This window comes from Tiliqua scincoides, chromosome 1, assembly GCF_035046505.1.
Source record: "Tiliqua scincoides isolate rTilSci1 chromosome 1, rTilSci1.hap2, whole genome shotgun sequence".
In the NCBI taxonomy this organism is placed as follows: Eukaryota; Metazoa; Chordata; class Lepidosauria; order Squamata; family Scincidae; genus Tiliqua; species Tiliqua scincoides.
In genome coordinates this window covers 132,747,924-132,892,102 of record NC_089821.1, presented here as the reverse complement: position 1 = coordinate 132,892,102, position 144,179 = coordinate 132,747,924, and the positions used below count along the sequence as shown (strand labels likewise).

The 144,179-nt window shown below is 43.7% G+C and overlaps 2 protein-coding genes across 2 annotated transcripts; one reads left to right on the top strand and one right to left on the bottom strand.

Moving 5' to 3' along the window:
- The first annotated feature begins 35,135 nt into the window (after positions 1-35,135).
- RAB17 (RAB17, member RAS oncogene family) lies at positions 35,136-53,123 on the top strand. Its single transcript, XM_066610140.1, has 5 exons — positions 35,136-35,310; positions 44,038-44,189; positions 47,715-47,840; positions 49,299-49,392; positions 53,002-53,123. The coding sequence occupies exons 1-5, from the start codon at positions 35,136-35,138 to the stop codon at positions 53,121-53,123; spliced, it is 669 nt and encodes a 222-aa protein (XP_066466237.1).
- A 15,481-nt stretch (positions 53,124-68,604) lies between these two features.
- MLPH (melanophilin) lies at positions 68,605-143,767 on the bottom strand. The gene is made up of 16 exons (XM_066637313.1): positions 143,658-143,767; positions 131,071-131,292; positions 129,032-129,168; positions 126,143-126,181; positions 124,609-124,700; positions 122,874-122,999; positions 119,966-120,167; positions 115,416-115,579; positions 97,188-97,271; positions 91,232-91,423; positions 75,285-75,440; positions 74,215-74,307; positions 73,257-73,340; positions 71,884-71,941; positions 69,806-69,903; positions 68,605-68,631 (listed from the first exon to the last, which is right to left on the bottom strand). Exons 1-16 carry the CDS (start codon positions 143,765-143,767, stop codon positions 68,605-68,607), a joined length of 1,884 nt encoding a protein of 627 aa, XP_066493410.1.
- Positions 143,768-144,179: the final 412 nt, after the last annotated feature.

Here is a 144,179-nt window from a genome sequence, read left to right as displayed (position 1 = left end):
CCCCACCCTCTTAATTTCCCTAGATGCCAACTCCCATAAAATGTCCAAAATGTCCCCTCTCCTCTCCTCTCCCCCCCTTCCTCCATTTTTGCATGCTTATACATTCCTCCTTCTTAGGATCTCCTCTTTCTCTTAGTCTGCCTAGTAACAACTACCATTCACGATTTAACTGTGCACATGCATTCTTGTGTGTGTGTACTGCACTGCGCATTTTCCTATTCCATCTTTCTCTTATATAGTTATCCCCTTAATAAACCATCATGTTGCACATATAACTTTGTTTCTCTCATTCTTATTCAATGCCAGTCCATTGAGGTATATCATGAGCCATTGCACCAAGGTGCATTCAGTTCCCCTATGTGCATGTTACACGTGTTTCAGAGCATGCCTGGTTTATTATTAATTGTGCACATACACAATTTGTCCTGTACTAATATCCCAATCATTTTCAGATATAGAAATGAAAATAATCACAATAAATAATTCAAACTGCTTTTTTGCAACTTAATTTTATATGTATCCAAGAATAAGCCTATATATATTTCTGAATTTTACCTCCTTTCTCGGAAATTTTTCCCACTCCACCACCCTGAAATCACACATCTGTTTCCCAGATTCTTAGTGGTGATAAATTATCTAAATATAAAGCCACTAATGTTACAGTATTGTCTGTTTGGGAGTTCTTGTGTGCACATTCATATACATGTGTATATTGTACGTGTTATATTATTTCTTTCTTTTCGGCATTGTGTTTATCTCTGCCCACAATAAATATTAGATTTTTTTTAAGCATTACCAGTAAAAGTGTTTGCAACAGATTGATAGCTAAATTTGTGTTCTGACATTGATGACTTTGATTTTTCTAAATAATGACCCCAAATCTCATCAACTTAATCATATGCTGTAATGAGTCAGAAGTTAGAGATTTCTATTTTCCAATAACATTTATAATGTGAATTTAGTCCATAGGTGATCTCTGACAGAGCTACCACTAAGAAATACATCACTCATGAAGTCATAAATATATAGACCATACAATGAAAATAGAAAAAGAAAATAAAACTATAAGTAGAGGTACACTTACAAAGAAGCATACCTTCCATTCTTTCAAGCAACATACATTTCAAATTTGATACTATGCAATTTACATGACATGCAGATCAATCCTATGCATGTTTAAACAGACATAAACCTTATTTCATTCAAAGGGGCTTATTCCTAGGTACGTGTGTATAAGATTACAGCCTTTGTCCCAGATGTGTACACAGGATTGCAGCCCAGTTCTCACATTCTGAGTTACATGAATCAAAGAAATAATCTAAAAAGCCATTTTTTAATCTTGTTATTCAGAAAAACCTGTCATTGAATCTCTGTCTATGCACTTCTGAACCATCAAAAACAACAGGGTTTTCTAATTAAGATGGCAACATTGCATCCAAATATTCATTTAATTCTACTGGGAACAAAACTTCAGCCTTATTTAACCATCTTTAGCCACAAAGAGAGTACTTCGGTCGTTAGAGCATCTTGCACTTAACTTGGAATAAAGTTTTGACTGTTTGTGCTTGGGAAGATGCTATGTCTTCATTTTCTTGTACTGTAATACCATCTGCTAAAAAATGTGGGGGCCAGAACAAAAATTGTGACAGTGTTAAGTCCACTCTTTGATTTGAAAGAAGCTATAATACAGCAAATAGCACAATATTACTAAGAATTTATTGAGGTAAAAGCAATTAGAATGCTCCATTGATGAAATTGGAACTATATTTCACCCACTAAAATATTAGTTTAGAAATTAGAAGAGCAATTCAAAAATGCTGCTTTTTCTGTTTTACTCTTTATGAAAATGCAGACCAATATTAATCATTGTTTAATACTCCTGATAGCATAATTAATGCATACTGAAATGTTATAATATGGGGTGTTTCATTTATTTTAGGGTAACTAGTATACAATAAGAAACATATTGTCAGTAAAAATGAAATAACCTTTAAGATAGATTTTGGAATGAAAAGTTTCCTGAAAATAGGTTTGTGAAATCTGATATAATTTATCTACATTTATTTAATAGTGATATCAGAATTTCACATGTCACATTTGCGCCTTCTTTAATATATTAGATATATTATCTTTAATATATTAGAACATGCCCCAGAAATCAAATCACTATCAGCACCCAATTTTTAAAATACTATTTGATTTTATGTTGGGCAACTTTTACAGACGAAATTGAAATAAACCACCACCTCTCCCCTACACTCCGTTGTCACTCGCCCCCATCTTATTTATTTAGTCTGTACAAAGCAGAAAATTGAGATATAAAATGGTATGCTATTGAAAGTTATATGGGGTTCCACAATGATAATATATAGGTTTTATTTGTCACATCTTTTACCATATTATGAATATTCTATATCTGACACTATTATCTCTTCAGTTGCATATCCAGCTTCATTACATAGTCATTAGTATACAAAAATATACATACAATAAGAAAACATGTTTAAGTTTAATAATATACTATGTTTATATCACTATGAGGTCATGGTATTGGATGCAGCAGTATATGTTTTGCACTGGATAAGCAAACTTAACAATAATGAAATCTATTCACACGCAAGGTACCCAAATTAAATGGTTTTGTTAATGTTCTGTCAAACAAACAAAAAATAAACTTGTTATGCCTTGTTTTAGATTTCTTGTCAAGACAATTTTTTGAGAAGATGACATCTCTTAAAAGACTTTAGGGCTCTTTTACCTCACATGCTATATAATATAATCATACTTCATGCTTCCCAGTAAGAGACAGTGGGGTAAGAGACTTTAAACAGTTGTGCTCCACCAAAACAGTATTTTAAATCTTCTTACCTCCAAAAAAGCAGCTTTGGAAATGATTTAGTTTGATGTGGGGTTCAAACAGATGGTCACTCTTTCTACGTTGAGAAAAGATGAAAAATACAAATGGATAAAATTACAGTGATATCTTGTTCAAATGCATCAAGGTCTAAAACCTCATTGGCCTTTGGATGAAAATCATGTGACAAGGGATGGAGTGCATGTGACCTATTTTCTCCCAAATCCTTTGGTTTCCTTGAAATGGGATGCAACCAACAGTGATGTTTTTGTAATTTTGATGACATTTTTTTAAAAGCCACTGAGCACATCAGTTGCCTTCAGGCCATGAGGCTTCAGCAGACCGGACATTCCCCATGACTGGGGCGATGCATCTAGCAATTAACCAGATATTATTTCTTCACAGTTTGGAATTATTTTTTTCTTTCTGATTTAGGTGACAGATGGAGTACAAGCATTTTGAATGTATGGTCTTGCATATACCTCTGCCTGCCCATTGCAGCATCCATGCAATTTTGGCTAAAGCACATTTCTAGTGTTGCATTATTATGCACTGGTCTTGGTGCAAATATCTTGCTAATAGGAGAATGATATCAGGTGATTGCAATACAGCTTGTTAATCCAAGCTATTGCCTAAAATACCTTTATTGTCTAAAATACCTTTCTGGAAGTATTGGGGTTAGGGGAGAGTACCTATCAAAGAGATATCACAGCAAGTGGTTTGAACATTTAATTTTCTATTTTTATCATGCTTTAGGCAAGGCAGCTAAAGAAACCTCCTCCTCCTCCTCTGCTTTTGGGGGCTGGTTGCCAAGCTATAGGCAATGATTGTTTTGTTGCAGCAACTGCTATTACACAATAGGCATCAAGGAATACACTCTCTGAATTAATCTGAAAGGTTTTGTTTAAGAGAAAATCCATTGTTCCCATAATATTATATCTAGTGCACATTTCTTTGCTGAACATAGTCCTTGCTGATAATGAGCTAAATAGGATATGAACTGAGAAAACCACTCCTAGTATGAAAAGAGAGGCATGAAGGAAAATGCAGAGTATCTTACACAGTAAGATTAAAAATTATAGGTTGAAAGGTCAAATGTTAGAAGGGGTGCTTTAGAAGTGTCAAGAAATCCCCATGGGCATTCATTTTACCATAGGTGACAATTATGTGCCATAAGTGCCATGGATAGCAAGAGTCTATAGCACTTGCTTGAACAATGTAAAGTGGAAACTCACTAAATTTCTGTGAACAAGGAGCATGATGGCACCTCCCTAGCCATGAAAGTTGTTGATGTGGTGTTTCACGTGTTCCTGAAGAAGGCAATGAGAAACCAACAATCCACTCAGTTTTTTCACAAAAATGGAATCTACAGGTCTATTCTACTTGTAGTGTCACAAGGGTCTGGGAAATATTTCTTTTTCTCGGTACTGTCCATATGATTCTCGTTCCTACATATTGAGACCAAAGGTTAAACCAGCAAATGACAGACTCCTTGGCTGGAAGTTGAACTATAGAGAATGAATAGTATTCAATGTGCCACTCCAGAATTTCAGAATGAAATATGAATTACTTTCCTTTCCAAAACTTTTGTGTTAAATCTCTGAACAGGTTTACTGTAAAATAAACTCATTTTAAAATTTACCTATGCACATATCTATCTGCCTACTGAGGATTTCACTTCATGCATTTGATGGAAAACACCATGGTCCATAACAGCCTACACAGGAATGAATTTGTTTTATTTTTGTTGCCACAGACTGACACAGCTACCCTTTGGGGAAGTACAATATATTGTTGCATACATGGTAAGCCACTGCCAATACTAGTGGGAGTACATGTGCTGTTAAAAACAACCACTATACAATCAATAAAGTTTTTCCATTACAATCCTTTGCTTGGGCACAATGCAGCATTATCAACAGAACATGAAAGGATGAACTAACAGCACTTTCCAATTTAGAATCTGTGTCGTCCTTCACTGAAAGGCATTTGACTAAATCTAGCTCCAAATATCCAAATAATTATATAAGATGACAAAATCATTTCTGTGTCCTTCCCCAATAGAAAGCCAGTGGATTAAAGGATCAAAACAAGCACTCTTTAGATTAAAACCACTGTAATGTTCAAGAAGCTGCTGCTTTTCAGATAAGACAAGGGCGGAGACTTGTCATCCCATTTCCCTTAGTATATAGTCTGTCTGCTTCCAGATTTGCCTCCACTGTTTTGGGGACTCACATCATCCTATCACAATTCTGGCACGGGAACAGCGACCAGCACCATGCTGCCAAAGCACAGGTGCACGTCTGGTTCTTCCACCGTCCCCCAAACTGCCAGGACATTAGTTTGGCTGCTCCTTGCAAGATTAAGGGCTCAGGTGTGATGCTGGCTCTTTAACCACAGGACTCAGGTAAAGCCAGAGATGGGGGAGAAAGCGTTCAGGAAGGGGAGGACTCAGGGCTGATGATGAGGTAGTCTCGGGACACGCTACCACACAGCAGCTCAGTAGCTGCTTACCTATGGCTGAGGTTGAGCCAAGCCCAGGGAGGGAACCAGGTGGAGAAGGAAGGAGGGTGAAGCAATCCCTCCCCACCACTGAACTTTGAGACCTGATTGGGGTCCTGGTTGCTTGGCCAATAATGCCCTTTTCTTCCACTTTTTACCCAGGGCCCAAGGAGGATCCAGCCACCAGTGGGGTCATCCCTCTTACAGTAACCTCACCTGGGGCAGAAGAATGAGTGGAAAGTACTTCATGCTATCAGCATTCACAGACAACTATTTTTCTGGAGTTAGAGAAACTCTAGCCATGTTAGAGTGTGAACAATTGGTATGCAATTTGGTATGCAATTAGTCAAACAATTTGACTAACAAGGTAAGTAGTGCATCACATTCAGTCAGTGGCAACACACTTGCCTTTTAGAACATGCATCCAAAAATTAACACGTCAAGTTTGTCACAACTTGCAGTTGCTAAGCTGGCCAGGGCAGGAGACTTCACCAGTAGTACAGCTTGCCACATAACGTATCAGGCATGTTCTCTTTGTCCCACGCTGAAATGCCTCTTTGCCCTTAGCAAGGTTGAGCATGTTCCACATGGGGGAGGGGGGTAGGCGTTTGACTAATTATTTCAGAAAGGCGTGAAGAGAAAGCAGGAAACAATGGGGAGAATGGAACAAATGTCCAGGATCTCCCTTTTCCCGTTGGGCATGATACACAGAAACAAATCTACTTCCTAAATCAATACAATTAGCTATTGGCTCACCTTCAAGTTTATATTAAGCAGAAGGGTCAAATTAAGACATGATCTGGTGCCAACAGACCAATTCCTCTCCCCTCCACTCTGGACATTTATAGGATTGAACAGGGTTGAAAGCACTCAACTGCTCCATTACCAGCATGCATGGTTATTATTCAGGTTGCAACAAAACTAACTTCTGTTCATCATTTGTGCCCACCAAATGGTGTGTGGTGGCAAACTTAGTCAGATCCTGTTCGTGTTGAGTCAGAACTAGGTCCCAGGAAGTGTTGTAGCAAGCATTGCCCCTGTTAATTGGGCAGAGAGGCTATTCTCATGTTTACTCACGCAGACATGTCACCTCAGCATCACATCTTTTTCAGTGGCTGTCAGAGTCTCTTTTGCATCTCCATTAGATCGTGACTGATTTTTTTTTAAACTGAACAGCAGTATATAAATATTTCTAACAGTATAACAGTACTCACTACCACGGGACCTGCATCTGTGTGAGTACACAGAGTTGTAGCTGTGGTCTATGCCACTGTATTCTAATGGACGCTGAGATCAAGTTCTCATTGCACTTTTGCAGAGTGCTCATTGCAACTGAGAGAACTAAATGTGAAATGGAGTTGGTTTTTTAAAAAACTTTAAATCACTGGGGTTTCTGAATTTGATATTGAACAATAGCAAAGTATTTATTTTTTCTCATTACCTTTAAAAAAAAAATCAATATTCTCTCCCCCAGCCTGTTTTCCTACTTCTGAGAAAGATACTGGCTCCACTATCTTACCCGAATGGTGCGAATGGTTACAGACAAATGGGCCACAAGAAAAGGGTCAGTCCTCCCTACCATTGCTTTGGTCAGATGTGGAGCCCCCAGCATTAAGTTTTCAAAAACATCAGTAGACACTTCATGTGTCTTCTGCATCCTGTCTACCTTGGCTTTGAGCAACTGGGGAGCATCATAAACTTTAGCCCTGTTGTCACTTTTTCGTCTGCAAACTGAGTGAACATATGGATAGATGGCTTCTGATATCTGTACATTGGGCCAAAGGCATGTTGGGTTTTGCACACGTAGGATTGGGTGCAATCCTAACCCCTTATGTCAGTGCTTCCAGCACTGGCATAGCAGTACCAAGGGGACATGTGCTGTATCCTGCAGTTGGGTGTCACTCACGGAGGCCTCCTCAAAGTAAGGGGATGTTTGTTCCCTTACCTCAGTGCTTCATTGCCCTTACGTCAGTGCTGGAAAGCACTGACATAAGGGGTTAGGATTGCGCCCTAACTGTATGAATGCAAAGCCTACTCATGCTATTAGAAATCTGCACTATCAAATAAGGACCCTACATAATTGTCCACTGAAAAAGTTTCATACCCCACCTTAAGGCTTTAAAGATCAAAACCAGTCCTGTGAATTGAGCCCCAAGGCCAACAAATCACCTGGGCAGATTGACCAATACTGGGGCAATATGCTCCAGGTGACTATTTCCAGTCAACAACCTAGGTAGCTGTATTTCCTCCAGCTAAAATTTCTGAACGTGTTTCAAAGGCAGCCTGACAAAGAACAGCACAAACGGTGACTGAAACATGGACAACAACAGAAGGCCCAATGGTGAAAGGACTGATATGTCATATTTATAGTTATCATCAAAAGCAAACCATTCTGGGTCTGCTGGGTAAAACAAAAACACAATGAATGAATTTATGATCCAACACAAGTATCTTATCCTTATCTTCAAAGCTCTCTCCCTACCTCACAGCACTGCTATAGTCTGACCCATGACTTTTACTCTTCAAGCTCCATCACCCTCTCCTAACTGAAGGTCACCTGTTTTATCCTTGCTTGCTACCCCTTACACTTGGACAGCCTCATGGAATACCCAAGGGATGCTTCCTTAAAACCCATTAAGTCTTGACTCCTCACCTAGGTCCTTCCTACTGCAACTAACAGCACAATCCTAAGCTTGCGCTGAGCTGGCGCAGGCCTCACTGTGCCAACCCTGAGTGCAGCAAACTGCACCTACTCAGAAGCTGGCAGCACTGGTACAAAGATGTGTGCCAGACTGCTGGCACCAGATCCGTTCCCCATGCTGGCCAGCACAGGTCACAGTAAAGTGCCATGGATGACAGCATGCACACACACACTCATTCTTTTTGGCACATATGCTATTAGATTGTTTCTACACTAGCTGTTGAACACTACACTGTTGTTCTTACCCATTTATCAATGACCTACACTTGAGAATAACTGAACAGAAACTTGATACCAAAACCAGCAATGTTCAGAAGGCCAATGGATGAATGTTTCAGTCTGTCAACAGATTTGTTGCTGGCTTTAACCAATTTTTGTTGTACACTTTTGGTCCCTGTTGCATATATACAACGTTGGGCAGAAATTAAAGTTATCATAATTCAGCAAAAAGACTTTAAAACAAAAAAGAAAGCTTCAGCATGAAATTGTTGAACTAAAATATATCAGCAAAATAACAGATTTGAATTAACTGGTAATTGAATTTTTTATTCCTTTTGGGATAAATAGAGAGCATGGCTTTTTTCCACAATGGGTTATTAAATTATAGCACTGCCAAAAAGACATTATCAGTTACTACTACATATTACCACTGCTACTGCAAATGGATCACTGTTCTCATCTTGTAAAAATCTGGGTTTACTTATCACATGAGACTTATCACTTCATGATGTTCTCATGATTCCTGACACGGGACCCCAAGACACCAAACTCTGTGGTCGTTCTTTTACTGCCGCCAGTCCCTGGCTTACCAGCCTTCCGCAAGGCCTTGAGGGAGTAGGCACACTCTCCTTGCAGGTTCTCAACCCCTGAATCTGGCTGGCCCTCCGGTAACCTGGCACTCCACCAGAGCTTACAGCAGGAATGCAAGCAGAATCAAGACAGCTCTTCAACACAGATAGGGCTTATTTGCAAGGACAACTTTGTGGTGATATTCCTCTCAATTAATTCAATAAAACAACCCAGCTGCATACAGTTCTTCTCTTCCAGCCACCTTCCCACACAGAATGGGGCTAGGAGCTGCTCTTATGTACCTTTTAGGGCTGCTTAATTCCTCCCTCTTTCAAGTTAGCCCTGGGCTTCTCAAGCTAGGGCATTGCAACACCCCAACCTGAGGGCCCTGGCCTCTGCCTCCTTAAGGTGTGACGCAGGGCCTGGCATGTACTGACCAGCAGCAGCCTCCTGGGGGTGTGGGAAGCCGTGTGCGACTGTCTGCAGGACTCCCCAAAGCTTATAAAGTGAAAGTAGAGCAATCATGCTCCACTTCTGGTTTTGCAGAGGTGAAGCACAATAGCCCCACTTTCACTTTTTAAGCTTCAGGGAGCCCTGCAGATGGTTGCACAGGGCTCTCCCCACCCCCAGGAGGCTGCTGCAGGGACTGGTAAGTTCAGCCAAGCCCCTGCGCCCCTTCACAGGTGATCACGTTGCTGCTGCTGTGATCACGTTACTGTGGAGCTCAAACTCCCTTAGAATTTAAGAACTGCCGAGTTAGCCCTTTGGGAAGAAATTCAAATCCAAACTGCTCTTCCTGCCTTTTTTTCAGCTTTTTGGAAGGTCATTCATAGTTTGATTTCTTATCAGGGCCAGCCCAAGACTTCCTGTTGCAGCATGCCAAATGCCCCCCATCTTACCTGAGGATGTGGCTGCACTTCTCACTCTCCATGTTCTAACTTAGCACATTTCCTTTTCCTCTCTGTCTCCTCTTCCTTTTCCAATCCATGGAATGAAGGAGAAAAAGGGCAGTGGAGGCAACTAGGTGGTCAGAGATGAGTACCCCCCCCCATCTGCTGCCTTAGACAACCACTTCAGTTGGCCTCATGGGTAGACTGGCCCTGTTTCTGACCATTCTTCAACCTTACCCATCACACATTGTCTCTTACATTCCATGGACTTGGGCCCTGCTGTTCTCTATTTTTCCTTTCTACTGGTCTTTCTAGCTACCTCTCAACACTTGGTGCATATGTTTTCCGTGCCCATTTCCTCTTTGATCCCATGAAAAACTTCATGAACATCCTTTCATTTGCTATTGGTAAGCTCTTTTAATTGGGGGGGGGGGATCCTAAATGCATGCTCAGTTCTCTTTATTGATTGTGCAAAATCAAATCTTGCAAGAACCCTAGTCAGATTTGTTTCTAAACCAAGTAAAATGTGAGTGCATAGTAATTTTGGCAGTATTCTTTTCATCCTGTTCTCCTTCCCCCCAAGAGAGTATTCTGATTATTACAGTGGTACATATGTGCCTCATTTTCTTGCCACTCCTAGAATAGTGTGCTTAGTTTGATTTTGCTCCTGGCTTGTATGAATTTTTGAATAATATTCTAAGAGTTTATGTATAGAAGAACCAACTTTGGGGCAAGGACTGAATGGCCTCCAGCCACCTGATTCTACAAAAGAAGATGGATAGGTTGAAGTTATTGGTATTTCACTGCATGGAAATCTCATTTTTAAAAGAAAATTAAATAGGTCAGGGATATGATTTCCTTGAAGCTAATGGAACATTGTAGCTTTCAATCTGCAGTTGTCAGTTTTTCGGATAATAGGGTTGCCTGGGGCCAAGAAAGATTTTTCCCCTCTGCTGAGAAAATCTCAAAATGCACATATTCTATTCTCTTCCAGATGGATTATTCTTTCACAATGAAGATACAAGACAAACAGGAAACACAGCAAGGGATCAAGGCTATGGCTATAAACTGGAAAATTAAAAGCCCACTCCTATGGGCCCTTTACAACACCAGGACAAGCATTCCACTTGCATAAAAGGCCCAGCAATGGGGCACACATCACACTATTGCCAGGTCAGTCACAGCCACTTCCTCAAAGCAGTGGCAGTTTCAACCCCCTCCATCACCACCATGGAAGGGACTGCACTGACTCCACTAAGTTAGTAGAAGGGGGGGGAAGGATCCCAAAAGCACCAGGACCCCACCCCTTATCTCTCCTCAGAAGTGTACCAGCACAGGCCCAAGCAGACCCATAGATCACATGGAGGCCTGTGCATAGGGTTACCATACCTTCCAGTTTGACCAGGATTGTGTCGTTTTAGCAGTGTTGTCCCAGCATCCCGCTTGGTTTGGAATTCTGTTCCAATTTGCCCTGGGTGCCATTTAAGCCATTTCTGCCCAATGTTGCATATACTCAACAGGGACCAAATGTCCCTGTCACCTGTTGGCTGGGCAAAAATGGGTTTAAAGAGGGGCGTCAAACAGAAGGTGCCAAATGGAGGGAACAATGACATTATTAGGTGAGTGTGAGTGCCAGGGAGATGAAGAGGAAGAAGCCGCAGGGGACAGCTGGAGTGCAGATGCATTCAAAGGCATTTGTGTTCAGCATGGCCTGCCAGGGGGCCAAGGCACTGCAGCCTCCTGGCACCACACTATGCACTCTTACTCACGAGCAATCTCATTCAGCCCCATCAGGAGCCCTCCTTGGTAAGTGCACACAGGACTGGTGCTCCCACCTTATAAAGAAGTTTGCTTTGCACACACCCCTGCATTCCCTCCAGCTGTCTCTCCTTCCTGGAAGTCATCTGTTCTCTCTCTCTCTCTGTTCAGGTTTCTTTTAGACTCTCCCCAGTCTCTCTCTCCCCCCCCCCAGCAGCCCTGAGGGGGTGCAGGGAAGCATCACAGTTTGGACCTTGGCATTGCCTGGGGCAAGCCAGCTCTCATTTGGCACAGAAACCAAACGCCTCCCTCTTGAGTGGCAAGAGGCAAGGTAGGTGCCTGGTTCTGGGGAAACCTCCAGTAATTTCCACCCATGTAACACAGCCACCATCTGCCCACACCCTGCTTGCTGCCTGCTGACACTCCAGGCCTGGCACCCTCTTTACACCTGACAACAGGCAGGGGGGTGGGGAGAGACAGCTGTAAGAAACTCCCAACAATTGCCACACCTGGTGATATCCAATTGGTCCTGGTTTCAACTCTAAAAATCATGGTAAGTCTACCTATGCAGAGGGAAGTACAAAATATTTTACGTAGCCCTGGGAGGCCTTCTGATCACTCCCCCACCATTGGATACGGCACACACCCCATCAACATGGCTGCAGCAGGGGCATCCACCTAGAACAAACTAGATTCTCACTGAGTTCTGTGGAATAAACAGACTGTACTATGGGATGTAGGTGTAGGCAGAAAGAAGCAAATATGGTTGCCAGGGTCTGGGACAGTAGACAAGTGGCCTCCCACCTCAATTATGTCCCCTGTGGAAGCTGCCTTAATTTCTCATATAAATATCAATTGTCCCTACTGACCTTTAGGGTACCAAGATGGGGAGGCTCTTTGGCTTCTACCTTGGTCTCCAACCACTTGGGGTCAGCAGCCTATACAGGGCTCCTGGTTCAAGCCCAGCTGGTTGATCTCTGTGGGACTGTCTTCCTGTTCTTCCCATTGGCCTCAGAGAAAAGGCAGGGAGGGGGTTTACAGCACCCTACTCTACCTACAGCCCTTCTTCAGCTTCACAAGGTTCTGAAGGCTCCTTCCCAACTAGCATCCAGCCCTCAGTCTGCCCTTTCTCATTCCTGGCGCTTGTATTCCTCTGGCCGTGGCTGGTCCCTCCCCCTTTCTGGTTCCACACACCCTTCTGGTTGCCTTCTGGGTCCTAAGCCTCCACTCCTGGAAAACGGGAAAGCTCCTGCAGGCACTTGCCATGCCTTGCTGCTCCTCAGCTGCTCTGCCATGCACTCACCAGGCCGATGGCCCACACCCTGCTCTGCTAATGCCCTTCTTGCCTCTCCTGCCCTGCACTCAACTCCCAGGCAGGCCATTATCTGGGTTGGGTAAGTCCAGCCCCAGGCACAGAGTAAATTAACTCAAGTCAGCAAGATTATTTGAAGGTAAAAATGTTTGACCTTTGTTCCAAACATCAAGTGTGTTTGGTTCCAAGGCAGTGAACATGTTTCACGCGCCCCCTCCCCCCCTGGTGTCCCCCTTTACGGTTTTTCTCTACAAGTATGACAATGGTTGTCATAGACTCTTATGGAAAAGGCACAACAATTGGGCAGGGCAATTGGCCTAAGGGCAACGTGACCTATGTCGTGACATTGGGCCCTGCTCTCTGGAGGGGGGCCACACTGGGGTGGTGGGCAGATATCTCACTGCTGAAGCCAGCATCTGGCAGCTTGGGAGGGCAAGTGGAGTGTGGGCCAGGACAGTTTGACCTGAAATGGGTCTCCAGAAGTAGCTGGCGATGACATTATGCTACCACCAACTATTTCCAAGTGCCTTGCTTTTCATGCAGCACCACAAGCATTTGGCTCGCACCACAGCAGCCTGGTGAGTGGGGGGTCCCTTGCAAGTGGGCCTTGAGCCTCGCCAGTCCTGATTCCCTGCAACTGGGAATACATTTGTTTGGGGAAAAACCTGTCCCTCCCTCATAATACTGGTGGTCTTTCTCCCACCCTAACTGCCAGGTCCTATGATAAGGTATGATGTAACACTACTTAGAATTTAGGAAACATTACTATTTGACTTTTTGCATTCACAGTGTGGGTTTTTAATTCAAAGTTTGTCATACATATTGAAAATGTGAGTACTATAAACTGCAGTCCTATACATACTTTCATGGGAGCAAGCCTTGTTGAACAGAATGGGGCTAACTTTGGAATAGAAATGCATGGGGTTGAACAGCAAGACTTGTAATTAATCTTTACATTGTTATCTGTTAGTCAGGGGCTATGTAGATACATTGCCAACTATCAAATGCTGTCAGATGTCCAGCAATATTTCTGTGAAATACTAAGCAGTGTTGCATTGCATATCAGCCATCAAATAAATTTAAATAACTTTTGCTTATCACTTATGTATTTAACAAACAAGAATAAAAAAGAGAACCAAAGAGGCCTCCTTTCCTCATGTATTTGAAAAATCATTGTGATGACAGTGATCCATTAGCAGTGATGCAGGATCAGTTCAAGGTTGTACTTAACAGTCTTTCACTCCATTTGTAAATTGAAGCCTGCAGTGCCATCAACAAATCAATACAGTTGCCCGATAGAGTACAAGGGAGGGTTTCTTACACTTTATCTACTCTAGTCTGCAAGCGCTTACAGCAGGGGTGCTCACACTTTTTTGGCTCGAAAGCTACTTTGAAACCCAACAAGACCCGGAGATCTACCAGAGTTTTTTTACAATGTTCGCGCCATCATAACATATAACATTTATGTGTACAATGTATGTTGGTGTACCTTGCATAACCGCATGAGCCAATATTGCACAACACAACATAATTAACTATAAACATTTTTTGTAATTACTTGAGTTTACTTTGATGACTTGCACTGAAGTGAATCAGCCAAGGATGCATAGGCATTGAATATTGCTATGTATCAAACATCCAAAAAATAAGGATTTGAAAATTAACAACTACCATGAGCTTTGGTATCATGTAGTTCACTTCTTGGTAAAAGCAAAGTCAAGGGATAGGGCCTGCCATTTCACATGCTGTCATGGCTCATTTTGAACTGCGGCTAATAACAGATTGTAAGACCAAAATCCTATCCTTTCCCTGCCCTGCCGATGTAGCCATGAATGCTGCATCCTGTGGGGAGGGGGGGAAGTTCTGGACATCTCCTCCAGGTAAGGAAACATAAGCCTCTGGTCCCAGAACAAGTAGACCTGGGAAATTGGATTGAGGCCTAGAAGGCAGTACCATTGCCACTGATACCACTCCCTTCCAGCACTCTTTCTGCTCTGTCTCCTCCCCTCCTTGTTTTGCCCCTTCCGACCTCCCTTCTGTCTCCAGTGCAGACTTATCAGCACCTGGGTGGATATATGTGTCTGACAGATAAGCCACTGCCATCACTTGCTGCAAGGTGGTGGTCCAGCTGCTCTAAACACTATGTTGCACTTTGTGATAGCCATCAAGGACCTTCCACTGCCAGAACACTAATTTCAGCTGTGTAAGGCCTTTATAGGACTGAGCTGTAGGATAATTACATTTTTCTAGAGCATATCCTTCATTTAAAGCACAAAGCCCTCCTTGGCTTTTGAAAAAAGTGCAGGATGAGCAGGAAGGGTCAATGAACAGATTGCACCGAAGAAGCAGTCAAATCTTCAGCAAGCAGTAATCTTTGTGATGAGGGGAGTGGGGAGGTTGCAATGTTTTAAAACATTGTGGAGATGGAAGGCCCATTTAGCACAGGTGACTGTATTTTCTCTTTCCCAGATTTTATGTATGGTGCAGTTCAGCTCTTTCTGCTCCATGGAAGCTCAAGCAGAGATATTTATTCTCACAGGAATGATTTGCAGAGTACAAAACAGCATGAAAGACCACACGAGCCTCTACTTTTATACTAGAGATAAAATTTAAAAGAGGTAATAGCTTTCATTGGGAATGACTTACTTTTGAGTAAGCGTGCATAGGATTGCAGTGTAAGTTCCACTGTGTTTAATGGGGCTTACTCCCAGGTAAGTGTACCTAGGATTTCAGCCTTGTTGAAAGATTGTAGAAGCCTTTGAATTACACAGGACTAGGTCAAAATAAAAGGTGCTCAATTTGGACCTGTATTGACAATGACATGGGCATTTATTCCCACAAGGGTTTCAAATATTTCAGGTCTGAAAGAACTTAGTAACTGCCTCAGTTTTATGGAGAATTCCACACATGCAAGTTTCAATGAACTTTGTAACCGATTTAACATGCAAATGCTGATTGAGAAACAGATTTCTTTTAAAGGACTCTGCCTCAGCTGTGGTATCAGCAATGTTTCTGTTCCAGTACCACCTCCACAGCCACTCACCAACCTGTCTCCAGTCTCCAAATTTACTCTTTCAAATAATTTTGAATCATCCTATTTATCCCATTGGCTCTCTTTGCATCATTTGCTACAGTTGATCAGAAAGTGTAGGACTATCTTCAAGATGTTGTACTTCAACCCTGGAACCAGCAGGAAGTCTATAGACCCACTCTATGCTTTCATGTGATTGGGGTACAGGATGCATGTTGGCACTGGACCTGGCCAGGCAGATCTGAAGACTTGTCCTGAGTTTAAAAGGACTCCTCCTGCCTTATTTCTTTGAGCTCCTCTTCCCTGGCCCTCATCTAAAGAGTGACTGTAACTTTTAGCCCTATCTAGATCCTGAAAAATAATAGCGGAAGCATTTGTCCTCTGCACATTTTAATCCAGTAAGCAATGGTCCTGGCTGCTAAATGTCCCCACCCACCTTAGATGGTGCCAGAAGTTAATGACAAATCTGACAAGTTTCATCAGAAATTAATCCTGTTAAAAGAGACAAGCACCTTTAATTTCCCTGTTCCTTTGGAAACTGATAAAGGGATAACTGGCTTAAGATTCCTATGTAAAGGATAATACTTGAAGTTAGGAGTTAATTCTTACTTACTAAAACAATGGTTCTCAAACTTTTAGCACCACAACCCACTTTTTAGAATGAGAATCTGTCAGGACCCACTGGAAGTGATGTCATGACTGGAAGTGACATCATCAAGCACAAAGTTTTTTAACTATCTTACCCACACTTACCCAGGAGTAAGTCCCATTTACTATCATTCTAGTAGCCTGTTAAAAGTACAGATCTGTAACATTTCCCCAAATGCAGTCACTTCCCATGGGAGCATCAAGGCTGATATGTTTAAAAATAAAATATTGAATGGGGACCAACCTGAAATTAGCTTGCGACCCAACAAGTGGGTCCTGACCCATAGTTTGACAAACACTGGACTAAAGAAACTCCCATGTGGTACTATAAATGATAGGCTATAACTATTTTGGAAAATACCTAAAATGGTCTTTTATTCTATCTTTGGCATGTAAATGAGGGTCTCATTTGTGATAACATTAAGGCACTCCCTTTGTGTCCATTCTTGTCACCAATGAATCATTGAGCCAACCAGCAGGATCTACTTGCATCCTTAGATTTTATTTTATCCCAGTATCAGTGTTTTTTCTTAATTTAAGTTTGCATCTATCTATTGTATTTCCCAAGAAGTTAGTCATAGACTGGATGCTCCCTGCCCTTCTGACTTTGATTGCAAGTAGAGGCTTTCCTAAGAAATCCCAAACCACTCTCTTTCTCGCTTTTCTCAACAGAATATCATAACAGATCCTTTCCTTTCTGCCGCACAGGTTGTTCTTTCACAGGCTCACCCAGGGATTTGTATTAGCATCAATCCTATTGCCTCTCATTAGTATTCCCCTCCTCTGTTGTAATAAAATTCCTCACTAAACCTTTTTTTCTCTATATATACTTATCTTTTATGCAATATTATCATGCCAGTCACTTTCAATGCCTGACAGGTAGATAAAGCCATGTATGTATGTATAAATAAATATTAATAGGTGCATCATGGCCAAGAGCAGGGCTTTTCAAAGTGGGGCGTCACCACTCCCCAGCCTGAAGGCCCTGGCCTCTGCCCCCTTAAGGGGTGGGGGCAGCAAGAAGGCAGGGAGGAGGCAGCAATGCGATCCCCAGGATCACATCACTAAGGGGGCTGCAGGGGCTTGGCTTACCAGAGCCTCCTGCAGCCTCCCGGGGATGCGGGGAGCCCTGCACAAGCATCTGCAGGGCTCCCCATGTCTTCAAAAGTGAAAGCGGAGTGATCACACTTCACTTCCGGTTTTCCCAAGCCCCTGCAGCCCTCTTAGCAATCCTAGGGATTTTGTCACTGCCTCCCCCACCCTGCCCCCGCAAGTTACTGCAAAACTCGAACTCCCTTGGCGTTTGAAAACCGCTGGCCAACAGTAACAGGAACCTGAATACATATGTTTGGGAGCACATGTAATGGCAGCACACGTGTTCTAGAGCAGGGGTGTCCAAACTTTTTGGCAGGAGGGCCACACTGTGTCGGGGGCCAGGAAAAAAATTATTTACATTTCAAATTTGAATAAATTTACTTATGTAAATTTGTATTGGCAACCTTCAGTCTCGAAAGACTATGGTATCGCGCTCTGAAAGGTGGTTCTGGCACAGCGTCTAGTGTGGCTGAAAAGGCCAATCCGGGAGTGACAATCCCTTCCACACCGGGAGCAAGTGCAGTCTGTCCCTGGTCTGTCTCCCTGGCTATGGACCTTCCTTCTTTGCCTCTTTGCCTCAAACTGCTGGCAAAGTGTCTCTTCAAACTGGGAAAGGCCATGCTGCACAGCCTGCCTCCAAGCGGGCCGCTCAGAGGCCAGGGTTTCCCACTTGTTGAGGTTCATCCCTAAGGCCTTCAGATCCCTCTTGCAGATGTCCTTGTATCGCAGCTGTGGTCTACCTGTAGGGCGCTTTCCTTGCACGAGTTTTCTATAGAGGAGATCCTTTGGGATCCGGCCATCATCCATTCTCACGACATGACCAAGCCAACGCAGGCGTCTCTGTTTCAGCAGTGAATACATGCTAGGGATTCCAACACGTTCCAGGACTGTGTTGTTTGGAACTTTGTCCTGCCAGGTGATGCCGAGGATGCGTCGGAGGCAGCGCATGTGGAAAGCGCTCAGTTTCCTCTCCTGTTGTGAGCGAAGAGTCCATGACTCGCTGCAGTACAGAAGTGTACTCAGGACGCAAGCTCTGTAGACCTGGATCTTGGTATGTTCCGTCAGCTTCTTGTTGGACCAGACTCTCTTTGTGAGTCTGGAAAACGTGGTAGCTGCTTTACCGATGCGCTTGTTTAGCTCGGTATCGAGAGAATGAGTGTCGGAGATCGTTGAGCCAAGGTACACAAAGTCATGGACAACCTCCAGTTCATGCTCAGAGATTGTAATGCAGGGAGGTGAGTCCACGTCCTGAACCATGACCTGTGTTTTCTTCAGGCTGATTGTCAGCCCAAAATCTTGGCAGGCCTTGCTAAAACGATCCATGAGCTGCTGGAGATCTTTGGCAGAGTGGGTAGTGACAGCTGCATCGTCGGCAAAGAGGAAGTCACGCAGACATTTCAGCTGGACTTTGGATTTTGCTCTCAGTCTGGAGAGGTTGAAGAGCTTTCCGTCTGATCTGGTCCGGAGATAGATGCCTTCTGTTGCAGTTCCAAAGGCCTGCTTCAGCAGGACAGCAAAGAAAATCCCAAACAAGGTTGGTGCAAGAACACAGCCCGCTTCACTCCGCTTCGGATGTCAAAAGGGTCTGATGTGGAGCCATCAAAGACAACAGTGCCCTTCATGTCCTTGTGGAAAGATCTGATGATGCTGAGGAGCCTGGGTGGACATCCGATCTTGGGGAGAATCTTGAAGAGGCCGTCTCTGCTGACCAGGTCGAAAGCCTTTGTGAGATCTATGAAGGCTATAAAGAGTGGCTGTCGTTCCCTGCATTTCTCCTGCAGTTGTCTAAGGGAGAATACCATATCAGTGGTGGACCTGTTGGCTCGGAATCCACACTGCGATTCTGGATAGACACTCTCTGCAAGTACCTGGAGCCTCTTTAGTGCAACTCGGGCAAACAGCTTTCCTACTACGCTAAGGAGAGAGATGCCGCGGTAGTTGTTGCAGTCACCCCTGTCACCTTTGTTCTTGTACAGCGTGATGATGTTTGCATCCCTCATGTCTTGAGGTACTCCACCTTCTCTCCAGCAGAGACTGAGGATTTCATGCAGCTCAGTGACGATGATCTCTTTGCAGCATTTTAGGACTTCAGCAGGGATGCTGTCTTTTCCAGGTGCCTTGCCAAAGGCAAGGGAGTCCAGGGCCACGTGAAGTTCTTCTAGGGTTGGTTCACTGTCAAGCTCTTCCAGCACAGGCAGGCACTCAATGTTGTTCAGTGCTTCTTCGGTGACTACATTTTCTCTGGAATATAGCTCAGAGTAGTGCTGCACCCAGCGTTCCATCTGCTGCGCCCGATCCTGGATGACCTCGCCTGTGGCAGACTTCAGAGGGGCAATTTTCCTCTGTGTTGGACCTAGGGCCTGCTTGATACCATCATACATCCCCTTGATGTTGCCCGTGTCAGCTGCTATCTGTATCTCGGAACAGAGCTGGAGCCAGTAGTCGTTAGCACATCTCCTGGCAGTCTGTTGGACTTTGCTGCGAGCAGTTCGGAGGACCTGCAGGTTGTGCTCACTGGGACAGGCCTTGTATGCTGCTTGAGCTCTCCTCTTTTCTTCAATGACTGGTGTCAACTCCTCAGAGTGGGCTTCAAACCAGTCTGCCGCCTTGTTGGTCTTCTTGCCGAATATGGACAAGGCGGTGTTGTAAATGGTATTCTTGAAATGTTCCCATCTGTTGGATGCGTTTGCGTCGGTCGGGCCTGGAAGAGATTCCTCAAGCGCTTGTGCAAATTCCTCCACTTTTCTCTGATCCCGGGTCTTGCTGGTATCAATGCGAGGTCTTCCTTCCTTTTTCGTGTGATACAGTCGCTTTGTTTGCAGTTTCACTCTGCTGCACACCAGGGAGTGGTCAGTGTCGCAGGCAGCACCATGATAACTGCGTGTGATCTTGATGCTGGGAAGGCTGGAGTGTCTGGTGAGGATCAGGTCGAGCTGGTGCCAGTGCTTTGATCTTGGATGTCTCCAAGAGACTCTATGTTGGGGCTTTGTGTTGAAGAAAAATTATTTACATTTCAAATTTGAATAAATTTACTTATGTAAATATATATATGTAAATATGTATATATTTACATATATATGTAAATATGTAAATATGTATATATTAGAGATGGAACATATGAATGAATGAAGGTCTTGCAATAGCTCAAGGCCTATAAAAGACCTTGCACAAAGCAAGGCCGGCCTTTCCTTCACTGCCACTGCTGCATCACAGATGTGAAGTAGCACGCAGTGGAGGAAGCCCTCATCCCACAGCTCACACGAGAGGTTGAACAGTTGCCCTCATGCTGAGAGCAGTTGCTTCCGGCCAGCATGGGCTCCAGCAACTCTCCAGAAGGCCAGAGGCTCATTGGAGACTGGGGGCTCCCTGAGGGCCGAATTAGGGGTTCTTGGAGTTCTCCAAGTGGCCTCTGGGCTGGGGTTTGGACACCTGTTCTAGAGAAATGTGTGATAACACACTCTCTGGTAATAGTGGTCTTAGGGCCCAATCCTATCCAATTTTCCAGCACCAGTGTAGCTGCAATGCAGCCGCAAGGTGAGTAAACAAATGTTCCCATACCTTACGGAGGCCTCTATGACTGCTGCTGCACCACAAGATGCAGGGCATGTTTCATTGGCACAGCTGCACCGGTACTGGAAAATTGGATAGGATTGGGCCCTCACTTTCCAAAAGGTTACTTTTATCCATCATAGAAGTAAACCACACATGCAGAAATTGTTGTGGTAATGGCCACTTTCCAAGGAATAAGTGTATGTTAGGATGCACGTGTTAGGGTTTCCTTATCCTGTGAGTTTTGTGCCATGGAATATGCAAGTAACTTTTTTGTTGCCCTCCTAATCTGTGAATCCAGATTCTTCCATGCTAGTTTTTGAACATGTGTTGTAAATTCCACATGGATCTTGGCACAGATCCATAAGTGTGGTAAGTGAGACAGCATCCTAGACTGGCTGCCAGCAGAACCCTTCTTTACCACAGATCTTCCTCTCTGATTTTGGCTCTGAGGCATCCATTTCCTCCCCTTCACTTGTGGCGAGAAGGAGATAATGGTAAAAAAGTGGAACTACAGCAGTTTGAAATTTGGATCTGAGAATCTTTAGATTGCATTGGCTCATGCTGAAGAGGAGCAATATTTCTGAGGCTGAAGCTACTGAAACTACTCCTCTCAGCACTAGGGCACATCCTCATTGTCCAAGTGAGCCCTTTGTTGACTGAGGAGGAGCTCAGAGCCTTCACTTATAGTTCACAGAAAGTTCCAGGCAGCTCTCCCCAAAAGTTAGTGGAATGTGGAGTTGTTCCACTACATTTCAGAGAAGCTGAAGTACATGGGCTACCACAAGTACCTGTAAGCATGCAGGAGCAAAGCCAAGGGACTTTAGAGGAAGTATAAGTTGGTCAAGGAGAGCCATTGTTGTTCAGGGTGCTCCAGGATAACCATCCCTTTCTTTGACATCCTGGACTAGTTCCTCTGGGTGAACTGTGGGGTGGTTGTTTCTGGCCTCAGTAGCTTAGAAGTGGTGCACCAGAGAAGCTGCACCACTGCTACAAGGGATATGGGGAGAGGGAGACAGACAGTGAGGAAGAAGTAGTCCTCAACCTGCTGCCTGTTGACCCTGAGAAGTCTGCTACTCCACCTCCAGGACTGTCAGCATCAGATGAGTCATCCACTGCCCTGGGTGTTGCATCCAGCCTGCAGCTATTCAACAAGCCTTCCCAACAGGAGTTGGAGGATACAGGCAAATACTCTGTATCCCATGCAGAGGACGATTTCAAGGGGAGGGGATGGATACTATGGAAGAATGGGGAGAGTTTTAGGGTATGGGTTAGGAGCAGGAAGAGTGAATGGGGAGACCTGTGTTTCCCACCCTTGGCTGACACTGGGCATTGTCATTGGTCACAGCAAAGATCTGGCAAGGAGTGTGCAATAAGCTAGTCAAAACTATTCTCTCCTTTGCTCTCTCTCCCTCTGTGTGTGTATGTGTATGTGTGCACGCGCGTGCACGTGTGGTGGATCTCTGCTCAGACTCCCAAGTTCTTAATTCTCAACTTGGCTGTGGCTATTACACACTAGTGATGATACTGGCCACAAACTCCAAAGCCATACAATAAGTTCCAAGTGGAACAAGGCTTTGAACTTGTTTCTTGAAGGATAGCTGCCCCCGCCTCCGCCCCCCACCCCCACCCCTCCACTCATAGACCTTGTGGCAAACAAAGCAAGGAGCTTGGTGTTGAAATAAAAAGACTCTAAAGCCCCACTGGGTTCACAAAAGCCTTTGGGCGTGCTTCAAGGAGTACTTTGAATCCTGGTCACTGAATCTCCCTTACAAATGTGCACACAAGTCTAATTTTACCCCAGCGTATTAGCTCAGTTGAAGGGGTGACATTGGAGGAGGCTGCATGCTGAGATCTTTCTGTGACATCTACATCACAAAGGAGGATGGACAATCCTTTCCTGACCTGTGTTCCCCTCCCTCTGCTTGCTGTGTATTTTACACAGACAGAGGCAATGATTTTAACGTCCCAGTGATCAAGCCATCAGAACAGATCAGGCTCAAAAGGCAGACTTCAATAATGTCACATCCCCTCCTAGGCACAGGCAAGGCTAGAAAACCCAATTCAGCTACTGTGTGCACACATCATGGTTCACATTGTTGTTTTTTCCCCCTTTTTTAAAAGCGTTTTTGGAGACTTACTAAGTAAATCTCTCTGTGTAGCAAGCAATTAAAACACACACACACACACACACACACACACACACACACACACACACACACACACACAAACCAAAACCTTTTTCATATACACATTCCTATAGAAAGGCACAAAAAAAGGGTGCTCTCATACTGAAAAGCAAATAGGACATAATAGGAAATGAGAGGGTTGAAGCCATCACAGATTCTGCAGAGATGAGCTGAGAAAAGCTCTGTGCCTACTTGAGCAAAGATGACATCTCCCCCTGGCTGGAAACCTAACAAAAGGAGACATTGTCCATTTGACAAGATGAGCTTAGAATAAAAGATTTCTAAGCAGGAGCTTTTAGGGTCTGCTAGTATTCCTGTAAAACAAACATATGATTCTATTAAAAAACATTAAATACAATTACTTTATTATTTATTGTTTTTATTTTAACAAAGGTGGCCAATGTATCTCACAACATTAAAAACATTAAAAACAGTAATAAAAATATAATAAAAATTGGTAACATAACAGTAGCTGAACACAGAAACTCAAAGGACCACAGGGAAAAGGTAGAATGACATAAAACCCCACTGGACACTGACAGGAAAGGGACAGTTCTCAATTAAGAATTGGAGGGGGGAAACCCCTAGTTGAGGCACTATTGTAGAAAAGGGTCTCCTCCTTATTTTGGCCCATCAAGCCTCAGCCAATGCTGGCACTTGCAGAAGGGCACCCCCCCCCATGATATCAAGGGACAGGTGTTAGAGCACATTACCTGAATCCAGTTCAGATGTGTAGACTACTTCAGATGCGTAGACACCAGTGCGTAGACTACTGTGGGCAGGTCTGACTTACTCAAATATGGATGCATTTGGTGCACCAGTCTAAGCTGGGCTAAGAGTTCTCCCCCATTATCTCTGCCACCTGACAATCCAGGCATGGTGCATAATCAAGATCAAAATATTACAATTTCTCAGGCCAGGTTATCTTGAGGATCATCTGCTCCAAATCTTGAATTTGCCTGTTCCCTTACTCTGAGAAGACCTCCAGCTGCCTCCCTGGCCCATGGGGCACAGTGGCTATTTCGGTGCCACTGTGCTGTGGGATAGCAGCCTGGACAGGATTGGGTTGTAAATGGTTTTATTGCTCTTCTAAAGTTTAAGAGGTGCCTTAATAAATCCATAACTGAAAAGCAGGATACAGGTGATGCAAATAAATAATAGTAATGATTATTATTAATATCCTAGCCACCTCTCCCATGAAAATTAAGGAGGTATTATCTATAGGATTCATGGCCTTCCCTGCCAGCATAACTGGCATAACACCCTTTCCTGCCAGCATAACTAGCACTGTACCAGCAAAGGCTGCTTTATGGCTGTTGACCATGGGGAGGTACAGTGGAAGAAGGTTCCTCTCACCCACACAGCCCTTTTGTTTTGGGTTATGGATTTAGATTCAACCAAAATCAAGTTCATTTAGTCCATTTTTCAATCATTAATAAATAAATTCCATTTGGTTTCCATTCGTTTTTGTTGCAAAGGAGAGGAGATCTACCGTAATGGAAGAGAGTGGTGGGCTTTTTCTTCCTTAAAAAAAAACACCCGTTTTTAATGTTTAAAGAGAGCATCAGAACCCTTCTCAGCAGCTGCCTCCAAAGGTATTTTTTCCCCTCACTATTCCCCAAAGGATGCATCCAGCTGGGGCATGGTGAGGAAAAAACATGGCAGCTGCCAGCTTCCATGTTGTGATGGTGGCTGAGAGGCACTCTGACACATTTGCACTTTAAAAACAGCTTACAAAATAAAAAAAAGCTCTACCCCACTACAAAACAAGCCCTCCACATGTCCAACATAATACAGATGGATGGGGAATGACAATTGAGGTGGTTGTGAAATGAATGTGAATGTAGCAAATCAATAACAAAACAAGGGAGGTGGTCTTAAACCATGTAGATGAATAGCATAGGACCAAAAAAATTTACGCATTCCAATGGTTGATATAAAAATATCAAGCTTTGGGGAAAACAAGTGTTGTTTCCAGAGATCTTTCCTTGTGACAACGGGACATGGGTAACAGTGGGATAGATGCAAGGTACCATGCATGTCATCAGAGCACATAGCACACCATTTATTTGCCCATGTAAAAGAGAAAAATGCCACTTTTAAGTGATTCTGATTTCTGCTATAACCCCTCTGTTAAGTCTGCAGTTGGCCCCAGAAGAGGACAAAATCTGAATCTCCAAATATAGGTCATTCCTTCAGGGGAGGGGGAGGAATGAGTACAGCTGTGGCATAGCTCAGAAATGCAACTGCAGCTTGGCACAGACATGCCAGGCAACCCCCTAGCACTGCTCAATGTCATTTGTGTGACATCATGGGAATTAGTACTCACTGTAGAGAAAATAAATTAAAATACAAGGCACAGAGTTGATTCCACAGGCAAATCAGCCTTCTCTTTGTGACCCTGTCATGCAGACCCAGGTGAAAACGCATGGTTTCTTATATGTGCATAAATGTGAGGAACAGAAAGAAAACAGAAGATAATTTAGCATAGCAGATGAACACCAGACAGCACACAGACACACAAGACGACAAGCATGCATTCCTTGTCTTTGACCCTCATTTGCTTTTTATGCAAGTTTGTAATTCTGCATCTGCAGCAAAAAAAAAAACAGCTTGGTAGGGGAAAAAAAGCATATTCAGTAGAGAAGGAAAATGTGATTATAAATATGCAAAGTGTGGAGAGGCTGGAGGAGAAAAAAGAACTGGAGGCTTTTCTTTGGAATCCCAAAACAATCTGCCTTTCCCAATTTCACATAATTGGTTGTTCAAATGTGGTTTGTACTGCTGTGTACATGATAATAAGAACTTATATCCTGGACATGACTTCTGGTAACCCACAGTGCATGCTGTTCCTTTGTGTCATATCATCTATATCTGGATCTTATCCATTGAATGTGCTATTTTAAAAGCCCAATTGATTATTCATATGAGTGCTTGAACTTCTGCAAAACAATTATGACAGTAAGCAGCCCAGAGCTGGCATCCCTCATGGTTCTTCAAGCAAGGACAGGCCAAGGTAGAACAAAAGCAGGAGATGATGGACATTATCAAACGTTCTATGAAACTTCCAAAGTCAGCTTTAACACTTTCAGAAGCAACTGGTTGAAGCAGCCTTCAGGAAAAGTTGGCTTGTCTTTGAGAAAGGATGTTGTGAAAGGCCAACAACTTTCTTGGGACATAAACTATTCAGGATTTGAACTCATGACACAATAAATTTGTTGGGGCACAATCCTAACCAGGTCTACACAGAAGTAAGTCCTATTTTGTTCAATGGGGCTTACTCTCAGGAAAGTTTGGTTAGGATTGCAGCCTCAGTCTTCTGAGTGATTATTATTATTATGTAAAGGACAGTGACAAGCACAGGATACAGCATTACCCTGTCCATCCTGAGGCATTAAGTATTGAGGCAGGAACAATGGTCACCTTTGAGAAGATCTGGGGGGGGGGGGGAGCACTATAGCCATGGAATATGAGAAATGCAGTGAGTGCCTGTTTTTCTGAGGAACTCAGTGTATGAACTAAGTACAAAATTTACATATGATAGTCTTGCTGGCTGAACTTAGGTTATCTAACAATACAGCGAGAAAGGAAACTCTCATCTTTGTTCCCACAAAATTGAATGGAGTGAAATTTCTTGGTAAATTGTAGTTCAGCAATTTCTCACTGGAGTTTCTTTTTGTAATTCTTTTGTTGTAAAATGGTGACTTGCATGCCATCCAGAACACACCACACAATTCATTGCCTGTTGCCAAGTCCTATAGACCATCCAATTCATTTTCTGTAGCCAAGTCACATTCATTCCAGCTCTGAAGATGACTTGCTCCTGCAGAATTTACACAAGGCATGTCTAAGATTATAATACCCAAACAAAGAGAGAAAATAGATTAACAAGTGAGTATTCAGAAATTGCTACAGGACAGTCCCAGAAGAGAAGGCAACAGAACTGTACTGGTTGTTACCTGCAGCACATAGCTGAAATGACTCCAAGAGCCATGATGGTGTAAGTCAGGGGTGTCAAACATAAGGCCCAGGGGCCAGTTGCAGCCCGCAGAAGCTTTTTATCTGTCCCTCTGACTCTCAGCTGCTGAGCAGTGCTGAGGTGTTACTGCTGAAAGGGCAGCCCACATGAAAATTGGGCTCTCCCATATCTTGAAATATAAACAAGATTTACGTATTTGCTCTTCTGCCATTTGCAGCTAATGAGTTCCTAAATGAGAAAAAGTGGTCATTTTTGGTTATGAGCTGTTTAATGACATCACTTCCTGCCTAATGACATCACTTTCGGCTCTCAGCAGGCATCATGAATGCTATTTGGCCCTCGGTATGAAATTGACACCCCTGGTGTAAGTGATTCTGGTGTTGGACTTAGACCTGAAAGATCTAGGTTCAAATTCCTGCTCAGCCACAAAACTTTCTAGGTGACCTTGGGGCAGTCACTGTCTCTCAGCCTCACCTACCTCACAGGGTTATTGTAAGGACAAAAGGAGAAGAGAAACCATGTACACCACCCTGAGCTCCTTGGAGGAAGGGTGATATAAAAAATATGAAATAAATAAAAAAATAAAATCCTTAGTGATCTACAACCCATCCTCAACATTGCTCTCTCACAGGTTTTGGGTGGTGCACCTGCCCTCACTTACTGGCACCTCCCCCAACCTGAAAAAGCTACTGATCAACAGCAGACCAAACATCATCTATTGCAGAGGTGGCCAATCTGCAGCCTGAGCCACAGTTTGAGCCACAGGCAGCTCTTTGACATATAATGTGCAATTCTCAGAAATATCTTGGCTGAGCTCTTTTTTTTGCATTATAAATAATATAACAATTATTAAATAAATAAGAAATTATAATTATTTATTATTATTGAAATTATAATTATATAGACCTCTGGGTTAAAATGTAAGTTAATGCTCATGGTGAGGAAATATATTCAAGAATTTAAATGCGTTTTAAATATTGCAGCTTTCAAACATCTCTCTGGTGGCTCTCAAACATCTGAAGTTTATTGTATGTAGCTCTTACGTTAAGCAGGTTTGGCTACCCCTGATCTATTGTTTCAAATCTCTTTAGAGTGGGTTTAACTTAAGGGTACTTATCCTGTTATGCTGACATTGTGGAAGCTACTGTAAGTGAGATAGCCTGGTGCCAATGAGGAGGAGCCCACACTACTGCTTCCTCCACATTGGAGTGGTCAAAATTTCTGGGAGGGCAAATGCTGGCATGAGGAGGAGCACCTGGGTTGTCATGTTCCCCCTTCCCTGGTGATGTTGGAAAAAGGAGTGCCCCCCCCCACAAGCGTAGAAATGACTGTGAGAGAGGTCACCACACATGCTATACAACCAGCATAATTAGCAGTCAATGTTCAGAGCAAGTGGAACTGCTTTCTAAACTGAGGGGGTCTTTCTAAGGGTTGTTTGTGTTTTCCAGGTTAGTACTGAAGCACTTAAGTACTGAAAGCACTTAAACTTAAACAGCTGTGTGGACAAGTCCAGTGCCTCTGTGCCTGTTTTCTGCAGTGACTTGCTTATGGCCACCTGATAAATTCATCGCAGACACATTTACACAATCAGGTCACAAAGGATGGGGGAGAAACAAGCGTCTTCCACTTAAGCCCTGGCCTGTGAAGGAAAGCTGAAGGACTTTTGCCATATCATCACAAGCTAGGAATTGTGCTGGGACTTGTGCAAATTCTGGGGAGGGGTGGTGGAAGGATCCTGTTGCATGCATATTTTGTTAATTGTAGAACTCTCACTGGTGGAAACTCTGATGTGATCCAATTAATCTTCTGAACCAGTGTTACTTGGGAGCAAAACAAAATCAGGAAGTGATTGCATGGAAAGCATACAGTGGGAGAATCATTAGATATATGCAACCCCCAGAAAGGAGTTGCTTTGAGTTTCACTGGAGTGTGCCCTATGAGTGGAGTTTGCCCTATGAGAAACGCCCTTTGCCAATCACAGTTCACTTTGATTACCAGGTTTTATGACTCTGCATTGATGACAGTGCAGTTCTAATTGTGATTGTCCAAGAGGGAAATCTGTGAACCTTAAACTGTGGGTCATCCTGTTGATATAAGAAGCAGAGTCAGTTGGGGGGGGGGGAGTTAGTTTTGTTTATTCTTGTTTCTTTGCTGTGGTAGCTGACACTTCTCTTAGCACCCACTGAATAAGTTGCAACCAACTGCTTCAAAAGAAGAGAAAAGAACAGCAAAGACATTTCAAGAGGTAAGATCCTATTAAGGAGCAGCACTGATATAAGTTAGCAAAATTCTTGCTCGGTGATCCGTTCAAAGAATTGCACTCACTAATATTTAACTTACAAAGCTGTTGCCAGAAACGTTTGACATCTACAAACTAGGTGAGAGTGAGAATGATATTTGGCTTAAGAGAAACCATGTGGGTTAGGGCTCACTCACAGGGAATCTTTTATTGCTTTGAAATGCAGCACACACACAGAAACGTGGCACTCCACAAGGGCTTGTAAACCCATTGGTTTTGTAACAAAAGTTCTTCAAAAAATAGCTGATTTATACACAGTGTTGATACGTGAACTAGGTCCTTGGAGAAAGGGTGGCATAAAAATTTGAAACATAAAAATAAATGTTGTCACAGAGTATTGACACGGAATAGCTACCATAAAGTGGGTAAGAGCTGTTGTAACCTTGGACAGTGTGTACATAACCATAGTCTGATCTCAGAAGCTAAGCAGGATCAGGCCTGGTTAGTACTTGGATGGGAGACCGCCTGGGAATATTGGGTGCTATAGGCTTATACGAGAGTCTTTCGAGACTGAAGGTTGCCAACCATTTTTTTTGAATACTACAGCCAGCAAATGGTGAGCTTCTGGCGCAATCCCAAACACATCTGAAGCAAGGTGGGTGGTGATCCATGATGGGGCCTTCTCTGTGATGGTGCTCTGTCTTCAGAATGGTCTCCCCAGGTAGACTCTGGGTTTTCTGGTACCAGCTCTGTTACCTTTTTGACACAGGTGAAGATATTTTTGTTTGCTCAGGCCTTTTTAGAATGTTTAAAATATCTGCTTTGGCTTTGCATTTCTCTTACTCTGCTTTCATGTTTTTATTGATGCTTGTTTTAACTGGTTTATGAGCTGTTATACACCATGGGAAGCTTATCCTGAAAATTGGCATCAAAATATCATAATAGACAACATTAAGCAAAAAATGGAAAATGAGGTTCACTTTAAGTAAGTGCAAAGCAGGGGCAGCACAGATGTGATGTTGGCTAAACTCCTCACTTCAGGTGGTGGGTGGCAACATGTGGACAGGGGGAGCTCCTGTGGCACTTACCCATCTTCTTGCTGGTGCTCTCCTTGCACTGCACTGGAGTGGGGAGGCACTCCTCAACCTCCATCTCTGCCAGCACCCTTGTGATCTTTTCCAGAGGGCTTTCAGGAGAGTGCTGGGGAAAAGATCCAGTGCTGGAGTTGTCTCCTTTCACCCCCTGCCACTTCTCGCAAGCTGGCTGGGTGAATGATGTGGTGAATGAAGAGATGTTTCTACTCCCAGAATCCTCCCTGCTTGTCACGTTGCAAAGAGTGACAACTGAGGAGGGAGATGACAGAAATGTGTGTGCTGGCAGGGGCAGCAAATCAGTGCTGAAGTGTGTGAGCTGATAGGGAATCAGCATAGGGGATCAGCTGATAGGGATCAGCATCATTTTAGGCAGTGCATCAACTTGTGCTGCCCTGGGTTCAAAGCAATGCACGCTTTGACAAAACATTCTAACTGTATATATAAAATGATGGGGTCTGAATTGGCAGTGACTAAGCTGAAAAGAAATCACCCTGCAGCAATGCCTTACTGCTTTATGAAAATTCAGTTTAAATTCATTAAAATATTCTTTTGAAGCTGTCTTCTTTCCTTTACTATGCTGCAGGTTTTTAAAGGGCAAAAAGCAGCACAAATTTCCTCCTTCTGAGCTGTAAAGTTATTTCCCTGAAGCAAGGCTAGGCCCCTCCTGAAGAGCAGGATTATCATGCCTTTGAAATTAAAAAGAGATTTACAAGAGTTTGTCTGAAAGGCAAAACAGATGACAAGGAAGATCCAAACTAGATTGTTTTTAATTATTTGCATGCAACCTCATTGCGTAGTGTTTCACAATCTTTATCTCATTCTTCTGCACATTAATTTGTCCTGATTATGACTGCATTTTGACCAGTGGCAAGAAGAATGTGTCATCATTGGTACTGTGTCACTTGTGCATGTTGCTTATGCAGCAGATGAGAACAATGTTCAAATGTACGTGTTTGAAATAAAGCATACAGAATATTAATAGAGGGGGTACATGTCAGTCTGCTCCTTTGAATTACTTCTCTGGCATGCCCTGAGTTCTATCACTGGCCTTCTGTAGAGTTCCAGGAAAAGGGTTCCAGGACCCAAGGGGTGGAAACTGGAGAGTTCAGTGTTTCAAAGCCGCAGGCTGCCCTAATGTTATCAAGAGAAATGTGTACATGGTAATGCAATTAGAAACCTACTTTACTGCATATTTTCCAAAAAGTCCATATTTTATTTATTTATCATTACTTTTAGAAATGTATTTCCTGTTTTTCTGGCTACGTTTATGTTTGAAATACAAAGCAGCTTACAGTAAAACTAAAATAAATTTTAGAAATCATAAAAGAAACATAAATGTCAAAATAAAACTCTAAATCAACATAATAAAGCAGCATTTCAAAGAAGAATCAAAAGCAAACTGAAAAAATTATAGCTAATTCATATTAAGCTTTTTAAAAAATGTTTTCATGGGAGTCCAAATAGCTACTTTGTTCTTCCATGTTTTTTGCCCATAAAGTTCTACCCCCTGAATCTACTGAATAATTAGGAAGAGCATTCTTCTCATGACCAGAGGTACTTATGTCTCCAGGTTACTCCACATGTTCTCAGATTAAGTGCTGACACTGAAAACAGATTCCAGATCTCCACCTTTAATTCATTCTTAAATACAGTACATTGATAAAGCTTGTGCATCGAATTTTCCAGCTAATAGTCCTGATAATCAAAAAATAATAACCTGAGAGGTCAAATCCAAGGAATTGAAATTGAAATTTCCAAGAAATATGTGTAATATGTGGGCAGTCAGATGAGGGGAGAATTATTCTCATTACACTTTTGTACTCCATAGAAAAGTCTGAAAATAAGCTGAAAAGAAAAATGTTATTTTTCATGCAATGTGGAGATGAACTAGCCTTTTCCACCCAGAACAGAACACAGTTCTGGGATTGCATGCCTGAGGCAGGACAATGGCCAGGAGACATGAGTCATTTGCTCAGCTGTGACAGAAGGAAGAGTCATTCACATGTAGACCTGGTTATTTTTACTGGGGAAAGTATGGGGTCATGGATCCTGAAATCACATGCTTTGGGAGGAGTTCCTTTGGCATTGTGAAGGGAGAGGAAGAAAGGGGCAGGGGCTTGCCTCTGTAGAAAGCCTTTCCAAGCCTATCTGGTTCTATGAAAAGGATGAGAAGGGAAGAATTGAGAGCTGGAAATTTGGCATGTAGTCAAATGTTGACTTCGATTATACTCCATCCTCATTATATGCAGCTTGATTATCCCTGCATTTGGACTGCTCTGAGATTGCATTGTCCCAGGCAAGCCTATGGTGTTAGTAGGGGGGGGGGGGGCTCCAGCAAAACAGAGTGTCTTCCTGTGAGGATTGCTGTGGAACACTTTGGCTACAATCCTATTGGGGCCTTGCACTACTGGAACTAGTATTCTGGCAGCACTTTGTGGTGGCAGGAAAAATAAGGCTGCCATCAAGTGCTTCTGGGTTGCTGCAGCAAATGAGCTGTGACTCTCCAAGCTGGCCACAGTAGTAGAGACTTGCCATGGGCTAGGGGGAGGACAGGGGACAGGAGGGAGGTCCACAGGTGTGCCTTAGGAGTTTGGGGAGGGTCATTTATTATTATGGCCATTGAGGGATTTGAGCCCCCAACCAGCAGCATGGTGTGCCTTGTCAATTGTCAAAATACTGATGGTGTGCCTTGGCAATTCTAGCACCTTGTCAGTGTGTCATGAGAGGAAAAAGATTGAAAATCACTGCTTATACACTGTCTAACTGTTCTTTTTAATCTGACTGACAGCCCAATCCTGAGCTGCCTAGCACCCAGAGCAGCAGCGGCGCCAAAATGGTGACCACTGCATCCTGAGCGCACCGGGCAGCTGCCACCAGTTCATCAGGGGAAGGCAACATTTCTCGGGGGAAAGGATTGTTGAGCAGAACCCACAATAGGGCTACTCAAGTCTGTGCCAGCTATTTAGGCGGTGCAGAGGCCTCATGTCAGGCCTCCTGGCCTGACATGGGGTTCTGGATCTGGCGGAGCAAGCTTCCCCCACCCTCTCCCCCCGCCCTGCCTTTCCCCTTCCCTGCCCCAGCTCACCTCTCCATCACCCAGAGCTTGTCCCTTACTCCAAGTGGTGTGCAGCGGGCCTCTGACCAGCACTGGCTCAGCATAGAATGGTGCTGAGTGTCACAGGCATGCCTTATGGCACATTTGTGACACTCAGCGCCAGTGGAAGGCACTGAGGATTCAGGATAGGGCCCTCAGCATCATGGCAGATGTATTCTGTACAGCTGGAATGGGGACAGGAATGGCCAATGATGGATCAAAGATGGCTACTAGGCAGCTCAAGAAAGTGAACTGAATAGGGAAGAGCACATCTTCACATAACCACACAGTTCTTCCACCCCTTCTATAGCTATAGCTTCCACCCCTTCTTGAAAAAGCTATTGAAAAAAAAGGCTTTAAAAAAAATGAGAAGATGTTGCAGGGAAGGGGATAACCTTACTGGTGCCTGCCACTTTTTTTAGAGTGAGTGGTTCTTCCTGTGAGATGTTCTAGACTAGAGCACCAAGTTGGGTCAGCCTTTTTAGATCCTGGGAGCAAAAGGAAGAACATAGGACAGCAGGAGGTGGTGATGTGCATACCCCCACAAACAGCTGAAGCAGGAGAAGACCACGCAAGGGGGGAGGGCACTCAGCATGATGCCTGAAGAATGGGATAGAAGGCTTGGCTCAATCCTCACTGTCCAGTCATTTTACTGTTGCTCTCCTGAACTGTGATTAACAGAAGCCATCCCTTCAACAACCTCTCGGAATGCTCTGTACATCAGGCCACTACCAAGTCCAAATTTTTTTCACAGCTGCTTTATGTGGCAATTGCTACATGTAGCATGGCTGCACCAGTTTTTCTTATAACATACAGTGTTTAGGGCTGGAGGAAGTGTCACTACCCTCACATGAATGTGACTCTGAGCACAATCAAAGCTCACTGTTCCGCCATCACCCAGCTGCTCTGCCAGCCAAGGGTGTCATGAACATGTGCCGTAAGGGTGCCATAAAACACGTTCACACCACCCAGAGAGCAAGCAGTGTTGATGGGGAGGCCTACACTGCCCCGTCAACACTACCTCCAGAAATGCAGCCACTGGGTTGGGGTAAGAGATGTGTCAAGTGGCACAGGGGCGGGGGAGTGGCAAGAGGTGGCAAGAGGCTGGTTTGGATGGTTCAGGTGTAGTCCAGGTACAGGGCAAAATCGGCAGAGTTGACCTCCACCATTCACCCGGGCTTGAACCTGCTATTTAGCAGATACAAATAGCCCCATAGGGCAGGCTGGGAAAATATCCACTTTCCCTGAGGTGACCTTCAGCCTTGTGGCCTTGCTGCACCAGTGCAGCTTAGAATTGGGTTGCCCATTTATTAATATTATTATTACCATATTTCTATCCCGCCTTTCTTCCCTAGAAGAGACCCATGATTACATTGCTTGATCTATGTATTTTTGTTTTTTGTTTCAGGCTATGGCCCGGAGAAGAGTGGAGTATAAAGAGTCCAGTGCTCTCCTAGATGTCCACCGCCTCAAAGAGACCTATGTTTTTAAAATAGTTCTTCTGGGGAGCACTTCTGTAGGAAAGTCAAGTTTAGCCTACCGCTATGTAAAAAAAGACTTCCAGGAGTCTCTGCCTACCGTGGGCTGTAAGTGAATGATGAACACTGGGACAGACCCAGAATAGATTGAGGGAACCTTTTCTTTGACATTGATATTTCCTTGGTTGTCAAGGAAATAATCCGATATGGTAAAGAAAGCTAAAAGGGTGAATGGTGTCTTGTGCAAGTCCCCTCTCCAATCTTTCCAGAGAAGTTAGATCCACCTTTAAACTAATTAGCTCCCCAGTTCTCCACCAACCAGTAGTCTCCAGCCATCACAGTTCCAGTAGTCTGCAGTTATCCGTTAGGCAGTCAACCAACTAGCCTGTTAATCAGTCAGCAGGTTCTTTAAAAAGTTCGCCAGTCCATTAATCTGCCAGCAGGTCCGTTAGTCAGCCAGTCAATTCTTCCTCCAAACCTGTCCTCCTCCTGCTACCCACAAACTCTTCCTGCTCCAGGAGCTGTTTATATCCCTGAGGACCTTGTTGCCTCTAGTGGCTGCAGCTGTGCAGGACACGTAAAGCCTAGGCTTTACGTGTTTCCTATGTACCATGTTTCCCCATGTTTCCTAGCACCACAGCAAAGGCCACTGCAGACACTACATTCTATCTCCTCACAATATCTTCCATATTTCACCTGCAAGTGGCTTCCTAGTATAGTGTTTGTATGGGTCTCTGCATTAGGCTGTTTTTCTCTCATGAAAATTCAGGTAGTCCCATCTGTACTCATTTCAGAAAAATTCTGAACCATCCACTCTAACAGTGGAAACACCTAGGATTTTTCTAGGAGTAAACTAATAGTTGCCCTCCTGATACCTAGTTTGACAATACTATACTCAGATATCATATTCAATTAGAACAAATTTATTTACCTATGCATTATATACGGTACAAACCTTATTCATAATTCTGGTCAAATAATATTACTTCCATGCTTCAAATATGACATTACGCTTGTTAATCCAGCAGTGTAATCTTAGATAACAGTATTCAGCAGTATTTGAATCATTACACAACATCCTCATAAATACATTCTGCTAGAAAAATATATCTTGTTTTTCTTTTTCATCCACAATATTTAGAAACGTTTCCCTGTAATTTCTTTTTTGTATTGCAAATGTCATCTGTTTATTTATTTATACATAAAACAAAACAACAAAAAAACCAAAAACTATCAAACATATAAAAATCAATTCCTGTAAACTAAAGCAATAGTAAAGTCGCAAATTCTGATTAATTCTGCGTACTAAAAGTTTACTGAGGGCACAATCCTAATCCCTTGTTTGGCTAACTCAAGTCCCTTGCAACTGTCGAAGAGTGTCACGAAATTGCCGTAAAGCACACCTCCGATGTGGGCCCTGGGAAGAGGTGAGTTCACATTGGCCCAGCTGGTCTGTGAAGCAGTGGAGAGGGCAAGGGAGGAGGCGGGAGGGAGGCATTTCGGGGTGGGGGAAGGGTGGGCATTCCCATGGGTGGTCGGGGAGCAGCAGGTGGGGCCAGGATCTGGCAGTTATGCTGGATCCTAGCCCTGTTCCCAATTGAACCAGAGCAGCAGAGCTGCTTGAATTTGAACCACCTCTTTAGGTGGCGGAGATCAGAGTAGAAGCATTAGGGTTGCTGCAGCTCTCTCCGGGGTAAGGGGAAGAGTTTCCCTTTGCCTTGGGCTGAGCCTCAGATAGCCTCAAACTTGTGCTGAATACATCACAGGCCTGCCTGTTCTAGTACAAGTTAGGATTGCTCTGCCCAAGTCATGTTACTTAAAAACAACATTCATCTTTGAAATATACATTTGTTAATTAATTCCACCCTTTCTGTCAATTTCTTCTTATTCCATTGTTGTATCCCACCCCAGATGTTTCACCTGGCGACTCATATACTTTAACCAACTCCTTTCCATACAAGTTCCAAGTGTACCTCTCCCCTTACCAACTTCTTAACACTGCATTTTTTATTTTCTCTGTATCTTCTGCTCATGCCCACTACCTATTCTTCCCAATCAACCTGTACATGGCTCTGCTAATTGCTCTAATTTTTTAACTCTTCCACACCCCAGTAAGTCACACTACTCTAATTCTGCATGTCTTCTCCTGTTCCTTTATCCAGAAGGTCTAGTCCAACTTGATTCTCCTCCTCTCTTCTCTCAAGCATCCCACTGAAGATCATTTTTTGCTTAATTTCTGTTCCTTGTTCTTCCTCTGTTTCTTGAACTTTCTTCTTCTACTTTTCTTCTGATGATGTTTCTGAGTCTTTTTTTCAACTCAACACCAATGTTTTGAAATTTTTGTAGCATTCCTTCAATTTTTGCTTCTGTCTTTTTCCTCAGTTCTTTCTTTGAACCTCTCTAAAAGCTGAAGGCAAAGCTGTACAGTGAGTGGGGTCTGTAATACTTTTGACCTCATGATCAGTCTTTCATCCTACTGTTTCATTAACTGACTATTGATTCCTGCATTTCTTCTCTTACACCACAGATGTCACTGTCCTTAATAGTCCACTGTTTTCACAATCTGAAAGCACTTTATAGATCATTCTTACAACTTCCCCCCAAAAATCAAGAATGCCATGAATGCCAAACATCAATGACTTGGATGAAGCAATACAAGGGGGCCTTATCAAATTTGCAAATGACACCAAACATAATGGAACAAACATAATGGAAGACAGTACTTCAGGAAGACCTGGACAAAATGGAATAGTGGGCCAAAATAAATAAGATGAAGTTCAACAGGGACAAATGCAAAGTTAGGCAAAAATGACCAAAGACATAAATATAAAATGGGAGATACCTGGCTTGGCAGTGCAATATGTGAGGGGGATCTTGGAGTTGCAGTGGATCACAAGATGAACATGAATTAGCAGTGTGATGCGGCTGCAAAGAAGGCAAATGCAGTTTTAGCTTGCATTAGTAGAACCGTAGCTTCCTCATCACAATAAGTTGTGGTTCCACTTCACTCTGCATTGGTTAGACCTCACCTGGAGTACTGTGTCCAATTCTGGGCAACTCACTTTAAGAAAGATGCAACCAAACTGGAGCGAGATCAGAGTAGAGAGACAAGGATGATCAGAAAGGTGGAGAACAAACCCTATGAAGAAAGGTGGAGAAGAGAATGCTGAGAGGAGATATGGTAGCTCTCTTCAAATACCTGAAGGGCTGTCATATGGAAGAAGGAAATTTGTTCTCAACTGCCTCTGAAAGTAGAAATACAACCAATGGGTACAAACTACAAGTGAAGAGATTCTGATTGGACCTCAGGAAAAAATTCCTGACAGTAACAGCGGTTTGGCAGTGGAACAGATTGCCAAGGGAGGTGGTGGACTCTCCCTCACTGGAGATCTTCAAGCAGAGGTTATACAAGCACCAGCTGGAGATGCTCTAGGAGGATTTCCTGCCTAAGGCAGGGGGTTGAACTAGATGACCTATTAGGCCCCTTCCAACTCTTATGATTCTATGATTCTTTGAAAACTCCTTTCTTATTCCTTTTTCCATTTTTAATAAGTCTTGACTATCAGATTAGGTTCTCACCTCATAAAGATCGTAAATCTTGTCTTCACAGTTTCCCTTAGAAATGCAGAGTAAAGGGGGGGCGGCTTGGTTTTGTTGCCATCTCAAAAATTTGAGCTGATGTATACCCCTTCCTACACTCAAATTGTGTCACATTCCCAACAGCTTCCACCACTAGAAGTTGACACAGGAAGATGTGGAGAATGTGGGTTCTTCCTTGTTCCCTTTTAAATCCAGAGAACATAAATTGTCTTCAGCATAGGCTGCTACCTCAGACCAGCCTGTCAACCAGCCACTCCCTCAACCGGAAGTCATTTCCCTGTAATTTCCTAAAGACACTTCCCTATTCTTTCCAACTACATCATTCTCTTTTCATGTTCCTTCAGAATCATGTGATGGGCAGCCCAATCCTAATGGGGCTGCCCATGCCATGGTACAGCAGCACCAAAACTGCTGCCGCTGCCGCTGTATCCTGCAAGGGCAAGGAGGCAGCCAGAAATCTCCTTGAGGTAAGGGAACATTTTTTTCCCTTACCTTTTGTCAAGCACAAACCTGCCTGACGGGGCTGCTAGAATATGGACCAGCTCAGCTGCTGGCACAAAACCGAGCAGCTCTGCAGAGGGTTAGAGAGAGAGAACCGAGCAGCTTCCAGGGGTTAGGATCTAGCAGAGGTTTCCTTCACCACCCCTGCCCCCCCCCTGAGCCTGGGTCTGATTGCCCTCCTCCCTGCCCTCCCCCACCCAGTTTCACATTCTCCCCACCTTCCCCCTGCCCCCTCCCTGCCCCAGAACGCCTCCCTGCCAGTCTGAGGGAAACTTACTAGTGAAGGGCTGGTAAGGGCTCCTCTGAGTGGAGGCCCAGTGGAGGCCTGGAGTGCCCAGTGCCCACCCGTGCTGGTCTCTGTGTTGGCACCTCCTAGTCACTGCAAAATGTGCCTTACAGCACTTTTGTTATAGCCATCTCCTGGGCAGCGCATGGAGCTCTGAAACTTCTTAATAAAATATAAGAGTTTTCACACCAAAAGAAAGGTGTAATGATCAAGTTCCTAAACTAATAATAGAACATATAAAACATTTTCAATTGGAGAAGTATAGATATGTATGTAGAGGAATATACAGGAATGTACAGGAAAGGTTAATTTTCAAATAGATATTCCATTAAACATAGTCAAAGGGATAATAAAAATATAAATACAATGGAAACTAGATATGGTAAATAAAATACAGAAATGGTCTATGAAATGGTAAAAACTTGAAGAAAACAGTCCATTAATACTTCTTGGACTCATTATGTTCCATTAAAAAAAACTCTTTTAATTGATCTTTGGATTCCATTCATTTAGGTACTTTATCATCATTTTCATAGGATTCTATGGTTAAATTCATCAGTTTGCTTCTGCCTCTGTAGGTGATGCTGTTTTAGGACCCGATCCTGAACATGGCACATCTGTTCAGCGCTGGCACGCAGTATCACAAACGTGCCATAAGGCACACTTGCGACACATACTGCCCAGCCAGCACAGGTGCTGACTTAGTGCCCGCACTGAGCTAGTGGAGGATGGGCGACTGTCACCTGGAGTTCCAGGTGAGCGCTAGGCGGTGGAGGGGTGAGTGGGAGCGTGGAGGGAAGTGTTCTGGGGCAGGGGGAGAGCAGGGAGAAGCAATAGTGGGAAGGGAGCAGGGCAGGAGGGGGCAGAGCTCAGCTCCACTGGATCCAAAGTCCCGTGTCAGACCTCCTGGCCTGACATGGGACTCCCTTACTCTGTACCAGCTAAATAGCTGGTACAGAGTTGAGTAGCCCCATTGCAGGGCTCCCTTCCTTACCTGAAGGAAGGGGATGAGTGTTCCCTTCCCCTGGAGAGCCACCGGCAGCTGCCCAGTGCACTCAGGATGCCACAGCAGCCATTTTGGCACCGCAGCAGCCCTGTGTGCCAGGCAGCTCACAGAGGCTGTTAGTCTCTGGCATTCCTACAAAACGAAATGAAAAGAGGGGAATGGGACTCAAGGATTCTTGTGGTGCTTTTAAAATGTAACAAGTAAGTATGTTTACGGGATAGTTGCAATAAGCTGCCTTCAGGCAATTTACTTTAATCTCTGGAGGAGTTCCCTTCCTGTTTTGCTTTGGATATATGCCCAGAAGACAAATACCAGCCTTATCAAAACTTAGCATAAAACATGCAAGGACTCTGCTTAATCAAACAACCAGGAAATGAACGCATAATTTGTTTCTTCTCATATGGTTCTAATGACTCATTTACTGCCTCAAGGATGTAAATTACTGCAGAGCAATTCTCTTTCCACAGCTATAAGTACAACTATAAAAGGTGAACATCTCAAAATAGACATACCAGGGCAGTGCTCCGGAGCGACCTCTGCCACGTCGCAGACTTGGAGCGGCTCCTTGGTTCACTGAGGAGCTGTGAATAATGAAGCGGCAGGGCAGGCGTCTAGATCGACGGTGGCAGAAAACTTGGGATGAATCCGATCGGACACGGAGTAGAGCTCATTATAGAGCCTATTCCGTGGCAGTGGTAGCAGCAAAGAGATTGTTCTTCTCTGCTACCATTGTGTCTGCTGACAACCGTCCAGCAGAGCTGTTCCGTGTGGTGCGGGGCCTTCTCCATCAGGCCCCTCCAGTAGACCAGGAGGAATACATGGTCAGCCGCTGTGACGTGTTTGCACAACATTTTGCAGATAAAATCGTATTCGTCTCAACTTGGATGCCATATTGACAATGTCTGATGATGTCCCCTTGGCAACTGCTTGTCCAGTGTTGTGGGATTCTTTTCAGCTTGTACAGTCTGAGGATGTGGACAGACTCCTTTGGAGTGTGAGGCCATCTGCCTGCCTGCTTGACCCCTGCCCAGCTTAGCTGATAAGAACTGCCCGGGGTGGACTGGCTGAGTGGACGGGGGGGTGGTCAACTCTTCCTTGATGGAGGGGATGTTGCCATGTGCTTTGAAACAGGCGGTGGTTTGCCCCCTCCTGAAGAAGCCCTCCCTGGATAGACAACTACCAGCCAGTATCCAACATCCCGTTTCTGGGCAAGGTCATTGTGTGTGTGGTGGCGTCCCAACTCCAGAGGGTCTTGGATGAAGCGGATTATCTGGATCCTTTTCAATCTGGTTTCAGGCCGGGCTTTGGGACGGAAACCGCCTTGGTTGTCTTGGTGGATGACCTACGCTGGGGACTGGACAGGGGGAGTGCGTCCCTGTTGGTCCTGCTGGACCTTTCAGCGGCTTTCAATACCATCGACCATGGTATCCGTCTGGGCAGATTGGCTGAGTTGGGAGTTGGAGGCACTGTTTTGCGGTGGTTCTGCTCCTACTTGGAGGATCGGTCCCAGATGGTGGTGCTGGGGGATGCCTGTTCGACACCTTGGCCCTTGAGGTGCGGGGTGTCACAGGGCTCAATTCTGTCCCCCATGCTATTTAACATCTACATGAAACCACTGGGAGAGGTCATCCGGGGGTTTGGAGTGGGGTGCCATCAACATGCTGATGACACCCAGCTCTATCTCTCCTTTCCTCCAGACTCCAGGGTGGCAGTTGAGGGCCTGGAGTGCTGTTTGGAGACAGTGAGGATCTGGATGGGGACTAACAAACTGAAATTAAATCCGGATAAGACAGAGGCTCTCTTGGTTCGGAAATCCTTGATGCAGGTGCTGGACTATTGGCTTGCGCTGAATGGGGTTGCATTCCCCCTGAAGGAGCAGGTCCGCAGCTTGGGGGTCCACCTGGACTCGCAGCTGCTCCTGGATTCCCAGGTGGCGGCTGTAGCTAGGGGGGCCTTCGCTCAACTTCGGCTGGTGCGCCAGCTGCGGCCGTACTTGGATCGTGCAGACCTGGCCACGGTGATCCATGCCTCGGTGACATCAAGGTTAGATTACTGTAACGTGCTCTATGTGGGGCTGCCCTTGAAGACGGTTCAGAAACTGCAACTAGTGCAGAATGCGGCGGCCCGTGTGGTTACTGGAGGTAGGCCGTTCGACTCTGTCAGTCTGCTTCTCCAGCGGCTGCATTGGCTGTCCATTCGTTTCTGGGCCCAATTCAAGGTGCTGGTTTTGACCTTTAAAGCCCTATACTGCTCTGGGTCAGGATACCTTAGAGATCGCCTACTTCTGTACAATCCGGCTTATCCTCTTAGGTCATCAGAGAAGGCCTTTTTGCAAGTGCCGCCGCCTAGGGAGGTACGTGGGGCAAGAAATAGGGCCTTCTCAGTAGTGGCACCAATGCTGTGGAATTCCCTTCCCCTTGACTTAAGAATGGCTCCCTCTCTTGAAAGTTTTCGGCAAGGCCTGAAGACCCTTCTGTTTAAGCCTTCTGAGTTCTCGGCTTTTTAAACATCTTTTTAACATCTTTTAATATTTTTTACAGGCCTGATTCTTTTATGATTTGCTGCTGCTCTTTTTACCTGACTATTTTTTATCTGACTGCTGTTTTTATGATATATGTTAATATGTTTTTTATTTGTTTTAAATTGTGTTTTAAATCTGTTTTAACCTGTTGTAAGCCGCCTTGAGTCCCTTTGGGGAGAAAGGCGGGGTAAAAATAAAGTTTATTATTTATTATTATTATTCCATTAAACATAGTCAAAGGAATAATAAAATTATAAATACAATGGAATTTATGTGTTTATTTTTTTGATCATTGTTGCATTTTTCATACCCTCACAGCCCAATCCTATGGAACATTTATGGCAGTGGTGCCACCTTAATGGGTTCATGGCAGAAGAACGTCTCAGTTTGTAGCCCAGGGTCTCAGTCAGTGTGCTATGCCAGGACATTACACCAACTACAAAATTTAATATTTCCAAAATGAACAAACTTTTTTCCCAGTGTGTTGCAAGACGAAGCAGTGGTTGAATGAAAGCAAACACCTGATTGAAGGCCTGATCCAATGGCCCTCATGCTGGCCAAGGGAGGGAGGTGTTCTAGGGTGGGGGGGCAGGGGAAGGCATGGCAGGGAGAGGCAGCTTGGCAGGAGATGGCGGCAGGTCCTGCCACCATATTCTATCCCCCCTACTGGCCTAGGAGACCTGACATGGGTCTCCTTAAATCTGCGCCCACTCAATAGCGGTAAGGGTGTGTAAACAGGGTAAGGGAGCATAAACCCTTTAGTAGGGTTTACAAGTAACCCTGGTGCTGCTTCCCAGCCCCATGGGATGCCGCAGTAGCCATTTTGGTGCCTCTGCAATCCTGGGTGCTGGGAAGCACAGGATTGGGCTGTTAGTGTCAGTGCGTACTGGATAGAGACATTAATTTCTCTCTTGCTTTTAGGTTCCTTCTTCAGTCAACTTCTAAGGTTAAATCATGCTACAATGAAGCTTGAGATTTGGGATACTGCTGGCCAAGAAAAGTACCATAGTGTCTGCCATCTATATTACAGAAATGCAAATGCTGCCATTCTGGTTTATGATATTACTAAACAGGTGAGACAATGATGCGTTTGAATGGGACTTCTGGTGTATTTTTCAAAAGTGTGGGGAGTTGTGGTTTTATGTTTTTCTTTTAACATGACAAGATATCTACTACATATTTCTAGGCTTTGAAAATTTCCTCAAAGTGGATTGAATGTGTGGCAATGATTTCCTAAACTGGAAGCATGCTGAAGGGATGAGTGACTCGACTCGGAAGACTTGGACTTGAGTCGCCAAACCCACATTTTTGATGACTCTTGCGGACTTGAGTTATGCTTGTTTTGAAACTGGATGTTTCAAGAAACCGGAACGTGGAAGTTTTTCTCAGGAGCAAGTGGAGAAGCCACTCCACTTTGTGTTTCTCTCTGTGTGAAAACTTGCTTACTATTTATGCAGCTTTGGAAGGCCCTGTGGGCAATCTGGAAGCCTCATTCAAACTGGCATGAGCAGGCGGGTAGGCTGCCTCCAGAAGGCAGGGTAGGGGGTGGAGGCGAGGAGAGAGATTTTTGTTTTCAGGGCCCACCCACTGCTTCTGTCCACTTGCTTGCACTGCCCATCCCCTCCCACCTTGTGATCTGGGATACCTTCTCCTCCCTCCATGTAGGTTTGTCAATCTGAATCAGGAGTCGTGAGGTGAATAGGGTTTGGCTGAGGTTTGTCAGAAACCGATCAGATCAGCGCTTTCTGCACTGCTGCTCAAACTGTGAAAATGATTATACTCCCTGCCACAAGGAGTATAATTTAGGAATTGACACAAGGAGGACAACAGAGGGAGGGAAAGAGGACAGAGGCAGGGCCAGCCCATCCATGACACAAACAACCTGGCTTAAGTTGAGGTGTGGGGAGGGAGGGAAACAGCCACTTACTTGTTGTCCCTTTATAAAAGAGAAAATGCAAGACACTATGGGAGTTCCCAGCATGGCTCACACTTCGTGTTTTGTCAAATGACTCTTTTTGGTTTAGTTCTGGTTTTTTTGTGGGGGGGGGGGGAGTGAGTTGCACAATGATGATTGCGGCAGCAGATTAGGGGTGGCATCAGGTGTTGGATTCCATTTATCAGTCCCTAGGTGGAGACAAGCAGGATGCAGGGAAAGCATAGTTGAGACGTTCAGTTTCATTTACATAAGCATAGTCACAGAAGGAAGAGGACTAGAGTGCGGTGCCAAAGGCAACTCAGGGCCCAATCCTATCCAATTTTCCAGTGCCAGTGCTGCTGTGCCTTTGGGGTATGCATTGCTTCCTGTGTTGGGGGTACAGTCACAAAGGCCTCCTTAAGATATGGGAACATTTGTTTCCTTACCCCAGAGTGCATTGCGGTTGCACTGGTGATGGAAAGTTGGATAGGATTGGGCTGTCAGGAACATAAGAACTGCCCCACTGGATCAGGCCATAGGCCTATCTCGTCCAGCTTCCTGTATCTCACAGCGGCCCACCAAATACCCCAGGGAGCACAACAGATAAGAAGGGACTTGCATCCTGGTGCCCTCCCTTGTATTGGCATTCTGACATAGCCCATTTCTAAAATCAGGAGGTTGCACATACACATCATGGCTTGTACCCCGTAATGGATTTTCCCTCCAGAAACTTGTCCCATCCCCTTTTAAAGGCGTCCAGGCCAGACGCCATCACCACATCCTGTGGCAAGGAGTTCCACAGACTGACCACACGCTGAGTAAAGAAATATTTTCTTTTGTCTGTTCTAACTCTCCCAACACTCAATTTTAGTGGATGTCCCCTGGCCCTTGTTTTGTGAGAGTGTAAAGAGCATCTCTCTATCCACTCTGTCCATCCCCTGCATAATTTTGTGTGTCTCAATCATGTCCCCCCTCAGGTGTCTCTTTTCTAGGCTGAAGAGGCCCAAACGCCATAGCCTTTCCTCATAAGGAAAGTGTCCCAGCCCAATAATCATCTTAGTCGCTCTCTTTTGCACCTTTTCCATTTCCACTATGTCTTTTTTGAGATGCGGTGACCAGAACTGGACACAATACTCCAGGTGTAGCCTTACCATCGATTTGTACAATGGCATTATAATATTAGCCTTTTTGTTCTCAATACCTTTTCTAATGATCCCAAGCATAGAATTGGTCTTCTTTACTGCCGCCGCACATTTGAGTCGACACTTTCATCGACCTCTCCACCACCACCCTAAGATCTCTCTCCTGATCTGTCAGACAGCTCAGAACCCATCAGCCTATATGTAAAGTTTTGATTTTTTTTGCCCCCAATGTGCATGATCTTACACTTACTTACATTGAAGTGCATCTGCCATTTTGCTGCCCATTCTACCAGTCTGGAGAGATCCTTCTGGAGCTCCTCACAATCACTTCTGGTCTTCACCACTCGGAAAAGTTTGGTGTCATCTCACTGTTCAACCCTGTCTCCAGGTCATTTATGAAGAGGTTGAAAAGCACCGGTCCCAGGACAGATCCTTGGGGCACACCACTTTTCACCTCTCTCCATTGTGAAAATTGCCCATTGACACCCACTTTCTGTTTCCTGGCCTTCAACCAGTTCTCAATCCATGAGAGGACCTGTCCTCTAATTCCCTGACTGTGAAGTTTTTTTAGTAGCCTTTGGTGAGGGACCATGTCGAAAGTCCAGATATATAATGTCTGTGGGTTCTCCCGCATCCACATGCTTGTTGACCTTTTCAAAGAATTCTGTACGGTTCGTGAGGCAAGACTTACCCTTACAGAAGCCATGCTGATTCTCCCTCAGCAAGGCCTGTTCGTCTATGTGTTTATAACAAAGGGTTTCATAAGGATTTTAAGGTTGTGAATCAAGGAGCATTGCATAGGTGTTCCAGAAGGTAGTTCTAGACATAAGGGGTAGCAGGGTAGGGTCATCTTAGGGAGTTGGAGAACTTCAGCTAGTTGGAAGAGCAAAGGTCATGGAAAGAAATGTAGTGGGGTGTGATGATAGAGGAGTGAGGTCACAAAGGGCTTTGAAGGACAAGGAGCTTGTGCTGGATCTGAGGGCAGGCAGGAAGCCAGTGAAGGGTGTGATGTGATCAGGGTGACGAGGAAGACAAATGATCTTGTGCCTCAAATGATGGAGGTCAGGGGACTCAGATGAACCAATGAAAGACTGGCACAGAGGAGACAGCTGTCATCAAAGTGAGAGATGCCCAGGGAAGAAACTAGAATATTTTGGTCAAAGGGGCAGAAAGAAAGGGCCAAGGTCCTCATTTGCACAGGCGCCGCAGGGGGAGGGCAGGCGGAGAACAAAGGGGGCAAGGTCCACACCGGGGGCAAGGTCCTCATTTGCGCAGGCACCACAGGGGGAAGGCAGGCTTACTTTAAAAGTACGTTTTCCTCCTCTAAAAACTAGGTGCATCTTATGGTCAGAAAAATACGGTAGTTGCAATTTTGCTATTATTTAACTGAATAATTTTTTGCTATTATTTAATTGAAAATAATGTATTCTAAACCCACACAAAATCTCATAGTTTACCCTTCTCATGAAATACTCCTTCAGAACATGATAAATGTGGTTATTGACATATATCAATCATGTACATATATATTGTCTTTTCAGGAAAGTTTGGAGAAAGCCAAAGTGTGGCTGAGTGAACTGGAGAAGGAATTCCTTCCTGGAGAAATAATTATAGTTTTGGTTGGCAATAAACTAGATCTTTCTGCTGCTCGAGAGGTCACATCACAGGTAGTATTCGCAACCAATCCCTGATGTTTTCAAACATGTATGCATGTTGGAAAATAGGGAGGGACTTGGAACCAAACTGGCTTGAAGACCCCTCCTTCTTCCACCTCATTAAAGCCTAAGCTCCAGTAAATGCTGACATCAGTGTCCTGGTGTGTTCAAACCCATCCAAACCCAGAAGCAGTAGTCACAAACTGGGATGCAAAACCCAAAACCTGGTTTTTGAACCATGGTTAAAACTAAGAGTTTGGGTGAGATGTGCAGCTGTGGTTTAAGCACACCATGATTTTGATAGAGGGGGTAACCTGGCAGGACAAAGTTCCAAATAACACAGTCCTGGAACGAGCTGTAATCCCTAGCATGTATGCACTGCTGAAACAGAGACGCCTGCGTTGGCTCGGTCATGTTGTGAGAATGGATGATGGCCGGATCCCAAAGGATGAACTCGTGCAAGGAAAGCGCCCTACAGGTAGACCACAGCTGCGATACAAGGACATCTGCAAGAGGGATCTGAAGGCCTTAGGAGTGAACCTCAACAGGTGGGAAACCCTGGCCTCTGAGCAGCCCGCTTGGAGGCAGGCTGTGCAGCATGGCCTTTCCCAGTTTGAAGAGACACTTGGCCAACAGTCTGAGGCAAAGAGGCAAAGAAGGAAGGCCCATAGCCAGGGAAACAGACCAGGGACAGACTGCACTTGCTCCCAGTGTGGAAGGGATTGTCACTCCCAAATTGGCCTTTTCAGCCACACTAGATGCTGTTCCAGAACCACCTTTCAGAGCGCGATACCATAGTCTTTCGAGTCTGAAGGTTGCCAACTATAAGATTTTGATGATGCATACACTGAGAGATAGGGAGAGGGGCAGGAAAAAGCATGTGGGTTTGGAGAACCTCAAGCCACGCTCACTTTGGTCATCAGAACTGACCCTTGGTATCTCTGTCTCTCTGGGTTTTAGAAGAGGGTCTGCCCCAGCAGCTGTTCACTTTTCTATTCTAAAATTGCTACTGATTGGCTCCAGCAAATCTCATCAAAGCTCTGAATGCACACGGATACAAGGAAACAGTTTGTACAAACTTTCTCAAGATTTATATACATTAGCATCAATTTTTTTTAATGGCAATGGTTTTGCAGCCCTAGGTGGATCATCTTAGACCTCCAGACTCATGTGTCATTTCCCTCTCTTCCAATCCTCACTTTTGGACTATGCACTGATTCTGGGTTTGCTGCCTGCAAAAATGGGGCTGATGCAATTTCTCAAATACATGTCAGTCCACAAGGAGGACCAATAGGATGCATTTGGCTTTATGGACCACAAACCCATTGGCCTGATATATGCTTCTTAATAATCCACATGGTTCTCGTAGCATAACTCCTATTTTGCACAAGGGGGTTATTTCAGGATTATCTAGAATTCAGCATGAGATTGCAGCTCTGAAATTCCTGATTCCATGTGTCTTCTCTCCAGGAGGCCAAGGAATTTGCCACGACAAAAGGTTTATTGTACATGGAAACATCAGCAAAATCTGATCACCAGGTGACAGAACTTTTCACAATGGTTGGTAAGTTTAACTCATTCACACAGTTGACCTAAGCTAAAGAAGATCCATCTGCCTTCTTAAAGTTGTCTGTTGCTGTTTCTGACTGGCTGTCTCATGATCAGACAGCTTTAACTGCTGAAGAAAAAATAGAGAAATGGTAAGATGTATTGTCATTCTAGTGCTAGTCAATACCTAGTCAGTACCTAGCTATTAAGTACCTGAACTGAATAACTGAATGAATAGGTTGATTCATAATCATCAGGCTGTGTTAAAATGCAAACATTTGGGCACATGTATGGCCCAATCCTAAACTGGTGGTGCTCCTCTTCTGCTGGCACTGACTGCCATAAAGCAGTAAAAGGGACTTCAGAGCAGCACAAAAACAGAGGTAAGCTGGCAAGGGAGGCAGGAAGGGGTGGGGAGGGCAGAATGGGGGGGGGTAGATCAGATCCAGGAAGGGTTTGGCAGTGGTTGCTGAATCCTAACCCACTTTCTGGATCTGATTCTGTGGCATGGGTTCATGCAGACCTGAACCAGCTATTTAGCTGGTGCAGGTCCTAGTAGATACCTCCCCCCCACTCACATTACGGAGCCTAACCCTCAGTAGTGGCAGTATGCTGTTTAGTCCAAGGTTTTTGGAGTTGCTGGAGTTGTAGTTTGGCTTCTTTTCCTGTCTTCTTGTTTCTGTCTCTGTAACGACTGCAGTTCTTTCTTAACAAAAGTCAGTTTGGGTTTGACTTTGTGTGGGACTGATTCCTTCAGCTCTGCTAACAATCTGCTATAAGCTCTGCTATAAGAGGAGAGGTGTACCAAGTTTTCCGTACTTGTCCTGATGCAGTTTCACTGACTCTGGCCATGCTATTCTTTAAAAAAACACAAAAGCCAAGAAAGATGCCATGTTATGCATTATGTGCTTTTCTCACAGAACATTAATTGTAAAAACTCCATTTGTAAAAATGGATGTCAGTGACATCCTACCTATGTGAACCGCCTTGGGTCTGTAAGACTCTCACTCACTGTGAGAATCAGTAAGAAAGGCAGTATAGAAATACTTAACAACGATAACAACAATAACAATAATAGATGCCCCCATGGCATCTGTCAGTCTTGGTTTGTGGGATTCTTTTCAGCTTGTGGAACCTGAAGATGTGGATAGGAGCCTTCGGAGTGTGCGGCCGTCCCCCTGCCTGCTGGATCCACACCCAGCATGGCTGATTAGATCTGCCCAGGACGGACTGGCTGAGTGGATAGAAAGGATAGTAAATTCATCTTTGAGGGAGGGAGTGCTTCTTCTGGCCTTAAAGTATACAGTGGTTCGCCCTCTTCTGAAAAAAAAACCCTCTCTGGACCCTTCTGTACTGGATAATTATCAGCCAGTTTCTAACCTCCTATTTCTGGGCAAAGTGATCAAGTAGGTAGTGGCATCTCAACTCCAGAGGGTCCTGGATGAAGTGGATTATCTGGATCCCTTTCAATCTGGCCTCAGGCCGGGCTTTGGGATGGAAATGGTCTTGGTCACCTTGGTGGATGACCTACGCTGAGGGCTGGATGGAGGGAGTGCATCCTTGCTAGCTGTTTCAGACCTCTCAGCAGCTTTTAACACTATCAACCATGGTGTCCTTCTGGGACAGTTGGCCGAGTTGGGGATGGGGGCACTTTTGTAGTGTTTTGTAGTGTTTCCACTCCTCCTTGGCCAACAGATCCCAGATGGTGGTACTGGGGGACTCCTGCTCGACACCCTGGCCATTGAGGTGTGGGGTGCTGCAGAATTCTCTACTGTCCCTCATGTTATTTAATATCTACTTGAAACCCCTGCAAGAGATCTTCCAGGGATTTGGAATTGGGTGCCATCAGTATGCAGATGACACTCAGTTCTATCTCTCCTTTCCACCAGATACCAGGGTGGCTGTCTCTGTCCTGGAGCACTGCCTGAAGGCAGTTAGGATTTGGAGGCGAACAAACTTAAATTAAATCCCAGCAAGACAGAGGTCCACTTGTTTCAGAAATCCACGATGTGGGTGCTGGACTATCCTACTCTACCCTATTCTAAATGGGGTTGCACTAAATAGGGTTGCACCCCCTGAAAGAGCAGATTTGCAACTTGGGGGTTATCCTGGACTCACAGCTGCTCAGGTGTTCGCTGTAGCCAGGAGCGGCTTTGCCCAGCTTCAACTGGTGTGCCAGCTGTGGCCAGACCTGTGTCAGTTGAATCTGACCACAGTGGTCCATACCATGGTGACATCAATATTAGATTATTATAATGTGCTCTTTGTGGGACTGCCCCAGAATATGGTCCGGAAGCTACAGTTAGTACAGAATGTGGTGGCTTGTGTAGTTGCTAGAAATCAGCAGTTTGACTCCCATCACGCTGCCGCTCCAGTGGTTACACTGGCTGTCGGTTCATTTACTGGCCCAATTCAAGGTGCTAGTTTTGATCTTTAAAACCCTAAAGGCTTGGGCCCAGAGTATTTGTGCAGAAGAAGGCGGTCTCTCAATCTGGTCCATTCTCTGAGGTTATCAGAGGGGGCCCTGTTGGTTGTGCCACCACTGAGTGAGGTCAGGGGGATGGCTGCCAGAAACAGGGCCTTCTCAGTGGTGGTGCCTGCATTATGGAATTCAGGAATTCCTGAGTTCAGGACAGCTTTCTCTTTATTAACCTTCTGGTGAGGGCTGAAGACGTTTTTATTTAGGAAGACCTTTGAGGCCCTATAATGGCTACTTTTATGAATTTCTTTAATGTTTTATTGCTGGTTGCTTTGTATTTTATATTGTCTGTTTTTATTGTTTTTATGCTTTTATCTGTTATTATTTTTATATTATGTTTTCCATTGATTGTTAGCCATCTTGGGTGCCCTTGGGGCACCCAACCAAGTTCCCCAACCAATTTCTTCCCACACTCCATCTGTCCCATATATTCTTTCTTTTTATTCTTTTAATTGTTCTTATAGCCACCTTAGCTATCCTTGTGATGAATGGGAAGGCAACAGGGGTGCAGATATTTTAAATACATTCTCTGTCCCTAGTGGAGGCGCCATCATGGTGATCATGTCACTGTTATCCCCCACCTGCCCCTTAAGGGGCAGACTCAGGGCTTCCCAGGCTGGTGGGTTACGACCCATTAGTTTGAGAACCAATGAGTTAATGTGTTGGGCTGAATACTTGCAGAAGATAAAAGAAGCTTCAAGCATGTTCTACAACTGAGCCCTCCCTTTAGACATAATCACACACTAAATGCTGGTAGAGGCCCTTCAATCCTGACTGGCTTCAATACTGGCTCCATCACTCATTTTCTGCCCATTACAGCTGTTTCCTCCTTCTCTGCCTGGAAGGCTAGCACAGCATCTTGCAGTTGGAGGCTTATGCATTCCTCACTGGGAGTCAGAAGTGGAGACAGAGGAAGTAAGAGCAGGAGGAGGAGGCAGCAGTGACAGGTGATGGGACCAGCACTGAGGGGCAGGATTGAAGGGCTTTTTCTGTCCTTCTGCAGCATTCCTTTTGCTGCAGTTTCTGATCATTCAGGTTTTTCAGTGCTCCTAGAGCACAGTTGTGGAAGCTGCTCTGAGTTCTCATCTTATGTCTGTCTTCAGCTGTTAAGAAAGATAAGGGTATTTTTCCCCCTCCCTCCCAAAGCTCAAGAACTGTTAAAGCGAGAGCAACAGAAAGAGAAGTCATTGAAGACAACACCTTGGAAGAATTCGAGTGTTAATCTGCATGAAACACCTTTCCACAAAGTTAAATGCTGCCAGAAGTGAATCCAGGCCAGTTGATGTGTGAGACTCTACGTGTTGCTATGATAATTAAAGCCCTCCTGCTGGAGGATTTGTGTTTCTGTTTCTTTTTAATTGTTTGAGAACATTGAATGTGCAAATAGGAGTCTATTAGCAATCACTTCCAAATCATTTGAAAATGCATTCTGTAATTCCTTATTGTGTGGCATTGGAATGTCATATAAATGATCAAGAGAATGCATTTCTTTTGCTGTTTAAACCACTCTCTAAACTCTTCTTGTTGAAAAAATTGCATATACTGTACTGTAAATATTTTATAATAATCAAAGAGAAGACAAAAAATTCATATTGTGTCATCTTGTGTTTCACCTGAGTTTCCCTGAGTTCCCCGGCTTCCTTCTGTGTTTTTTCTGCCTATTTTCCTATAGGAGCCTTTTAACTCACTAGATAACTTAATTTCAATGCCACCTGTGTGCTAAACAAACATGTACCTAAATGAACAATTTAGGGGAAAACTAAGCATTTCACAGAAAATAGCCCTGTGATTGTTTTTTTTTAAATAGTGGCTGGGGGAACAGAGAAACAAGATGTAACCATTACAGGGGTCCATTTTGTCCCTGTTGCAGGAGACTTTGCCCCTGCTGCAGTTCTAATCCTGATGACATTTCCTCCTCCCCCCATGCTATTTTAATTGGCACAAATGGAATAAATAATATGGAACTGCCTCTGATTGCTATTTAATCCTTCCCCCAATAATCACTGGACCAAGTTGTGCATTCTTTATAATGTGTGGTCTGACCCTTTGAAACAACAGTGCTCGCTTCAGAATTCATTAGGGTTGCACATCAGGGATGTTTCACAATATGGAGGTCACACTTATTCTAGTCTTCAGTATGAACCAACATGCCTATTGAACAGCTATTGATGCAAGTCATGAAGAGTACTGGTGGCTGACATGGGCATTGATTTTCCAACTCCACAATCACTTCTTGAGTTTCTAATAGTATGCCTGCTTCAACAAAAAGTTGTTGATGTCATTAAGTTTTTCAGTGGAGTTGTGGCTTCAATATTGGAGCATCCCATCATTCTGCATGTAATTACAGTTCAGTACCAAGTAAGACAGAAAGCTACTCTTCTCAAAAACTCCAGAATGATGGAGAACGTGGCAAATAGATACACATTTTCAACGGTTAAAATTCCTCTGCAAATGATATACCTGTGACAGGAGAGACATTTCTCCTCATAACGTATGGAAGTAAGATGATGGGAAGTTTAGGTACATAGAGGCATCACCTTTACATGAAGACAATCACTATGCATACAAAGTTTGATTAGCACTTTCACCTAAATGCAAAAAGACAAGATTTATCCAGAGTCTTTCATTAAATCCAGAACTGGAAGAGTACAAATTTGGTGTTTATGCATTAGGTCTGGAAGCTAGAAGAGGATCATCTGCAACCAGTCATAGATGCTGGAAGACAACAGAACACCTCTGCAACTTGTCTGCAAGTCTAGATACAAATGGAACTGCTAAGGTATTAGGGATGGGTTACCCTACTCATGGGTTACTACTCAGTAGTAGTACCCTACTACTCATGAGTGTAGACTAACTGTGTTGGCCATAGTAGTAGTAATTGCCCTCTTATGGGGAATGAACAACCTTGGAACATGTTCTGAAAATTCTGGAAGAACTATTCCAGAACTGGAAGAACTATTCTGGAAGAATTCTGGTTGGCTCTCAGGAATACATGTAATGCCAGTGACCTTGACCAGGATTTTTATCCATTTGTCTTGGTATGGCCAAAAATTTTGTTAATTTCTCTGGACTATGGTGCAAGTGAGCCAAAAACGAATTAAATAGGATAGGGCATACAGGAAGGTAGGAAGAATGCAATTATTACAGTTTTGCTCTATGTTTTTGGTTTTGCCACACAAGAAAAACTGCTGAAAGGTCCAACTTTTTTATTTGGTCTTAAGAGGAATGGAAATAGGAAAGGGTTTTTTTTTCTTCCAATTCTTTTCACAATTGCAAATGATTTGCATCTGCCACAATCATTCATCTTGCATAAATTCACTGTTCTCTTCTACAGGAAAGCAAGCCTGCCGGTGCCCATATCCAGATTTCTGGGTGCTCACTGCAGCCGCTTGTCTCCTGCCAAACCGTCCCACAGGTCGGATCCCTCGTCCTGTGTACCAGGAAGGATCAATATCTGGATCTAGAAGCAAAGTCCAAGAGACAGTGAGAACCCCATGAAGCACCCAGCCAAGCACTTTCATCTGGGAATACCTGCCATGGTACGCTCATGTTCTAAAACACTGATGTGCTCACTTGGGACAGCAATACTAACATCTTGATATTTTTAAGGAAGCGCACACAACATTTTTTTAAAAACTACCCTTGTACTGTTCAGCTGATGGCATCCTTTGTACTGACTAATCACACAGAGCACCAGGTAAACTGATGGCATATTTATGATTATTATTACTACTACTAGCAGTAATAGTTATTATTATTACTACTGCAGTTGTTGTTGTCAGTCAAAGTTGATAGGAAGCACACATTCACATCTGTGACCAGAAGGGGAGAGTGGTAGCTTCTCAAGTGGAGCTTGTCAATGGAACTTACTGTTGGGTACACACATATAAGATTGGGCTGTCAGTCCAGACAAACACTGGTGGAGTAACAGTCACTCATTGGACCTCCAAGTCACATGCCCCCAACTGAGTTGCTGGGGCAGGAGTGTTTTGCTTGTTAAACCTTGTATTGACATGAGGCCATTGTTGGGCAGCTGCTACCCAAAGATTGATTTCTGGGATTTATTAAAGTTTCCATGGATGCTGAAAGGATAACTGGAGGGATGCTCCAGTGTGGAACTCACTGGGTTCCTGTTTTCCCCTTTCCCTTTGTGCTGGACAGCTTAGGATACAGTGGATTTTTGCACCAATGTTGCACCATCATAGCAATGCCACTGTGGCTTCAGATTGCACCATAAGTGGCCAGGAGATCTTCACTGAATGGAGTTTACTTGCAAGAAGGCACTATAATTGAAATTGCTCAATTATAAATTGGCATAATATTGTACAATAAATTGTACAATAAATAAATATTGTAATATTGTACATTTAATTGTGTAAATATTGTAATATTGTACACTTGCAGGCAATTGTGGAAAAGCAATGCCTCAGTAGCTCTAATGGGATTTGGAGCACAATCCAAATGCGCCCTTGGGGCAACACAAGTCCCTTGCACCGGCCCATAAAGCACGTTTGCACCTCCTCGAGAGGAAGCCGGGCTGGAGCTCCGAGAAGCACTGGCCTGCAGAGACTGACATAAGCTTCCACACTGGCTTCCTCTCGGACACTTGCGTCAGCCTGGCTGGGCCAATGCAAGGATGAAAGGTAGATGGGGGGAGGTGGGGAGGAGGCAAGAGGGAGACATTCCTGGGCGGCAGGACTGGGATCTGGCAGTTATGCTGGATCCCAACCCCCATTCCTGGGAAGAACGGAGTGGCTTCAAGCTGCTCCGCTCTCCCCAGACTTGCACCACCTCAAGAGGTGCCACAAGTCCAAGGAGACCCATAGGGGCCAGCAGCCCCTTAGATTATGGGAAATGTTTCCCTTTGCCTCTGGCTGAGCTGCTTATGGCCACTATCCTACGCTGGATAGTGCAAGCCTCCTGGCCTTAGTCTCAATGCGCCCTTAGTCCCAATAGAGTCACCTCAATTTCAATAACTTACTTCTGATTTCCATGGAGCGTTCAAGGACTTGGCCTTCAGTGTCTGGCAGCACCAAGCAGTCCAGCAGCAGATACAAAAGGCAAACAGTGAGCAGTTTCATTCCTTTTGGTGTTCTGCAAAGTTCCCTTGTGCCAGACACCTGGGGAAGTGCAGTAAAGGGAAGGAAGAGAGTGATGTTACCTAACCATCTCATGAAAATTTTTCAGTGAATGAACAAGAACCAAATTCGGCAAAAATCCAAGACATGATGACAATGAATTTGGAGCTGAATTTCAAGAACTAGTTGGTTTCCTGAAAAAAAGACTTTTGGGTACTCAAAATGGAGTTTTGTCATCAAATAATAACCACTGATACACTGTATGCATATGCTCTTTGTATAACCATGTAAGGAAAATGGTTGCAGAGACATTTTTATGCCTTTGTAATTGTATGTGCACAGTGTTGTAGTAATTTCATTGTGATGAACTACACATTGACACATGGGGGCTAAGTGTGTGCTTCTGATCTAGTTGCCAGGACTGCTGAACATAAGCGTGCTGGGAAATTGTGAATAGCTCTGATCAGGACGTACATGGGGGGTCCTGGACTTAATTCTTACCCCTGCTACCCTTCCCTCCCAAACAGCTGGAAGGCACTATTGCTTGAAGGTTAGTTACTGTATGTCTGCAGATGCATTAAAGCAGTGATTTTCAACCTTTTTCATCTCACAACACACTGACAAGGTGCTAAAGTTGTCAAGGCACACCATCGGTTTTTGACAATTGACAAGGCACACCATGCTGCCGGCAGGGGGCTCACATCCCCCAATGGCCCTACTAATAATGACATTCCCCCAAACTCCCATGGTAAACCTGCGGACCATTCGCTGTACACAAAGTGCCATGGCACACTGGTTGAAAATTGGCATGTGTAAGCATTGGAGGTTGCTTACACATTCAGTTTTCATCAACCTTATTTCCAAACCACTTATGTTCTAATGTTCTTTACCACTGTACTTTGTAAACAAGTTTACAACTGAATGTTTGAATTGTTTTCTAATCCTTGGCAGTTTGTTACCTTCATATTATGCAGCCCGTCACTCAACCTTTGCACGTATGTACATAAGTTTTTACAAACTTATCAGGTTCCCACTCCCACTTCCAGCAAAATGACAGGCATGGCTAAACACTCAAAAAAGCCACAATGCCTGTACAGGTCCAGCCTTGTTATATAAGGATTTTTTATACAGGGATTTGACTCAACACGAATGGCCACTGCAAATGAGAAGGAATGTGCTCATGCCTGGAGAAGGGGGAAAGTGCACCCTTTTAAAATGCTTTTCTTACTGTTCTAGCGATTTTTATCTCAACATGATGAGAAGGGCCCTTTCAATTTAAGGAAAACAGTCCTTTTCAATAGTTAGTGAGAGGGCAGCCAGCTGACAATCCATCAATCATTCTCTCTCCAAGCACCCCCTCCCTTCGCCCTGAACAAGTGAAAGAAAGATAATTCTTTCTAAGGGCCTGAAGAGAGACTGATTTGTTGAATTGTCATCTTAATGACTGTATCTTAACATCACAAAGGTCAGCAAGGCTGCTTCTAAATCACCAGAGCAAAGGGACTTTATTTTTTAAATTGATTTGCTGTAGTTCGATTTTTGCCATCCATGTGTGAGTTAGGACTCAACCTGTATTTTGGTATTCAGTACCTAACTGCAAGTATTTAGCCACAAGGTGATCAGGTATTTGGGATTTGTTCATGACTTGCTATCTCTGTTTTCCTTTGTGGCAAATAGGAAGAATATAGGAGTGCATTTGCTTATTCAGGGCCTAGGGCAGCACTCTGCACTCCTATAAAGCAGATGTTTGGCAATGTTTGGCAACGAACTCTGCCAGAGCTGTGAGAATCTCAAAAGTTTCTGCAACAGTGAACCAGTCACACTGCTGCACAGGCAAGCCTCTTTTCCATAGAAACAAAAGTCTGCTAGCCTGGTCAATGGTGTGAGCAGCTACAGTAGAAACCTCAGTAGTGTATGGGGAATCTTTGTAATGGGCACGCACATAGTTTGTAGGATTGTGGCCAGAGTATTCATAGTCAGATTTTGAAAAATGCTGCACACATTTTTGTAGAGAGATCAGCTAATTTCTAATTAGAATGTTGGCCTGTTGTACAAGCTTTAGTTACTAGTGACCACAGTGGAATTCTCAGCCTTAATTCCTTGGGCCCCCAATCTATGATTCATCTACAGAACAAAGCTGCATGAATAGACCTGGCAGCTAAAGTTGGCGCTGTCCACCCTGGCAGTAGAACTGATCAGCCACTGGGGAGGGGGATGAGAAAGGAAAGAATTGCTTGGAAGGTTCAATAACTTGTACTCAGATGTGTGCTGGTTGCAGAAGTGTCATCCAATGCAGCAGCTGTTTCATGCAGGGTCTGGAAAGAAGACTTGGGTATAGAAGCAAGTCTTCTTCTATGTACAAATCACCCATATGCCACAGGGGCCATATTTCACTACTACTTAATGTATTTTGACATGTTCATGTTTGTTGTTGTTTGAACATGAAACATCACTGGAACATTGTGCCTGGAGTCTTTTAGACATCTGAACAAATGTAACTGACCATGCATTTGCTGCAGAGCAGAAAACACATCATTACCTGTCTAATTGTAGGCCAGCATGAGCAAAGCATTTTGGATCAAATGACAGCTTAACCATGGAGTCACTGCCTAGCTGTGGGCAAGTGGCTCTTTTGTAGCTTGTTTCTCATCTGGAAAGCTGGAGTAGCAGTACCTGTTGCAATGGGAAATGTAATTCATGCTGCTATCTTAGGGTGTATTATACACCTACAATGATCAGAGTGACTATTTTCTTATTCGTAACTCTACAAATTCAAAAGTACTGCATACCAGCATCTACTATTTCCCCTGCATCACTAGAAGAAGCATCTGTTTATGGCACAAATGAGGTTTGATCACAGGAAATAAGATTAAGGCACCCGAATACTTAGGTGTAGCAACAGTAAAGCCTTGTCAGTGAAACAATGAAATTACTGCTCACACAGAACACTGCGCGCACACAGTTACGAACACACCAAAAAAGCACACACGTATGCATAAACCTGAGAGTCTGAAAAATGCAAAGAAAAAACGGTTATGGAAATTGATGTTGTCCGAAGCGCTCTGCAAATTATTTGATATGGCAACAGGTGTCATGCATGTCCTGCCTTCCATTTTGCCTTGCTTACTCCCACTTTTTCTGTAACAGGACAATTCTCAGAGATGCACAGAACTGATACACTGAAACGGAAGCAAAATACTTACTTTTTTCCAACAGGAAAACTGGAGAGCAGCACTGCTCTTCTGTTACTTCGGGATTCGGTGCCAGAGGCAGGTCCCTCTTTGCCTTTTTATGCCTTGCCTTTGTCTGCCACTATATAAGGCTGTGACATCAGCATTGGGACAAGCATCTCAGCATAATTTCCCCTCCCATCACTACTTATGCTGATTTGTATCAACTCAAGAAAGTTGAATCTTTTCTTCCTTTAACCCATTTTTTCCTAGCCCACTGGTGTACACATTTGGTCCCTATTCTGTATATGCAGCTTTGGGCAGAAATGGCTTAAATAAAGCAGATCACTTGGAACATCTTTCCTTATTATTTTCAATCTCAATTTCAGCCATTATAAAGGGACATATTACTCTGAGACATTCTGAAATGTACTATTGGTTACTGTATGCTAGTACTGAAATTGCACATGTTCAGGTTTGCTTGTACACTTTTTATAAATGAACTGCCTTCATTTAGTATTGCACCCTCAATGCCTGAACTCTTCTATTTTGTGATCAACTAATTCACATTCTGTCCCTAGAAGAAGTTAGGCAAAAAATTGCATACCTGTGTATGCCTTCTTCTAGCTGCTATTCATTCTCAGAACGTGCAGCTTTTTTGTTCTAATTAAGTTATGTGTCATAGAAGACTGGCAAGCAGATCATACGTGTGTCAAAAGGCACATACATGACTTTGTGGAGAGAGGCAGACTATCAGCTGTGGGACTCTGACCACTGGATTTCTATCAAGACCCCCCCAGTGGTCATCATGAATGAAATCTATTTTTCTGTTTATAAGCTATGCTTCAGATCTCAGCACTTACACCCCACAATATTTTCATAACAATCTATACTATGGGGATGGTCAGAGACTGAAGGGAATCCACAGTTTGGGGAGCTGTCTTTCCTTACTACTCTTTGATCATGTGCATGCATCACAGTACACCAGACATTACTTTCAATGGGAATCTTATGTATGTCTCCAGCATCCATCTCCTCCAAGAGGCCCTGACCTGGCAGATACCCTGTCTGTCTCTGTGGATCATGACCTAAGTTTTTTATTATTATTTCCAATATCACCAAAGAATCCAGTGGTGGAGGGCAGCTGTGATGGAGATGATACTCTGGTATCAGCATTATACTGATGAAACTGTACAAAACCACTGCAGGAACCTGGTGTTGCTTTCATTGTGATTAATGCTTTTTCTTAATTGATGGCATTGTTTTTGCATGATTGAGTTTCATTGGGACAAATCCCCACTGTTTATAATGTGTTTTATGGTTGTGGACTACATTAGGTTTTGTTTGCCAAGGTCTACCACAGTCAACCTTTCATAGTACAGGAGACATAAATACTACAGCTTAAGTTGGATTTCCAGCATTTGTGATGTTTCTATCTCATATTAGCTGCAACATCAACATAATGTTCTCCGCACGGTAATGAAGACTTTTTTTTTAGGACTTCAAACAGAGATGGTTTCCACCATCTCTGTTTGAAGAGAGGCTTTTAGCTAAAAGACTAGTGTGTCATAACTCAGGCAGGTAAACACGTGGATCAACATAAGCATATCAGAATTGACTAAACATGGAATTGCAAAAGACACATTTCTATTCTGTCCAAAAATAGCACCCAATTTTCCAAATCTGGTTTCCAAAGTACTAAGATGCTTTCATACACAACTGCCCAAGGCAACTGGCACTTTGGCTGAACTGGGGTGAAATACATGACTACCCTCAGTATTTGGGGAGGGGGTTGCAGGGCAGAGTAGCCATACCAGAGTCAGAGCAGAGCAATCAATGAACTGTTATGTTCGGACAGCTCAATGTAATGACCCCCCTCTCATGGCATGCATCAAACTATATGGAATGTTGGTGATAATCTGTTAATTGCTTCATGTGAGCATGCACATGAGAACTAGTGTAATGGTGGTGACTAGTGTGCTGCACTTGGGCACTGCAGGTGAAATCCCTGTTCAGCTTTGCAGTTCCTAGACAGTCTTGGGTAAATCACCATCTCAAAATGTATCCTACCTCACAGAGGGGAAAAAAGAAAAAATCCTAAACTTCTAGGAAAAAGGAGAGATTGCAAATATAAGGCATAAAATATGTACTGTATTTATGCTAGCCTTGTGCCAGGGTTGGATTGACTGGGAAGTTCAGTATGTTTCAGCAGAGAAATACAGCCAAGCCAAGCTACTTTTCAAGCAGCAAAGAAATGCAAGGCACAGTTTTTCTGGGTCTGCAGAGGCACTTGCTCTCAGCTCCTAAATTTCTGTACACTTTATTTATCATGGGATTTTCCATGTCTGCCAGCAGTGGCTGATGTGAGGACACAACGTGCTTAGAGCCACATCATCATATACAGAAGTGGCTGTCTCATTCCTTATATTCTGCCATCATCCTCTGCAGTCAAATATACAATGCTGTCTTCTTTTCCATCAGGCCACTGCCCAAGTTCTGTCTTCTCTCAGCGGCAGCAGCAGGGCTCCAGAATCTCTGGCAGAAATCTTTTCTCAGCCTTGTTACTTAAATCCTTTTAACTAGAGATGCCAGGGACTAAATTGGGAGCTTCTGACTGCAAAGCATGCACAACATACTACAGTAGTAGGCAACCTTCAGTCTTGAAAGACTATGGTATCGCGCTCTGAAAGGTGGTTCTGGAACAGCGTCTAGTGTGGCTGAAAAGGCCAATTCGGGAGTGACAGTCCCTTCCACACTGGGAGCAAGTGCAGTCTGTCCCTGGTCTGTCTCCCTGGCTATGGGCCTTCCTTCTTTGCCTCTTTGCCTCAGAGAGAGAGAGAGAGAGAGAGAGAGAGAGAGAGAGAGAGAGAGAGAGAGAGAGAGCGCAGTGTTGAGGCAAACGAGGGATGCAGGGGGGAGGGGAAGAGAGGGGATTGTGGGTACCTGGAAATTGGAGAGAGAGAGAGCAGTGTTGAGACAACATACTACATACACAACGTAACCCTTCAGTTAAGCAACAAAGGAATTGCTCTAGTTCAGTGATTCTCACACATTTAGCACCGGGACCCAGTTTTTAGAATGAGAATCTGTCAGGACCCACCAAAAGTGATGTCATGACTGGAAGTGACATCATTAAGCAGGAAAATTTTTAACAATCCTAGGCTGTAATCCTACCCACACTTACCCAGGAGTAAGTCCCATTTATTGTCATCGTTAAAATATACATAGTACCCATTAAAGGTACAGATTTGCAATAGTTCCCCAAATGTGGTCACACACATCAAGTCTAATGTATTAAAAATAAAACATTGAAATGAATAACCCACCTGAAAACAGCTCGTAACCCACCTAGTGGATCCCAACCCACAGTTTGAGAAACACTGCTCTAGTTGATCAATATAGATAGGAAAAAGAATGTCTTTTCTTTGCCCCACAGCTGTGGTCAATGCTGCTGACAGATTTTGGGGGGGGGGGTCTTGGAACAAAGCCAGGAGGTCCACATGGCACCTCATCTGTCTCCCTGATGGCTATTTGAGCACTACCATTGCAATCAGTACAAAGCATCTCACAGCCCAATCCTGAGCTGCCTGGAGCAGGGGGCTACCGCGGTGCCAAAATGGCTGCCACCACCATTCCAGAACCCCCAGTGGATAAAAAAATCAGTGGATACCAAATCAGTGGAAAAATAGCTTTAAAGACCCGCATCGAGGTTTTTTGCTCCTCTATTGTTGCCCCAGAATGCATTGGTATAGACACTATACTGCATTCAGCTACTAGATGGGGTGAATAACAGAATATAATGGAATGAAATAAATTATTTAACAGCGTGACGGTAGGAAATAGGTGCTTTTTTTTTCCCCTTGTTTCAAGGCATTTAAAGGTGGGCCTCAGTGGTGAGTCAAATCAGTGGAGGTCCCACCTGTATGATTCCATTCCAGGAGATAATGTGCAGTCTTCATTTTATCATACCTCATTATTCTCCCCTGGAATGTCAGATAGACAGAACCATGTCAAAGGTTTATCATGAAAAACAACTTCTCTGTAGAAGGCAGACACATTTTTGGACACAACTCATTAAGCTTTTCTGTTTCAGGATTTCCCTGGTCTCTTTCAACATTACATTTACAATATTCTATTTTGAATTGTTCACTAATTCTAGAAATGCTAGAAATTATCCACCAGTAGACAGATCTGAAAACTTCATCAGGTCTGCACTGAAATTAAGGAACACAAGGTGAAAAGACCTCTTTTGTTCCTTGGGCAGCAAAGGGACAAACCACTGAAGAACAGAAATTATTTTATCTAACTCAGAACAGCTGTGTCTGACAACAAACCTTGCAGTGATCAAAAGCTCACAAAATAGGATGATGAGAGCTCATTTGTGGCCTTGGTTAATTCCTACCAAGTCTTGAACAAGGATGGAAATACAAAGACATGATTTGTTGCATTTGTCATTCATTACCTGAATTCTTCATTGTCCACTTGAGTGTTACAATTGATTCCCATTATTACTGAATGTATTTTTTGAACATGACACATTAGCACTAATAGCCCAGTTCTCTTCCCCACCATTTCAGACTGCACACCACTAATAGAGGGACACCACCAGCCACATGCAGAGCAGCACACTATGGGCAGGCAGAAGATCTGGTGGTCCAAGAGAGGTTTATAAATAACATTTTTACTTACTTCTCCATGGGCTGCCTGGTCTCCAATAGATCTCCTCAGACCTACAACAGCACTTTTTAGCTTATGTGAGTTTAAGGAGAGTCAGCAGACAGGTCTGGACAGGAGGGAACAGGATCTAATTTGAGCAGCTGTTACCAAGATCTTCCCCCTCCTGCCCCCAAATGGCCTCACTCTCTGCCCTGCAGCTCTCCCAATCTGCCCCCACTGCTTACTTACTAGTGAGATGTGGTTCCCACACATGGGAACCAGTGTAACCCACATGTGGCTTCTGGGAATTTGCTTGCCAAGCCAGTAGCCTGGGCCTTATGGTGGAAGATCAAGAGATCGCCAGTGTAAGGCCCCAATAGTACTGGGTCATTAGTCAGACACATGAACACAGCAGTAGAAAATATTGGTGTTCCCAACTCCCATCTTTCTCCAGAAATGAGGAAGGAAAATAGACATCTTGGGAAACATAAATTTTAGGAACATATTGTCAAGGTTTATTGAGTAATTTAAACAACACACAAAATTTGTATGCATAAGAGTAAAAGCCAATAACAGAGATGAGCAAAGGTGAGTATCATATTGTAATTTTGAACAAAATGGTATGTAGCTCTGTGATTCTTCTCTCCCTCCCCACCCCCTATCCTGCTGCCTTAAATCAGACAAATTAGCAACAGGTGGCTTGCGACAGAAGGGGGAGCCTGGGTGGGTAGTAGTTGTTCACCCCTTTCCTTTGGAGTTGTTTGTCTACCCCTCCTAGCTGCTTTTCTCTCAAAGGTTTACCATTAATAAAGGGCCACTTTACCATTAAGCCTGAAGCCACCTGCAGCTGCTTTACCAGATAGAGGAAAACCCTTGCAGAGGGGAAAGAATCAATATGTAGTTATATCCTTAGAGTTTATCCATGAAACAAACAGCCCAATTGTAACTAACTTTCCAGCCATGCCAATGGGGTATGTTCTGCCCATCAGACTGCCTTTGACAGTCACAGAGACCTCCTCAAGGTAAGGGAACAAACATTTCCTGCATCGGTGCTGGAAAGATGGATAGGATTGGACTGTAATTTACATTACTGGAAATGATTAGGGACATTTAATGGCTGATGATGACGTAATGATGATTGCAGAGGCATTGTTTATTTCAGGGTTCTGCAATAGCTGAATGCAGGGTGTTATAATCCAAGGACAGGAAACACAGTTGACAAGTGGTGCTCCCCCCCCCGCCCACTCATGTTCTGACTAGCTCTGTCCCCCAGCTTTCCCCAGAGTTCAGCATTTGTCTGCAGAGAAGGAAGCACTGAATGTGGGAAGAATTTCTTCCAATCATTTAGCACTTCCCCTGGGGGCTGGGGATAAGAATAGGCCCTCAGTTTGGCTGTACTTGTCGTAAGAGGCGACTAAACAGCAACCGGGTAGATGGGACTCGTCAGCCTGGGAAGGCAGCTCATCTGAGAGAAGGAAAACTCTGATCCCAAACCTCCACTGCCTTGTGGCTACATCCAGTTATGGAAAAGGCTTCAGGAGTCAACCTTGAGGCAAAATCCGGAGCCGGAGTCCCTGAGGCAGTTCATGGCTGAACACAGTCACGTTCTGGCAACTCCCGCGACGCCGCTGGAACCAACCGTATTGGCCTCTGGCTTTCCATTGGACCATTTCAGCAACGTGGAGAGGGGGGATTTGCTGCATGGGTAACAGCCTATCCTCCATACCTACTTTACCCAGGCTTCGCGCACTGGAGAGGACACTCTGTTCCAGAACCACCATTCAGAGCGTGACACCATAGTCTTCCGAGACTGAAGGATGCCAACAACATTTAGCACTGAATACAGTTATAGCAGGGGGTGTAGTTAGTCATTGTGTTGTTGTGGGGAGGGGAACCATGTTAGCCAGTGTACTCCCATTGCCCCCACTATGTGTTTCTTGTCTCTGGATTAAAATGCCAGAATAGGACTAATGTCACAGCTGTAATTGGAATCTACGTCTAGCATGGGATGGTTATTGGCAATGATGCAATGGAGGCATCTTAGCTCTAAAGCAGAGAACTTGGTTCAAGGCCCATGGGGAACCAGATATTTTCTATTGCTTGGAAAAATCTTTTCATAAAATAAAACTATAAAAACAAAGAAGTAAATGGAAGGCCAGAGGCCCAGTTCCTAGACCTCATTTGATGTGTTGAAAAATGTGTACATCTGAAACTCCATAGGTCATATTGGGATAAGGACAGATCTATAGTTTGAGCACATCATCTCTCTCCTGGAAACAAACAAATCTCCTGGAATTCACTGAATGAACTTGTTTGTCTTCACCCCTGAACTATTTATTCAGTTCTACTGGATGAAGTGGCTTCTTAGTGTACAGATCACCATTTTGAGCCATATGGTCCACCATAGTTGAAACATTCAAGGAATTCAATAATATCCTCCAGTGATCCATGCTTGGTGCCCAAACCTTCTGAGTTTGAATGTGGGATGTACAGCAGCAAACATTTTTCTGTAAATATCAGTACAGTATAAACTAGTGTAAGTCACATTTAGGACCACAAATCAGTATTCCAAATTTCAGCAAGGGCTGTATACATGTCTTGCTCTGAGGAAAGTTGAGCAGAAGGCATCTCTTGGGGGCATGTCTACACACAAAACAGCCTGTCCTTCCAGACAGGCACCAGAGCACTAATAAAACACATTCCAGGAGAAAGCTGCATTAGTCTGCTGTACCAAAAACAAAGAATATTTGGACATTTTAAAGATTAACTCATCTGTTGTGACATAGGTTTCCATGATCTTAGGGCATAAGGGCATCTTAATGCAAAAATGGGCTCTAGTTCATTTATTCTGCCATAATAAATGTATCAGTTTTCAAGATGCAACAGGAATTATTGCAGTAGTTAGAATGTAAAGATTCAATTAGTGAGGTTACCTAGGATGACTGACACCCCGATCCTGAGCTGCCTGGTGTGCGGGGCTGCAGCAGCACTCAAAATGGCTGCTGCCACATCCAACACACTCCAGGCAGCCACCACCTGCTCCTCAGGTAAAGTGAGTAGCCCCACAATGGGGCTACTCGATTCTATGTCGACCTGAAGGTCAGTGTAGAATGAACACCCTCCGTGTTGGGCGGCCAGCCTGACACAGAGACTCTGGATCTGGTGGAGCAAAGCTGCACCAGTCCCGCTCCCCCTGCCCCAGAAACCTCCTCCCTGCCTCCCCCCATGCCCCCACCTATCTCTCCACTGCTCAGCGGTCCGTGCGACCACTGAGCGGCAGAACTCTGGCGCTCCACCAGCGCCAGCCCAGCACCAGAGCTGAGCCGGCACGCAAAGCTTAGGATTCAGCCCTGATTGTCCCACAGAGGTACCAACAGGAATACAATCCTCACATTCTGTTTTCTAGTTTGCATACTGAGCAGACACTCCTTATGTCCAGCCTCCTGATTATTATAGGAGAGCTTTATCACGGACTGTTAGAGCACTGAAATTTGCAGAGTTACACAGGCCCTCTAGTCTTTCATTGCCCAAATGGCCAGACCACATGCTTATGCTATGTATAAAATGAAATGTTCTTGAGCTGCTGGTCCTACTTAGCAGATGCTGTGGGTTAATCAATTCTGAGAAACAAATTCTATATACTACAGAGGGTTTAGGTACTGTTATAAGGTACTTGGAACCCAAATTCAGGAATGACTCCTGAAGAATTTCTTTCAGAAATAACTTGCTTCTTTGTTTATGATGCAGGCAGACAAAAAGGGAAGTAAGAGAAAAGGAAGGGAGAATGGAGAGAATAAAATCTCGAGCTGAGGCCCACATTCTTGGCAATGGAGACTTCATCATTTTCAAGAGCGATGGGTCATCACAGGCTTCTGTAAAGTATAAAAAAAGGGTGTCAACCCTTTTGGAATCACGAAGTGAAACCACACAAAGTCAGTTTATCTGACAGATTGATTCCATCACATTAGTTCCATTCTTCTCTGACTGCTGAGTCCTTGTCTTGCCTCTACATTTAAAATAAAACAAACCCTGACTGATAATGAAATCTCAGCAGGCCTTAGGAACTGCAAGGTCCAATGCAAAATATTTGGGGGAGGGGCCTACTCACCACGATGAGTGGTGGCAGCCGTGTCACTGCTAGCTACTTCTGGGGAGGAGCAATTTCAAGCCAATCAGACCCAGGGGCAGATGGGAGTGAGGACTGTCCAGCAGCAATGCTCTGCTCTCTGTGCTCTCCTTGCGATGCCTCAGCACGGAAGATTTCATGCCGGAATGAGTGAAGGACCAGCTGCGGGTGCTCCGCTCACCATCCAGTGGGGGCCCCTTCAGGTAGCAGGCCCAATTTGGCCCAACTGGTCAAATTGCCCTAAGGCCAGCCCCAAATGAAAGCAGAATGAGGGCCCAATCCTAACTTTCCAGCACTGATGCAGCTGTGCCAACGGGGCATACACTGCATCCTGCTGTAGTGTGGCAATCATGGAAGCCTCTTCAAGGTAAGGGAACATTTTTTCTCTTTACCTTGGGGCTGCATTGTGGCTGCATCAGTGCTGGAAAGTTGGATAGGATTGGGCCCTGAACAGATACACTCAAAGGTACTTTCATACCAGCCTTTTGTTCCTAGTATTGGCACCAATTGCTCACTTATTTATTGCTGAAAAGTCAGTGTTCCTCCCACATTATTCACATGTTCCTTTCAGTGCAGATACAATCTTTGTACATGGATTGTTGATTTGTTTAAATGAACCCAATCAGTCATTCATACAATAATGTGCACCTGTGTACAAATTTGTGCCTAGGTACTGCTGCTCTGTACCCAGGCACAACAAAACATCTGAACAGCAATATTTATATCCTTCTATCAAAAGATAAAACTACTGTTTCCTTCCTGTGCCTGTTAGCGATTCAAGAGAAATGAATGACACCAACAGTATTTGTATTGTCCTCTTCTGCTCTTGGTGTCCATGGCTAAAGAATTTATACCTGTACTCCCGCCATTTGCCTCAGCCCACATAAAGGGAATGAATGAGCTAGATTATGAACACTTGCCGCAAAGATGTGATCTGCTTTCCTGTTTTTTCCATTTGGGTTTCGCTGTGTCAAAGATCCTCTGTAACTGGTATTCCGAGCAAAGGAGTCCGCATTGTCTTGAAAAATGAGAGACAGACATGATGATATCATAAAATTGCACTGCTTATGCTTAGTTACTCCTGCTCGGAAGTGCTTGTTTAGGAAGAATGGGGTCTCAAGCAAGTTACTTCACAGGAACTTACATTAGGAGTAAGGAGAGAAGCTTTGGTACATAATCCAATCTAGGACATCAATTAACAGCAATCCACTGACTTTAATGGGACTAACTCCCAGGTAAGTGGATTGCAGCCTAAGGGCCTAATCCTGAACTGTGCACACTGATTCACCACCATAAGGCACATTTGTGAGCATTACTGCTGGCCCAACGCTGGAGCTGGCCCAATGCGAGCCCACATTGGAACAGTGCCGAAAGGCTCCATCAGAGCTAGAAGCGGCACGTGCTTCCACCAAAATTGGAGGTGAGCGCCCCTTCTTTAAAGGAGAGAAGAGGGCAGCCATCAGTCGTGGTTGGGAATCGTGCTGACAGTGGCTGCAGAAGCCTCTGTCAGTGCAGTTCCTCACTGGTCTGAGTGTTGTCCTCTTCTTCTCCCCTTTATAGAAAGAGAAGGAGAAGAGGGCAGCTTTCAGATTGGTGCAGAACTGCTCTGAAAGTGACTGTGCTCTCGCAACCACTGTCAGCACAGTTCTAGTGTGCCAAAAATCTAGTGGCGGGGGAGGGGTGAGTTGCGGCACCACATCTCCAGCCTGACACCTGGGGCATTTGCCCCATTGCCCTCCAGTGCCCCATTGCCACTGCCTCAAATATTTTAGTTATTAGCATTTTATATAGCACTTCCAACATTTCAAATTGCTTCATGTACATTAACTTCCTGTAATCTTTACAGTAGCCTTGTAATGTAGGTGGCCATTATAACCTCCAATTGCAGGTGGAGGGCTGAGGCTGAAAGAGAAGGGCTTGCCTAATGTCATCTAGTGTGTTCATCACAGAGGTGAGATTTTTTAACTCAGGTTCTTTAACTCTGTACACTGCATCAGCACTTGATGTTGCCCTGAGCACAATGATTTCAGATACTAGGGAGACAGCCTTATAGATGGTGTGACTTTTTAAACACAGAAATGGCTATTTTCTCAGGAGAAAACATGAAGTAGCACTTACTCATACAAGTTGACAATGGACCTAGCTGGCAATGTTTCAAAATACCCTGACTCAGCAGTCCTTTCTACATCATGCAGTTATTTATATACCAGACCAAAGCACCACTGATTTACTTAATATTCTACAATCTCTTATGACCTGGTGTCAATGACTGGGGATTAAAGGCTCAATCCTATCCCATTTTCCAGTGTGGCTGTGCCAATGCACTGCTTCCTGTGTTGGGGAGGCAGTCACAGAGGCCTCCTCAAGGTATGGGAACATTTGTTCTCTTACTTAGGGCTGCTTGCTTACATACGTCCAGCTGCACCGGAGCTGGAAAATTGGATAGCCCTTAGGGCCCAATCCTAACCAGGTCTACTCAGAAGTAAGTCCTATTTTGTTCAATGGGGCTTACTCTCAAGAAAGTGTGGTTAGGATTACAACCTGAGGACGAAATCCTAACCCCTGATGTTAGTACTTCCCAGCACTGGCATAACAGTGCCAATGGGACATGTGCTGTATCCTGCAGTTGGTTGTCACTCACTGAGGCCTCCTCAAAGTAAGGGAAGGTTTGTTCCCTTACCTCAGAGCTGCATTACTCTTATGTCAGTGCTGGAAAGCACTGACATAAGGGGTTAGGATTGTGCCCTAAATCTACTTATCTCAAAACCCTATATTACAATCAAAGAAAAAGCTGAAACTAGGCCAATGCTCTTTGCAGTTAACATGAACAGATAATTCTTAAGAATAATGAATCAACAAAATTTATATACTGTTTTTCAACAGATGTTATAACTCTTTGTAACTTCCAACCAAACTCCCCTTTTGGTTGTTTCTGATAATGCTGCAAAAACTGCCCAGTGCACTAAGCACAACTGCTAATACAGAAGACAGATCTTACTTGAAATTTCAAGGGAAGAAGTGAATTTTCTCCTCAGCATATGTGGCATGGACATTACCTAAAAGGAGTAACATTTTGTTAAGGTGCGTACAAATCTGCATATAAATCAGAATTTGCTGCCATCATTTGCCCACAGCTCAAGTTCAGTGTCACACTTATTTGACAGAGGGTACTGATCAGCAAATTGAATGCTGATGCAGTAGCCTCTCTTGTCCTTCTCACCATGCTTTCAGGTTTATATTCACTGATATTATGGTATGTAAGTATAAGTCAAGATTTTAGAAATGTTGACTGATCCTTTCCCCCACATCCAGACCATTCACCTCAACTGTTTTTAGCACAGTACTATAGCTAACGGCAAGCACTTTACCGCTTCAATGTAAGAGACGGGAAAGTCCCACCAATACTGTGTGTCAACACAGAAAAGAAAAAAACAAGTCTTGGTTGGAAGAATGCTTTTTTTATTTCTAGGGCACAGTACAACTTATGGACCCCAGATTCACTTTGTTGCTCATCCCTTGTCTTATGTGGGCACACACACACACCCCACGCCTACAGGAGGGTGGAAACTTTTTCCTCTATGCCTAAGAGTGAAAAACCTGTGCTCTGTTATCAATTTATGCAATGAGGCAGACTCAAATTATTCAATTATGTATAGCAGGGCTTTTCAAACTGGGGCATCACAACACCCCAGCCTGAGGGCCCTGGTCTCTTTCCCCTTAAGGGGCAGGGGCAGCCAGGAGGCAGGGAGGAGGCAGGGGAAGGGGGCTCAGGGAGCTGCAGGGACTTGGGTGCACTTACCAGAGCCTCCTGCAGCCTCCCGGGGGTGCGGGGAGCCCTGCGCGAGTGTCTGCAGGGCTCCCTGATGCTTAAGAAATGAAAGTGGAGCGATCACGCCCTGCCTCCACTAAACCGGAAGTAGAGCCCGATTGCTCTACTTGCTCCCTTCCTAGTTTTGATATGCCTCCTCCTGCCCCTGCTGCCTTCCCATTCTGCCTCCTCCCTGCCCCGTTCCACCCTTTCCCACCTCTCTCCCCTATGCTGACTTACTGGTGCTGATGGGTGTTCACTGTCACTGGTGTGTAGAGCTGGCTGCTCACCGTTTGCAGCAGCATCCAGGCTGCACACTCCAGACAGCCAGAAAACTATTATGCCATCAGAATGTTCATTCCGATTGAGTAACAAGCAGTTAGGATTGGGTCATTAGTTCTGGAAAAATTCACTAGTTACTCTTGAGTCATTTGGAATGACCAATATACTTCAATGAAACAACTCTAAAGTAAGTGGTTTGATGTTTCAACTATGAACCTAAAAAGATGCAGCTGTCCAGCCCTATAACTAGCACCTTGGACTCAGTGTGATGATGCACTCACTTTGAAGTCGTCAGGTGATCCTGAGTCTGACCTCTGATCCTCTGGAGAATTGTATGCATTCCCAGGAAGCTGGAGAGTGAAAACCTTGGGGGAACAAGAAATGAAAAATATTACTCCAGTTCATTGCGGTATAAAAGACCCTCAGCCAGATGCTGGCAAATCCACATATCCCAATCATAACTTTTCTGCTGTTTTCAGTCCAACGTCTCAATTGATGTTCCATGCAGTCCAGAAAGGATATTCTTTCTGGTTCTTGCACCTCCGCCTTCTGTTTATTCTGCATCAGTGCCAAATTGGTAGAAAATTTTATTACAAATGGGTATTTGTCAACTAAACTGACAAAGTTCAGGTCTTCATGAAAACTATGGCAGGAGAAAAATGCTCTAAGAGTAGGACACCTTGGCCATTGTACAAAGGCATCCCTCTACTGCAGGAATAATTTGGTATTACTATTTTACCCAAGTGATTTCTACCAATCCTGGAAATACAAGATTCCAGTAACTGTCTTTAGTTACTTTATATTTATTTACTTACTAAATTTTTATATTGCTTTTTGGCCTTGGCATTCAAGAAATTTTACAATTTAAAATACTAACAGCCCAATTCTAACTTGCACTGGAACAGGCAGGTCAGCAGATCTGTGCTGTATCCAGTGCAAGTTTCAGGTAGCCAGAGGCTCAGCCAGGACAAGGGGAAACTCTTCCCCTTACCCTGGGGAGAGCCACTGCAGTCCCAATGGGGCTACTCAGATCTGCACCACCTCAGGGAGTTCCAACCTGTAGGCTGGAATCTGGAAAGCCCTGGCTTAACCTATTGCTACAGGTGAAATTTCATTTATTGCTGCAATACAAGAGATACAAAATGACCTCTTGACCGACATCAAACTACACGATTCTTCTCTTTTGCCTTTATATCAGATCTGGCATGGCTATTCTTTGTAAAATGCAGGTCCACTTACCCGGACGCTTGATTTTTTCTTGGATTTTTCCACTGGTTTAACTGTTAGCCCAGCAGCACTGAGAGCAGCTATTCGGGTTTCTATATCAGACACCTTAAGAGCAAATAGACCCATCATTTCCTGAGAAACTCTTTAATTTGTCATTAACAACATAATTATATGTTCTTAACATAATAGTCTGTACCTGTGAAGCAAATGTTTTATGATTTGTCACTCGTAAATCTTCTAACCAATTAATGGATATACTCCTATTCTCTACTGATTGCCGTACATTGTGTTTTTAACCTGTGTTTTTAACCACCATTGTGTTTTTAACCACCTTGAGCTTCCTTTTCCAGAACTGAAAAAGCAGGTACTAAATCATTAAAATAACCCTTTTTAAAAATATTCATAGTTGCAGAAAAGATTAATAGTCCATGGGAGGGAGCATAAGAAATAAGGGGGAACCTGTCCCGTCCCGTCCCCCGCAGTCACTCAGAGGGATTGCAGATTGCTCAGAGCAGCCCCCCACTCCATTCAAGCCAAAAAAAAAAAAAAAGCAGCCAGCCACTCCAAGCAGCATGCAACTGCCCGGAGAATGCCAGAAGTAATTGTAGTGATGTCATCATGTCACCACAATTCCTGCTAGGTCAGGCGGGGTTGGGGGTACATGGTTAAAGGGATAGCCCTGGGGTAGCCAGGGGTAGCTGGGGTAGCCAGCCAGCCCTGGGGTAACCGAGGACCACCATTGTTTTTTAATATGCAGCTTTAACCTTAGACTCTAACTTCGGAACAGAAAAGAATTCAGGAAATGGGAGGAGGGATCAACCATGGAGAACCCCATGTTGCTCATACTTGTGCTATGAACTTCAAAATTCTGATGGGATAGAAGGGATCATCAAAGATATGCATGGCCCAGTCATGCTTTGTTGTGGGTTTTACTACAATTTCACAATGCTGACATGGTGGTCATATGCTAATAGTGGCAAAACACCATAGGCGGGCACTATATTTTTATTATGAGAAGAAGTTACATTCTGCTTTTGTACTGGAGCCTCCAGAACTCTGCACACTCATCCAGAAAGGATTACCTCACTCTCTGTATGCTGCATTTGAGCTACTGCAGATGCCACTTTGTCTTCTAGTTCAGATAGCTCTGAATCTGTGGTTGCACTGAGCTGGGCGTGGTCGTCCGAGTCTTTCAGCATTTTCTCTAGTCCATGTGCCTTTCCAGTAGGACTGTACACCTGAAACAAATAGGACTAGTCACTGTCTAGTTATTATTACTTAAATTATCTTCTTGTACAAACTTTCATAGGATGGACTTTTCGCTTTTTTTGAAGCTTTATAAACATTTTCTACAGTTGCCATGGAACTTACTTAAGCACTCTCTAGTCCTATGGAGAAAATGCTGTCAGTGCCACACTTCTGTCCTGATGAACTGGCGGTCTCTGAAAGTCCTAGCACTGTTTCTGACTCAAAATGACCACGCTGTTTCCTTGCCTTCCTAGTGTTCTGAAGATAATTAGCAACAAGTGGAAAACTCAAAGGTATCATTTTCCTAAACACATAGTGCCACCAACTCTTTCCAAGAGTTCATTTGGAAAATAATCATCTACAGCCAGAAGTGAAAGTAGAAAAGAGTATTTCTTGCAGTTATTGTAAGCACCAACTCTCACCTTCTAATCAAACAGGTTGCCATCTGTGATCATGCCCATTAAGAAGAACAAATATGGACATGGGAAGCTGCATTGTTCCACGTAGTCCAATAAAATCTGCTTTGACCAATAGTAGCTCTCCAAGGCTTCAGGCAGACAAATGTTCTTTCCTATTGTCCTCTTCAACAGTGTAACTGGATAAGCCAGAGGTTCTCAAAGTGTGGGTGGGGATTCTAAGCAGCTTGGAAGGAGGTCACAAAGCAATGAAGAACTAGGTTCAGTCTCTGAAATCTCCAGATAAAGCTGGGGAAGACCCTTGACTGGAACCCCAGAAAGCCACTGTCAGCAGGTCTAGGCAATACTGGGCTAGAAGAGCCAACTGTTTTACCCCAGGATATTCAATATATGGATTTTGACTAGCTGTAATATGAGGAGTCATGTAAATTTATATATTGGGGGGGAAGGGTGATTATAGTAATATAAAGTTTGAAAAAGCCCGATTAAAGAATTTGAAGTAGGGAATAAATGGGCAGTTTGCACGATCGAAAGAAGTGGGGTCCCTCAAAGATTGAGATCAATGTATTTAACATGTTCATAAATTATTTAGACCTCAGAGTGAATAGCCAAGTTTACAAACCATTAAAGACAGTGAAAGCCAAAAGCTTGTTGGACAATTGCAAATTGTTGGATCTCTCCAACATGGGTAAATGGACAACTGAGGTGCAAATGAGGTTCAGTGTGAATGAGCTCAGTGTGGTACACACTGGGACAACATGCCACAATGCCACACAAATACCAGTGGGGGCTAAATGGGGAGTGACTATGAAGGTAAGAAAACTTGGGGTTGTAATGGGTAGCTTAATGAAAACACAAGCTCAGTATGCAGCAGGTGTGGAAAAAGACATATTCCATCCTAGGAATCAAGGCTGCAATCCTATATAAACTTTTCTGAATAAGCCCCACTGAATACAGTGGGACTTAGGGCACAATCCTAACCAGGTGTACTTCGAAGTAAGTCCTATTTGTTCAATGGGGCTTACTCTCATAAAAGTGTGGTTAGGATTGCAGCCTTACTTCTCAGTAAACCTGCATAGGGTTGTGCTGTAAGAAATGCACTGCAAAGGAACTCCACCAATTTCTTGATATGAATCAATGGTGCAGACACATTAGGAATACAGTGTCTGGCTACCACTATCTCAAAAAGAATTTCAGAAGAGCTGAAAAAAGTGCAACAAAAATGATTAGGGTGTCAGAGCACCTTCTTTGCAAGGAAAGGTTATAGAGTTTGGGGCATCTGAATTTAGAAAAAAACAGGAACAGTGAGAACATGACAGAGACAAAACATAAAATTAAAGTGTGTGTAACACATTGATAAAATGTGTTAAAATAAAATAATAAAATAAAAGGAAGGATACTTCCTTCCTCTCTTCGGGTACTGCAACTTAGGGGTCATCCAATAAAACTGATCAATGGTAGAATCAGTACAGAATTCATTTAAGGTATGCATGGCCACAGGATGCAGTGATGGCCACTGGCTTAGATGGCTCTAAAAGAGGATCAGATACACTCTTGGAGAAGGAGGAGTCTGTCAGTGGCTGCCAGCCAGGCTGGTTGAATTGAACCATGTTCAGAGGGACGACGCAAATGAAGATTAGTTACCACCAGAGGCAAGAGTGGGGAGATTTCATGTCTTGCTTTGGGGCTTTCTGGAGGAATCTGCTTTTTAAGCCATTTCTGCCCAACGTTGCATATATGCAACAGGGATCAAATGTGTACACATGTGAGCTGGGCAGAAATGGGTCAACTTCTCATAGAGGCATCTGATTGGTCTAAGTGGGAAATAGGGTTGTGATCATGGAGGTATCCTCCTCACACCAAAGAGGCAGCTCTACCTCCAAGGGGTTATGGTAGAACATGATTGCAGGCTTGTAGAAAACCAAGTGGGTTGCACTCAAGCAGAAGATGACGATGGGATCCCTAGCACAAGATCCTTACAAATTGATGGGCTGGGGTTACAGATGCCCCTGGCTCTGGAGTGGCCAAAGATACCCTACCCTGACCTCTCTTGAAAGGCTATAGCCAGGAGAAGTGTTCTTCAGAGACTTCCCCTTTCCTGCTACAACTGAGGGGGCGGAGCTAGAACTAGCTTGCCCTGTGAGACTTCCCTTCCAATCTTATACTCCCTGCTTCTTTCCTCTGTACCCACCTGTACTCACCTCCCAGTCCTTGCCTCTTCCTCCTCTCAGCTCTTCTTCTTTGTGTCTTCTCTCTCCTGGCCACCTCTCTGTCTCCTTCTCCACCTGCCCACATTCACTCTCATCTCCTCTCTTGCCTTTCTGCCTGGTGTGCCCTTTACAGGCCGATATCAGCAGCTCATCAGTGACAGGACCAGCAGCTGGTGTCCCACATGCTTCTCCTGCCTCAGCCCTCTCCCTCAGCCAGCTGGCACCCAGCGGTGATGTCACTGCTGAGCATCATGACAACCAGCTTTCAGCTGTGTCTCACTGCTCCCACTCATGGAGCCAGAGCAGAAGCCACAGTTCATGAGGATGCTGGACTAACTAGATGAACCTTTGGTCTAGTCAGCAGGGCTTTCTTGATACGAGTTTGTAGACCCTACTGTTCACCAGTAGAAAACACTGGACTACAGTGATTCTCTATCTTTTTCTGTTTGATGAGTTTTGTGGAAGCGAACTTTTTTCTATGTTCATTTTCATGGTGTCATCCTCATAAGACATTAGCAGCCACCAAACTAGGCACAAATAGGTTTAACCTCAGCATCCTTAGACAACCCTTCAATTCAGCACTCTTCATTTACAGCTGTCCATTTTCACATCTGTGAGCCCAAAGACACCAGGAGCTTGGGCATGGCCTGACTGCAACTCTCTCCCCTTTTTAATTATTCCTTTGAACAATAAGTTTCATTTTAGTATTTCATAGGTTTTGGCCAACTCTTTCCCAATAAGTTCAATAGAGGGTAGAGTCATCATCCCACTGCCTTTATCTTTTCAATGAGTCATGTAGTGCTGTTAATGTGCTATGTGCTGTTAATGGCTCTCAAGCACTTTGGCTGAGATGCCACAAAAAGCATTTGCTAGTGACTGAAGCAAACTCCAGCTACAGCCAGAGAAATAGAGAGAGACAGAGTTATTTTAACCAATGAGCAATGCAGCAGTAATGGAGGGGATGGATGAGAGAATGGCAAAGAGGTAAGGAATAGGGAAGGATATAGATACTTTAATTAGAGGGTTCCCATTGTCTATAGGAGGCTCTCAACCTCCAGAGGAGTATTTGTCAAAGTAGTACTTTGATCTTGGTTGTGTTTCACTGAACACTGATGCAACAAAGAAGCCACCATGAAGTACTTCCCTCAAACAAAGGCTTCTGCATAACCACCAAAAGAACCACTTCATGCTCCAGAGCATTTTCCTGCTACCATGATTGTTTGTGTTCACAGGAAGTACTTTTGCATCAATTTTCTTTGGGCCACAGGAAGTACTTTTCTCCACTGTTCCCATTAGAATAGAAGACATACTCATACAGAGTCAAAGGAAACCAGAGATGCATGGATTAGAGTGGAAAGTAATTGCTTTATCAGGCAGAACCAGGAAAAAATGGTTACAGTACACAGTGGTGTCACTAGGATTCGCGTCACCCGGTGTGAGAGGCCTGCGTGTCACCCCATGCAGTGGGCGGGGCAACACCCTAGATGGTGGGCGTGGTGATGTACCATTGCCCCGCCCTCACTGGTTTTTTGGCAGTACCTTTTGATAGAACACAGATATTTCAATGTGGTTTGTTTCATTGCATTCTGCATGAAATTATGCATTGATTGATATATAACACAATGGTATTATTCCTCCAATTTCTGATTTTAGTGATTTTGAAAACTTGTGGAGTCACACAGACACCCGTGTCAACTTACTAACACCTTATTGCAGCAGTTCTCATACTTTTAGCACTGGGACCCACTTTTTAGAATGACAATCTGTCCAGGATCCATTGGAAGTGATGTCATGGCCAGAAGTGACATCATCAAGCAAATTAAAATAAATAATTATAAATAAGTTAAATTAAAATAAAAGAAATAATTAAATGTTAAATGTTAAATAAGGGGGAGCCAGTCCTGTTCCACCAAGTGAGTTTTCTCTGTACTCTGCCTGCAATAACACCCCCCTAAAAGAATCAGTGAGATCTTCAGCCCTCCCCAGTGCCCAGTTTAAAGTCCTTCTATTTCAAGCACATCAATACAAAGACCCACTTGGCTTTATAAGTCTGAGAGCCCAATCCTATGCCTATCTGCTCTGTCTAAGAGTACCTGTCTAAGTTCCATTAGTCAATGGGGCTTACTCCCAGGAAAGTGGGCATAGGAGTCCAGCCTCAGAGCCCAAGTCTATGCATGTCTACTCAGAAGTAAGTCCCATTAGAGTCAGTTGGGCTTACTCCCAGGAAAGTGTGGGTAGGATTGGGCTTTGAGGGAAACTTTGCAAGTGCAAAATAGAAAACTTTCCCCTTACCAATTCAAGCCTCCTTGTTGGTCCTTTCTAGCGGGGGGGGGGGGGGGAGGTTGCCTTCTGGGGCTTTTGTTGCACTCCAGTTCCATCGGATCAGGACCAGTCTGGTGTACTCACATTCTTTGCCTGGCCTGACCACCAGGCAAGGCATGTCTGCCTACTCGCAAGTAAACGCTACGTGAGGCTGCTTCACTTCCCATAGGGCTCCATACACTCACAGCTGGGGGGGAGGGACCCCCTCCTCAGGTGTTTTTGGGGCTGCATTCATTGGATCAGGACCATTCTGACATTGTTGCAGTCCTCGCAGCCTGCCCTTTCCAACAGATTTAGGCAAGTGCGCCTACTCATGAGTAAACGCAGCCATGTGGTTTCGCTTGCTTTCCTTAGGGCTGAATAGAGACCTCCTTCTCGGGTGTTTTTTGGGGGCTGCATTTACTGGATCGGGATCATTCTGGTGTCCTTGGAGTCCTCTCAGTCAGCCCTTTCCGATGGACTATGGCAAGTGACCTACGCACAAGTAAACGCGTGATACAGCTCACTTTCACTTTCCATAGGGCTCCATGCATTTTTCCTTCCGGTTTTTTGGCCATAACGTTTGAAGGAAAGGAGCTATCTCAACAGGGGTTTTTTGCATTGTGTTCTGCTGGACATTCCGCATCCAACGGTGTATGGCATGACGCGGTAGCTCCTAACCCTGCGATTTTAGCACGTCACCCCCCCAGGGCGCGTCACCCGGTGCAGCCCGCACCCCCTGCACCCCCTAGCGATGCAACTGACAGTACATTATCTAAATTCTTACTTTATAATATGTCGCTACAACAATCAAAAACTGAATTTCTGAATAAAATGGAAATATCGTACTTTATCTGAACAACAATGTAAATATCAGTGACTACACTTAGATTTACAGTTTTAAACCAAGAAATGTGAGCTTTAGATTCCCCCCCCCCCTGCCAAAAAACCAAGTTCAAATTAAGATTATTTGAGAGTTAGCAAATCTGACAAATGAAGAAATATTAAGCAGTGCTGGGTAGAGTGATATGGTGACTTCTGTGGTCTTGAATTCAATTATTTGGTTGATGCAGTTGAAACCATCACTAGCCCCTTGTATCACCATTCTCATGTTGTTGACATACCCAGGCTATCACTACTATGATTGTGCTCTCACCTACCACAGGTAGTCTATTGGGTGGTGGAAGAAACTTGGGGCAACAGGCAGACCTTGGAAATGGGCTACAACAACATGATACTACTTAGCACAGATGACACATGTCCAACTTATCAAATTCCTGCCTCTAAATATTTTACAATTGTTCTTACTGACATATAAGCATCATGAACTATAGTAACTAGTAAGCAATACACAGTCTGCTAATAGTCATTCTTAGGTTTGAATCTGAAACAGTGAGCTCCTTTTCTGTCCAATTCCATCAGCTTGTATTCTGGAGCCAACACCAGCAAGAACACCAGCAAGTAGTGGTATCACCTCCAAATCTGGTGAATTATGGACAGTCTAGTCATTCAGATGTCAGTAGTGGTGGTCCTGGTGCTTTTTGCACCAGAGACTGCCCTCCATCTGCCACCCCCAACCTGGAAGTAAGTGCATGGATGTCATTGCGTCACCGTAATTACCTCTGTGCCACCTCCTCCTTTCCCCCTTTTAAAAAAAGGTGGGAGGAAGGAGGAGGCCTAGGCTCTGATGGAGCCTTTCATGTGGCTTTTAGTGGCACAAAAAGCTCCATTGGAGCTTTTACACACCACTAGAAGGGGCATCTAGGAGGTGAGTGCCACTTCCATCGGCACAAAAAAGCTCCACTGGAATCGGTACTCGTCTCCTCCATAATTGGAAAAGGTGGGCACCATTTCCAGTGGCACGGAAAACATCCAAAGGAGCCTTCACACTGCTAGAGCCAAAGTCTCCATCAGAGTTAGAAGAGGTACCCACCTCCTCCAAAATTGAAGGAGGTGAGCAATGCTTTGGGTCAGCTATCCAGCCATTCTGAGGGCTGCCCTTTTCATCTCCCCTTTAAAGAAAGAGGAGGAGAGAGCAGCCCTCAAATAACTGGTGGGGGGAGCGGATCGCAGCCCTCCCCTCAAGTCTGGTGCCCAGGGCATTTGCCCCTATTACTTTCCCATAGGTATGCCACTGCATATCAGTAGACTCTTGTCAGTAGACATCACAGGGCTTACTGAAATAAAACACAGTCATATACAGGGTGACCCAAAAAAAAACAGAACCCACAAATCTTTGAATAAAACTGTTAATTTTAATTTTTCTTTGGAAAGAACATGACTTTTATGCAAAGTGACCAAGATAACTGAAACTTTGGGGAATAATCGTACACAGATTGAAGTTTGAGTCCAGTAAGTTTCTTGAAATTTACTGGACCTTTGTAGGATTTAATAAAATTTTTATGGGTTCTGGTTTTTTTTGGGTCACCCTGTATTTGTTGTAATATCAACAACAGTAGTATCAACAATATAATGGCATCGTTGATTTTAATGATAAAGTACAGAATTGGAAAATGAGTCTCTAAAGTGTAGCAAGGAATATATACCCTTATTACTTGTCATAACTGCAGTTTTCAGAGTTGAGATAGCAAACCAGTATAGTATAGTAGCATAGTAGTTTTACCCTATACCAGCACAGTAGTTTTATACACTGTATTTCTTCAAAACTACTTCTCCTTATTCATATTTTAAAGAATGATGTTTCTCTTTATAAGCATGCACACTTTTTAATGCATGGGGCCAGTTGGGAGACAAAAATATACTCTGAGCAGGCCCAAGAGGTGATAACCTTACTAGTAAGGGGAAAGATGCCAAAGACTAACAAGGGCTAGCTGCTTAATGTCTTGTATCATACTATGGCTAGTATTGGCATTTGTGTGCCTTTCCAGAGAGCTGTGGACCAGGCTCTTGGAACAACACATCTACTAAACTGCACTGGAAGTGACTTGGACACACATTTGCTACATTTTGAGACATTTGTTTCGAGGACAGGGAATGTGTGTTCAGAGTACTTTGAACACATACCCACTGCAGGTATTTCTGCTAGCATTTCAAGCTCCACGGTGACTCCGGATGATGCTGTTCTTTCTAAGGGTGCAATCCTAACCGGCAGTTATGCTGGTATAGGTGGCCCTGGAGGGTCGCAAACATGCTGTAAAGGCAGTTAGGCAGGAGCTGCGTCAGCGCATTCAGACGCGTCGACACGCAGAAGGAAGCAGAATCCTCTGCTGCGGCTCCCGCACCGCCGCTTTTGTTGGCGCAAGCGCACCGACATAAGCAGCAAAGGTAGGCGTGCAGGTGTGTGGGGAGGGGGCGTTACTGGGTGGGGGGAGGGCAGGCCCAGGGGCAGGTGCACGGGGAGCCGGAGCCGGGGCTGGGACCTGGCAGTTATGCCAGATCCCAACCCCCGTCTCTGGGGCAAGCAGAGGTGGCGCAGAGCCAAGGAGACCCATAGGGGTGTGCAGCCCTTACCCATGGGTAAGGAGAAGCTCTTCCCCTTGCCCATGGCTGAGCCGCGGCTCGCTGCAATCCCGCGATGCAGCGCAAGCCTCCTGGCTTGCCTGCTCCAGCACAGGTTAGGATTGCGCCCTTAGTGAGCGATTTATTTTTAACATCTCTTCATGATATTGTGGATTTGATGAAAGGGATATCAATGTAATGGTTTTGTGAGCATTTTCACATGGCCAGTATCTTCACTGCAAGCTCAAATGTGCAGATGAAGTTTGTTCAAATTCTCCCTCTGCTTGGCCTGTATAGATTCTGAAGGTTCAAGTCCCTATTTTGGTAAGCACTAAATATTTGCACTGAGTTCTGTTACACTGGGCCCATTATTTGCAGATATCTGACTGCAGCACTTTTGCACAGGCGCAGTCCATCCAGTCTGGTGCTTCATGACAGCACTGAGGTGGCTGTTCTAACACCATGTCCATTCCATCTTCCAGGCAAATATCCAGAACAAAACCAGCATATAACTTAGAGCGGTGCTTCCCAAACCCCTACAAGGGAGTTGGAAACACTGTAAGTGTATGTGGAGGAGGAGCTAAGGCAATAATGCAATCCCCAGGATCACGCTGCTGCTGGGTATGGGAGGATTTTTTTTTAAACTCACCATCTTCCAGCACCAGAGGCCCAGGAGTTCCAGGGAGCTCTCTGCAAAGCTCCCCACACCTCCAAACATGTTAAAAAAAATTTAAAAATGGGAACTTCCAGTTTTTGTCACGAAACTGGAAGTAGCTGTTTTTGTCTATTTTTAACATGCTTGGAGGTGCAGGGAGTCCTGCAGACTCTGGTACTGGAGGTTGGTGAGTTAAAAAAAAATCCTCCTATCTCTGGCAGCAGCGCGATCCTGGGGATTGTGTTGCTGCTCCCCCCACCCCTTAAAGGGGCAAGGACAACTGCTTCCCTGGTTGGTGGGTCATGACCCACCAGTTTGGGAATCACTGACTTAGGGCCTTTGTGTATTTATGAATTTGGGCTTCTGGAACACTGTGACCAGGCAGCATATCCAGGGGAGAAAGGGTAGAAATTGATGGAGCTTAAAGAAGGGTAAGAACCAGGAGAAACCAGCAAGAGATTGGCAGAACTTGTTAAGGATGAGATCTAGCAGCGTGGAAAAGCACTGAGAAGTGTAAAGCTAGCTAAGGGAGAAGGACAGCATTAACTCAGAGGAGGAAGTCCAAGCAGGAGATGATCCTTTCCTGAGTAGCAACACAGTTGGCATATATATGAGAGATCGGTGAGTGTGTGGATCTACCCTTATTTCTAAAACCAACCTCACAACTTGGAGGAGAACCTGGAGTCCTGGGGAAAGGGATGTCTGCTTTTTACATATTTTTATTCCTAATCACAAATAAAACTTGGCTCCCAAAATTGCTTCAAGCTGGACACTCAGTCATGAGACTCATGGGACTTTAATGTGGAGCTGGGAAATGGAATTTTTCCCCACAGCCACCCACTCTAAGTCTTCTAGCAGAGTTCAGTGTCTGCATTGCCATAGGGAATAACAATGGCAAATAGAGACCCTGAGGTCAAAGATCATTGACATATAGATGAAAAAGATGAACAACATCCTGTCCACAACTCTGACGTTGATTTATAGTTCCTTAATACAGTGTTTATAAAGAATGGAGCAAGGATAAGTATGGACAACCCTGAAAATCAGTACTTAACTAAATAGTTCCCACTAAAATAACAAGGTGTAGAAAAATATTAAGATGGACATTGGAATAACCTCTAACTGGGTCATTCTGGTTGCCATATATTAGCTGAGGTCTGCTCTAGCTACATTCATTTTTCAGATAATTGAAAAAAGAAAAGAAAAGAAAAATTCCTTGTGACCCATTTTGCTCCACTGTGTATCTATGTGAAATTTCTCCACAAAGTCTGTACATATCATTTTGCAAGGCAGTTAATCATTGGTGATAAATGGTTGCATTGGACATTTTTTTCACAAATGTTTTTATGTATCTTTGTTTTCTAAACTGCTTTGCAGTTATTTCCATTTCATAAATTCAAAACTTCCAGAATGATCTGAAACCCATGTTAAATAACCATGTTGCACATCACATGCATGTTTCAGGATTGTAGTCCAGCCCATTCAGAATAGATTCAGAGGTGAAGTTCATGCAGAAGGCTGAAATGCTGATCCAAATGTTGAGCCCATCTTGTCACTGCAACATGCAGCGCCTCTGCAGAAGATGAACGAGGAAGTATGACAATTGCTATGTCTGAGGAAGTATGACAATTGCAATGTCTGAGTGATGCTCACTGAAATGTAATTCAAGGTAGGAATTAATCAAATTCCATAGCTTCATTTCTTTTCAAGAGGTTCCTGCTATTTTAACATGGCCTTCTGATAGACCCAAAGTGTATGCTACCATTTTGAACGCTAGCTTCTAACAACTTCACAAATGCTGCCCCCTCACGGATGCAGTTAAGATACTGTTGTTGGCATCCTTCGGTCTTGGAAGACTATGGTATGGTGGTTCTGAATGGTGGTTCTGGAACAGAGTGTCCTCTCCAGTGCACGAAGCCTAGGTAAAGTAGATATGGAGGATAGACTGTTTCCCATGCAGCAAATCCCCTCTCTCCACATCGCTGAAATGGTCCAATGGAAAGGCAGAGGTCAATACGGTAGGTCCCAGCGGCGTCGCAGGAGTTGCCAGAACGTGACTGTGTTCACCCATGAACTGCCTCAGGGACTCCGGTTCCGGATTTTGCCTCGAGGTTGACTCCTGAAGCCTTTTCCATAACTGGATGTAGCCACAAGGCAGTGGAGGTTTGGGATCAGAGTTTTCCTTCTCTCAGATGAAGAGAAGGCTAAGAGAAGGCTAAGAGAAGGCATCTGAGGCTTCTCTCAGATGAAGAGAAGGCTTCTCTCAGATGAAAAAAAGGCTTCCCAGGCTAATGAGTCCCACCTACCCGGTGGCTGTTTAGTCGACAAGTACAGCCAAACGGACGGCCTATTCTTATCCCCAGCCCCCAGGGGCTATTGTATTGCTATCTTAGGACAATTGTATTGCTAATTGTATTGACAATTGTTAAGATAATTGTATTCATTATGACATATGTTGACCGCCTTCTTGAATGCAGGAATTCCACGGGGCTAAAAAAATCTGCAAATTGAAATTATGTGTGTGTATGTATGGGGGGAAGTCAGTGGTGTTGTATCTTAGGAACTTTTATGCTGAACTGACACCAAATAGAGTGACTGCTAAATGACAGGATATAGTGAAATAAGCTGGTGAGTTTGGGAATCTAGTTCTGGATCTACTAGGATAAAATTCCAGAGCCTACTTCCAGGCAGAAATAGTTCTGGACTGGAACTGTGGATGATGTATGGGCATTGAAGCATTCTGATGATATGATGCTCTGTTATTCCCAACATTATGGAAGATGTTGTCCCAACTCTCCAGGCCCTGGAGTACAGCAATAATGTCACTATTGCACATCATGTTCTGGGGGCCACTAAACACTGGAGAGGGAATAAGGGGGATATTTCAGATGTTCTCAGTAGTAATTTGAAATTAGTTTAGATGTCCAGTTATTTCTGAATAACTGAATATTTCTGAATAACACAAGCTGGTTTCCCCTCTTTCTCTCTTCTCACCACTTGCTCTTCTGAGGTACCTGCTTTTTCAAAAAATATCTCTCCCCAAGAGGTGGATGATTACTGCAAAATATCTCACAAGAAAAAAAGCCCCTGTCTTTCAGATGAAGATGAAAGTAGCTTTCCACACAGAACCTGGCTCAGGATCAGTTCTTTGACTGGAAAGTTGTGCATTAAGAGATGCGTCATGGTGTTCAATAACAACAATATCATGTGTAAAAATTAACAAAGGAGCTATTAGAAACCCAAAGGGTTACAAACCTCACTGTTTTATGTTAATGGAGCACCTCAAAGGGAAGAGCAGCCCCTCAGAAGCCAGGAAGCAACAGAAAAAGCTTTAATTATAGTCGCATTACTTCCTATCCATCATGTGTTATAGCAAGAAACATATCAGCCAAAGCTATCAATACACATCCATTGACTCTTGGAATCAGGGATGGAAATGCATCATTAAGAGTTGCCTGAAGTTGTTTAGGGCTTTGAACTGTGTATTAGCAAAAGGAGATAATATCTGTTCCACAAAGCATAAGAATGATGATTTTCCTACCAAGTCTAATGGATTTGGCAAGGCTGAAAAAGACTGCCCTGTACCTGTTGGATTGGCCTTCTCCTAAGCTGTGGGCAAGAGTGAAAGTTGAACACATTCAGTTTGGTCCTACATCTGAAAAGACTCACCGCATGATCCAGTGCATATTAATCAGAAATAAGTCTTATTAAGGTCCCTTACACACTAAGGTCCTTCAGCACCTTTGTTTTTCTATACTTGGCTGGAAGTGGAATGAAAACTGCGGTCCTACAAAACACCCAATGTACCACTATATTATCCTGCAATGCCCTCTGCCATGTTTAATGTGCATTCACCTGTCTAGTTCTGTTTAGCAAAGGCCCATTTCAATGTTAAACAAACATTTCCTGTTTGCAGATCCTGCTCATTTTATTGCTTCCTGTTGATCAAGGAAGAGAGATTACTGATAAAGAGCCCCTAATTGTCCCTGTTTTCTGTGCTATTTTGCTAAAAATAAAAGTAAATAAGAACAAAAAGAGCAAATCAGTCATAAAAGCTTCCCCCCCCCCAAGAGAAAAGAAACCGACTAGTGCAGGGGTGCCCAAACCCCAGCCCTGGGACCACTTGTGGCCCTCAAGGCCTCTTAATGCGGCCCTCAGGGAACCCCCAGTCTCCAATGAGCCTCTGGCCCTTCAGAGATTTGTTGGAGCCCACAATGGCCTGACGCAACTGTTCTCAGCGTGAGAGCAACTGTTTGACATCTTGCATGAGCTGTGGGATGAGGGCTCCCTCCACTGCTTGCTGTTTTACATCTGTGATGCAGCAGTGGCAGTGAAGGAAAGGCCAGACTTGCTTTGTACTTTTAGTACAAAGTACAAAGTACAAAGTACTTTTATACAAGTACAAAGTACAAAGTACTTTTATACAAGGCCTTTTATAGGCCTTGATCTATTGCAAGTCCTTCATTCATTCATATAAGTTCATCTTTAATATATTCATTTATTTAAATTTATTCAAATTTTAAATGTAAATTACTTCTTTTTTTCCCCAGCCCCCAACACAGTGTCAGAGAGATGATGTGGCCCTCCTGCCAAAAACTTTGGACACCCCTTGGACTAGTGCAATAAGGCTGCAATCCTAACCACACTTTCTTGAGAGTAAGCCTCATTGAACAAAATAGGACTTACTTCTGAGTAGACCTGGTTAAGATTGTGCCCTAAGAGAGGCTATTCATTACTAATCCCCAAGCTATGATCAACAGGAAGCAGTAAAATGGGCAAAACTATAAACAGGGAACTTTTCATTTTAAGGCATAGAATTCTTTAGTATTCTCAGAGCAGTTTGTCCACATTGGAGGGGTAATTCTACTTTGTTGTTTAAAAAAAAATGCCAGAAATAAGGTCAGAACAAAAACCATGAACACAGAAACTTCAGATTGCAATGATTTCACAACTATATTGTCTGAATTCTTGTAAAAGTGAGTGAACAGAAAGTGGAATTACACTGAAAAGACCTAGTGTGAAAACACCCTGAACTTCATGGTATGTATGCTTACATCCTCACTTATTTTCTTACTATGTGGTGACCTACTTATGGAGAGTTTGGGAACCACGGTTTAGAGCAGCCATTCTTAACAGGAACCATTTGTCTCCCTTGGGAGCCCTGGCACACATGAAGGGGATCACAGACTTGGTGTTAAATAATATATGATTTTATGTCTATCTGTTCACATTGTATCCTTGTTTGACTTGAGAAGAGCTCCTAAAGGGGCCATAACCAAAAAAGGCTGAGGATTGCTGGTTTAGCGAGTTCTCATAAGTTTAGAAAGGATTTAGTAAATGGCTGAAGAGATCTGGTTAACAGACAGCTTAAAGTCATAGTTATTTTCTCTGTATCAAGCCTAGCAGTTTGCTTTGATACATGCTATTAATATCTGTTACATGCTTATATTAATCTCTATTATAATATATAATAATAATTAATAATATATTAAGAACACATTAAAATACCCAATTCTTGTTCCCTTGCTGGATTTATAAAGTATGAAGCAGTTTGTATTTGAGAGACTGCTTTCTTCCATATAATTCGGCCCATCTTCTCCAGTCATCAGAGAGGGCTCTTTTACGGGTGTCACCACCTAAGACGGTGGGTGGGGTAGCGGCATGGACTATGGCCCTTTCCATATTGGTTCCAACTCTATGCAATTCCCTCCCTTTTAGTCTACGAACTGCTCCCTCCTTAGAGGCTTTCCAGTGGGGCTTAAAGACATTTCTTTTAAGTCTCAACTTCTGAGGTTTTGGTTTTTTAATATGCATATTTAAAGTTTTTAGGTATTCATTTTATAGGCTTGTGTTCTTTTTAGTGTTTGCTGGTTCGTTTGCTCTTGGAGTTTTAGGTTATATAACTTTTTAAGGAATTGTTTATTTATATTTCTTATATTGTATTTTATGGTTTTATTGACTTGTAAGCTGCCCTGATTGCCCACTTGGGAGATAAAGTGGGATATAAATTTGTAAATAAATATCTTTAGTTCTGTTAGCTAAGGGTTCGCAACACAGGGTTGGGAGATTCATGATTCTGCTGTTTGTTAAAAGTTTAACAGCAGCAGTGGGGCCCCTTTGGGGCTCAGGTGCTGGCAGGGATGGGCAGGCACCATACCATTTCCATAGCAAAATTCACCTTGGTCCAATATTTGTCCTGCAGTGGCAAACATACAGAGGCTTGCATAGAACATTTATGTTTTGTTTTTTTGTGGCAAATAGCATTGTGGAACAATTTTTAATCAGGAAATCTATGCAGGGAAAAGTTTAAACATCCCACCCCCAGTCTCATGTTCCTAACTGGATTCCCACCTGCTCTATTGTTGTGGCTACTATTACTAGAAATCCAATCATGTATCATATCTTGCTTTATCTCAAGTGTTATTTATTATTCACATAACCATATTATCTACAGATTCACACAACCATATGATCCACATGGAAATGATCATCTTACAGTATCATCACATGCAACCTATCACATGGACAATTTCAGCAGTGATGGGCTTAGCATCACCCGAGAGAGGCATGATTAGGTCACCTGAATCTAACACTACCCAAGTCTCCCATTATGGCAACCAGTTGAGTTGTGCAAGTTAAGCCACGTGGTTTTATTACAAAGCATGTAAGGTCAGGTATTACAGTCAGGAATAGACAGTCTGTTAGAGGGGAAAGAAGGCAGCATGCGAGGAAAAGAGTACCTTTTTAGCATCAGTAGGCAAGTCATCTCTGGATGTGCTCATTTCAGGTTTGAACTCTTCATTCTTCTTTGCCTCTGCTTCGTCTTCAGAAGAAATTGCTTTGTCACTGATGTTACTTGCCAGTTCTTCTAATTTTCTCTTCAATGCCTTCTCTTCTATGCCAGGATCAGTGTGGGGCTCAGGAGCCAAGGGCTAGCAGAAGAAAATAAGCAGTACTCAGTCATCAAATCCTCCTAGTGGCATTCATCCAACTGCCCTGAATTTTTCCAAGAGTGTACTCGCATGTCTCTTAATGCAGGACCAAGTAGCCCTGAGCCTTATTCAGTGCTATGAACTCATGGAGGGCCTAGTCCTAGCACCAATGCAGCCACAGTGCAACCCCAAGATAAGAGAACAAATGTTCCCTTAGATTGGAAGGCCTCTATGACTATTCCCCCATCACAGGATGCAGCATGTTCTCCACTGGCATGACTGCTTCAGCCCTGGAAAGTTGGATAGAAATAGGCCTTTATTTACTTTGGTTCTTACATCTGAATTCAGTGAGAAATATGATGAAATTCAAGTCTAGTTTGTTTCTAGGCCTAATTCAAGGTGCTTATATTTATCTTTAAATCCCTTCATGGTTTGGGTCCAGGTTATCTGAGGGCTGCCTTTTCCCAAACATTCCAGCATGATCTCTAAGGTCATTTGAGGGGCCCTCCCTTCAAGTGCCACCTTTATCCCATGCTAGAATGGTGACGGCACAGGGGTAAGCCTTATCTGTAGTGGGGCCACAACTATGGAATTCCCTGTCTGGGGAACTAAAAACTACTCCCTTCTGAGGGCTCAAAATGTTTCTGTTTAGTCTTGTGTGTGTGTGAGTGTAAGAGAGAGAGAGAGAGAGAGAGAGAGAGAGAGAGAGAGAGAGTGTTGTGGCCTCTGTCTGCCCCCCCCCCCCCGTGCCTCTGTATGCTTTTTGTTTTTATTTAGTGTCCTATCATTATTATATATATTGTGGTGTTTGTGTTTATTTGCTTCTGTTTAAAGTTAACATTGTAAGCTGCTTTGGGCATCTGTTCTAGCAGAGGAAAGGCAGGGTATGAATCTTTTAAATCTTTTAAATAAATAATAAAAGCACTGAATATTGGGGAGCCATTCCAATGAACAAATTGGAAAAAAAAGACAAAAGTGATGCTCTAGTTGGGGCTGGCCCAAGACCTCAGAGTGCTGGAGGCAACATGTCAAATGTGGCACCCCTTACCTAGAGATGCTCCCTCCCTCTACTGGGACTGGGAAGGAAGAAAGGGATGGAGCAGAAGACAACGTGAAAAAGATAAGAGAGTCCACCACTCTCTTCTCCTTCACACTTCCTCTTCTTCTCCTTCCCCATCTTCTTTCTCCTTCATGGATGAGCTGGCCTTGGTCGAGTGATGAATTCATCTTTGAACTGCTTGAAATAATCAGCACCTGTTTAGTTAGGAAAATATGAGTCAGTGGTTTAATTACAGTTTTTGTGCTTGCACTTGGGAACGGCTTTCATGGATTGTAGGTGTATGTTTCATGGGGAGGGAGATACCAACACTAACAAGTAATTGGAACATGTGACCTGCAGGACAACTATAAATACTTCTCAAAGTAAAGACCTTTTGATATGAATTGTGAGTGTATGGCAGGTGGCCTGCAAAGTTTATGGACAGTATGCATTGATTCCATCATACATGCTCCTGCATGGGAGAGAGCTACAACTGATTGTGTATACATGACATGAATTAGACACATATAGCTGATTCGAACATGATGTTATATATATGCATATGTCATTAAAAAATCACTATATTTTGTGTATGATCTATTCCTTTTTCTGTAAGTTTTGCCTGTTCTCTCTGTGTCATTCTGTATTTCTTAATGGAGGGTATTTTAGCCCCCTTGCCTCTGGCTACCAGGGTATTTCAAAGATCCTTTGTTTGCTTCATTTGCATCTCACTTCCTGCTGAAATCTAGGAAGTTAGGTCTGGGTGGCTTTGGGGAGCCACTATATTGGCTCATGTTTCCACCAGTCCCCCTCCCAAGGAGAGAAATCATAAAGCTTAAATAGTAGATGGCATCATTACAGTTGAATGATAAAACTCCTAGGCAGAATGGAAGCCAATGTTTCTTGTTTCAACAGCCTGAGAATGTCACATAAAGGAGAGGCTGCTCACAGAAGTGAGCATAAAGGTGAGCTGTGTAATCAGATAAGGAACAGTTACTAATCAGAATCATTAGCTTTTACGTTGTTTTGGGGTTTGTCTTCTTTTTAGCTGTCTCTTTTTCTCCTTTCCTATAAAGTATATTGAACTTTGCAGGCAGCAGCCCTGGGTTACAACACATACATGAGATTCTTCAGTGCTTCAGCTCCATCTGCTGGTCATTTGCATGATTGCAGCATAAAAACCCCTTTTCCGTCAAATTCAATTCTGCTTACTTTTTTTCTTGTTCATTTGATTTTATGTATCTCCTTTTTCCTTTTTTAAACTTTTAATAAATGTTTTACATTTTCTCTGAATCTGTCTAGTCTCTGGTTCTGAGAAATTCAGTGGATTCTCTCATCTCCTTGCTCTGCAGGCATTACTGTAGAGTGATTTTGATAGGAACCTCCAATTGCAGTCTAGGTCACCTAGGAATGGGGTCTCTAGTTCTTGCTTTGTGTCCTAGTCTAACCCCCTAATTCAGCACAGGCAACTGTTACACCACTCTCTAATAATTGGCCTCTGCTCAAAAACTTCCAACAAGATAGCCCACAACTGCACAAAGTATGCTGTTCCAGTACCAGACAACTCTTATAGTTATGAGATTTTTCCTCATGTCTCGCCTAAACCTACTTCCTTATAGTTCTAGTGTTGTCTTCAAGAGCCACTTCTTCTGATTGACAGCCTTCAGTGTAAAATGGGCTCTCTTCCACTTTCTAATCCACACATGTATCCACATAACATATGAGAGACTCAAAGGTAGTTTTAGTGACCTGCATGAAAATGCTCAAAATTTTCACAGACGTCTTTCACATTTCACTTCCTTTTACCCATCACATGGCTTTGAAAAGTTGCCCATGTGGCATACAAGAGATCAAGTTAACAGAATATGCAATTACAACAGTAAGAATAATATACTAAAAGGGACAAAGCAGCATATAATAATAAAAATATCAGGGCAGTGAAAAAACCCACAAAAGCCCTTGAAGTAAAAGGTCAGTTTCTTTATGCTAGCTGAAATAAATGAGAAGGGCGTTCTATAAGGTGGGCACCCTGACTGAAAAGGCTCTGGCCCATTTACCAGTTGAGCTAATTTCGGACAATATTGACCCTCAAAGCAGGGCCTGCCTGATGGCCTTAGTAGTGAATGGAAAGGTTCATTTCCTGAGATGGGTCCAAATCATTCAGAGCAAGGGTGGAATCATGCATCTGCCTGATGGGGCACTGAGGATCCCACCAGAGGATCAATTTGGCCAGGCTGATCCAAGAACGCTTAAGTAGTGGTAGTAACTGCCTCAATAAGCCATCAAGACTCAGGCAAGGGGTAACATGGGGGGGGGGTTCAGTGCAGGACTTTGCTCAAGTACTCGCAATGATTTACAGCAGTGGTTCTCAAATTTTTAGAGGTCTTAGAGATTGCTGCCTGATTTATAATGCCAAAGGGTGTGACTATAATGGTGATTGGGCAGCAATGCTCCCTCCCCCCAAGTAGCAGCTTGTTTAACCCTTGATGCACATAGCCTAGTCTGCCAGTCAGTTTTGAAAACCCCCAAAAATTGGGTCACAACCCACCAATAGACCCCGAACCCACAGTTTGAGAAACACCAATTTAGTGTTAAATTGTAAAAATAGCACTTTAAATTGACTCAGAAATGAACTAGGAGATAAGGCACTTCTCTTGTACAGATGCTCCCTATGGCTTACTCCTGTAAACAAGCAGGCTGCCACATTCTGAAATAATTGCAGTTTCTGATCAGTCTTTAAAGACAGTCCTAATGCAGAGAGTTTTAGAATAGTCTGCTCTGTAGAATAGTCATCAATGTAGAATAGTCATCAATCAAAGGTGATCCCTTTGCTAGGAATAGATGCAGGAAAAGTTAATGCAAGGCACCCGTGGCCACAAATGCTATCTCGTGCTCCAGGTTCAGGAACACCCAGAAGTGGTGTACCTAATCTTTCCATGAGTGGGCAACCCTGTCTAGAAATGAGACGTCACTAATTGTCAGATCAATTAGAGCATTAACACTTCAGCCTTTTCTAGCTGAAGCTTCTGTTTGTTCTCATCCAGGCCACCACTGATTCCAGACAGTGTTAATCTCTAGTGAGAGTTGCAAACTGGAAAGATGGCTCCAAAAGCCTGGAACCAGTAGTTAAATATCATTTCCCACAGGAATTTCATTTCCATTTACTTCCAAGATTTTATCAATTCATGGAAAATACTGCCATATGACTCACTGTGAAAGACCACATTTTTTATGATAGAGCGAGGGCTTATTCTTATATTTATAATCTGCTAAATGCCAGCTCCCACAAATGCATGATTTATATGGAATCTCTACAGGCAGAGATTTCCTGTCATATGAATACAGTGCTCCTCAGTAGAAACAAATTTATCAAGTCAGTGAGCTTTCCCTTTGTAAGGCAGAAAGAACATTTATTTCCGTGTGGAAACATGATGGAAAGAGCCCCACGTCATCTATCCATTATAGAAAAAAGTTAGTTGAGCATGTAGCTGTCAGGACATTTGTACATGGCTCATTTCATACATCAGCCCTTTAGCAGCACCTCCCAAACTTCTCCCACTGCCCCCAAAGATGCATTTCTACTATAGAGGCTTTCTGGCTAATAATAGGGAGAGATTAACTCTCTGCTTATATGTGTTAAGCAGATGGATCCCCCCTCCCAATGATGTGGAAGTGGCTTCTGCCAGGAACTTTTGGTGGGCTATGTTAACAAATAAAATAGGTCTAAGTGATTATGGGTGAGGAAAAGGGTTATACTTGAGGTATCCTCATTCTAGAGAGATTTCCAGTAGACAAATTGTAGCAGCTGAATCATATTTTCTATCTCTTCTGTAAAACCAACACCACAAAGAATCACATCATCCCTACTTTTCTTTGGCAAAGCAGACAAAATAAAAATGGTAAAACTGAATCCTTAACACTTACATGGCTGTGCAGTTAGAAGTGTCTAGGGCTAGAAAGCAGAACTCTTTTTCAGTATATCCCAAAAATTTTCAATAGCCTGCACTTCCTAAAGCACTGAACTTTCTGGGGCCCCATTATATTGTGGGATTCAATGCCTGAACGCAGAGCCCCATAGGTGCACCAAAGCTTCAAGGGCCTCTTCTCTTCTGCACCCTGCCAAGAATCAATCTCAAGCCATTTTGGAAGTAACTTTGAGTGAACAGTAACTACTGGCTGAAATGGATGACAGAAATGGGGCTAGGGGACACCTATGAGTGGGGATTCCAGTCCCTGCTTTGTGTCCAATGTCCTTGCTTCCATTCTTTTCAATGTCAGACCGGAAATCATGATTCTCATAAGGAGCTATTGATCCACCTTCGATAATAAAAATGTACCTCCCCTTCTTGAAAGCAAACATATGCCAGTCTTTTCTGATGGCCATAATATTGAAGACACTTAGAGGTGTATCTAGCAGGCGCTGAGAAGCAGCCAGGAGTCTCCTCGGGGGAAGGGGACATCCGTCCTCCCCAGGCTTGTTCTGCCCTCCCCCTGTCACCAGAGGCCACACTGCCACCCACCCATTTGTGACTCGTTCTCATTCTGCTGTCACTGGGCCAAGAGAATCTTGCATGGGCCCAGTGCTCCCTACTCACTGCATGTTTACACCACCCAGCACTAGGGTTCAGTGCTGGCACTAGTCCAGTTTAGGATTGGGCCCTTAATCCCTTATGAAGGGAGTGGGATGACAAAACCTGGGGAAAAAATCTCAATTCCTGATTTTACCTCTTCTGAGTGAACCAGGATCTTTTCCTCGAGACGGTTCAGCATGCGCTCGATAGCCAACATACGTTTGTTGAGTTCAAGTATCTAAGAGAGAGGGGAAAAGATAGCACAGAATAGAGCCCACCACCATAGTTTGCCACAGGAGTTATAGAAGAGATACTGAACAGCACCCTCCACCTTTGCCATCACAGCAGGAGAAGTCCCCAACAGATCCCCAGTTCCATTTACTGCAAGAAAAGTGGGAGAACTGCAAACTTTAATCATCCAAAGATTTCATAACATTCTGGAATAACCTGTACATTTGTTTGTTTTGCTTCAATAAAGAACTTAGATTCTTTTGATCTGGCTTTTATACTTGCAGACGGATCACCCTGTAAGCCAATAAATAAAGTAAAAAAAAACTGAGGTACAGTTGGATTTAAACTCCAGTTTATGAAACTCTAATGAAGAGTTTGGGACCTCATATTTATAGGGGAGAGGAGAGGTGGTGACGTAACTACAATGAAAACCAGCTTTTTTTTTTTTTACAGCAGTTTGGAGGTACAGGGAGGCCTACAGGGAGGCCTACAGAGGCCCTTCAGGGAGCCATAGCGACCCCCAGGTAAGTTTGAAAAAACACTTTTCATTCCTGGAAGTGGTATAATCATAGTGATTGCATCGCCACTGTTGCTGTTGCCCCTCCCCATAAGGGACAGAGACAGAGGTTCCCTGGCCGGGGTATCGCAATGCTTCAGTTTGGGAACCTCTGCCCTACAGAGTGCAATACAACTTATTTCAGAATATACACAGACAGGATTGCACTGTTAGTACATTATTTTTTCTACTGCACAAATAAGGAGCATCTCTGAGAAGAGCTGCAGAGATAAAATTAGTTGTTTAAAGTTATTCACATTGTAAATGTGATACTTAATTGACTGATCTCGTGACAGCCAGATTGTTTCCAGAGAAGATTATCAGGTTCTTAACAGGAGAGCTAGAAACTTACTTTCAAAGGAAAAAAAAAAAGTCAGCTCATCATGGGAAATGTGAGTGCATGCCTTCTGTATAGTTCACAGCTATTCTGTTTTACTTCATTGCTGGAAGGTAGCGGTGTGTGTATGTTTTAAATAAAATCACATTATTCCAGAGACAGCGCTCTAAGAGAGGTAATACTAGCAACACTGGAAGACTATACACAAAAGTTTCCCTTGCCATAAAAGGTATATTTTATGCAACATTGTTCTCTCCGGTGTCATCACCAAAGCTATAAACACAGGCTGTACACCCACATTCGAAGATACCGCAACTTGCATTTATATGGACTTTCATACAAAAGGCAGAGTTTAAGGGGAGAATGAGGTGATGGAACAGTCCCAGACTCATTTCGTTACAACTCTCATGGGTAGAAGGTGGACAATAACATTTTTCATTTGTCAAGTAAGTAGGCTGAATGTATAGACAGTTCAAGTTGATCTACCAAAACTTTTCGAAGTGTCAGTTTAACATACAACTTGATTGTACATCTCATTTTTACTGCCTTCTGTGAAGGCAGCTTCCAGTAGAATCCTGTTAACTGTATAAACCTGTCAACCACAAACACACACACAAAAGCATGAATTTGGTTAAAAACATAAGAACAGCCCCACTGGACCAGGCTATAGGCCCATCTAGTCCAGCTTCCTGTATCTCACAGCGGCCCACCAAATGCCCCAGGGAGCACACCAGATAACAAGAGATAATTCTGGTTCCCTCCCTTGCATCTGGCATTCTGACATAGCCCATTTCCAAAATCAGGAGGTTGCACATACACATCATGGCTTGTAACCTGTAATGGATTTTTCCTCCAGAAACTTGTCCAATCCCCTTTTAAAGGCATCCAGGCCACTTTATCCTTTCCATGCATAATTTAGGTTATTTGCTAAGGATGAAAAATGTACTGACAGTAAATTCACACACTCTTTAACTGTATAAATATTAATAACTATATATCTTTCGACAGATTGAATCACTTGGACTTGGTCTGCATGAGCAGCAGAGTGTGGTGGGAAGGAGTTACATAAATTGTTACATAAATTATACATGAGTATAATTTAAAAATTATACTTCTAAGTTGTAGTCTGAAATGGAACAGTCCATTCTAGCACCCAAGGTTTCTATCATCTCAGGGACAAATCCAATCCAACTTTCCACCCCTGGTGTAGCCATGCCAATGGGGTGTGTGCTGCATCCTGTGGTGGGAGGGTAGTTAATGGAGGCCTCCACAAGATAAGGGAACATTTGTTCCCTCACCTAGAGGCTGCATTGCAGCTGCACCTGTGCTGGAAAGTTGGATAGGATTGGGCCCTCATTCCATTACATGTGGTGACTGGACCTCAATCATTCATTGAAGAAGATACTGACTGAACATAGAACCAAAATTGTCAAGATACTGCCCAACAGGTTAGAGCAATTATAAGCAGAGGTTACAAGCTTTGCATATTTGATTTACAAAAATGAGGATGATATGAGAAATAACATTTGCAGAGAAATACAGTAGAAGCAGATAAGTTGTCTTAGGCCAGAATTTCTCAAACTTTTTACCATTGCAACCAACTTGGGGCACAATCCTAACCCACTTTCCAGCACTGACATAAGGGCAATGCAGCTCCAAGGAAAGGGAACAAACATTCCCTTACTTTGAGAAGCCTCCGGAGTGCCACCCAACTTGAGGATGCCACCCCACTGCAGGATGCTGGACGTGCCCCACTGGCATTGCTTTGGGTTGATTTGATTTGGGCCTTAATCGGCTGCAGCTTCTGGGTTGGGCCCCAGAATGCAAGGCCACAAGGCATTCTGGGGTACAACATGGCACAGAATGCCTTGTATCTTCCAGGCAGTGCCGACCCCATGACTCAACAAAAACTGGGTTGCAACCCAGTTTGAGAACTGCTGTCAAGCAGCCTAATCCTGAGCTGCATGGCATGCAGGGCTGCAGCAGTGCCGAAAATGGTTGCTGCTGCATCCAGCGCACCCCAGACAGCCACCACCGCCTCCGCAGATAAGGCGAGTAGCCCCGCAACGGGGCTAATCAATTCTATGTCGATCCAAAGATCGACGTAAAATGAAGAGCCTCCGCGTTAGGCGGGTGCCTCAACACAGAGGCTGATTGTGAGGAGCTCCTGAAGGATCTCTCCAAACTGGCAGAATGGGCAGCAAAATGGCAGATGTGTTTCAATGTAAGTAAGCGTGAAGTCATGCACATTGGGGCAAAAAATCAAAACTTCACCTATAGGCTGAGGGTTCTGAGCTGTCTGTGACCAACCAGGAAAGAGATCTTGGGGTGGTGGTGGACAGCTCGCTGAAAGTGTCAACCCCAATGTGCGGCGGCAGTGAAGAAGGTCAATTCTATGCTTGGGAAAAGCACAGAATTGCTAATTGCTTTTGTTAGAAAAGGCTAACAAAATCATTAGAACAAAACGGCTAATATTATAATACCGTTGTACAAATTGATGGTAAGGCCACACCTGGAGCATTGCGTCCAGTTCTGGTCGCCACAACTCAAAAAGGATATAGTGAAAATGGAAAAGGTGCAAAAGAGAGTGACTAAGATGATTACTGGGCTGGGGCACCTTCCTTATGAGGAAAGGCTACGGCGTTTGGGCCTCTTCGTTCTAGAAAGGAGACGCCTGAGGGGGGACATGATTGAGACATACAAAATTATGCATGGGAAGGATAAAGTGGATAGAGAGATGCTCTTTACACTCTCACATAACACTAGAACACTTTAGACATCCACTAAAATTGAGTGTTGGGAAGGTTAGGACAGACAAAAGAAAATATTTCTTGACTCGGCATGTGGTTGGTCTGTGGAACTCCTTGCCGCAGGATGTGGTGACAGCATCTGGCCTGGATGCCCTTAAAAGGGGATTGGACAAGTTTCTGGAGGAAAAATCCATTACAGGTTACAAGCCATGATGTGTATGTGCAACCTCCTGATTTTAGAAATGGGCTATGTCAGAATGCCAATTTATTTATTTATTTTATTTAATCGATTTATATTCTGCTTTTCTCCCCGAAGGGCACCCAAGTCAGGTTAAATCAGGTTAACAATCAGGTTAAAAATACAAAACAGCAGATAAAGATTAAAAATACAAAAAACAATTAAAACAAGATAAAATACATGGATAAAATACATAGCACACAGTAAAAGACAAATTTATAACAACAGCCCTTATGGTGCTTCGAAGGCTTTCCTGAATAAAAAAGTCTTCAGGCCCTGCCGGAACACTAATAATGAGGAAGCAGCTCTCAATTCTAAGGGGAGGGAATTCCATAGTGTAGGTGCCACCACCAAAAAGGCCCTGTTTCTGGCCGCCATTCCCTTCACCACTCTCAGTGGCGGCACAACCAACAGGGCCCCTTCTGATGACCTTAGAGAACGGACCGGATTATATGGAAGAAGGCGGTCTCTCAAATAAGCTGGTCCCAAGCCGTTTAGGGCTTTAAAGGTCATAACCAGCACCTTGAATTCAGCCTGGAAATGAATGGGCAGCCAGTGCAGCCGCCGGAGTAGCAGCATGAAAGAGTCAAACCGCCGACCCCCAGCAACTAGAGCCGCCGCATTCTGCACTAGCTGTAGCTTCCGGACTGTCTTCAGGGGCAGCCCCACATAGATCGCGTTACAATAATCTAATCTTGATGTCACTATGGCATGGACCACCGTGGCCAGATCTGCCTGAGACAGGTACGGCCGCAGCTGGTGCACCAGCCGAAGCTGGGCAAAGACACCCCTGGCCACAGCTGAAACCTGGACATCCAGGAGGAGCTGCGAGTCCAGGAGAACCCCCAAGCTGCGAACCTGCTCTTTCAGGGGCAGTGCAACCCCATTCAGAGCAGGGCGATAGTCCAGCACCCGCATTGTGGATTTCTGCACCAGGAGGACCTCTGTCTTATCCAGATTTAATCTCAGCTTGTTCGCCCTCATCCAGATCCCAACTGCCTCCAGGCAACACTCCAGGACAGAGAGAGCCATCCTGGAGTCAGGTGGAAAAGAGAGATAGAGCTGAGCCAATGCAAGGGAGGGCACCAGAATGAGGTCTCTTGTTATCTGGTGTGCTCCCTGGGGCATTTGGTGGGCTGCTGTGAGATACAGGAAGCTGGACTAGATGGGCCTATGGCCTGATCCAGTGGGGCTGTTCTTATGTTCTTAGGTGGAGCAAAGCCTCCTCTAACCCTGTTTCCTCCCCCAGCACGCCTCCTCCCTATCCTCTCTCCGCCCTCCCTCCGCCTTCCCCTGCCCAGGAAACCTCTCCCCGCCACCTCCCACACCCCCACCTACTTCTCCGCTACCTAGCGGTCCACTACTGGTGCTAGCCCAGCTAGCATCAGCACTCCACTGGCACTAGGGCCTGCAAATGTGCCATAAGGCACATTTGTGACAGTGCGCGCACTCTTTAGGATTGGGCCCTTAGATCATTAGTCCACCTAGCTCAATGTGAACTATTTTGACTGGCACCACCTTCCCAAGGTTCCCAAGCCTTGTTTTTTGAGCTTTGCTACTCACGCCATGTAACTGGAGGTGTCAAAGAATGAACTTGGGAACATGGTGAAAAAGCAATGCAGAGGTTATTCAGGAAGGATGACAACAGTTGGTACAGTAAATAGCTATAAACTGAACATTAGTAAATTTAGGTTAGATTTCAGAGTATTTCTAACTACAGAGATGTTACCTTAGGGTCCTGTTTCCCAAACTGTGGGTTGCAACCTGATTGTTTGTGGGTTGTGAAACTAACAAGCTGATATTAACAAGGAAAATGTATTGAGCCCTATGAAAAGTGAAACTGAGCTGCACTGTGCATTTACATATGAGTAAGCAAACATGCCCCAGTTCATTTTGAAGGACAGGCTAAAAGGAATGCAACATCACCAGAATAGTCTCAATTCTCAAAACATAGGCCTCAAAAAACACTCGAGAAGAAAATCCCCAGCTGACAAATGTACGGAGCCCTATGGAAAGCAAAACTGAGTTACATGTGTGTGTATACTGGCAAGTAGGCAAACATGCCTTGGCTCCTATTGAAGGCCAGGTGAAGGGGAACACCAGGCCACCAGAATGGTCGTGATCTGATGAATGAGGAATTCAACAAACGGTCCAGAAGGTGCCCCCTCCACCACAGTGAAAAAGATAAAACCAGAAGCTTGAGCTGGTAAAGTGAAACTTTCCTTTTTAGTCTCATAAAGTTAGGTGGGTCTTGATAGTGTGTCATTTTAAAAAGTGGTCCCAGTGCTAAATAGGAACCACTTTTTACAAGTGCCGCCGCCTAGGGAGGTACGTGGGACGGCGGCAAGAAATAGGGCCTTCTTAGTAGTGGCACCAACGCTATGGTATTCCCTTCCCCTTGACTTAAGAACGGCTTCCTCTCTTGTAACTTTCCAGTGAGGCCTGAAGACCCTTCTGTTTAGACAAGGCTTCTGAGTTCCTGGCCTTTTTAACATCTTTTTTAACATCTCTTAACATTTTTTAACGTCTGCTCACAGGCCTGATCCTTTTCTAATTTGCTGCCCTATGCTCTTACCTGATTAGTTTTTATCTGACTACCGTTTTTATGATATGTTTTTATCTGCTTTTAAATTATGTTTTTAACTTGTTTTAACCTTGTTATGTAAGCCGCCTTGAGTCCCTTCGGGGAGAAAGGCGGGGTAAAAATAAATAATAATAATAATAATAATAATAATAATAATAATAATAATAATAATAATAATAATAATAATGTGCTAGAGCAGTGGTTCTCACACATTTAGCACCAGGACCCACTTTTTAGAATGAGAATCTGTCAGGACCCACCGGAAGTGATGTCATGACCGGAAGTGACATCATCAAGCAGGAAAAATTTTAACTATCCTAGGCTGCAATCCTACCTGCACTTACCCAGGAGTAAGTCCCATTTACTATCATTGTGCAAAGAATATACATAGTAGCTTGTTTAAAGTACAGGTCTGTAACATTTCCCCAAATGCAGTCACATACCATGGTAGCATCAAGTCTAATATATTAAAAATAAAATATTGAAATGAATAGGGACCCACCAGAAATTGGCTCATGACCCACCTAGTGGGTCTCGATCCACAGTTTGAGAAACACTGTGCTAGAGAATACCCCACAACTGTGCAGCTTGGTCACTTGTAATCTGCAGTATGAGAACACTAACCACCAGAACTCTGAAGCTAAGGCATTTTAAAAGACTCTTCTTCATGGGTAAGTGAGCTTTTATGCTGCACTATTTTTTGCGCAATCTTTCTTGAGGTTTCAGCTCTCTTTGTTACTTACAAAATGCTAACAAGAATGCTAAGATATCCTCAAATGTCTTATCTGAATATGAACCTCATGGGTAGAAAATAGCATTAGATTCTTCTAGTTTCATAGATTTGAGAATACAAAAGGAAGTCAAATCCTCTTAATAATCCAGCCATTTTCAACCACTGTGCCGTGGCACACTGGAGTGCCGTTAAAGGTCTTAGGTGTGCCGTGGGAGTTTGGGGGGAGGGTCATTTATTAGTAGGGCCATTGGGGGATGTGAGCCCCCCACCAGCAGCATGGTGTGCCTTGTCAATTGCCCAAAAACTGATGGTGTGCTTTGGCCATTTTAGTACCTTGTCAGTGTGCCATGAGATGAAAAAGGTTCAAAATCACTGCAGTAATCCCTGCAGAAACAGTCCTTTGCCAGTTGTTCACGTAACTACAGCCAACTTTAGTCTCTTCTAACACACAGACGGCTGGAATTTCTCATTCTTATATCTCTGTGATCTGGTTGTGGAACTCCTTCCCCAGAGAGGCTTGCCTGGCAAGTGCACTCAATTTTGAGACAATCAGTGAGGGCATTCCTCTTCCAAAAGACATTATGTCCACTGGAGATCAGTGGAAGAGAAGAAATATCCCGTATTGCCATTTTGGCATTGATGAGTTGTGATATGACAAGGGTTTCAAATGTTGTTTTAAGTTCAATTGGATTGGATTTTGTTATGGTTTCTAAACTGCTCCAAACTGCTGAGAGCTTTGAAAGGAAGCAGTCTAGAAATAGAAGAAATCAATAAGTCAGTATTATGAGGGAGTTTGCTAGTTAACATTTAATGTTTTTGACAAAATACATTGGCTAAACTATAACCAAACTAAGGTCCCCTATCTCTTGCTGTTAAGTTTGAAGCATGTCAATAGTTTGCCAGACTACAAAAAACAGAAAAAAAGTTAAAAAAAAAAAAATTACAACTCCCATGAGAAAAGCTAAAAAAACAAAAAACAAAAGGATTTCAAATTGTCTAGAGTGAAATACTTTGAAACTCTGGGCATGCATAAATCTCAGAAATTCTCATTCTTCCTTAGAACAAGTTGCAAATGGGAATTTCCTGTAGAATTGAAATTCAGTTCTAGACTCGATAGTAATTGAAAGCATGTGAAGAGCAGCTCTTGTGCTCTGCTTCCACTTCAATCAGGAATGTCCTGTGTAGGTCACAACGATTATATGGGATATTTTGGAGTGCAGAATATTGCCCCCAGTGCTTTAGCTAGACTATGAACATTGTGGGAATAATACAGTTACACAAACTTAAACTCCTATAAAACTGCAAAGACTGAGCCATTTGTGCAGCAAGAGTAATTGGATTATTCTTTTACCGAAGCCCAATTCATTAAACCTTAGTATCTGTGTGTCTATAGCTAAAATGGGATTGGTCCTTTCATCATAAATCCCAATTATGGAGGTCTAATGAGTACAGGATGAAAGCTAGCTTCAAGCATTCAGGACTTTCTTCCATGACTTTTTATAACATATCTATTTATCTATCTATCTATGTAAATGTAAACCCCCCCCCTTAGGTTGTGGTATTTGGGGAGCTGTCTAGGAATGCATTAGTATAATTTATAATAATTATAATGTAAAAGAAACAGTAAAGGGAACCCCTACCCCCCAAAGAAAGCCAGATGCAGAGGTGAACAGGGAAAGTTAACAAGGCAGGAAATTACCACTCCCACCACCACCTGATGGGCTTTTAAAGCTGAACATTGACCCTCACAGAGAACCACCAACTGCCTTTTCAAGGAGGAAAAGGCAGCAGGCCAGAAATACTGATACTTCCAACTGCTACGCTTTCCACATGGAACTGTATGCAACAAAATACATACCATCTTGAGGGGCTCCCTTAGGAGGTGGAATGGCAGGATGCAAAGACCCATATACATAAAAAATGAATCAGGTGCTCAGATATTCCAAAAGCCATGAAATATTTATTTATTCATTTACGTTTTTACACCACCCTTCCTCCAAGGAACTCAGGGTTCCGTCCCTCTTTTTGTTCCCACAACAACCCTGTCAGGCAGGTGAGGCTGAGACATAGTGACTGGTCCAAGGTTACCCGCAAAGGTTTGTGGGTGAGCAGGGATTTGAACCTGGGTCTTCCAGGTCTAAATCCAATTTCAGAACCATTACACCATCCTGGCTCTCATGGTCTTAGGCTACAATCCTATCCACACTTTCCTGGGACTATAATGGGACTTACTTCTTTCCCCACACTTTCCCCATTGACTATAATGGGACTTACTTCTGAGTAGACATGCATAAGCTTGGGCACAGTTAGGAAAAAACCAACAGCGGATCACTGAAAGGGGGATGGAAGAGGAAATTTACTTGCTTGAGCTTGAGTTTATAACAGCCTGGAGATGGGCATTAGGATTGGGGTGAGGCAACATTTTGTTGGAGATCCATCTTGTAGACACTTTTCTTATAAAATGCTTTTATAAACTTCTCAAATGCTTTTTGCTATAATGAATTTTTCATTAGAAGTCTTCATGTTTTGCTGTCATTTTTTAATACCAAAACATTAAGGTGGTTTTTAAAAAAATAAAACGTTAAAAATGCTCACAACAAAAATAGCACAAAGCATTCATGATTTAGTTTTAATTTGCAGAGTGACATTCCCTTAGTTTCTAGCATTAGAAAGTCATTTTTAACTGCTGTCAGTTAAAAGAGCATTGAAAGAGCAACTGGGATTAGAAGAACAACTCTGTGCATATTTGAGAGGTGGGACATGCTGGGGCGGTGTTGACTTTATTTTGTTTTAAATGACAGATCACTGTTTCATATACTAAGTGCGTAATCCAAAAAAGGTTATGGTCTGGCTCAAGTCCCTTGCACTGGCCCACCAGTGTCATGAAAGTGCCATAAAGCGCTTTTGCATCACTGGGAGAGGAGGGAGGCTGGCGCAAGCCCTGCTTGGTTGGATTAAAAGGTAAGCCTGTACCAGCTGAGTTATGCAGTATGGGGGTCTGGGGGGCATTGGGAGGACAGGAGGGGTTTTGGGGCAGGGGCAGGGCGGGCAGCAGGCAGGCCCATGGGTGGGTGGTGGGTAAGAGGGGGATGGGACCTATTCCTGGGCAGTTTGGATCTATACCACCTCTTTAGGTAGTGTAGATCCAAGTAGCCCCATTCGGTCAGCTGTGGCATTATCAAGGGTAAGGGGAAGCAATTCCCCTTTCCCCAGGCGGAGCCACAACTGGCCCCAACCCTGCCTTGCATATGGGGCAGGCCCAATGGCCTGCCTGCCCCAGAATTGGGCTGCCCGTTGCTTTTCAAAGTCCTTCCAATTTCCAAAGGAGTTTGACATATCTGAGGACAGGGGAGTTGTTAATCAAAGGGCTTGGGCTTTGGATTTATGCTTATGTGGCAGAACATGTGTTCTACATGCAGAGCAGTCCTCTACCATCTCTACTTAAGGAATTTGGGGTATTAAGGATTAAAAAAAAATCCATGTCTGAGACCCTGGAAAACTACCACCATCTGTCGGTATAAAGTATACAGATTTAGACAGCTCAATGTTATTTATTGTTGGCAACCTTCAGTCCCGAAAGACTATGGTATCGCGCTCTGAAAGGTGGTTCTGGAACAGCATCTAGTGTGGCTGAAAAGGCCGATTCGGGAGTGACAATCCCTTCCACACTGGGAGCAAGTGCAGTCTGTCCCTGGCCTGTCTCCCTGGCTATGGGCCTTCCTTCTTTGCCTCTTAGCCTCAGACTGTTGGCCAAGTGTCTCTTCAAACTGGGAAAGGCCATGTTGCACAGCCTGCCTCCAAGCGGGCCGCTCAGAGCCCAGGGTTTCCCACTTGTTGAGGTCCACTCCTAAGGCCTTCAGATCCCTCTTGCAGATGTCCTTGTATCGCAGCTGTGGTCTACCTGTAGGGCACTTTCCTTGCACGAGTTCTCCATAGAGGAGATCCTTTGGGATCCGGCCATCATCCATTCTCACGACATGACCGAGCCAACGCAGGCGTCTCTGTTTCAGTAGTGCATACATGCTAAGGATTCCAGCACGTTCCAGGACTGTGTTGTTTGAAACTTTGTCCTGCCAGGTGATGCCGAGAATACGTCGGAGGCAGCGCATGTGGAAAGCATTCAGTTTCCTCTCCTGTTGTGAGTGAAGAGTCCATGACTCGCTGCAGTACAGAAGTGTACTCAGGACGCAAGCTCTGTAGACCTGGATCTTGGTATGTTCCGTCAGCTTCTTGTTGGACCAGACTCTCTTTGTGAGTCTGGAAAACGTGGTAGCTGCTTCACCGATGCGTTTGTTTAGCTCGGTATCGAGAGAAAGAGTGTCGGAGATCGTTGAGCCAAGGTACACAAAGTCATGGACAACCTCCAGTTCATGTGCAGAGATTGTAATGCAGGGAGGTGAGTCCACATCCTGAACCATGACCTGTGTTTTCTTCAGGCTGATTGTCAGTCCAAAATCTTGGCAGGCCTTGCTAAAACGATCCATGAGCTGCTGGAGATCTTTGGCAGAGTGGGTAGTGATAGCTGCATCGTCGGCAAAGAGGAAGTCACGCAGACATTTCAGCTGGACTTTGGACTTTGCTCTCAGTCTGGAGAGGTTGAAGAGCTTTCCATCTGATCTGGTCCGGAGATAGATGCCTTCTGTTGTAGTTCCAAAGGCCTGCTTCAGCAGGACAGCGAAGAAGATCCCAAACAAGGTTGGTGCAAGAACACAGCCCTGCTTCACGCCGCTTCGGATGTCAAAGGGATCTGATGTGGAGCCATCAAAGACAACAGTGCCCTTCATGTCCTTGCGGAAGGATCTGATGATGCTGAGGAGCCTGGGTGGACATCCAATCTTGGGGAGAATCTTGAAGAGGCCATCCCTGCTGACCAGGTCGAAAGCTTTCGTGAGATCTATGAAGGCTATAAAGAGTGGCTGTCGTTGTTCCCTGCATTTCTCCTGCAGTTGTCTAAGGGAGAATACCATATCAGTGGTGGACCTGTTGGCTCGGAATCCGCACTGTGATTCTGGATAAACGCTCTCTGCAAGTACCTGGAGCCTCTTTAGTGCAACTCGGGCAAACAACTTTCCTACAATGCTAAGGAGAGAGATGCCACGGTAGTTGTTGCAGTCACCCCTGTCGCCTTTGTTCTTGTACAGCGTGATGATGTTTGCATCCCTCATGTCTTGAGGTACTCCACCTTCTCTCCAGCAGAGACAAAGGATTTCATGCAGCTCAGTGATGATGATCTCTTTGCAGCACTTTAGGACTTCAGCAGGGATGCTGTCTTTTCCAGGTGCCTTGCCAAAGGCAAGGGAGTCCAGGGCCACGTGAAGTTCTTCTAGGGTTGGTTCACTGTCAAGCTCCTCCAGCACAGGCAGGCACTCAATGTTGTTCAGCGCTTCTTCGGTGACTACATTTTCTCTGGAATATAGCTCAGAGTAGTGCTGCACCCAGCGTTCCATCTGCTGTGCCCGATCCTGGATGACCTCGCCTGCAGCAGACTTCAGAGGGGCAATTTTCTTCTGTGTTGGACCTAGGGCCTGCTTGATACCATCATACATCCCCTTGATGTTGCCCGTGTCAGCTGCTATCTGTATCTGGGAACAGAGCTGGAGCCAGTAGTCGTTAGCACATCTCCTGGCAGTCTGCTGGACTTTGCTGCGAGCAGCTCGGAGGACCTGCAGGTTGCGCTCACTGGGACAGGCCTTGTATGCTGCTTGAGCTCTCCTCTTTTCCTCAATGACTGGTGTCAACTCCTCAGAGTGGGCTTCAAACCAGTCTGCCGTCTTGTTGGTCTTCTTGCCAAATATGGACAAGGCGTTGTTGTAAACGGCATTCTTGAAATGTTCCCATCTGTTGGATGCATTTGCATCGACCGGGCCTGGAAGAGATTCCTCAAGCGCTCATGCAAATTCCTCCACTTTTCTCTGATCCCGGGTCTTGCTCGTATCAATGCGAGGTCTTCCTTCCTTTTTTGTGTGGTACAGTCGCTTTGTTTGCAGTTTCACTCTGCTGCACACCAGTGAGTGGTCGGTGTCACAGGCAGCACCCTGATAGCTGCGTGTGATCTTGATGCTGGGAAGGCTGGAGCGTCTGGTGAGAATCAGGTCGAGCTGGTGACAGTGCTTTGATCTTGGGTGTCTCCAAGAGACTCTATGTTGGGGCTTCGTGTTGAAGAACGTGTTGCTGACACAGAGACCGTGATGACAGCAAAACTCTAGCAGGCGTTGGCCATTTTCGTTCATCTTCCCAGTGCCAAACTGACCTAAGCAAGTGGGCCACGAACTGTTATCACCACCAACTCTAGCATGACTCAACCAACAGCTCACCAACAGCTCAATGACTTGACCACATAAAGTAGTGACATATGGGCCTATCCCATTACCCCCAGAGTTACTAGAATAACAAAATCAAGATTGATATCATAAATTATAACGCTCTAATACAGGTATCTCAGGGCTTAATGAGTGTTGTCATGATTTCAAACTGAGAATTTCGGGGTTCAAGAACCACATGAAACCACTCTGAAAATTTCATGCAATTTATCTCTGATCTAGCAGGGTCATAGTTGCATCATGCACTCATTATGATGGATTTTCCTGTGCCGATAATCCAGTCCAAGTTTGTTTAACTGCTCGAAGAATTTCTCAAAAAGCTTGAATAAATATGAATTTATTTTTTTTAAATAAAGGACTACACTAGAATTTGAGGAATACAATGTGAATTTGAATAATCAAGATTGCAAGTTATAAAAGATTACTGTACAATAGGAACATGGCAATACAGATCCAGAAAAGTGGAGTCTTGTGGGATACTAAGTAAAAGTAGCTTTGAACTGTCCAAGTCGTTGCTCACCTGTTGTTACTAATACAAATTCCTATTTCTCTAAGGATAAATGAGTGATGCCTTTTGCTAAGTCAACATATATTCTTCCAAGCAGCTCAAGATCTTTGTGTAATGAGAGGTAATCACTCTCCCTTTCCCAGATGAAAAGGTGGATCAGTTTGCATCTGTCAGACTTAGGGCGCAATCCTACCCTGTGCTGGAAAAGGCAAGCCAGGAGGCTTGCGCGGTCTGCAGCACAGGATAGGGGTCAAAAGCTGCTCAGCCAGAGGCAAGTGCAAAATTTTCCCCTTACCTCTGGGAAAGGCATGCTTTCCCCTATGGGTCTCTTTGGACTTGTGGCACCTCTTGATGTGGCGCAAGTCCGAGGAGAGTGAAGTGACTTGAAGCTGCTCCATTCTCCCAGCTGCCGGATGCCAGCCCTGCCTCCCACTCCCTGCCTGCCCCCCCAGGCCACCACCACCCGCCCTCCCCCCACCCAGGAACGCCTCCCTCCCGCTTCCTCCCCACCTACCTCAGAGGCTTACATAAGACTGATAAAAAGGAGAAGATAAAATAGCTACAGAGTGTTTTTTAGAGAGAAAAGGGACAAAAGTGAAAGGGTCTGTGCTTACTACTTGCTGATACTAACAAGAGCCTGTTTTGATATTGTGTCTACAACAGGGAGAGGCTACAACAGGTAGAGATTCTGAATCACTGGACCTATACAATCACTTCCAGGGTATTTCAGACATCATTGCCTCTGAAGATCCTGATGGGGAAACACTAACAGCTGATTGCTATCAAGGAACAGGGAAGATACTATAGAGGTCAGAGGAAAAAATGGCAGTTATTGGGGATTCCAGGTTAAGAGGTGAGGAAGCTACCGAGTGCTGACCCAGCCTGCTTTCTAGCATGGTGTGTTGTCCTCTGTATTGGAATCAAGGAAGATCTGGCAAGGAGATAGGATGTGGTGTCTGCAGTGGCCCCTTTAAGACTTGTCTTAAGCTTTCAGCAAAGGGTGTGCTGCACAGCTGCAGCCACTAGAGGCAATGAAGTCCCTAGGGATATAAGGAGCACCTGAAGCAGGAAGGATTTGTGGGTTGTAGTGGAGACTGCCTGCCTGCCGGACTGACTTTGGGCCTAATGAACCTACTGGACTGTTGACTTACAGCTCTGCCTTGTGGACTGACCTTCTGGCTAATTGAATGATGTTGCCATGTGCTACTATGAGGAGGTCATTTTTTACTGTGAGGCATTGGGTAGGAAGGTGATAGATCTTGAAAGAGCATAGGTGGTATTCTCATCTGTTCTTTTGGTTATAGGCAAAGGACTTCAATGAGAGAGAATATTCTGAGTGAATGACTGGCTACACCAAAGGTGTCTTTGACAGGGATATGGTTTATGAGACCACTATCTAGACCACTGCTTCCTAGACAAAGGGCTATGGGAAAGAAATGGGCTGCACTTCATGAGAACTGGGGATAATGCTTTTTGGCAAAAGTATGGCAAACCTGATCAAGAGGGCTTTAAACTGAAGACTAGACTAGAGACCCCCGAAATAAGCCAAAAATTTAATCCATAGGTAAATATGCCAGATAGAGATTTTAGGGATACAGTGATAACTGGAGAATATTTGGAGGTGCCTAGTACTCTCAGCTGATATCCCAGCAGTAGGAAAATTAAATCATAATTTAAAAGGGAAAAAGGAGGACCTGAGAAACTGAAGACCCATCAGTCTGACTTCAATACCAGGAGAGATATTAGAACAAGTACACAGTGGAACATCCTTATCTGTCTGGGAGGTCTTTGGAGGAGGCTGGGAGGCTGTGTACAGCCTCTGGAGGGCTGGGAATGGCCCCCAGGTAAGTTATTGCAGTGCTGCACCACCCTGCAGATTTAATTATCCATGGATTTTGGTATCTGCAGGGGCTCCTGGAACAATTCCCCATGAATACCAAAAGCTCACTGTCAGTTTGTACACATCATGATATCAATGCAGCGATGACTAGAAGCCAACATGGATTTGTCAAAAATAAAATGTGCCAGATAAATCTCACCTCTTTTTCATTACTAACTTAGTGGATGGTGGAAATGCTGTAGGTATAATTTATCTTGATTTCAGTAAATTCCCCATGACATCTTGATTAACAAGCTAGAAAATTATGGGCTAGATGGTACAACTATTTGATAGATTTGCAATTGGTTGGACAACTGTGCACAAAGAAGGATATTGCACCTTGTGGTTGGTCTCTGGCAGTCTTTCTTGGAGAACTATAAGAACTGGAATGAGGAAACAAGGGGAGTGCTCTGTCCACATAACTGATGAGAATTTTTTGACTCAGATTTCAGTTTCAGATGCTGTGGTGTACACTGGAGGCCGGGACAGTGAGACTGGTGTGGGAGCTCTTCCTTCAGGCCAACACATATTTAATTTTTTACTGCATTTCTATCCACCTTTTCTCTCCATATGGGGACCCAAAGCAGCCTCCAACTCAATGATTCTTGCTACTTCATTCCTGGGGAAAGCACAAGCACAATGTTTCTATTTCATCCATGAATGAATCATTGAACAGAATTCCTAACTGACTTATGGGAAAAGTAAGTTCTTCCTTCTCATTATTTGTCCACCAGAATGATATCAGCAGGCAAAAAGCCTCCATTGCTCCTTTCAACTCAGGCTCTGGGGCTTCAAGTTTGAAAATAAACAGATGATGTGAAGGGCAAGCAGAAAATAAGTCTGTAGATCAAGGAGCAAAATTAGGATTTAGAAACAACCAGGAATGAACACTGGGCAAGCTTAAACAAACAAATGAATGACCACCATGGTTATGATCAACTGCTCTTGAGTTTTCACTATCTCCTGGAGAACTAAAATAACATTTTCATGAAGAAATTGCAGATATTTGTATGTCCAAATTCTCATACCAGAGAGTAAAGATTTTCATGGAAATTGAAAGCACTGTTCTGCTCTGCAATTGCTTGTTTTAAATGGATTTTAAAAAGTCACAGCATTCAATAATCCAAGTTGTACATAACCCATTCCAAGGAAAATGTCTTGGTGGGAAAAACTTAAATCTCAAAGATGCAGTCACATTTACATAACCAGTAGCACTGACTTTGTATCCTATGGCAGTTGCAGACAATGCAAACTGCAAAAGACTACAACTGCTGTTTTCAGTATTTCGGAAGTGTACCCTGGAGCATAACACCTATTAAGTTCTTTAGGTCACAGTTACCCCGTTCAATCACACAAGGACCTCAGCACTGGCTCTGCTGTCTGTATGGCTAATCCTCGGAACTCAGTGTTCAGGTCCCTGGGGTTGATTCTGAAATAATGTAATCAGATCAAGAATGCCTGCTTTAGACTGCATGTCTCATTTCTAGTTTGAGATGTAGCCAGAACAAAAGTAGGTAACCCTCTGGAATAATCATGTGCCTTCAGTGAAAGTGGTGCTATCTTTCTGCTTGCAGCTACCGTATATAAAACAGGTAATGTGGTATTGGTTTCCATGATACAATTTCAAGTTACAATATGAGAGTACATGTAACTCATCAACAGAGCTGGCTCTGACTTTTACTTAAAACAAGCCAAGGAATTTCAATGGACACACATTAGTGTTAAAACTCAGTGTTACTGAAAACAAAAGACAATAAGATTAACAGAGAACACTTGCATTTGTAAGGCATTTCCTCAGTCTGTTAATATCCTGTTAAACCAAAAAAATAGCATTACGTGTTTCAAACTAATATTTTGACATCACACTGCTACCTGGGAAAAAGTGCCTAAAATTATTTTGCTCTTTATTTAGCTGAGAAGTACATCTCTTTCTAGTCTGTTCAAATAAGAGCCCTGTGTAACTCAGCAGTTTTTTGGGCCTATTATCAAAAGGAAGAGAATACTTTGCCTTTTCTGTATCATGCATTTTCTGCAACCAGAACAGCAATAATATCTACACCAAACATTAGTCTTGCATACATCAGTGTCTTCTAATCTTTAGTTCCCTCAACATCAGTTATAGGTTCTGGATTGCACCGGCATACAGATTCCTAAACTTAACAAAAAGACACTCCTAAAACCCTGCTCTTGAATCAAGTGAATTTTTATAAAACACACTTCAAAGGTTACAAAGACACATTGTCTACCTGATTTTCAGAGTGATTTATATTCTCCTGTGATGAAGTGCGGCTCCTGCGTTTGGTATGATGTGCCTGATGGGTACCCAACTTTTGGGCTCCTTTCATATCTTCATCCGAGGTGTCCATATCAGCTGAATACTGGGATCGGTGCTGTTCATTCCATGAGCTACCTTTGGAAAGTGTAGGTAAAACCTGAGATTCAGAACTATTATCTTATATTTCAGGATGATTCAAAGCAAAAATGGGAAGGAGAGGGAATGGACTGTTGATAATATTAGCAACAATACTAGCATTACTGAAATAATATCAGATTAATTAAACAGTGTGAACAATATTAGGGCCATTATCTCAAGTTCAAACAAAACAAGAGAATGAAGGAGAAAAAAAGACTCTGAGGACTATATTGCTAAAAACTTTAAGAACAAAACCAAACATTTCTTTAAATACATGAGAATTAGGAAACTGGTCAGAGAGGCCCTTGGACTATTAGACAAGAAGGGAAAGAAATATGTGCTAAAAGAGGATTATGAAGAAGCTAAACCAATTCTTTGTGTTCAGTGGTTCTTCACTGCAAAAATGTAGGGCAGATAACTGTGCCTGAATGAATGTGTTCAGGAAAGGAACCTGAAGAACCGGGTCAAAATTATCAACAAATTGAAAATTACCAAGTTACCAGGTGACAGTGTAAAGAAGTGAACTATGAAATTGCTAGAATTACAACAAAAAGCTGTACCTTGTTCCTAAAATTAGACTCAATCCCAGAAGACTGGAAAGCAGCCAATTGAACACTTCTGTTGAGCCCAGTATCTACCCTGACTGACAAAAGCTCTTCACAATCTTTCCTAACTCAACCGGTGATGAAACTAGGACCCTCTGCATGTTCTCCACCACTGAGTTCTGGCTTCTCCTCAAGGATCTTGCATAAATGTTAAGTGGAAACTGTTCAGAGCAGGCTGACAGCACATACCTAGCTGTTAATGCAGGACCGTCCCAGCACTTTCTCTAAGATTACTTTCAAATACACTCAGAACCCATGCAAAAGAACTAAAAGATTTCTGACACCCATTCTGGAGTTTTGCCTCTATATTTCCTATTGCATTTCAACTCTGATTATTACCTAGCCCTTAAAAATTAAATGGGGAGAATCACCTTACTGTGCAATCCTAATTTGCGGGCCTGCACTTTATCCAGCGTAAGTTTGGGCTGGCTGAGGCTTGGCCCAAGGAATGCTTTTCCCCTTCCTTTCCCCTTACCCTGGGGAGAGCCACAGTGACCCCAATAGGTTTACTAGGATCTGCGCCACATCCGAGCAGAATGGAGCAGCCAGGAGCCGCTCTGTGCTGGGGACTAAGATCTGACATAACTGCTGGATCCAGGCCCAGCCTCCCACTCCCCGCCTGCTGTCCTGAAACACCTCCTCCCCATCCTCTGCCCAGACCCGCAGACCCCTGTGCCGGCCGAGCTTGGCCGGCACATACCCACCTTCTCCTGCAGCCATGGAGGCTGGATTTGGCCTTCATGCATCGTGCCACTTTCCTGAACAGCACAGAGCGGCTCCTGGCTGCTCCATTCTGCTTGGATGTGGCGCAGATCCTAGTAAACCCATTGGGGTCACTGCGGTAAGGGGAAAGGAAGAGGAAAAGCGTTCCTTGGGCCAAGCCTCAGCCAGCCCAAACTTGCGCTGGATAAAGTGCAGGCCCGCAAATTAGGCTTACTTCCAGAAAGGATCAAATGTGCTTTACGGCCTGTTTGTGACCCAGCTAGGGCACAGCTAGGATTGTGCCCTTAGTGTTAAAAAAAAAGCCTATTGTTAAAAAAAAAAAAACACCTAGTGATATTTGAGAGACTGCAGATGTGTAATCCTTGCATCATGCACCCTTCCATCTTGTTATCTTGTTAGGTGAAACCACATTAGGGATAACTTGTTTCCAATAATCTCATCTGCTAGATATTTATAGTAACTGTAAAGCACTGAACGCTTTACACAGCAAGAATTTCTGAGGTCAATTGGGCTTGGATCCATTGTAGAGGAACAGTGAAAACAGTGACAATTTCTCCCAAAATGAGTACAGCTGGTGAACAATGTAAAAATAAGAACAAGAGGTATTTGTGTCCAATATATGACGTACTATCCCTAGCTGGATGGTGCATGTCAGTGTGGTACCACTATGCTTGATCTCCTTACACAGTGGTTCTCAAACTGGTGTCCATGGCCCAATTTTTGGTGGTTCACGAAACAGACAGGATTAGGTTATGTGCATCAAGAGTTAAACAAGTTGCTACTTGGCAGGAACACTGCTGCCCAATCACCATTATAGCAAATTTTATATTAGGTGGTCCTGATACATGGCATCACTAGGGGTGCAGAGGGTGTGGCCTGCACTTGGTGACGCGCACAGGGGTGTGACACCACTACTTGCCAACATTTTTTAAGTCTCGGTATTTTGAATAATACCATCATGTGATACATCATGCAGTGTAATGTCATGTGTAATGTCATGCAGAATACAGTGAAACAAACCGTGTTGAAATATGTCTATTCTATCAAAAGTTATATCCAAAAAACCAGCAGGCATGGGACAATAGTACATCACCACGCCCACTGCCTGGGAGGAGGTCCATCATAGGGGTGACATTCTGGCCTTCTACATGTGTGATGCAAACCCTAGTGATGCTACTAGTCCTGATGCTAAAAAGTTTAGGAACTACTGCCTTATAACAATCAGAACTGTAAGCCTTTGGATCCAATCTTAACCAACCTTCCAGCATCAATGCAGCTGTGCCAAGCTGGCATGTGCTTCATCCTGCAGTTGGGGAGTCATGGAGACCTCCTCAAGGTAAGGGGACATTTGTTCCCTTAGCTCTAGGCTGCATTGTGGTTGAATTGGCACTGGAAAGTTGGATCTGATTGGGCCCTTTATTTCTAATTATTCTGGAACGGATGAACCAGAGGTCAGTCAAGGACAAATGTAAAGTCATTGTAATAAGCATGAAAAGTGTCTTTACTACTTATAGTTTAACTACTGCCCATCATCGCTTCTCACCTCATATGGTACAATCTGATAACAGTTTTGACTTGTGATGTACTGCTTGTGCTTAACCGTTATTGTTGGTGTCACAATTTTGCACCAGTGTCTGTGATTCTGTCCTTCCATATCCCTATCCCCTTCTAGAGCTCAATAGGTATTTGTACAGTGCAGTGGTTCATAGCAAATACATGCACATTTTGCAAATGTAATTAAAACTTGGGAGGGTAATACTATGCTATTTAAAAAAAAAATCAAAATGTGAAGGCACCAAGGAAACACAGAATTAATGCAAACCTGTCTTTGGCAAAGTAGCTCATCATTTCAGATGACATTCCTCTGCTTGCACAAACAGGGTTTTTAGAGTAGCCTTAGGATCTTTGGGCACAATCCTATCCTGCGCAGGAACAGGTAAGCCAAGAGGTTTGTGCTGTATCCAGTGCACGATAGGGGCAAAAGTGTCTCAGCCAGAGGCAAGGGAAAACATTTCCCCTTACCTCCAGGTAAGGACCACTGGCCCCATGGGTCTCCATGGACTTGAGGATCACCTCAACAAGGTGGCACAAGTCCGAGGAGAGTAGAGCGGCTTGGAGAAACTCCATTCTCCCCAGGAATGGGGGGTTGGGATCCGGCATAACTCCCTAATCCCAGCCCCATCTCCTGCTCCCAGGGCTGCCCATTGCCTGCCCTCGCCCTGCCCAGGAATGCCTCCCTCCTGCCTCCTCCCCGCCCCCCCCCCCGCCCACCTCAGAGGCTTGTATCAGCCCAGCCGGGCTGGCGCAAGCCTCGCGGAGGAAGCCAGCATGGAGACTTGCGTCGGCCTCCACCGGCTGGTACTTCTCTAAGCACTAGCCTGGCTTCCTCCAAAGGAGGCACAAATGTGCCTTACAGCATGTTTGCGACCCTCCTGGGTCGGCGCAAGGGACTTACGCCAGCCCAACTCAAGGGTTGGATTGCGCCCTTTGTTTCATTCCCTTTTTTAAAACCCTGCTTTTGCCACCTTGATACTGCTAAGCTCTGCTGCAGATTTCCCCCTTGAGAAATCCCTCAAGACAAACTGAGAAAAAACATCTTTCTCATCTTCTAATCAACTGTATTTCTATAACAGCCAAGAAACACTAAATATAATAATCATCTGAAATGCTTAAAAACGTCCAGATAGTTGATTTGACAAGGTCCATTTTAGTGCTATTGTATTGGCAACCTTCAGTCTCGAAAGACTATGGTATCGCGCTATACAAATGTGGAATAAGTTCCCTTCTCAGCCAAAAGGTCTAATCCACTCCAGAATCGATGATTCACCAAAAAGATCCATATCATTTCCTGTGGTTTCCTTTGGGACACATGGTCTTTCTCTGTGTGCAGAACCACAACTGAAATGTATGGTCTGTGCACAAACATTAGATATGCACATAGAATAAGTCTCTGAATGATAGTACCTTAACATGTTAGTTATTTTGAAAATAAAACATGTTATACAAATGGCCCCTCAGGTGTTTTGCTCAGGTGCTTCAAGCCCAGCAAACCTACCGGGTTTGGGCTTTTTTTCCAGGCTCTTAGGATGCTGGTTCACTGTAAGTCGGACCTCTGTGCTGAATTCCTGCTCTGGGAGGGACATGTGCTGTCCCTGCTCCTGCAGGATATGATGGAACATAGCAGCCAGGTCTGCTTCTGCAATCATTGATTCCTTCCGTGAAGCATCTTCCTCTGCACTTGGAAATTCTGCAAAGGTCTAAGAAGAGAGAATGCCTGTTAGCATCAATACGCAGGCAGTGGAAACTTCCTCTTGTTCATCTTCTCCTCAAAAAAATGCTCACAGTTCTTTTCTCATTCTGCAAAGAAATGCTAGCTTTAAAATTAAAGCGTAAAAGGCCCTAAAATACTTAACAATCCTCTTTTAATTACAGTGCAACCCTATGCATGTTTACCCAGAAGTAAACCCCATTGTGTTTAATGGGGCTTCATCTGAGGAAAGAGTGTATAGCATTGCAGCCTAAATCATAGGAAAGTAACAATAGTGTCAGCTGGCACAGCACAGTGGTCTAGAGCAGGGGTGTCCAAAGTTTTTGGCTGGAGGGCCACATCATCTCTCTGACACCGTGTCGGGGGCCGGGGGGGGAAGAATTAATTTACATTTAAAACTTGAATAAATTTGCATAAGTTTACATAAATGAATACATTAAAGATCAACTTATATGAATGAATGAATGAAGGTCTTGCAATAGCTCAAGGCCTTTAAAAGGCCTTGCACAAAGCAAGGTTGGCTTTTCCTTTGCTGCCTCTGCTGCATCACAGACATGAAACAGCAAGCAGTGCAGGGAGCCTTCATCCCACAGTTCACGTGAGAGGTCAAACAGTCGCCCTCACGCTGAGAGCAGTTGCGTTGGGCCAGTGTGGGCTCCAACAAATCTCCAGAGGGCCAGAGGCTCATTGGAGACTGGGGGCTCCCTGAGGGCCGCATTGAGAAGCCTCAAGGGCCACATGTGGCCCTAGGGCACCCCTGGTCTAGAGCAGTGTTTCTCAACCAGTGTTCTCGTACCAGTGGTGGTACTTGATGTGTTGTCTGGTGGTACTCATGGGACCCCCACCTTCTGGTAGCAATTCAATGCAGCAAGAAGCAGTAGGAGGCCCAACAGGCAGAGCTCCAGCGTGTGCTTTTTCAAGTTCAAAAAAGCCCTCCCATCTGCCCTTAGCCTCTTAATGGTATTTGTTGTGTTGCATCTGACCTCCCAATTCAGAAGTAACTGGTGATGACATCTTTGCCAGCTACTCCCAGTGGTACTTCCAATATATGGACCATGCTAAGTGATACATCAGGGGACAAACATTGAGAAATGCTGGTCTAGAGTCTAAGTTGTGAATCAGGACACAACTTGGTTGAATTTTGCCTGAGCCATGAAATTCTCACACAGTAGCCTTAGTGAGTCACTTACTCACCTTACAGTGTTGTTGAATCATTAACATCAAGATAATACAAAGTAGGAAGTACTTTGCAGACTCAGAAAGTGCTATACCAATGCTAAGCCATCCTATATGGCTTAGGCCCAAATCCTAACCAACTTTCCAGCACTGGCATAGCACTGGCATAGCTGTCCCAAAGGGATGTTTGCTGCATCCTGCAGTTGGGTGACACTCCCAGAGGCCACCTCAAATAAGGGAACATTTGTTCCCTTACCTCTGAGCTGCACTGCCCTTATGTCAGTGCTGGAAAGTGGGTTAGGATTGAGCTCTTAATAAGTCATCCTATATGGCTTATACAGAGAGTGTGCACTCAATAATGGACATTAAGAAGGATTTTATAATCTTTCAAAAAGTACTTTACAAGTGAAAACCCTTCACTTTTACTTTGTTTTACTCCCATTCACTGTGTTATAGAAGTAGTATTAACTGTGTTATAGAAATACAGTAAAAATGTTGCTATCTAGCACAAATTGGAAGCAATTGTTGCCAGTTACCCAAAAATGCCAGTTAACACAGCTTGTACAAGGGCCACCCCCAACAGGGCTCCCTCACTTATCTGACAGGGTTCCTTCTGTGGTGCCACTCCACTTTCCTTCACATGGGCCTTCTAAGAACACAGATTCTGAGAGGGTGCCATGAGGAAGGAAGAGGACATCTTCATTCCTTATAGGGCCCTCATGAAGAATAAAGGAGGACAAAGGAGGAAAGAGTGGCACCACAGCGGGAGCCCTGTCAGGTATGTGAGGGGGGGGCTAGATGTTGGCTGGAGGACTCATTAATAAGCAGCACACTCATTAAGCTGGCATCTCTGCTTCCCTGAGGCTGCTGGCAAAAAAATTCTAGTTAACAGAGTTTGGGCACAATCCTTACCAGGTCTACTCAGAAGTAAGTCCTATTTTGTTCAATGAGGCTTACTCTCAGGAAAGTATGGTTAGGATTGCAGCCTTTGCTGCTTAACCAAGGGTCAGATAACATAAGTTTAACTATGCAGGTAAAATGAGTGAAAGCCTCCCTCACAAAAGTTAAGCACAGTCTATCACTTCGTCTCATCGTCTGGTGACTTTCAACTAAATGAGTGAACTGTCTGCACTGAACAGTATTGTATCTGAGGCAACATGGGACCATATGGACATTTAATCTATGATGATCAATCTATGATGATTTATCACCACAGATTATGATGGCTGATACACACGTGCAAGTCATCATTGGAGTCAGTAAGTGATACCTAGATTAACCAGCCCTAATGATTCATTATAACACAGTTAAAGCCTTGTGACATTTTAATCTGTTCTCTTGTTTCCTAGCCTCTTTCTGATTCAAAGCTTTCATTAACCCAGTTCATATGGCAGAGAAAAATTCTTATGGCATTAACAGAGCTAGCAAAGTTCAATCAACTGAGAAGAAAAAGGAAGAGAAGAATGTTTAAGGAACAAAGAAGACATGAAAGCAGAGGCCAACACCACCTCCCTGATACCTGAAGGCCTTCATGATCAGGACGTGAAGAGAGCTGCATAGACTGACGGCGAGATTGATCAGAGTATTCTGAGTCGATTTCAAAATCAAAGGGATGGACAGACAGCAGGCGCTTGGTCTTGCGCATCTTAGAAAGCAGAGAAAGTTAAGAATCTAGATTTAAGTGTAAACACAGTTGATAGTAAAAGGTTTTAATTATCCCTTTTGTTACTTTCATGAAGCAGTCAGCTGTGGATATTCCTTGAATTTCATTTTATGCCTGAGTTCAAATTCTGTTCCTGCTATTCTTGCCTCTGCAATCTCTTTTCAAGCTATTAGATACAGTAACAATGGCAGTAGATGGCTACTCTGCACTCATTTATATTTCATTTCTTTTTGCATTTGACTCTGTTTTCCATTGTTTTTCTCTACCAAGATACCACTTTGTGTATCTGAGGAAGTGGATAGTAGTTCACAAAGCTTGTGCGGAGATAAGTGTGTTAGTCACAAGACTTTTTCTTTTTTTCTTTCGATTTACCCTTTTTCCCTTTTTTGATTTTCCCTTTTTGTATGCTTCTCACTTTCACAGTCAATATAAATATATTGACTGTCAAAGTGAGAAAAATACAAAAAGGGCCAGAATCAAATCGCAGTAACACTACTGAAATCCAGTTTTTACATTCTGAATTGCAATATTTACATTTCCCCTTACAGGGAACATTTGAAATGAAAGATCTGAATTAGTGCATTTAAAATTTCACTGGGAAATTTGGAACTTGATCAACCAATCAATTTGGTCTGGGAGATCAAATATACAATTGAAATTTCAGTGAAAGACATACATTTTGGTCCAATTGCTATTCTGAAATTCAGATTCTAGAAGCTAATTTTTGACATTTCTGATTCAGCATTGATGATTTTTAAATGAGAAATGTTTCCAAAATGTTCAATGTGGCTGAAAAGTTTACAAATCAAAGTTATGCTGCCAAGACTATCCTCTTATACATATACTCAAAATCAGTTCGCATAGGCTAATAATGTGTTAATATATTTTACCACACTTTTGCACACTCAGTTGTCATAAAGGAGCAAAATGGTGGATTTCTTCCCAAAATTTTCAAGGAACATGGAGTGGTTAGGCCAGGGGTGTCAAACATAAGGCCCGGGGGCCGGATGCGGCCCGCGGAAGTTTTTTATACAGACCTCAAGCTCTTAGCTGCTGAGCCATGCTTAGGTGTTACTGCTGAAAGGGCAGCCCACTTGAAAATGAGCTCTCCCATATGTTGAATATGATCAAGATATGTATATTTTCTCTTCTGTCACTTGCAGCTAATGAGTTCCCAAGTGAGAGAAAGTGCTTATTTTTGGTCCTGAACTGTTTAATGACATCACTTCCTGCCTAATGACATCACTTTCAGCCCTCAGCAGGAATCATGAATGCTATTGGGCCCTCTGTATGAAATGAGTTTGACACCCCTGGGTTAGGCAAACCTTTCTTACATTAATAGGAGAATGTTCTCCCAAGATCATCCCCAAGGTGTTTGGGCTCAGTTTAAAATTACTCTACAGGAAGATAGATTCATATCAGGAAATAAAATAACAGGAACACCCATCCCAGAGAGAGAGGGAGAGAGAGAGAGAGAGAGAGAGAGAGAGAGAGAGAATGCACGAATGCGATCTTCAGCCACGAAGGTCCAGTGCTTTAGAAGAAACACCAGTGCTGTAGCCAAAAGAGAGCCTGTCTCTAAAATACTTACTCTAGAATAGCACTCAGCTTCTGCACCATCAATGACATCATCATCAGTTGCCTCTTCACTATCATCATTCCCACTATAGAGCTGGTAATCTTCTAGACAGGAAAAATAAATATACTGATGCTAACATACATTGGTCATGTGCATGAAGTGCAGTTGGGGAGGGCCATATTTCAGTGGTAACATACTTTCATGCCAAAGATTCTCAACTCAATCCCAGTCATTTTTAGTTAAAAAAGGCCTTAGCTAGAATGCCAAGGAAAGACCACTGCCCGAGACTTTGGAGAACTGCTATCAGTTTAAGTTAGAATTAGACAAGAGCAAATAAGGGTCTATTTCAGTACAATGTAACTGTAGCTACTTTCCAATAGGAGGAGGAGAAAAAAGAGATTTTCAGTGAGATTGAGATTATATGAGATTCAATCTTATTTCTTTTGCTCCTCCTCTATCCGAAAGTAGTTAGCTATATAGCACCCAGTCTTTGTTTCAAATTTGGAAACGGCTGGAAGGTAGCAATACCCTTGCTATGCGAACACTAATTCCCTTTCTTACTCAAAAATGCTCATCTTTGTCTTTCATTAAATGAACAAGCATGAGAAAAATAACTGTTAAGGAAGAATTCTCAACAAGGGTGGCATCCATTCTAACCAATGGTGCTTTATAACAGTCTTGGCTCAGCAGGTTCTTATAATTCGTTGAGAATATCAACATACAAGGGGGTCATGTGGCACTGGACTGGTAAAAAGTCAGATTGGAATCTTTTGGCTGATTTGCAGTAAATCAACAAGAGCTTCTGACTTGGGCAGTTCAATTCTAACATGCCCGGGAGCAGGCAGGCTGGCTGACCTGTGCTGCATCCAGAGCAGGGCTGGGCCAGGTTGCATCACACCTTGGAGTAAGGGGAATTCATTCATGGGGCTATGGGGCTACTCGGATCTGTGCCATCTAAAGAGATGGCGAAGATCCAAGTGGGAGGTTAGGATACAGCCTAAGTGCTGGATCCTGGTCCTGCCTCCCTCCAGGGCCCAGTCCTTTCACTAGCCCCAAAACGCCCCCGTTCCACCCTCCCCCCCACCCATCCCAGACCCCTGCACCAGTCTGATTCAGCCAGTGCATACTCACCATTCTGCCGGCACAGCGAAGCTGGATTTGGCCTCCAGAGGCCAGCTCACTTCTGTGCCCCGGCCTACTGACTCCTGCAGTGGCGTAAGAGTGTCTTATGGCACTTTTGCGACACCTTCGAGCCAGCGCAAGGGACTTGCACTGGCCCAAGAGTGCTAATGGATTGCGCTCTCAGTTGTGTAACTCCCTGTAAATGAAGTCAAAATATCGACGGCCTCCTACACATAGAACTATATACAGGGTCGCACAGCTACATAGTATCTAGTATACATTTTTCCTGACATAAATAAGAAAATTCTGAAGTGTGCCATAGAAAGAATTGAAAATTAAGGAAGATTTTCAAGATTTCTTCCAAGGAGATGGCACAGCTCTCAAGTATACTATTGGTTCTTTCCAATACAAAAAGACAACTTACTATTGATGTCTGGCAAGCTGTACACTCTGTCACAACGACCTAGTAAAAAAGCAAGTAGGAGGAAAAAAATTAATTCCTTTAAATCACACAATGCGCTAAGTATGATATAGGGTCAAGAACTGTAAAATCAGTAAAGCTGACTGAAAACAATAGCTGACAGCTTGAATTCCCAATCAAGACTGAGGATAGTCAAGCTGCTATCACAACCAATATAATTCCTAAGCAAAACAATCTTTTTATGTGTTTGACAATCTTCAACACATATAACTGTGTACATGATCACAAAGCTGCACAATATCAACTTAAAAAGAAATAACTATGGCCTTTTTTCTATGAGACAGTCAGCCAGCAAAGTGGTTATAAAGGCATGGCAAAATAACGACTACTTATTAATGAGCCACTGAGGTCACTTGTGACTTATTACACGGGCATTGCAGTGTTCCCCAAGGGTAGAAGCTCGTGTGCCAACAATGGGAAGACAACAGAGTGCAGGGTTGGGGGTGGCTCACTTGCCTATCATTCTGTGGTACTTCAGTTCAACATAAAGCCAGTTATGCTAGTACAGTACAATATGCTAGTACCAATACAATGCACCTGATAAATTGTATAAAACTTTGAACAGAGTTTCAGTCGTCAGATAATGGAGCAGTATGGATTTGTCCCACCCACCTTTCACAGGATGCAACATCAGCATAAATCAGGTTGCAAGTTTATCCTATCCTTTTCTAGAAGCAAGCCCCAAATAACAGTGGCACTTCTGGGCAAACATACAAAGGATGAAGTTATTTGTCCATTAAAATGGGATCTAATGTAGATTATCCCTTCTCCCCTATGATTTCACATAAACATACTGAAGATTTCACATAAAGATACATTTCTGTAGGCACACTTTGGAGGACAGGCTGCAAGCCTTGCTAAGAGTCAAAATACTCTGTTGAAAACAAGGAAGACATAGCAGCACCTGCCTTGATTAATTCTGATTGTACAAACGGAGCCAGAGACTTCCAAATGTTGCTTCTTATCCAGAGAGAAATGAATACTGCAAAGGTTGCTTTCACATAGAAACCTGCCTCACAGTGCCATCTATTGGCCAGGTGTCACTTTATTATTTGGATCGACCAGATTTGAGAAAAGGTGTGTGTACACAATCACCTTCAACATAAGTCTTGGATTTATGGGTTTTTAGAATTATCTTATTTTTGTTTGCAGTATTTTAGCTATTATCTATGAGTTTTTTGACATGCAAGGAATCTACCTAAATTCTCAAGACAGTGTAAATTTGAATATTATTTTCAGTTACATGCTGTACCTTCAAGCTGTGTACCTACAAGTCTTTATTACACAGTGGCTTCCCTAAGCTTTAAAGAGTTAGCCTACTGTGTGAGTGTTTAACAGATACAACAGCAAGGTATAGAAGCAAGGAGACAAACCAAGACATGGAGCAATAACCAGAAATAGATGCACAACCAAAAAAATTATTGATTCTTATTGAGGAAGATGTCACAGGAAAGACAAGAGGTCAATGCTTTCCAGGAAATTCAGCAGAAAGTCAACATGTTCTAGGTATGGAGTAGAAAAATTGGGTTAATCCAAAGAATTGTGAATGGAAGGGAAATGTGAATGGAAGAGAACTACTCCATACATGCTTATGCAACTGTTCAAGGTAGTGTTAAACAACATTTTACAGCAGTTCTCATACAAGATTTTGCTCAAGCAGAACACCTTTGGATCTAGTACCACTTCAGCTTGATGTGTAAAACAACCCTTCTGGGATTGGTAGGTACCTTCTGCATGAAGAAGGGTACTTCTCAATCCAATGTAACAGCCAGAAAATGTACTAACAGTGATTAGCTTTATTGGACCCATGTAGGAACAAACAGAAAGCAGGATGGAGTACAGTGACTAAAGACAGAGCTTAACTAGGCTATCTTCAGAGGTAATGATCTACAAAGCCCAGAGTATCTTTGTCCTGACTAAAATACCAGGTTAACTGATGATAGGAGTTAAAAACATATACCAAAGTGGCTAAAGAGAGATCACAGTTTTGAAAAAAGTTGAGACAGAGGCATTCTTTCTTGCAATGCACACTATTATCCTACTGGTGACAAAGGATATGTGGGTTTTTAAGCAATGCAAAACTACAAAAACCCTCAGGTAGACAGCCATAGGATGAGAATATACACAATGAGTAAAAATGTCTAATAAAATAATATAACATTCAGCTCTCGGTGAGTTGAATATTATCAATTTCACATCCATAATAATGGATTTTTGCTTCAAAATCAGTCACACAAAAAGAGTGTCTGTTCTAATCTCCATTTTCCATTTTTCCCCTAATCCTGCATTTCTTCCCTGTTAGCTGGCTCAGACTAATTATCTGCATAACCCAATATCCTTGCTGCAACAGACACTAGCTTCAGAAAGGTCAGGATGATCTCTTCCCCTTTCATTCTGAATGGTTAAAATGATAATAGTGCCTATAAACATCAGTTTGGTTATATTCAGTAGCTGCAGCTAATTGGTCTGATCTTCCAAAAATTTTGCTGCTTTTTCACTTTCAATCCATGATTTCAAATGGGTGCCCCTACTTTTTACTATTAACTGAAACAGCAAACAATCCATCGCAATTCATTTTTTCCAAACCACTCACCAGTGATGATTCATCTCTAAAAAGAGAGGGGCTGGGAATTAAACCAGCCTGGAAACCACACTCTTTGGCTTGGAACCCAGGTCACTAATTCCAGATGTGTGGGAATGGACTGCGGTTACTCAGAGATAATTACAGTAATCATGTGGTAACAGTTAATTCCGTACCCAATACTTTGTAGAATCTTCAAAGTGCTCTACTGAAAATTATAGAGAGACTCTCACCAAGGCTCCTGCCAGTACCAAGCAAGGTAGGGTTCATTTTCTGACCATGTGCAAGTCTTCCATAGAGAGAGCGCATCACCTTAGCACTTCCAAATCGTTTGAAACGGGATCTCACATGTTCATAATACCACTCCAGAGATCCAGTCTTCACAATCCTGCTCAAGAGAAGAGTGAGAAGATGGTAAAGGCACCAGTCTGGAGTATTCCAAATCTTTAATCAATTAAAACATTCCAATCACACAGAAAGATATTTTTTTTTAATAATCCAGTCAACACCCACAAAAGTTAATGGAATGTTTTAATTGATTAAAGAAAGGGACTTTAGCAATGGGCAGCCCAATCCTGAGCTGCCTGTTGCACCGGGATTGCCACAGCACCGAAATGGCTGCAGCAGCATCCTGTGCGCAACAGGACAGCTGCCGCCAACTCCCTGGAGGAAGGGAACTTTCACCTCCTTACTCCAGGTAAGGAAAGTAGCTCCACAATGGGGCTACTCAATTCTGCGGCGGAATCAAGAGTAGAATCAAGCACCTCCACAGAATCAAGAGTCTGCAGCAGAATCAAAGCGCAGAATCAAGAGCCTCCGTGTTGGGCCCGTGACCCCTGCAGCCAGTATATAAAACATTACCCTCATCAGCTTCTAATGGGCTCCATTTGCCCTAAACGATATCAGAATACAGTTGTGCACCACTTAACAACAGGGATCAGGACCATGATCTCTGTCATCAAGTGGCGCTTGACGCAATCTTTTCCCTCCTCAGGGAAGGGGATGCTCCACTCTGCTCCCCTCCGGAGGGTCATCTGAGCTTCCCAGAGGCAGTGTGTGTCCACTCACTGCCTCTGCAGAGATCAGACTAAGGGAAATTGCATCTCTTGCGCAACTTCCGGTTTCACGGAAGAAACCAGAAGTCACGCAAGAGACACAATTTCCCTCAGTTTGAGCCTTGCAGAAGCAGCGCACGAATGTGCGCTGCCTCTGGGAGGCTCAGACAACTCTCAGCGAGTTCCCCTCACTTTCAGAGGGTTGGGTTGTGCACCCCTGACGACCAGGTGACCACACATGGTTGTTGGTTATGCGATCCCAGAGTAAGCCAGAACTTCGGAAAGTGGTGCACACCTGTATAGTTAAATCAGATGGGCTGTATCACACTGGAACATCATAGCGGCTAGTACCTGCTTCATAAATAACTCATTACCATGCAAAGAAGATTGAAACAGGAAAAAATGACTACTAAGGACAGAGGGGAATTAATGGTTGTAAACTGTTGTAAACAGCCACCAAAAATAGGATTTAATAAATCATATGCTGCTTAACCATAAAAATGATTAGGGATAGTGCATGCAGTCACGAACTCCTTAGAGCAGGAGTGTCCAAACTTTTTGGCAGGAGGGCCACATCATCTCTCTGACACTGTCAGGGGCAGGAAAAAATGAATTTATATTTAAACTTTGAATAAATTTACATAAATGAATATATTAGAGATGGAACTTATATGAATGAATGAAGGTTTTACAATAGCTCATGGCCTATTAAAGGCCTTGCACAAAGCAAAGTTGGACTTTCCTTTGCTGCCACTGTTACATCACAGACAACAGCAAGCAGTGGAGGGAGCCCTTGGCTCACAGCTCACATGAGAGATTAAACAGTCGCCCTCATGTTGAGGGCAGTTGCGTCAGGCCAGTGCAAACTCCAGCAAGTCTCCAAAGCGGGTTCCCACGGGCTGCAAATGGTCCCCAGGCCGGGGTTTGGGCACCCCTGCCTTAGAGGATGGGTAGGATGAAAGCATAATAAACAAACAAATAAATAAAAATTCATTTCTCTGACATGAAGGTAAAATTGGAACAGTTCCAAAGCCTAGCATCTCTCTTTTCCCCCCTCCAGTTTATAACCTGTTCTGGATATAGCACAGATGGATCATAATAGTTTCAGTGCTTGGTAGGTTTGGGTAGATAATACCCAAAAGTCCACTTTCCCCACAAGGAATTCTTGACTAGCATCCATTCTAGAACATCTAGTTGGCCTCCCATGGATAACCAACCCATGCAGGTCCACTTACCTGGATAAGCGGCATGGATCACACACCCAACCTTGTTCCTTTTTATTGTAGCGGCTGCAGTTTTTACAGACATAGAGATGGCAGTCTAAGCATTGGCACTTGCTGTTTACCAGGAACTTAAATGGCTGCAGACAGTGGATGCAGTGAGTGTCATTCAGGTGAGACTGGCTGCATAACAGCTGTCGTTTTGTGCTTTCTTTGTCAATCTTGTCTTTCAGCTCCCTTCGAAAAATGCCAAGAAGAGTAGTTAGCACCTGGATGCATTAATTGCGCTATGTCAAAAAACAACAATTCCAACATGTAGCTGAATTATTCTAACAGTATAATATTATGCATGTCAGAAGTAAGCCTCCCCAAGTTCAATGGGACTTATTCCCAGATTAGTGTGTATAGGATTGCAGCTTACACATAAACTAAAAGTATGCTATAGAAAACATCATAGCTCAAATCCCAACATTTGTACTTAAATTAATAATACATAACATTTATATAGCACATTTCAAGCATTCACATACATTACTTCAGTAATCCTTACAACAGAATCTCAAAAAGGTTGACCATAACTATTATATCTCCTCATTGTACATGAGAGGTGATACATCATGGCCTCCCTAAGGGTCTAGGAACTGGTAAAATTTCCAAAAGTATCTCCCCAAATTGAGTGAGTTGGCAACAAAATAATAAATGAGGTTCAAAATAATTAAGTGTAAAGTGAGGCAAATTAGGGCAATAAAACCCCCTAAATTCACATATTCATGGAAGAGCACTGAACATGCGATGACTAAGATGGACACCAGCTTAGATTACTACAGTACTGACTATTCATGACAAGTTTTGAACCAATTACTACTACTTCTTAGATTTAGGGTTCAGTTCTGGTTCACTTAAAAAAAATCTCTGAGCTGGCTTTTGGGTTTAGGTGTCTTCAACTGCCTCTTCAAAAGAGAATTAGGCAAATTTACGAAAGACAGCCACCATGGCCAATAGTCCCCAGTATGTAGAAACCCCATGATTAGAGACAGCATAATCTGAAGTAGTAGTTGCTGAGGGCTACTGCCATCAAACCCTGTTTATGAGCTTCCTGGAGACAACTAGTGGGCCACCAGGACACTGGACTTAATAGGGCTTTGGTCTTATCCAGCAGAAATCTTCTTATGTACTTAATTCATGTACACCATGCTTTTTAAGCAGCAACCTAATATTTATCTCTGGTCACTAAATGCCTCTGGCAGAGCTGGACTTCAGCAAACCATCAGAAAAAGAGTTCCAAATCTGGGCAAAGGAAATCACTGAAGGAAAAAAAATATACTACTGTAGATCTGGCTCTGACTGCACATTTAGTCTCTAAATCAGCCAGACACCAATCTGGATTGAACTTCAGTTTGTTGGCCCTCATTCAATCTATTACTGACTTCATATACCTATTCCCTATGTCTAACGTCTGTATTTGATACAAAGATGGAAAAAGGAGCTAGATGCCATCTGTCTATTGATAACCTCTCACTCCCAATTCCCAGACGACTTTACTTAGCAGTTTTACAGACATGTGAAATAGAAGAAACATGGCACCAACATCATAGTATAAATGGCAGTGATCTTCTAGCACCACCTTATGGAGTCAATCCACCAGGCAGGAGTGGAACCATTGAAACACATGGGCCCAGTCCTGCACACTCTCCTGCAAGCTCTCCAGAAGAACACCATCTGGGAATTCTAGGGAATTAACAGGGTTGTACTTTCATGTCCTTCTATGCTAGAAGTTGGAAGCAAGATTAAAACAGGTGTCATCTTCATACTGATGACATCTCAGTCCAAACCTCCAGATGACCAAGCTGTCATATCAAGTTGTCTTAAATCCAAAGCTGGTCCAGCCAGACTCTGCTTTTCCCCAGTTTGGAGAGTAGCCAAGGAGAGTGAGATCACAAATTATGTTTAAAAGAGTAAGATTTATTGATATACAGAAGCAAAAGAGACAATTTATGGTACAGCAAGAGGTGTGGTCTGGAGGATTAGCTTGCCTGAAAAAGCTAAGCAGGATCAGCTGCCTTGCATGGGAGACCAAAGCCACTGGTGGATCTCTGTAGAGGGATGTGGTGAAGTCAGCTGGCAAAAAATGGATAACATCTTGAGAACTGGTCTGAGGTGTGATTTGCAGCTGCCTGCAAAAGCTTGGAAAGCATGGGATCAGATAAAATATGTGACAACCTCATGGTTGTTATAGAATTTATGAAATTCTGGGCCAGACCAAATAAGGTAACCTTGGAATAGGAATCCCCTCAAGACAATAATTCGAGAAGTTCTCAACATTATATCTGGGACAGTGAAGCAGGCAGTACACCAACACAATTCCTATCCTGTCATGCAATCCCAACATCAGATACAAACAAACTGCAACAATTGTTGGATGAGGCCCATCAAAAGGGAGATAGTGTCCCTATCAACCAAGGCTACCCCACTTCTGATGTTGCAAATGGACATCCAGGGGGGCACAGCATACTTCTAGCATGTCAAGTCAGATAACACCCCCACACACACCCATTCTGACCCCAAAGCGATAAACAGCAGCACAGCTGATGCCCCACTCTCTTTCCATGGTAAGCCCACCACATTTTGTTTCCCCTCATCATTGATCTGGGTGTACAATATGTAGCACTTCCAATTGTCCCTGTCTACAGCATCAGATTTTATTCTCCAAAATTTTCCCATGAGAAGAATTCTTTCAAATTCTTTGAGAGTTTGAGATTGTTAACTTATCAGAGGAAAAAGTGAAATGCCCTGCATGCACATTTTCTGGAAGACAATTTACAAGAATGTCCATATTCATCCGTTTCAAGTGGATATCAGTTAAATCAGGGGTCTCCAAACCCCGGCCCGGAGGCCAGATGTGGCCCGCGGCCAGACTCTATCCAGCATGAGGCCAGCCTCTGATCCCCTGAGAGCCTCTGACCCAGTTGACCAAACACAACCAGAGTTGTGCTTGTGGGGTGGGGAAATGGGAGTCCATTTAAGTGTGTGTTTTATTTCTTGAGCTGTGTTTGTGTTTGGAGAAGACCTGGACATTTGAGCCCATTCATTTATTCATTCATCTAAGTGCCATCTCTAATGTATTATTTAAATTTTATATTTAATTTTTTTCCCCCGGCCCTCGACACTGTGCTAGAGATTTGATGCAACCCTTTGGTTGAAAAGTTTAGGGACCCCTGAGTTAAATAAATCCACCTCCAAGTGATGGTAGCTGGAACTTTCAATGGAAGAGTAACATTCTGTGGGCAGTCATCCAGATTAAGTAAGTCCCACCGGTCACCATGCTGGGGCAGTTTCAGAAGAAAGTCTGCACATAACATTGAAGTGTGTGACCTAATCAAGAGCTTTCAAGCTCCCATCACACAGTCACTGCAAGAGTCATCGAAGCTAAGTAGATTGCTAATGAAAAAGGTCATAAAGCCATTTTTAAAAAGCACTTGAGCTATTCATGACATCCATGTGATCACCACCACCGCCGTTGTAAAAAGTATATCAAGTGATACCCATTTTCCTTGGCTGAAAATAGCATGAACTCATAACTTTCTCATAAGAGAATGTGGAGAAAATCCACAATAGCAAATTTGTTCCAAGCAGGACTTCACACACAAACACATGGTGACTAAAACACATCATCATCATCATCTTCCAATCAAAGTGAATCACCTTGTGCTGCAATCCTAGGATTTGCCAGGATATCAGATAGGTTTCTATTTGTTGCTGGTACAGTTAGAAATACATACCACACTCTGTGTGCCTTTTGGGCTATGATTAAGAAATGTAATGTTTAATTTGTAGGATGGGCCCACAAAGGTTTATTTTGTATGTAGGCCGGGTTGGAAATTTTTCACATCCACAGCAATTAACTTCACTCTTGTAGCACGTTCACCAATAACATCTCACTGAAATGCTTTCTATTCCTGGTTTAACAAACATCTGGAGTTATGACCAACCACAGAAACTTCCACGGAGACAGACAAAAAGTCACTGATCTCAGACAGGGCTGTAGAGAATTAATGTAACTGTGTACATTAATGCTTAGATGTCACACTAACACTTGGAAATATTGGACCCGTTTGCTCTAGGAAAGTGATTTTTCATCTCATGGCACACTGACAAGGTGTTAAAATTGTCAAGGTGCACCATCTGTTTTTTATAAGGCACATTGCACTGCTGGCTGGGGGCTCACACCCCCCATTGACCCTACCAATAAACGACCCTCCTGCAAATTCCCACAACACACCTGCAGACTATTCATTGCACACCAGTATGCAGTGGCACACTGGTTGAAAATCGCTGCTCTAGGATGCCAACCTGACAGTCTAAAAGCCATTGAGCCTGAACTAATGTTGCCTATCTGTATCTATAATAAGCGTGGGGGGGGGGGGGGTCACCAGAACTGTGACTGAATCCAAGTAGGTCCAGTTCTCTATCCAGGATTCTGAGACTGCAGAAGTTATAATGTAAACCCAGCCACATTAAGACTGTGAGGATACAACAATTGAAATGGGGCCTAATGGTAGGGATTTTGGTTCTGAGAGCAACACAGGTATACATAAATGCAGGCTGTGCTGCAAAATGATGCCGTTAGATGGTGGTATGGGAAAAGGGGATAGAATCTCAGCATGTGTGCTACTGCCACCAAGATCCTCCTGACCTCCTCTCCAGCTTGCTTCCCAGCTTGAACGGCCCTTCCTTGCCACCACTTTACCTGCTCTGGTGGGGTGCCTGGGAGCTGCTGACATGCATGCTGGGCCTCTGGTTGTTTGCGCCAGTGACCCAAAGAGCACAATGGCAGCATAGCTTTTGCACCACTAGTCTGGGGCTTATGGTGGTGGATTGTGAAATCCACCACTGTAAGCCATGGATAAGATTGGGCTGGAAATGTATTATACTTTTATCCTGCCTTTCTCTGAGGACGTGAGGGAGGCACGTGAGACCCAGGGACACCCAATGACTGTCATGACAATTGAGAGTAGAATTTATACCTTAGTTTGTCTGGTCCTGATTTGACATACTAACCCTTAATTCTTAACTGGGGATATGCATACCCCTTGGGGGTATGGGAAACAAATGATGGGGACTCGCATTTCTGAACAATTAAAAAAAAATAGTTGCTGGATTAGATCAGTGGTTCCCAAATCTTTTAGTGCCAGTACCCACTTTTTAAATTTTTAAAATGACACCAGGATCCAGCATTTATGCCTTGGCAGCCTTATGTGGGCAGCTCAGATTTGCACCAGTGATTTTGCCCCATAGGGCTGGCTGAGGCATTACTTGGGGTAAGAGGATTCCAAGTTGCGCCCCAGCCTGCACCAAACCTACACTAGATACAGTGCAGGCCAGTCAGCCTGCCTGTTCCAGCTCAGGTTAGGACTGTGCTGCCTGTATCCTCCTGGAATTAAAAAAAAGACCTGCCCCTCCTAGACCCAGTTTTGTATGCACATGGGCCAGGCACCTAAGTTGGCCTGAATTTGTTATTTCAATTATGCACATAGCCCAGTGGTTCTCAAACGTTTTAGCACTGGGACCTACCTAGCTTTACAAGACTTTTTAAAAGGTGTTCTAGAAATAAATAATTTTATTTATCAGTTAACAAGTAGTATTTATTTTGTTTATTTATTTATTTGCAAAAAAAACATGATCCATTTCTTGGAATGAGGCAGTCTTCATGAATAGCCTCAAGGCTTGAGGGGCTTAGTTTTATGACTCAGCCTTCACTACCTGTTAGTGAAGTACTTGGAAGAAAAAAAACACTCTAGAACAGGGGTGCCCCCAGGGGTGCCTGGGGGCCACTTACTGCCCTCGGAGACTTCCAATCTGGCCCTCAGGGAGCCCCCAGTCTCCAATGAGCATCTGGCCCTCCAGAGATTTGCTGGAGCCCGTGCTGGCCTGACGCAACAGCTCTCAGTTTCAGGGCGACTGTTCAACCTCTTATGTGAGCTGTGGGATGACAGCTCCCTCCACTACTTGCTGTTTCACCTCTATGATGCAGCATCGGCAGCAAAGGAAACGCCAGCCTTGCTTTGTGCAAGACCTTTTAGAGGCCTTGAGCTACTGCAAGACCTTCATTCATTTATACAAGTTCCATCTCTAATATATTCATTTATGTAAATTTATTCAAATTTTAAATGTAAATTAATTCTTTTCCCCCCCTGACACAGTGTCGGAGAGATGATGTGGCCCTCCTGCCAAAATGTTTGGACACCCCTGCTCTAGAACAAAGATGCCCAACATTTATCTCCCTAAATTTACACAAGAATGCAAACTGCAGGAGCTCAGTTGCTTCCAAGGCAATTAGCAGTTATCTTGCAGTTATCTTGCAAATTGCAGGAGCTCAGCTCTTTGCAGGGCAATTAGAGGCTATCTGATTTTTGAATAGCCTCAAGGCTTGAGGCAATTAGTTATCTGAACTTTCCAACACCTGTGTTTCATTGGAGGCTCTAAGGGACCCACCACAAATTGGGTCCCAGTTTGAGAAATGCATATCATGGTCCTGGAAAGCGGGAACATTAAACATCAAACTGTTATTCTACATTGTGAAAACAAAGATATAGTCTCAGGAAAGACTATCAGCATGCACTGATAAAAAATGCATTAAATGTTTTAAAGGGTTCTGAAAACTTTTTTATCTCACTTATCTGCTCCAGGCCTTGGCTATTTGTGAACCACTTGCTACAGAAATCACAAGGAAAAATTTTGGTTAGCTGGTGAAGCAGAGCCTTTTTCACAGCTAGTGATCAGAAAGAAACAAAACTTATTCTTGTCACATTGAATCAAATGCACCAACATGTGAGTCCAGCTTTAAATTCCAAAACTTGTAGAATCATACACAATGTTCTCTACTCTGTCTACTCAACTCTGCTTCTGTATTTGAAGTAATATTCACTGTCTGGATATTTGTGTTCCTTCTCATCAGTAAACAGCTTTTTCTAAAGGCAGTTTGTCAGTTAGCACAGATTCCTTTACGTGGATCCAATCATTCCCCAATCAGTGCCCCAATCCCAATTCCCTACAGTGCCCTAATCATTCCAGATTTGATGGGGAAAATTTGGTGTGAATTGTACAAGGATGTATCTGGCAGTGGCTTCCATGAACGTGTCAGCACTTTTTCAGCCACTATAATCACAGGATGGACACTATCTTGTGGCTGTATCTATTTCATACAGATTCCGTTCATACGGCCTGCTCTCCATGTGATAATGGGCAGGTAAATAGCATTTTTACTAGTACATAGGCAAATCACCCTCAAGCAAAAGGATGCTCACAATTATGATAGAGAGAGTACAAGGGATCTGGTGATAGATGAATGCACTTTGGACCTATTTTAGAAATTTTTGAATACTGCTCCAATAATTGAAATCACCATGAAGTACAGTGGTTCTCAAACTGAGCACTATGGTACCTCAGGGCACCACGTGAACTCACCGAGTGCCACAGGATGTCACAGATGGTATCTTCTTACCAGCTCTCCTGGGTGCTGCCATCTTGGCCAGGCCAAGATCTTGTGCAATTCGGGCACAGCACCACTTGCAACAGGGCACCATGGAGGAGGAAAGCCATGACCATGGTAAGTTTCGGAACTGCTGCCTTAGTACCTTTTCTATGCTTTCACATATATGTACTATAGTCAGTTTGTATGGAGAAAATTCAGTTGAAAATAAATGCATGTGTGGACTATTCCCAGGGTTTAAAGAAAGAAAATGCCCAGTGCTAGAGATTAGCTGAACCATAAACAAAAAATGTCCAGACTACAAATTTCATTCCAAATTCAGATTATGACTGGGAACCTGACAAAGAAAGGTAGAAGAGACCAGATCTGGAGTGTTAAAGGAAGTGTTTAAAAAAGAGTGAAGAAGACATGAAGCAGCACAAGGGACAAAATCACAAGCAGATGCATAAAGATACTTCACAAAGGTGCTCGCTTGCCATTGGCAAGAGGAGAAAGTTGTATAAAAGTTCAGAAGTAGAGCAGGCTGCCAGGGCCAAAAATGTCCAGACTACAGGAGCATTTTTATATCTAGTACAGTATGACCTTTGCTGCCTTCCTAGGAAATTCAGGTTCAAGAATCAAGCTCGTGTAAGTGTACCTTGAATAAATATAACTAACAGTGTAAATGGGGGATTTTCTTTAGTGAAAGGATTAGAACTGATTGGCAAAGTCTGCAGGGCTCATAACAGCCTAACCATATGTGCTAAAAATGAACTTCCTGGACCACTCATAGTACAGTCTGCTCACCATGGACATAGACAAATATTTTTTTCTGATTATAGATACTGTAAAGTCCTTAAAGTAAACATACTCTTTAGTGGAGCCTCCCATTTTGATGATTCACTCCCTGCTTCTCCAAAATAAATAATCTTTTACAGGAGTGAATTAATTCTTCCTTTCTCTTCCCAAGAAATTTAGTGTTTGCATGGTTTTTTCTTTATATCCTTGTCTGTGTCATGAAGAACAAAGTTTTTAAAAAATTTATGGTTTTATTATTATTTTTAATTGGGATATGGCAGCTTGCTCTGTCTGGTAAGAGTATCATATCCCATTGTGCTAAATCACTTTCAAAAACTACTAAAAAGGCCTTTTAGCTGTCAACTCATATTGGACAATACAAATTCTCTGGCAGTTTTTCCTCCCTGCTCCTGTTGCAATGATGGCCTCTCCATACCCTTCCAGCATTCAAAATCTGCTATTTGAGGAGCTGATGCTGAGCTCACACTCAGCCCAATGCCAGATAAGACCATTTCGGCAGTCTTATTTCATATACTCCTCCAAAGATGTTTTATACCCATGTTCTATGTTGGCAACCTTCAGTCTCGAAAGACTATGGTATCGCACTCTGAATGGTGGTTCTGGAACAGCGTCTAGTGTGGCTGAAAAGGCCAATCTGGGAGTGACAATCCCTTCCACACCGGGAGCAAGTGCAGTCTGTCCCTGGTCTGTCCCCCTGGCTATGGGCCTTCCTTCTTTGCCTCTTTGCCTCAGTCTGTTGGCCAAGTGTCTCTTCAAACTGAGCGGACAGCTCAGAGGCCAGGGTTTCCCACTTGTTGAGGTCCACTCCTAAGGCCTTCAGATCCCTCTTGCAGATGTCTTTGTATCGCAGCTGTGGTCTACCTGTAGGGCGCTTTCCTTGCACGAGTTCTCCATAGAGGAGATCCTTTGGGATCCGGCCATCATCCATTCTCACAACATGACCAAGCCAATGCAGGTGTCTCTGTTTCAGCAGTGCATACATGCTAGCAATTCCAGCACGTTCCAGGACTGTGTTGTTTGGAACTTTGTCCTGCCAGGTGATGCCGAGAATGCGTCAGAGGCAGCGCATGTGGAAAGCGTTCAGTTTCCTCTCCTGTTGTGAGCGAAGAGTCCATGACTCGCTGCAGTACAGAAGCGTACTCAGGACGCAAGCTCTGTAGACCTGGATCTTGGTATGTTCTGTCAGCTTCTTGTTGGACCAGACTCTCTTTGTGAGTCTGGAAAACGTGGTAGTTGCTTTACCGATGCATTTGTTTAGCTGTGTATCGAGAGAAAGAGTATACCCAAGTGCTCACCCAAGTTTATACCCAAGTGCTCACAAATTCTGCACCCAAAAAAATTTACATCAAATAATAATGCAAAACAAAACAATGGGCACGATCCATCCAAAGCTAAGTATTCTTAAGGGAGCAATCCAAAGTGCCCTTGCGGCCGGTGCAAGTCCCTTGCACCGGCTGAAGAGTGTCACGAAAGTGCTGTAAAGCACTTTTGCGCCACTCTCAGGGTAGAAAGGCCGGTGCATGGATGCGTGTGCTGGCCTACCCACACTGACATGAACCCTGGGGCCCCATAAGTTTGCACAGGCTGAGCTTGGCCAGTGCAGGGGTTGGGGGAATGTAGGGAGGGCAGGGAGGAGACAGGAGGGAGATTGGGGCCTGGGAAGGCATTGCTGGGGTGTGGTTGGGCAGGGAGTTGGAGGCAGGGCCAGGATCTGGCACTTGTGCCATATCCTAACCCTGTTCCCGGGCAGCCTGGGGCTGTCCCGGCCTGCTCAGATTTGTGCCACTGATTTAGGTGGCACAGATCCGAGTAGTCCCATGGGGCTGCTGTGGCTCTCCCTGGGGTAAGGAGAAGTTTTTCCCCTTGTCTCAGGCTAAGCTTCAGACTGCCCGAAAATTGCGCTGGATACAGTGCAGGCCAGCTGGCCTGCCTGTTCTAGCACATGTTAGGATTACACTGTAAGGGCCCAATCCTATCCAGTTTTCCAGGTCCAATGTAGCTGTGCCAATGGGGTATGCACTGCATCCTAAGGTGGGGAGGCAGTCAGAGACACCACCTCAAGGTATGGAAACATTCATTCCCTTACCTTGGGGTTGCATTTTGGTTGCACTGATGCTGGAAAGTTGGATAGGATTAGGCCCTAAGTCTCTTGGCTCTCAACAGGAAAGACTTAACTACATGTTGAAATCTAGCACCGATTAACTGCTGAACTTTAATGAGATGATCCAATGTTACGCAAATTTGCTTTTTTGCATAAAGATATATAGTTATGTATTTGCTATACTGTGCTGTATTTGTATGTGTATGTATTTGCTGTGCTGACCAGAAGAGAGGCAGTTGAGTGAAGAGTGGTGCAGTGGCTGGATTCAACCCTGGTCCACACAGGCAGAAGAATGAGGTGGTAGAACCTCAGGTTACAGAGCAGACTATGCCACACTGGACATACATGTAGCTACTTCTCTTACAGAAAACACCATTAATAGGAAGAAAAGATCCCTTTATAAAAAGACTCAGGTTTTTATAAAAAAAAAACCTTTATAAAAAAAACACAACAAAGATTTGAAGTATCCAAAAACCATTACGTGTGCACCCCCCCCCCCCAAGAAGTACACCAGACTGAGGTTTGGGAATTAACTGGGCCATTTTATTAACTCTTTTACAGCAGGGCCAAATGGGGTAAAAAGCAGAACTTATACCCTCCTCCCACCAGTGCGCAGGGCCCTAAGTCAAGGGAAACTGACCTGGCCGTCTACCTCCCCTGGGGTCTCTAGGGTGAAACATCCAACCTGAGGCTATCGCCAGTCCATTGCCTGGGATACCCTGTCATAATTGCCCCAAAAGGGTCAAGGCAGCTGGACTGCCTGCCCAGCAGGAAAAATCTTGCTAAGCCTTGCAAGTCTAGTCAAAGGGGCTTGCCAATCTGCTTCATCGAGCTGGTCAGGCATCATGTGAGTGGTACTGGCTCAACCCTTGACTTTCCTGCCTGAGATGGACACCGAGCTGCACCTAGACCCTGCACGCTTCACACCAAACAAATGAACATTAACAGGGAAAATAAAAAACTGACCCAACACAACACCAGTTTGGGGCAGGCAAAAAAAACTGCCATCCAAATGCCAATCAGGATAACAGCAAAAAAATCCCACCCAGCCCTAAATAAGTGACCAGCTATTCTCAGACTGTATGAAAAGGAGAGAGAGTGAGGTCGCTGCAGCTCCCGAACTGAGCTGGGTGCTTGACCCAGGCTCAGTTCTCGTCTCCAGTCAAGGCAGCAGACAATGAAAGCTGCCTACCACAGACTGGCTGCATGAGGCGGGGCGAGGCAATGGACCGTTAGCACTTATGGCGCCAACAGCCTTTTTTACAGTATTTGCGATACCAGTGTCTAAAGAAAACTCAGATGCTGGCGGGGGGGGGGGGGAAGGCACATTTCTACTTCTAAAGTTAAGCAGGTCTAAACCCACAAATTGTCTGGATAGGAGACTATCAGGGAACCATAAGCAATCTGCTCAGAGTTATTTGATGAAGATCACTACTGAGATGAAGACAATGAGACAATGAGACAACGAGACTACTGAGATGAAGGCAATGAGTCTACTCCAACTCATGCCCACTTTAACTAGCAAAGGGAGTATGTTACAAGGATGGGGGTAACCAAAAAGAGTCTTTCTACCCGATATACAATTTTAATTTTGCTTACTTTCCTATACCATTAATGCATTGGTGTTTTAAGATTTTTGAAACACATACCTACATTTTCAGCCCTATCCTATTGGGCGTTCTGCTTGTGGGAGGAGGATACCGGCAGAACACCACTTCTACCAGTGACAACCACAAGGCTTCTAATGCACTGAATGACAGAGCCGACTGCATCAGCCAGTGTCAGTGAGTTGGTGGTGGGGGGACAGATTTTGTGATGATATGAAAAGCAGAATATTCTGTAATCTTTTTAGCAGCAATTTCTTTATGTATCTATGAGCAGTGGTTCATTCTAAATGGTATACAGTATATTATGAATATTAAATATCTTCATTGTGTTATCCTTTCAGGAGTTGTCAAAGTTCCATTTCACACTGCCACACATTAGGTCAGCTTTTTTCAACCCTTTTCATTTCACGGCACACAGAATAGGTGCTAAAATGGTCAAGGCACACCATTGGTTTTTTGACACACTGCTGGCTGGGGGCTCACATCCCCCAGTGACCCTACTAATAAATGACCAGTCACCAAACTCCTAAGGCACACCTGAAGACCATTCATGGCACATCAATCTGGTGCAACGAAGTAGCTGAAAATTGCTGCATTAGGTACTCACTCCAAACGTTCTTCCTCTTTCTTACGCAGATCAAAGTCTCGCTGAACCACTTCCCAAACATGTTTGGCCTCCTCATCTGTCAATTTGGAAAGATCAAGTTTTCTTCCCATCTTTAGAAAGCAGAGCACCTGAAAATCAATACCAAAGCAATGTTAAACTTGTGTCAAACAAAGCATAATCAGAGGTTGTGATTTTGAGGATGTATTTGAGCTTATTTCACAAAAATAAGCTTGTCTTTGCCAAGAAGTTTTTCAGATTTTTTAAGTACTCCACAAACCATGATGTAAGACATCAGAAAAGAGCTGTCATTGCCACTCATCAGTGTAGCACACATCCTTTAAAAATACTCTTACTGTTTGCCGACAGGGGAAAAGCCATTTCCTCCTTTTTTGACTAATAAAAAAGAGAAATTTTTATACTCTTTTAGACTTTCTTCATAACTTATACAGTGTCAAAACACAGCATTAGCCATAATTACTAAAAACCTTCAAGTCACATTGAAATTTTGCAGTTCTCACAGAA

Bases quoted from the DNA above. Each gene is read 5' to 3' on its own strand.
- MLPH (XM_066637313.1), bottom strand. From the start codon at position 143,767: ATGGGAAGAAAACTTGATCTTTCCAAATTGACAGATGAGGAGGCCAAA. The intron at 91,424-97,187 runs GTAAAATCAGGA...TTCTTCTGCTAG, and splicing joins TCCTGGTTCACTCAGAAGAG to CCCTTGGCTCCTGAGCCCCA. The intron at 74,308-75,284 runs GTAATCCTTTCT...TTTGCTCTTAAG, and splicing joins TGCAGCATACAGAGAGTGAG to GTGTCTGATATAGAAACCCG.
- RAB17 (XM_066610140.1), top strand. From the start codon at position 35,136: ATGGCCCGGAGAAGAGTGGAGTATAAAGAGTCCAGTGCTCTCCTAGAT. The intron at 47,841-49,298 runs GTAGTATTCGCA...TCTTCTCTCCAG, and splicing joins CTCGAGAGGTCACATCACAG to GAGGCCAAGGAATTTGCCAC. The intron at 49,393-53,001 runs GTAAGTTTAACT...TCCCTCCCAAAG, and splicing joins AGAACTTTTCACAATGGTTG to CTCAAGAACTGTTAAAGCGA.